Raw genomic sequence first — 144,179 nt, forward strand, 5'->3', positions numbered from 1 at the left:
AGAATACTTCTGAAGGTAGGACTAAACTTTACTCATTACAACAGATAAACACCTTCCTTGACAATACAAAGGGGCTTCGCAAACCCAGTATTGAGTCGTACTTTCCGGATTTAAAACTTTTCCTGGTATCTTGTACTATGGCTATGCGGAAGGCAACCTTTGATGAGCTAGACAGACCAAAACGGTACCGCCTTAAGAAGCTCCTGAGTAATGTTAGAAGTATACTGCACTTACCAGGCAAAAGGTGATATGGCTAGCATGCAATTTTTTTGGTACCTTCTCTTCTTTCTCTTCATGGCATCCTTGAGATTTGGCACTTTAAATATCAACGGTTGTCGTGATGCTATTAAAAGGTTTAGTCTTTTTGACTATATTATGATAAAGAGGGCTAGTATAGTTTTTCTGCAAGAAACTCATACAGACTCAAATAATCAAGTACAATGGTTGAGTGAATGGAAGGGGCAGGCGATTTTAAGTCATGGTTCTAGTGTTAGCGCAGGTGTTGCAATTCTCTTTGGGCCGGAGTATAAGGAGCATCCTGTGAGTGTTTTTGAATTGGTTCCTGGTCGAATGTTGCGTGTGGACGTGACGGTTCATGGACTTAATTTTTCGCTATTTAATGTGTACGCCCCAAATGTGGGTTCAGAGCGAACTCTCTTTTTTAAAAAACTGAAGACTGCTTTAAGTGATGTTTTGCAGGATAGAATGGTTGTTCTGGCTGGGGATTTTAATTGTACCATAAATCATATTATAGATAGGAACCATGAAGAACCACATAAGCAGTCGTCAGAAGAGCTTAAAACCTTGATAACTTATCATTGTCTTGTAGATGTTTGGAGAGAAGCTTTCCCTCAGACCAAACAATATACCTGGTTGAAAGTAAACTCTAACATGATATCCGGAGCCAGACTTGATAGAATATATGTGAAGAAAAGTGTTAGGGGTCATTTTTTTAATAGTTGTATTATTCCCACTGCTTTATCTGATCATCAGTATATGACTGTTGAAATTTCTACTACACAGAGCACTCTTAAGCACTCACTCTGGAAGTTTAATAGTAGACTGTTGCAAGATCACAACTTTGTGCACTCTTTCACCTTTTTTTGGGAGACTTGGAGAGAGAGTAAAATGTTATATAAATCCCTAAGTCAATGGTGGGATATTGGCAAAACACAAATTAAACTTTTTTGTCAGAACTATATTGCCTATAATAAAAGCATTCTGGAAAGTACATTGAAACAGCTTGAACAAGACATTCTTTACACTGAGGATAAAGTGGATGGTGTGGACACTGCTGAAATCCTTGAACGGAATACATTTCTCTTACGGAATCTGTTAGAAGAAAGGGCCCAAGGGACACTTGTCCGAGCAAGGTTTACTACCTTTAACAATATGGATGCTTCGACATCATCCTTTTTTAGTCTGGAGAAAAAGACTGTAAATAGGAAGATTCTATGTCATTTGAAACTTCCAGGAGGAGGAAAAGTGACTGACGATCGTGGAATCATGTCCTATGCTTCATCTTTTTACGAGGATCTTTATAAGGCTGAAATCTGTGATGATGAAATGGCTGACTTTCTTCTTCAAGATTTACCTCAACTTGCAGAAGAGGAGAAATCTAGACTTGATCAGGCTTTGACATTTGATGAACTGACTGTTGCTGTTCAGGAACTCTCTTTAGGTAAAGTTCCAGGATTGGATGGGCTGAATGCTGAATTTTACAAAACATTTTGGTCTGTGATCGGAAAGGACCTGTTTGCTGTCTTCCTGGAGTGTCTGGAAAGGGGCACGTTACCTGTGAGCCTTCGGAGGGCCGTGATAACTTTACTGCCTAAGAAGGGTGATCTTGGAGACATCAAAAATTGGCGCCCTGTGTCATTGCTAGGAGTTGACTACAAGATACTTTCCAAAGCTTTGACTAATAGACTTAAATGTTGTATATCTTCAGTGATTCATGCAGATCAATCTTATTGCATTCCGAATCGATCCATTTTTGATAATCTTTTTTTGGTTCGGGACTTGATTTCCTTTGCTAAAGTGCATAAACTTGATGTAGGCTTGGTTTCTCTGGACCAAGAGAAAGCCTTTGATCGAGTTGATCATGGCTTTCTTTTTAAATGTCTTAATGCCTTTGGTTTTGGTTCATCATTTATTTATTATGTTAAGCTGCTGTATACGGATGTTTATAGCATATTAAAAATAAATGGCACCCTTTTGAGGCCATTTTTGGTTGGCAGAGGTATCCGACAAGGGTGCGGCCTCTCAGGTATTTTATATGCTATTGTTATCGAACCACTTTTGGCAGTTCTGAGACGTCAGTTAAGTGGGATTTCTACAATGTGTCCTTATGGTACAGATTTGGTAACAGCTAAACTAAGTGCATATGCTGATGATGTTACAGTGGTAATAAGGTCAGATGAAGATATTAAGAAATTGGTAGAATCTTTGGATGTCTATCAAAGAGCATCTTCCTCAAAAATAAATTGGCAAAAGAGTGTTTCCTTTTTGCTGGGCAAATGGGAGAACGGAGGCCCTCCAGTACTTCCTCAGCTCTGTTCTTGGAGCTTGGAAGGGTTCAAAGTGCTTGGGGTTTTTATGGGGGTTGACAAATATATGGAGAATAATTGGGAAGGTATATTTGATAAAGTGTCTGGCCGTCTACAAAGGTGGAGGTGGATTCTCCCTCATTTGTCCTATAGGGGTAGAGTACTCATAATCAATAACTTGGCTGCATCTATGCTGTGGCATCGTTTAAATGTACTTGATCCACCAAAATGTCTATTGCAACGTTTGCAGAAGATTTTTGTTGATTTTTTTTGGGACGGTCATCACTGGCTTCCCCCTGCAGTTCTCTACTTGCCAGTTACTGAAGGAGGTCAAGGGTTAATTGATGTGACCGCTAAAGTTAAAGCTATGAGGCTAAAAGTTGCTCAGACTTTGCTTTATTCTACAACACCATGGGTGTCATTTGGCCTGGCTTTGCTTAGAACTTTTGGCGGCTTTTCCCTTGATAGACAATTGTTTTTGATGTCTTTGCATAGTAGACATTTTATAGGCCTATCTGATGTAAGATTCTATGTGACAGTTTTAAATTCCTGGACCGTTTTTAAGGAATCTGGACGAGAAAATGACCATTTTGGCCTGAATGAGCCACTGTTTTATAACTCCTTTCTTGGTGGCAATGTTTGCACGTCTAATATCATTGCTAAAACATTTATAGACAAAGGTTTGACCACAGTGGCTCATCTGATTGATATTGTTTCCAGAAAATGGAGGCCAGCAGCCGAAATTTGTGAACAGGTGGGATTCAGGTCTGTGAGAATGGTGGAACATTTCGTAAACAATCTGAAAGCTGCTTTTCCCTCCCAATTCCTCCACTTTGTAAATTGTTTCCTGTCTGGTGATTCGATGCAATGCTCTTTCCCGAAGTTATTTGTGTCTCCAAGGGTTTGTACAGAGGATGACCAAGAGGGGAAGTTATTGAAATTTAAGGGGCTACAGGAGCTTGATTTTCAAGCTGTTGGAAAAAGAGAGTTTTACCAGATATGTGTAAAGACTGATTATTTTGGGAATATTAATCAGAGATGTGATACAAAATGGAGAGAATACTTTATGGACTCTGATGATCTTGCTCCCTCTTGGAGGCTCTTGTATAAAGGTCCCCTTCCGAAACGATCTGGGGATTTACAGTGGAGAATATTGCACTGTGTGTTACCTACCAATAGCTTTGTTTCTAAGTTTAATACGGCTGTTTTACCTTTCTGTAATTTTTGTACTAATCCGGAGACTGTGTTCCATGTTTTTGTTGAATGTCCAAGGCTAGTACCACTGTTTACCTTATTGGAAAGAATACTTGGAAGCCTAGGTTTTTGTTTTAACAATACATTCTTTATTTATGGATGTAAGTATTCAAAAACGCACAGAGAACAGTGTACCTTGGCAAATTTTGCAATTGGACAAGCTAAACTAGCTATTTGGAAGACTTGCAGAATGGCTGCTGAAGGGAGAAATATGAGTGCGCTGAAAATGTTTACTGCATTGGTTGAATCAAGAATCAGACTGGAATATAAATTCTATCAAATTACAAAAAATGTACTTGAATTTGAGTCTAAATGGTGTGTGAATGGTGCTTTATTGTCAATATGTGAAGATGAAACTATCGTGTTTAATTGGTGATGTTTAATGGTTAATTTCATTTTTTTATTTTGGTTTCTATTTTTATTTTGGAATCTTTTTCCGCATGTGCATATTGTAACAGTATGTCTGCAAGGGTGAAATATATGATATTTTAGCGTTTTAGTACATGTTTTAATAAAGAGTTGTAAAGTCAAAGTCTCTCTGTCTCTCTCTTTCTGCACTCTCTCTGTCTCTCTTTCTGCACTCTCTCTCTGTCTCTCTCTCTCTTTCTGCTCTCTCTCTCTGTCTGCACTCTCTCTTTCTGCACTCTCTCTCTCTGCACTCTCTGTCTCTTTCTTTCTCTCTCTTTCTGTCTTTCTTTCTCTCTCTGCCCCCTCTCTCTCTTTCTGTCTTTCTTTCTCTCTCTACCCTCTCTCTCTCTCTCTCTTTCTGTCTCTCTGTCTTTCTCTAGCAGCCATTTATATACTTATTTCTGGTTATAATGTAGTCAATTAATTCAATTCAATTCAAATTTATTTGTATAGCGCTTTTCACAATACATTGTCTCAAAGCAGCTTTACAGAAAGTGCATTTCAGAAATATACACAGGCGTCGAGTTGTCTCTTCACGGACGTCGAGTCGCCTCTTCACGGGCGTCGAGTCGTCTCTTCACGGGTGTCGAGTCGTCTCTTCACGGGCGTCGAGTCGCCTCTTCACGGGCGTCGAGTCGTCCCTTCACGGACGTCGAGTCGTCTCTTCACGGACGTCGAGTCGTCTCTTCACGGGCGTCGAGTCGCCTCTTCACGGGCGTCGAGTCGCCTCTTCACGGGCGTCGAGTCGTCTCTTCACGGGCGTCGAGTCGCCTCTTCACGGGCGTCGAGTCGTCTCTTCACGGACGTCGAGTCGTCTCTTCACGGGCGTCGAGTCGCCTCTTCACGGGCGTCGAGTCGCCTCTTCACGGGCGTCGAGTCGTCTCTTCACGGGCGTCGAGTCGTCTCTTCACGGGCGTCGAGTCGTCTCTTCACGGACGTCGAGTCGTCTCTTCACGGGCGTCGAGTCGCCTCTTCACGGGCGTCGAGTCGCCTCTTCACGGGCGTCGAGTCGCCTCTTCACGAGTCGCCTCTCTTCTTTCTCTCTCTACCCTCTCTCTCTCTCTCTCTTTCTGTCTCTCTGTCTTTCTCTAGCAGCCATTTATATACTTATTTCTGGTTATAATGTAGTCAATTAATTCAATTCAATTCAAATTTATTTGTATAGCACTTTTCACAATACATTGTCTCAAAGCAGCTTTACAGAAAGTGCATTTCAGAAATATACACAGGCGTCGAGTCGTCCCTTCACGGACGTCGAGTCGTCTCTTCACGGACGTCGAGTCGTCTCTTCACGGGCGTCGAGTCGCCTCTTCACGGGCGTCGAGTCGCCTCTTCACGGGCGTCGAGTCGCCTCTTCACGGGCGTCGAGTCGCCTCTTCACGGACGTCGAGTCGTCTCTTCACGGGCGTCGAGTCGTCTCTTCACGGGCGTCGAGTCGTCTCTTCACGGGCGTCGAGTCGCCTCTTCACGGGCGTCGAGTCGCCTCTTCACGGGCGTCGAGTCGCCTCTTCACGGGCGTCGAGTCGCCTCTTCACGGGCGTCGAGTCGCCTCTTCACGGACGTCGAGTCGTCTCTTCACGGGCGTCGAGTCGCCTCTTCACGGGCGTCGAGTCGTCTCTTCACGGGCGTCGAGTCGCCTCTTCACGGGCGTCGAGTCGTCTCTTCACGGGCGTCGAGTCGTCTCTTCACGGGCGTCGAGTCGTCTCTTCACGGGCGTCAATGAACAAATGGAAATTACTGACTTATTGTCTTAGATTGATTTAGTCATTCAATTCAACATATTCTGTACAACTGTGTCTTCAAATTGCTGATATAGCCTATAATTTAGATGATTCCTGTTGTCGTCATTGGCATTTGTTATAACAAAAGCAGGTTAATATAGTTTGGTCTGTTTTTGTTTAACGTTAGCCTAACTTAACGTTACTACAGGTGTCCTCATCCTCTCGAATACCATTTTAAAGCCATTTACTGGTCAATAAATATTATGTTGTGAATAATCAGCTTTACATTTACATTTATGCATTTGGCAGACGCTTTGGATAAGCTACTTGCATTGCATTATCCTATATATTTATACATAGGTATGTGCAATCCCCTGGGATCGAACCCACAACCTTGCGTTGTTAACGCAATGCTCTTACCACTGAGCTACAGGAAAGCTTTGTTCTTTTGTTTCCCCAGAACTACCAGTACATTTCTAAAATAATCTGAACATTTCAGTGGCAACATTGAATTACAGTAAGTTACCTATATTACCTTATTACTATGAATTTTCTCCGTGTGAAATTGTATTGTTTGACTGTGTACTTGTGTTTTTTAATCAGTTATTCTTTGAAAATCTTCCCTCATGCTCTCAAATATTATTAATGTTACTGTCAATGTTATGTTAATCACAGGTTTGGTGCCAATAATGCTATGCATTTTTTCTTATATCTTTATCATTTGCATTTGAATGTAAGACATTTTAACTCTGAATTACAACTTCAAGTTTAGTCTTTTTCGACAAAAAAAAAAAAAAAGGAAAAAGCTATATGGCTTCAGAAGACTTACAACACAACCCATAACACATGAGTTGTGAACTCATTGATTATTTTTAGGATCTTTTCTGGGACATTTTTGGAGCTTAACCATTTTTACATAAATTGTTGCATTGAATTGAACTAGACAAGTGTACATAAGAATGGTTTAATGAATGATTTACACAATTTTGTTCTGCTTGTGTTTCATGCAGTGAAATTGAATGGTGACAGGGGTTGCATTATGCCTGAGATTTGCTTTTGGGTTCCACAGACAGAAAGTCAAACAGGTTTGGAACGTCACAAGGCTGAGGAGATTATTTAAATTTCACAACTATCACTTTAATAACCTTACTAACTGTACATTTTGTACTTTGCAGGGATCTCAGTAAGCTGAAATACAAGATTGAACAAGAATAAAAATCCTCCTGTAGACCTGAAAATCACTGAAGTGCCTAGACCATCCACCAGAAAAGAGGAAAAATAAACGGAAAATGAATCTCCTTTACCTTTTCACTTTTCTAACTCTTTAAGTATGATTCCTGTAACATGTCCCTTGTGAGGATTTTATTATTGATTAATTTTGTGAAATTACACGGGCAAAAAAGTCCATTGACCATTGTCAGCAGTGTAGTGATGTAATGTATGAAGCACAGCTCACACAGGAGTCACTTTCAAGCTGCTTTCTGTTGGTCAAATCTAGCGAATTCCAGTGACCAACTTGGTCCCATAGTGACATTTGACCACAAACGAAATTGCTGATCATGTGGATTCTTATTGAAATGACTGGAATTCACCAGTGAACATTCACAGAACAACAGATAATTTTACTGCACCTTAATACTGTTTCCGGGTCGAAGCCTCTACTCTATCTTGTTTCATGAGAATACTCAACAACCATTTATTAACACTGTTGATTCAAGTCACATATTTATTGTAATGACCCTGACAAGTGCATTCAGCTTTGGGGAAGAAAGTATATTTTTACTCAAAAATAATATATTTATAGTATATTTCTTGTTTGTTTGGAAGACACTCTTAATTAATTTGTAATGTACTTGTAATACAAAAAAGTACGCTTTAATATCACTAATCAAGCATGAAAATACGCATGTACTTAAAGTGTACTAAGTATACTTAAAATTGTCTCAATTTAGCATCAAAAAGTACACTAAATACACTTAAAGTTATACTTTAGTATAATTTAATTATAACTAAAATACACTTAGTACAAAAAAAATGTATCCAAAATAGCACACTTCAAGTTAACTAATTATTAACACACTTGAAGTATACTGACAATTAGTCTGGCTGCAAGTATACTTAGCATACTTTTTTTTCACTAGGGGAATCCTGACTGAAATTTTTCATAGATATCATTTTCTTGCAAGAAAGAGCACAATTGAGCGGACACAATATTACTTGTGGTGAACACTATTAAAAAATCCATACTGTATGAAAAACTGGGGGAACCTTTTCTGCTATCTAGCAAAGAATATGGATGGGTGATATGACCAAAATCTCAATTTTACTTCACAGTAACAATATCATGGTTTCACAATTCTATCATCCTGGGATGGTGCTGCTCTTCTCTCTAGTAATATGGCACATAGTCTTAGAGCTCAAACATGACAATCTGGGGCTCAGGTCAGGAAGCAGACCGACTGGCTAAACCGACCGTCTGCTAGCCGTCTCACGTCACCAAGGTCAGATAAATCCCGACACATAGAGTCTCTTTCACCTAGCTATCATCATATAGAGACCGTGTCTGTTCCCCGAATTAGGACATTAAACTTCCAAACCCATCTAAGGGTAAAAATGTAATTGATGTTCATCAAATAAAAAACGGATATAATACAAATCAGCAAATGATAAAGCTCGGGTTGCTGAATATTAGATCCCTTACTTCAAAAGCACTTATTGTCAATGATATGATTACAGACTATAATCTAGATGTGCTGTGTTTGACAGAAACCTGGCTAAAACCAAATTATTACATTACTTTAAATGAGTCAACCCCGCAAGATTACTGTAATAAACATGAACCTCGTCTGAAAGGCAAAGGAGGAGGTGTTGGTGTAATTTATAGTAATATTTTCAGAATTACTAAGAAGTCTAGTTAAATATAATTATTTTGAAGTGTTGGTGCTTAATGTAGCAACATATAGTGTAAATAATAAATCACGTTTGAGATTTGTGCTGGCTACTGTATACAGGCCACCAGGGCACCATACAGACTTTATCAAAGAATTTGCTGACTTTCTATCAGAGTGAGTACTGGCTGCAGATAAAGTACTAATTGTTGGTGATTTTAATACACATGTGGATAATGAAAAATGGGATTGGCATTTAAAGACATTCTTAACTCTATTGGAGACAACACGTGTCAGGACCCACTCATTGTCGTAATCATACTCTAGATCTAATATTATCATACGGAATAGATGTTGATGCCGTTGAAATTCTGCAGCAGAGCGATGACATCTCAGATCATTATCTAGTCTCGTGTAAACTTCATTTAGCCAAGGCTGCAAAGCCGACTCCGTGTTACAAATATGTTAGACGTATCACTTCTGCCACTAAAGATTGCTTTATTAATAATCTTCCTAATCAGTTTCATCATCACAGCATCCCGGATAGCTTAGAAGAACTAGATATTGCGACAGAAACTTTTAACTTTCTCTTTTCCAGCACTTTAGACACAGTTGCTCCGTTGCGATTCATGAAGATTAAAGAAAATAGCTGTAGGGGTAAAATCTTTGCGTGGCAGGGGGAGCTGCCACTCGACCAGTCACGGATATATGCGCCGGCCACTCGACCAGTCACGGATATATGCGCCTGCCACTGCGTTATATGCGCCGGCCACTCGACCAGTCACGGATATATGCGCCGGCCACTCGACCAGTCACGGATATATGCGCCGGCCACTCGACCAGTCACGGATATATGCGCCGGCCACTGCGTTATATGCGCCGGCCACTCGACCAGTCACGGATATATGCGCCGGCCACTCGACCAGTCACGGATATATGCGCCGGCCACTCGAACTTACACAATATGTAAGGTTTAAAAAACAAAAAAACAAATGCAGCGCGAGTCTCGTGGCCCTATTAGTATCGCGCCGGCCACTACCAGCCACACGATCTCTCACTGTTTACATCTATCAGGCACTCCTATTGATACACAAAAGCACACATACAGTGCAATTCATATCTTATTTACCTATTTCTCATCTTATCGTTTTTTTTATTTGCTCTTTTTACCCGTATGGGAGCGCGCTCGTGGCTAAGCGAAGCGTCGCACCAGCCACACGATCTCTCGCTGTTTATGGCCACTACCAGCCACACGATCTCTCACTGTTTACATCTTTCAGACACTCCTAATGATACACGAGAGCACAAAGACAGTGCAATACAGATCTTATTTACCTATTTCTCAATTAAATCGTATTTTTTATTCGCTCTTTTACCCGTATATGGGAGTGCACGCTCGTGGCTCTATAGCATCGCGCCGGCCACTACCAGCCACACGATCTCACTGTTTACATCTATCAGACACTCCTATTGATACACAAAAGCACACATACAGTGCAATACATATCTTATTTACCTATTTCTCATCTTATCGGTTTTTTTATTTGCTCTTTTTACCCGTATGGGAGCGGCAGTGGCAGGCGCATATATCCGTGACTGGTCGAGTGGCCGGCGCATATAACGCAGTGGCCGGCGCATATATCCGTGACTGGTCGAGTGGCCGGCGCATATAACGCAGTGGCAGGCGCATATATCCGTGACTGGTCGAGTGGCCGGCGCATATTTAGAGTGTCCCAGTCATGAGTCACACCCTATGGCGTTATTTTTTTGTCAAAAGTTATGAGCGTGTAAGACATGCTCACGAGCACATTATGTTATTTCACACGCGCAAAAATGAACCTTCAGCTGGCATGATAAAAGTACTCGCGCACAAATTCAACAACCGAGAGGTGTACAGGTAGCTGCAAGCGAGCGCCTGGCATACTCTCATAGGTTAACTCTGCTTGTACAGTGGAATCCTGCTCGCGCGCAGCGGGCTTCTGCTCGCGGAGTGCTGTTTTGCTCGCGCAGTGGATTTCTGCTCGCTCAGCTGATTTCTGCTCGCTCGAGTCTACATGACTTTTGACAATTTGGGGGCGGAAACCAAGGAGGGCACTGACCCTCTTATGATTGGTCACTTTCATCATGGAAAATCTTGGGAAATCCTAACCCCGCCCACCTTCTGACGCAGTGCGCGTCACTCAGCTCGCTCTGCTACTCCAGCTATCTCTGTGTATATTTTAGACAACGAAATATGTGATAAAACACCATACTAACTATTTTCGTTTTCATTTAAAGAAATCTTAAACATGATAGCCACACAAATGTGGTTCAGGCAACGCGTATTGATTATATTCACTGCACATAACGTTTGCCTATTTATAAAAAAAAACTAAATATAAAACACAAACCTGCCTCTTTTCGTTTTAAATATAATATAAAACCATTAAACATTTTAATATGGTCCAGGCAATATGTGCATTTGTACCAAACAACAGATTTTGCAGTAAACAACATTACAGTTTTTTTAATTTTTACATACAATTATTACAATTTAAAATGACAAAACTCAACCCAGTCTCTTTTTGTTAAATTTCAGTTTTTATCAATATTAGCCATTATAAAAGTATAAGTAAAAGGTATAAGAAGCTATACAAATAAAGCTATACATATAAGCTATTTATCTTTACCGTTGTATGGTTAGATTAGAGCGCTGACTTTGTATGTTTGACTGAATTGTTTGCTTTATTTGTATAGCTTCTTATAAAAGGTATAAGAAGCTTTACAAATAAAGCAAACAATTCAGTCAAACATACAAAGTCAGCGCTTTTTAAAAAATATTATGGCTATTATTGATAAAAAGTGAAATTTAACAAAAAGAGACTGGGTTGAGTTGTGTCATTTTAAATTGTAATAATTGTATGTAAAAAATTTTTGTTTACTGCAAAATCTGTTGTTTGGTACAAATGCACATATTGCCTGGACCATATTAAAATGTTTAATGGTTTTATATTATATTTTAAACGAAAAGAGGCAGGTTTGTGTTTTATATTTAGTTTTTTTTTTATAAATAGGCAAACGTTATGTGCAGTGAATATAATCAATACGCGTTGCCTGAACCACATTTGTGTGGCTATCATGTTTTTTATCACATATTTCGTTGTCTAAAATATACACAGAGATAGCTGGAGTAGCAGAGCGAGCTGAGTGACGCGCACTGCGTCAGAAGGTGGGCGGGGTTAGGATTTCCCAAGATTTTCCATGATGAAAGTGACCAATCATAAGAGGGTCAGTGCCCTCCTTGGTTTCCGCCCCCAAATTGTCAAAAGTCATGTAGACTCGAGCGAGCAGAAATCCACTGCGCGAGCAAAACAGCACTCCGCGAGCAGAAGCCCGCTGCGCGCGAGCAGGATTCCACTGTACAAGCAGAGTTAACCTATGAGAGTATGCCAGGCGCTCGCTTGCAGCTACCTGTACACCTCTCGGTTGTTGAATTTGTGCGCGAGTACTTTTATCATGCCAGCTGAAGGTTCATTTTTGCGCGTGTGAAATAACATAATGTGCTCGTGAGCATGTCTTACACGCTCATAACTTTTGACTAAAAAATAACGCCATAGGGTGTGACTCATGACTGGGACACTCTAAATATGCGCCGGCCACTCGACCAGTCACGGATATATGCGCCTGCCACTGCCGCTCCCATACGGGTAAAAAGAGCAAATAAAAAAACCGATAAGATGAGAAATAGGTAAATAAGATCTGTATTGCACTGTATGTGTGCTTTTGTGTATCAATAGGAGTGTCTGATAGATGTAAACAGTGAGATCGTGTGGCTGGTAGTGGCCGGCGCGATGCTATAGAGCCATGAGCGTGCACTCCCATATACGGGTAAAAAGAGCGAATAAAAAATAATATTTAGTTGAGAAATAGGTAAATAAGATCTGTATTGCACTGTCTTTGTGCTCTCGTGTATCATTAGGAGTGTCTGAAAGATGTAAACAGTGAGAGATCGTGTGGCTGGTAGTGGCCATAAACAGCGAGAGATCGTGTGGCTGGTGCGACGCTTCGCTTAGCCACGTGCGCGCTCCCATACGGGTAAAAAGAGCAAATAAAAAAAACGATAAGATGAGAAATAGGTAAATAAGATATGTATTGCACTGTATGTGTGCTTTTGTGTATCAATAGGAGTGTCTGATAGATGTAAACAGTGAGATATCGTGTGGCTGGTAGTGGCCGGCGCGATGCTAATAGAGCCACGAGACTCGCGCTGCATTTGTTTGTTTTTTTAAACCTTACATATTGTGTAAGTTCGAGTGGCCGGCGCATATATCCGTGACTGGTCGAGTGGCCGGCGCATATATCCGTGACTGGTCGAGTGGCCGGCGCATATATCCGTGACTGGTCGAGTGGCCGGCGCATATAACGCAGTGGCAGGCGCATATATCCGTGACTGGTCGAGTGGCCGGCGCATATATCCGTGACTGGTCGAGTGGCTGGTGCATATAACGCAGTGGCAGGCGCATATATCCGTGACTGGTCGAGTGGCCGGCGCATATAACGCAGTGGCCGGCGCATATATCCGTGACTGGTCGAGTGGCCGGCGCATATATCCGTGACTGGTCGAGTGGCCGGTGCATATAACGCAGTGGCAGGCGCATATATTGCCTTTCCTCCGGTGAAAATTCTGCCTGGGTGGGCTGTAAGTGTTCCTCTGTATGCTCTCAATGTTCTCCGAGCTTGATGTGCTGGGAGTCGGCCTGTTTAGAACCTGTATAGACTACAGGTGCTGTCCTCAAACTTCGCTTGCCTCTTTTCTTTCCTGAACATTTTAGTGTTCACCGCTTCAAAGACCTTGGCCTCCATGAAGGCCTGGCAGAGGCGAACCGCTTTGGAACGGGGCACTTCGGCATCCCCACAGACTTTGCTCTGAATGATGTGAGCCAGGACCACGTCCACGGCCTCGGACCCCAGAAAGCAGTCATGGTAGATTTTCAGATTGTGGCGTCTCCTCTTCACCTCCACCTGCGTCTGAAGGTCGTTGATGATGTTAGTCCAGATGTGCGTGGCTCGCCATTCCGTGTCTGTCGAGAGATGGACTGGATGAGAAACGGCAGTGATATTCCAGAATAATGATCTCAAACTATTAAATAAGTCAAGCTTTAGACTGAAAGGACACACATTTTGGAACATTTAATAGATTTAAGCTCCGTTTACACCAAGAACGATAACTATAACAAAAACTATATTAGCCTCAACACCAGTAACATTATGTCTTCTGCCTCTTTAAATCAAGCTCTTTATAAAGAGAATAGATTCTGATTGGCGGGTCAATGTGTTTATCATTCATTAGCAGAAAAAACATAATTCTGAAAGTGATTCCAATTATATTGTTCCTCTGTCATATTTGTGGTGTGGACTTACCTAGGATAATTATAAAACTTTATAGTTATCATTATCATTACAGTTTTCGTCCTTCGACCTTAAAACGGTTCCATGATGCTTTAGATGGATTGGAAGTTTCTTTACTTCTTATAACATCATGTACCACGGTGGACACAAACTAGACATTATATGCCAATATTGGCATATTATGCCAAAGTTCTGCACTTTAATGCGGTTTAAAATCAATTATAACAATAAATTTCGCAAACACTTTGGCACTGTCTGTTAAAGCTGGAATACGTCTACAAAAGGAAGCTTCTTCAGACTTTTGAAACTGGACCAAGAGGTTTCAGTTTACCCATATTTAAATCCGCCACTTTATCATTTTAATCAACGTGACGGTTGCAGAACATTAAGTTTCCCATATTTGTTTTTCTCAAAGCTTTTACAGATCCTTCTTCCAACACAAAGAGCATCTGCTGCCAAGATCAATACCTCACTAGCCTTATAAATGACAGCGGGGAGGTTGATCGTTTCTCGCTAGGAGTGTTTCCTGCAGAATTTTATGTTCAGCCCTGAGGTAATGATGAAGGTCTAAATTACCCATTAGCGATCAGGATATTTACCTCCAGGATAACTGTCTCCCCGAGTGTTGTTGCTGTTAATAAACTAAAAATAATAGGCCTATAATTTTATTAAACAATAAATTAAATGAAATTGTAATTGTATTAAAAAAAGCAACAAAAAAAAATTCCTCTAAGGAATTTTTTTTTTTTTTTGCGATGCTAATTGCTCATCAGTTCAGGTAGGCTACTGAGTCGCTGTCCTCAGTGCGCAGAAAAGCGCTGAAACGGAAATGAAGGGGAACCCGTTTTTTGGGCTTATTTTAACTGGCCCATCCAGACTCACCTTCTGTCGGGTCGGACTCGATCGCTTCTGGCTCTGGTGTTTCTTTAAACCAGTCATGATCTAGAATGTTCATTAAGTAGATCCTTGTCTCTCTGTCACGAAGGTTCTGAAGTAGATCCAGGCATTCTGTAAAAGTTTTCAGAAGAGAGATGATTAGTCCTGCTTGATTTTGAGATGTAGTTTATGTGAGGTAATGTTGCTGTTACTATGGCATTCTCTTGATGCCCATGAACATTTATTAATGGCTAAACATTCACTGTCAATCCGCTGTGTTTTACACTTTGCTTATTTGTCATCAAGGTAATTTTACTGTCACTTGTTTAAGAGCTTTACATGTTTTCAAGCAATGCTATTTCCATTTCGTTCTTGTTTTTGGTCTCACCTTTGGACAAGTCTGTATTTTTCCGAAGAACTTTCAGAAGACCTTCTCCTTCGACCATCCCATTCAGCGCTCTGTATAACACTTCATTTGTTCCCATTAAAGCGTGAACTCTCCTCTCTGCTTTTGATTCACAATCGCCTATTGTAAGGAGTAAGTTTTCAGTAAAAAAAACTTATTTCCATATCCTGTGCATAATAAATCAGTGACTTGTGCTCAAAAAGCAAGCTCACTTGGTTCTCTGATGGCCAGTCCTCTGTGAAAGCCGGCTAACTTGATCTCCCTGGTGAATGGGTCGATGAGTACTTTTCTCAGGCTGATGTGTTCGTAACAAACACCCTGTTCCCTGCAGTGCTGAAACGCAGCGATGAGATTCTGCATGATGTCTTTTGCTTCTGCTTCAGTCAGACGACCTCTGTTTTCTTTGATGAAATCACACAAGGTTACGCTGACACCTGGATGTTCCATGATTAGGATGTCGTGATCTTCCATGCCAAACCAATCATGTAACTTCACAACATGGTCGCTATGTTCCACCATCCGCATTATAGTTGCCTCTCGACAATAAGGTTTGGATTCCCCAACCTGAAAGAAGAGATTGACAAAAGGTTAGTTGACTCCTAACCTCAAACCTCCTGACTAAAGAGTGAGCGAAATGGATGGATTTCAAACTTGACAGGTGTCTCGCTACGGGCACGAGTAAGTGCAGTGCCAAGTTTGACGTTGTTTGGATTAGAAATGCTAAAGACATCCTTAAATATATTGGTCAAAGAAGCCCCAAGAAGGTTGTGGTTTAAAAATAAACATTCTGACATAAACACCGTCAGCTAAACTGTTTACTTCTGAATATTATATTTTATTCACGGCCATCATTTGTAGTAACCTATTCACAAACTGTTTGCTCAAGCGTAGCAGTTCACTGTGTAGCCCGCTCGCTGAATTGTCGCGCTTATTCATTTGTGGATGTTAACTGAATTTGTAAGTCACCTACGCTGTTCTGTATATTATATCTATCTATACATTATGGGAACGCGTGTGTGTGTGTGTGTATTATTCGCATATCTCTCGAACCGTTAGTCCGATGGATTTCAAACTTGACAGGTGTCTTGCTACGGGCACGAGTAAGTGCAGTGCCATGTTTGAAGTTGTTTGGATTAGAAATGCAAAAGATATAAGTAAATATATATATATATCGGTAAAAGAAGCACACACTGGCTTTTGCCGCTCTAGCCGCTGGCCACTCCCCCTCTCACACACACACTGAGTGAGCACAGCTGGCCACTCCCCTCTCATCTCATTGATCGGGGCTTACTCGGGGCTTACTCGGGGCCAACGGCCAGGATCTCTGGCCCGTCGAATACCTTGGGCCAGAGCGGGCCAGCTCGGGCTAGAGGAGTGGTTACTAACAGAGGCGGAGTTCACCTGAGTCGGGAGACGGCAGCGCCGGATGATTCTGTCAGCATTAAAGACTTTTCAAATAACTTAACTCGCGTTCATGTTTGAATGCCTTGTGTTTGTGATGCAAAAGACTATGCGCGCTAACCATTACCATAGTAAACATAGTAAATGCTTGAAGATACGCATAGTAAAAAAACATAGTGAAAGCTTGAAGAAATCAGACCAATCATAAAGGCTATCACAGTCATGTTTTTATTTTATCTGACTGTCAGTAGCCTACGTCTCGTCTCTTTATACCGGACTATCATAAAATAAAGCAACTTTTTTTTCGGGAGCTTCCTCTGTTTCTCTGACTGAAAATATCTGTATGGGAGTCGAGAGAGTGCTAAAGCTCCTCAGGTCGTATTTTTGGTGGCATATATTTGTAGAAATTATCATTCTTTCTAAATGTGATGTAAATACCTGTAACTACCAGATAAACAGTAACAGACGCGACTGAAGAAGTAAGTGTGTCCTCTTTCTTTTGTGAAATAGACCTAACGGAAATTTATTTCTGATTGACTAATGTGCAATTTTGACATAAATTAATTCATTATGATCAATGTATCACTTTTTATTGTAAACCTGTGGTAAAACATCGATGCTTGGGTTTTAAATATTCAAGTAAACCACAAAAATGCCAACAAACAGCCACTTTTATCATGTTTGTTTTCAACGCTGTTTCCAGTGATTTCTGATTAGTTTTCTGATAAAACTTCCATTTGTTGGTGAATGAGTTAGTGTGACGTTGTTCCAGAGAGGCGTGTTACGGGCGTGTTTTAGTGAAGCGCTGTGGAGCTTCTGGCCCGACAGTGGAAACGCAGGCCCAGTGCTATTAGCCCGGCACGGCCCGTTTATAGCCCTGGCTCGCACTGGCCCGACAGTGGAAACGCGGCAAATGAGTGAGCACAGCTGGCCACTCCCCCTCTCACACACACACTGAGTGAGCACAGCTGCTCTCACACACACACTGAGTGAGCACAGCTGGCCACTCCCCCTCTCACACACACACACTGAGGGAGCACAGCCCAGGACCAGAGACAGAGAGGGTCGAAGAAAGCAGTGGAGCTTAAGTAGCTCGGAGTTCACTGTGTATCCTGCTCCCTGAATCGTGTAGTTCAATTTTCCACATTTATTGTATGTCATTATGTCAGTATCAGTATTTGCTTTCTACCATGCACAAATAAATATGTCACTGAACTTTTGCTGTGTAATTGTAACAATGAGCACTCAAACACACCAAACCAACAATTACTAAAAACACACACAAAAACTAATTTTGCACAGGCATTTTGCACTAGTAATAGAAATTTTCATAAAGAATAAAATCGTGTCAACTTACGTCGAAATCAAACTGCCGCTCCTCAACAAGTTTGATGATCACCTAAAAAATAAAGAAAATATTTGTAAACGTAAGTGAACTGACTCATCTTTGTTGTTTACATGATAATCTACAATCTTTTTCAAAACATGTTTTGGTCAAAACTGAAAACACTGATGTTTTTGTCAGGACTCGAGAGACAGAAGGACACAAGAGGCAAAGAGTTTGCTGTATCCAGAAGAGCAACATACTTGAGTGCCATCTGATTTCCGGATTCCTTCATGGACAATGCCATGGGGTTTCGATGCCAGTTTCTTTCCCAGTTCATAAAGAGAGTCAAAGGGTTCTGGAAAACACACAACAGCATGAGAGACTGAACTGCTTATGACTAAACACACCTGTGTAGATCAGGCGAGGAACCAACCAGTGTGGCATCCCAAACAATAAGTGTAGGCTATTGTGATAGTCAAAACATGATAGAAACACTGCCCGACAATGTCCTAAGCAACAACGGTCCTAATTTCAGTTAAAATAACAAATCTGCATTCTTATGTTCTCATTCACACTGTTATCAAGTTTGAGTTGAGTGAGAAGTCCCCCAGTAATCGTGTCCCACCGTTATTTCTGCATACATGTGAGTTAGGGTTAGTATTAATGTCCTCAGACAGTTACCTGTCGGCTCGATCTCAGATAACGTATCAGCGCTGGTCGATGGTAGAGTGCTGCTGCTGCTGCTATCTGTTCCTTCAAACTGCATGTAGTCTGAGGTAAAAGCATCACAAACACCAGGCTGAAACAGGCATGAATTAGAGAGGCAAAAAGCAGTAAAAGGAGTCGGCTCCTGTCCGGCTGTTTGTGGAGACTCCAGTGATAACGCATTAGCGCTGGTCGATGGTTGAGCGTAATCCACCATTGGCTCAAGCGCATCTGTGGCTGGAGTCGGCTCTTCTTCAGGTGTTTGATGACCAGCGGCGCTGCTGTTATCCATTGCTTCAAACTGCATGTCGCCTGAGGAAAAATAAATGAATAAGAGTGGTATTAACTAAGACACTCACAAACAATAAGTGTAGGCTACTGTGATTGTCCGAACAATTGGTAGCCAAACTAAACACTATTTTATTGAGTTTGGTGACAGCATGATGCAATAGTTAGTATAGGCTACTGCTTTTACTATTGGTTGATACAAATTTTACAATTTCAATTAAATTCTTGTGGTTTTATTCCGATCTTGATTCAGATTGGATCCGTATTAGGTACAGTAGATACATGTTAATTTCTCTCAAGAAAGAAAAATCACACCTAGAAAATCACGTCTTTCAAAAGTAAGAGTCGACTCTGATTCAGTTAAATGAATCATTTTTAAAAACGAATCCAAAGCGGTTTCGTTGTGATGTCAAGACGAGACATTAGCATATTAGCTGTCCACTTATTGCGCGCGCAGGGAAAACTTGAAGTGGACACTGGACAGCATCATGTGGAGAAGACGGTGCTGTGCTCTACAATGTGAAGGTAAAGCCAGTTTCTTTTCACCGCCCAAGGACGAGCATGTGAAGAATCAGAGGTTAAAGTTCATCTTTACCACGGTATCACAGCAGTATAATCCTAAACTTTTGCTGTGTTCCCTTTATTTCACTGACGACTGCTTCTCAAATCTCGGAGTTCAATGCAGGATTCGCAAAACGCTTGTACTTGAAAGACCCCCAAGGTCATTTTTCTGGTCCTTATGGGAGGTCTGGTATGCTAAACACAAGCATACTTTAACATATTTCTAACAAGTGCACTAGAAGTACATTGGTAATAAATATACGCTTAGTCACGCTTTTAAGAAATATGCTAAAAACAAGCATACTTTTAGTGAAGTTTTAGTGTATTTAAAGAAAACATACTTCTGTTGCTTTTACTTAAAGTACATTTTATGAGTACTTTGTGTATGAACTATGAACGTAGCAAAATGATTAGCTTTTAGTGTGTTTAAAATATATGTACCTTATTTACAAATATATGTACCTTATTAGCCTACTGCAATATATTTAAAATATTTATGTATTCATCATTTATATAATGTATTAGAAACATTTGTCAACTATTATTAAGCATTGCAATAAGCAAACCTAAAATTAATGTTGTTCACTTTTACTTGTTTGCAGGCTACTTGTAAAGGCTACTTGTAAAGGCTACTTGTAAAGGCTACTTAAAAGACTGTTGTCCATTACATGATACGCTTGTACTACTGAAATTCCCACAAGGATTTTAACATCATAATATTTGAAATGCATCGTAGATACGTTTTCTAAAGATGTTTAAAAAAGTTTGTACTTATTTAAATTCAAACAACAGCATAACACACGTGACTAGTCCTGATTGGTTACAGAGCCGTTGAACGGTTGTGATTGGTTCTTATGATAATGAGCTCGCCTCGCGCCTCACTCAGAGCTTCCGTTTATCAGATATATGCTGTGCGTGTGTGTATATGTTACTTCAATGTGATTAGATTTAGAAGTCTAAAGTCTCTTTAGAGGACTAGGCAAGGCAAGTTTATTTATATAGCACATTTCATACACAATGGCAATTCAAAGTGCTTTACATAGAAGAAATCAATTAAAATCAATCCTAAATCTAACTGGGAGCCAGTGTAAAGACCAGGGGCCTCATTTATAAAACTTTGCGTAGGATTTGCATCAGAAGTGGCGTACGGATGAAACATAGGACGTGCGTACGCACAGAAATATTCGGATTTATAAAACCGTGCGCACGCACATCGTACGCTGTTTTCCCTTAATAAATCACAATCAATTCTAAATGTAGCGCAGCTTTTACGGCTTCATGTCACGCCCACAGTTGCCCATAAATAGTCCGTGAGACGCCCACAAGTTAATATTCATCGATTGTGAAATCATGGCAAACACAGAGAGGAAAACCAAGAAACGTAACTTCACTCAATGCGAAGTAGAAATGATCGTTGGAGAGTTGGAAAAGAGGAGTAAACTGTTGTTTGGAGTTGATTACTAATGCCAAAAAGGCACTTGAGTGGCAAAAGGTTGCAGACGCCGTTAATGCTGCAGCCTCACAACCTCGACCGCGGCCGAAATAAAAAAGAAATGGTCGGACATCAAAGTCGATGCAAAAAAGCGTCTAGAGCTCCATCGCAGTTCTTGAGGAACATTAAAATTAAGCTTCAAATATATTATAACTGTAGTTTAAGACATATTAAAGTATATGTTTAATGAACTGTAAAGAAATACACTTAAATGTACTAAATGTACTTGAAGTGATTCCATTTTAGGACAGTTTAATTGATTAAAATATATTAAAATATCTTGAAATACACTTAATATACTTGAAGTTGTTTCAAAATAATACATGTAATGCTGGGTACACACCAAAAGATTTTTTACAAAATATGATAGAACACAAACATGAGGACAAAAAATCCTAGATTTAAGCGCTTTGCTCCTATAGTGTGTGTGTGCCATGATGTGACAAAGACAGCACACACCAACAGATGTTAAACCAGAGTCTCGACTGTGAACACAGGAAATCTCGCTAAATCTCACGAGAGAAGCAAGGCGGACGACATGCAGGAAGAAATTGCGATGATAGTGTTTGGAAAGGTTTTCACAGAACACGTTGTATGAACATTCGTGCTGTTGCCACAAATCAACAAGCTGATCCTCCGTCTCTGCTGTCCACATCAGTTTCACTGTGTGCTGCGCCATGACTGCGTTTGTTATGCTTCCGTCTTCCATCATCTCGCTTTCTGATTGGATATCGTTTCGTTTCACGTGATAATCTCCAGAGCGTGCGCGTGGTTGTCCTCCATGGCCCCCCCACACATCAGGATTTCTGATCGTAAATATTAAACATGCTGAATATTTACGATTCGCGATCGGAGCGGCTCCGACGTTCTTCCGATCAGGTTCGGACACTCTTAACACACCAAGGGAAAATCTGATAAGATAATCTGTAGAACCATCAAGATAATCGGGACACAGCTAGGATTGTCGGAAGGGGGGAAATCGGCCCAAAGTCAGCCCGATTATCTTTTGGTGTGTACCCACTATAATACATACAAATCTTTGCAAATTTAATACACACTAAGTATAGTATAATTTAAAGGGGTATAATGGCCTTTTCAAAAGTCTTTGGTGTCCCCAGAGTGTATCCTATTACCTAAAACTGTGTCTATTAATTAGGGGTGGTTAATCTGTCTGATTTCCCGATTCGATTACGATTATTGAAGTCCCGATTCGATTACAGTCGATTTTCGATTATTAACGATTCTCGATTAGCGATTATTGATTTTCCATTTCACAACAGTAAACGAAAATACACTACAAACAAAGTGATTGCAGTATTAAAAAAAGTCAGCTGCTGAATTACTTAACTCTTTTATTGAGTAACAACAACTCAAAGCACTTTCTGTGTCATGTAGTTATAACTTCAGAATTATTTGTATGTAGCTTATGTTCTGTAGAACACAGAAATGAATACATCACATTGTGTTGTGACTCATCAAGTTGAACTAAACAATAACAAATAAATGAAAGGCTTATTTCCTTTAGGAAGTAGATCAGAACCAACATACTGTAGAGAAAAAAAAAAGTTTTTTTCTCCACCTGAACATCTTGTCTTTCTAGAAGAAAATTGTCCAATTTAATCATTAAGAAGACAAAATGAACATTTTTGAACAACTTACTGTAGCTTCAATTAGTAACATACAAAGCCACTCTTATACACAACTAAATAATAAAGAGTTATGACTTGAAATGTTTGCTGTATACTACAATCAAAAACAGCTTATACAAAAAAAGTGAAGAACATCTGCAGAGAGCACAGTCAAAATGTAACTTTTTGTGACTGAAATTGCACATATTGCAGTATAACATACGTATAACAGATCGGTTTACACAGTGTACTGATGTGAAAACTAAACAAAACAGAAAGCAGCTCTCATACAAAAATACTAAATAGGTAACAATGAAATTGCCAATTTTACATACGTTAGCTTTTAACGAAGAAGGTGCCGTTCGAATTTGGCGCGCAGCCATCATGAGTCTGTTATGTATGTGCGCGACTCTGTTATGTGCGCGTCTCTGTTATGTGCACGCCACAGACTGTCCGCGCACTGCACGTCCGCTTATAGTTCCGCCTTTTGCGTTCCGTCAATATTACGTTATTAGAAAAAAAATATATATATTTTTTTTTTGAAAATCGATGTTTTGACATTTGTGAATCGATTCAGAATCGTCCACGTCCGCATCGCGATGCATCGATTTTTTCCCCCACCCCTACTATTAATCCTGTTGTAGGAGACTCCGAACAACATTAGGAGCCTTTAAAGTAGCATTATAGGGGCCCTTTAAGGACAAGCGGCAGTGTGTTTAGTATTGGGCTACTGTCACTTTAAGATCGGTACGCGTCTAATATACATGCATATGACACGCACTCGATTTTCTCTCAGATATTTGCTTTCACTTTAGACATAACCAACTGTGTTTATGTGAAGCTTGTGTGTATTTGACAGTATTAGCACGATAAGACTAGAAAGATATCTTAGTCAAGTATCCAGGCGTTGTTTGACATGATAACTGGCAACTTTTGTGAATGGGAGTGTCCCATGAGTGTATGCATGTGATGTGAATGTAACAGAACTGCAGCTGATAGAATGTGCGCAGTAACACGATACTACGACATTTCTTCAAAAGCAGATCGTGGAGACATTTTAATCGTCCACGATCGAATATTGTGATATCGCACACCCCCATGTGTCCCACAGTTATTTACACGGCCCTGCTGCTGCGATCCAATCCTTCGGGAAAGTTGCATGATGTTTACTCTCTGCATGTTGCCTAACATCAGAAACATCAGGCTGAAGCGGACATGAATCAGAGAGGTAATAACTAGAGACTCACCTTCTGTCGGGTCGGACTCGATCGCTTCTGGCTCTGGTGTTTCTTTAAACCAGTCATGATCTAGAATGTTCATTAAGTAGATCCTTGACTCTCTGTCACGAAGGTTCTGAAGTAGATCCAGGCATTCTGTAAAAGTTTTCAGAAGAGAGATGATTAGTCCTGCTTGATTTTGAGATATGTAGTTTATGTGAGGTAATGTTGCTGTTACTATGGCATTCTCTTGATGCCCATGAACATTTATTAATGGCTAAACATTCACTGTCAATCCGCTGTGTTTTACACTTTGCTTATTTGTCATCAAGGTAATTTTACTGTCACTTGTGTAAGAGCTTTACATGTTTTCAAGCAATGCTATTTCCATTTAGTTCTTGTTTTTGGTCTCACCTTTGGACAACGGTGATCTTTCCCTACGAAGCCAAAGTTTCAGAAGACGTTCTCCTTCGACCATTCCCTTCAGCGCTCTGTATAACACTTCATTTGTTCGCATTAAAGCGTGAACTCTCCTCTCTGCTTTTGACTCAAAATCACCTATTGTAAGGAGTACGTTTTCAGTTTTCAGTAAAAAACCCTTATTTCCATATCCTGTGCATAATAAATCAGTGACTTGTGCTCAAAAAGCAAGCTCACTTGGTTCTCTGATGGCCAGTGCTCTGTAAAAGCCGGCTAACTTGATCTCCCTGGTGAATGGGTCGATGAGTACTTTTCTCAGGCTGATGTGTTCGTAACAAACACCCTGTTCCCTGCAGTGCTGAAACGCAGCGATGAGATTCTGCATGATGTGTTTTGCTTCTGCTTCAGTCAGACGACCTCTGTTTTCTTTGATGAAATCACACAAGGTTACGCTGACACCTGGATGTTCCATGATTAAGATGTCGTGATCTTCCATGCCAAACCAATCATGTAACTTCACGACATGGTCGCTATGTTCCACCATCCGCATTATAGTTGCCTCTCGACAATAAGGTTTGGAATCCCCAACCTGAAAGAAGAGATTGACAAAAGGTTAGTTGACTCCTAACCTGAAACCTCCTGACTAAAGAGTGGGTTAGAAAACAATGAACTTTACATGTACTTTACAACTGATGCTTCAATGCTTTGAAATAATTCTTAATAGTAATTTTCATAAAGAATAAAATCGTGTCAACTTACGTCGAAATCAAACTGCCGCTCCTTCACATATTTGATGATCACCTAAAAAATAAAGAAAATATTTGCAAACGTAAGTGAACTGACTCATCTTTGTTGCTTACATGATTATCTACAATCTTTTTTAAAACATGTTTTGGTCAAAACTGAAAACACTGATGTTTTTGTCAGGACTCGAGAGACAGAAGGACACAAGAGGCAAAGAGTTTGCTGTATCCAGAAGAGCAACATACTTGAGTGCCATCTGATTTCCGGATTCCTTCATGGACAGTGCCATGGGGTTTCGATGCCAGTTTCTTTCCCACTTTATAAAGAGAGTCAAAGGCTCCTGGAAAAAACACAACAGCATGAGAGACTGAACTGCTTATGACTAAACACACCTGTGTAGATCAGGCGAGGAACCAACCAGTGTGAGGTTTACACATCAGGAAACAGGCTGACATTGACACAGCTAATAATTAGCAGGTTTTGCATTTAAGTTCATGTTTGTGATTGTCAGAACATTTGGTAGCCAAACTAAACACTATTGTATTGAGTTTAGTGACAGCATGGTGCAATAGTTGGTATAGGCTTCTGCTTTTACTATTGGTTGGTACAAATTTTACAATAACATATCCCAAAAACATTGAAAACATATTTGTATTTGTTTGTGTATGTTTGTGTAAATCACGCTAGAAACATGGTAAATCATGACAAACTGTGGTAAATCATGCTAGAATGTGGTATATCATGGTAAATCATGCAAGAACAGGGTAAATCATGATAAATCATGACAAACTATGGTAAATCATGCTAGAATGTGGTATATCATGGAAAATCACACGACTAGAACAGGGTAAATCATGATAAATCATGACAAACTATGGTAAATCATGTTAGAATGTGGTATATCATGGTAAATAACGCTAGAAACATGGTAAATCATGGTAATTCATGACAAACTATGGTAAATCATGCTAGAATGTGGTAGGCTATATCATGGTAAATCATGCTAGAACAGGGTAAATCATGACAAACTAAGGTAAATCATGTTAGAATGTGGTATAACATGGTAAATCATGACAAACTATGGTAAATCATGCTAGAATGTGGTATATCATGGTAAATCACGCTAGAACAGGGTAAATCATGACAAACTATGGTAAATCATGCTAGAATGTGGTATATCATGGTAAATCATGACAAACTATGGTAAATCATGCTAGAATGTGGTATATCATGGTAAATCATGACAAACTATGGTAAATCATGCTAGAATGTGGTATAACATGGTAAATCATGACAAACTATGGTAAATCATGTTAGAATGTGGTATATCATGGTAAATCACGCTAGACCATGGTCAATCATGATAAACTATGGTAAATCATGCTAGAATGTGGTATATCATGGTAAATCATGCTAGAACAGGGTCAATTATGGTAAACCATGATAAACTATGGTAAATCATGTTAGAATGTGGTATATCATGGTAAATCACGCTAGACCATGGTCAATCATGATAAACTATGGTAAATCATGCTAGAATGTGGTATATCATGGTAAATCATGCTAGAACAGGGTCAATTATGGTCAATCATGATAAACTATGGTAAATCATGCTAGAATGTGGTATATCATGGTAAATCACGCTAGAACATGGTCTTTTCCATCTATGATATCAGTGGTTACATGCTTGCTAAATAAAACTTTATAACTTTTGATGTTTTTGTGCTTAAAGGTCTTAACCCCGATAAATGCTGCTTGTTTTCACAGAAACACTGACCGACAATGTCCTAGCTAATTTCAACGAGTGTCAACACAAACGAAGACCATCAGAGGGATAAGATAAGATTATGTAACGTCTGTAATAAAGCCTGTATCATTAAATGGTAACTTGTCTTTTGATTTGTATTAATGTTACGTTACCTGTCGTGTTCATAGCCATAGCCGCGTCTGTCACGCTGCAGCGGCCGCTTCTCTCAGGTAACATATCGACGATTGATCGTTCAGTGTAATTGAATGTGTGTTCAATGTGTTTCCTATTGTTTGTAATTGTATTACTATAACGTTCAACTGTGTAAATAATGTAAACTGTGTTTCAGTAAGACGATGCTGTCTGTTTGTTGTTGGCTGTCTGTTTGTTGTTGGCTGGCACGTTGCTTAGCAACCTCTGGAACTATTTGGCTTAATCGTGACGTAACCACTCTCCGAGAACACGGTTTCCGGGTCCAAAGGCCGGGGCGGGGCCTCTCTCTCTCTCTCTCTGGAGTTTTGACAGCGCGCAGTGCTGTGTGTGTCCCGTGCTGTTTGAACCATAGACTGTAAAACAATATGGACGTAGTGTATGGCGGGCCGGAAGGTCCAAAAATAGGACTAATGATTTGTCGTGGGAAGTTACTATACTATAGCCCCTAGCTACTCACTTTCCCACTGATATGCCAGCGGTGGATCTGTATAACGTTACGTACTCTCCTCACACAGCGAGCGACTCACCCTCCTCACACAGCGAGAGCGACTCACTTTCCTCAGCGAGCGACTCAGTCTCCTCACACAGCGAGCGACTCACTTTCCTCAGCGAGCGACTCAGTCTCCTCACACAGCGAGCGACTCACTTTCCTCAGCGAGCGACTCAGTCTCCTCACACAGCGAGCGACTCACTTTCCTCAGCTGGCGACTCACTCTCCTCACTTTCCTCAGCTGGCGACTCAGTCTCGAGCGACTCACTTTCCACTTTCACATCGCTCAAGTTCGTAGAGAGCTTATTCAGTCCATTTTAAATTCTGATTTTGGCCGCGTCTCAAATGGGTTAAACCAAAGATATAACGTTATTGTCTATGAAGTTCAAGTAAATGCGCTAGAAAATCCGCGCTCATTCATGGATGTGCATTTATTGCATGGACGGAGAAAGCGCCGACACCTGCAGGATTTCATCTGATGGTATAGGACAATTCCGGTATTTAACACTTTGAGTCTATTTTGTAGTTCGTTTTGGAAGAACAAGAGTGGTGGATAAAGACATTTTGACAATGGTTCCTGTCGCGACTTTTTGACTATTTTAGAATTGCCCATGACCGCTTTAGAATGGGAGTCAATGGCCATGCACAAACATGACCTTAAAACAACCCTTAACGTTCGTTTTCAAAACTGTGCAACTCACCGAGTGGTTAGTGGTGTTCGTTGATGTTCCAAAACAAGTAGCGTAGCGAAATACAGTTTCTGTCGTGTTTTATTTGGCATTTTGTAAAATCCATTGATTTCCGTTGGAGGACACATTGCTCGTTGATATTACTGCGCTACCGGAAACGGAAAGGATGCTGTTTACATTTGTTTGTAGTCTTTTAGGTCTTTTCGCTCGGTTCTCTGTCTCTCAGAAGGCTAGCGTGAGCAGAGCAACGGAAGTTTCGGAAGAGCGGAAGTTTATACGCGGTTGTGAGGTATCTGAAAAAATAGTTCCACTATAGAAAACTAAACGGATTGAAATCATATATTGCGCCGATATATTTGTTTTTAATCATCAACGAACACCACTAACCACTCGGTGAGTTGCACAGTTTTGAAAACGAACGTTAAGGGTTGTTTTAAGGACATGTTTGTGAACTCCCATTCTAAAGCGGTCATGGGCAATTCTAAAATAGTCAAAAAGTCGCGACAGGAACCATTGTCAAAATTTCTTTGTCCACCACTCTTGTTCATCCAAAACAAACTACAAAATAGACTTAAAGTGTTAAATACCGGAATTGTCCTTTAAGCATATTATAATCTATCTGGTCCGTGAGAGCAGAACGAACGAGCCTTTATTGACGTTTTTAAATCTGAAAACTCCAAAACTTTTATTTTATTTTTATTAGAGGCAAGTTTTTCCCCATCTGTCAATTCAATCCAGACTATTTCTTTTCCAATTTAAAACGTTATTACCGATTTCAATGTAATGTTTATTAAGGCTTTGATTAGTACAGACAAGCCTCTACCAGAAGACTATTTGAACCATTATCACGTCACAGGTGCTTTTAATGTCACATTTTATGAAAGAAATTATGCTTATTTTGAAAGACTGATTTTCGAGTAGGTTTAACCAAAGGGAAAAACAAACAAACTCCAAAAACAATGGCTTCATAATTTAGTTATTTATTGCAAGAAGTACATTTGTATTCATCCTCTGTGGATGGATTGCCCACACACTTTAAGTGGAACCATCGCCCACAGTCATCACAGGCAATCTGTTAAAAATAAATAAATAAACAAACAAACAAACAAATATATATATATACACTGTTTGTGCTAAACAAAGTACTGCTCTTTCCTTATAAATTTTAATACAGAATTTTATTTTATTTTATTTTGTCACTTCGGGGTAGATACGCGAAACAAATTTTCCTGAAACGCTTTATCTGTAGAGTGGTAAAGGGATCCTCCATAGGGAGAGACTAGTTGGCACTTCAGCACTGCGTTGTTATCGGGTCCAGGCGCAGGTCCTTCGTCAGATCTGGAGTGTGCGTGTGTTTGAGTGTGTCCAGGCGCAGGTCCTTCATCAGATCTGGATCCGGCAGGCTGCGGGAAAACCTCGGGATGAACAAAAACAGTAAAATTAGCGTAGATGCCATTCTTCTTATGATGTAACGAGTACATCAGGATTTATGGGAAGTGTTCCCGGTTCCGGATGACCTGATCTATGCAGCCTAACATTGAATTATAGAAGTCTATAATGTGTGTTATGTGACTGCTAGGTCAAAGAGATGTGTCTTTAGTCTAGCTTTGAACTGACAGAGTGTGTCTGCTTCCCGGACAATGGTAGGAAGACTGTTCCAGAGTTTTGGTGCTAAATAGGAGAAGGATCTACCGCCAGCAGTCGATTTTGATATTCTAGGTATTATCAACTGGCCGGAATTTTGAGAACGCAATAGACGTGAAGGACTATAATGCGTTAAGAGCTCGCTCAAGCACTGTTGGAGCTAAAGCATTTTGTGCTTTGTAAGTAATCAGCAATATTTTAAAATGTATACGATGTTTAATAGGGAGCCAGTGCAGTGTTGACAGAACCGGGCTAATATGGTCATACTTCCTGGTTCTGGTAAGAACTCGAGCTGCTGTGTTTTGAACTAGCTGTAGTTTGTTTATTAAGCCTGCAGGGCAACCACCCAGTAGAGCATTATAATAATCTAGCCTTGAGGTCATGAACGCATTCCTCATTTTTCATTGGTAACTCAGTGGCAAAGTTCCAGCTTGGACCTGCAAGGTCTGAGCCCAGCACTCCAAGGCTGGAGGTGGAGCCACAGGCTCAGACCTTGCAGGTCCAAGCTGGGACCTTGTCACTGAGTTACCAATGGAAGACGATGAAGACTGGGTTGTATCAGTGGAGAGCAGTTCACTTACCTCTATGTCAGTTATCTTCTTCAGTCATGCTAACCCCACCTAGTCTCCCTCTCCCACCACCTCTCCTGACTGCTGTTGGTAGCACTTTGTTTTTTTTATTGTATTCTATTGATCTCTCTATGCCCATCCTCAGTCATCAGCCACTGAAATGCTCAGATTACCACCCAGTTGTCATCGTCTTACATTGGTAACTCAGTAGCAAGGTTCCAGCTTGGACCTGCAAGGTCTGAGCCCGTGGCTCCACCTCCAGCCTTGGAGTGCTGGGCTCAGACCTTGCAGGTCCAAGCTGGAACCTTGCCACTGAGTTACCAATGGAAGACGATGAAGACTGGGTGGTATCAGTGGAGAGCAGTTCACTTGCCTCTATGTCAGTTATCTTCTTCAGTCATGCTAACCCCACCTAGTCTCCCTCTCCCACCACCTCTCCTGACTGCTGTTGGTAGCACTTTGTTTTTTTGTTGTATTCTATTGATTTCTCTATGCCCATCATCAGTCATCAGCCACTGAAGTGCTTATCACCCAGTCTTCATCGTCTTCCATTGGTAACTCAGTGGCAAGGTTCCAGCTTGGACCTGCAAGGTCTGAGCCTGTGGTCTGAGCCCGTGGCTCCACCTCCAGCCTTGGAGTGCTCAGATTCACCTCGACCCGTCACCCTGGCTCTCCTGCACTCCTTCCTCCCTCGACTCTAGCGTTGACCTTTGGCCATTCAACCTTGCCTGGGTCCCTTGGACCTAGGCACGCCTCTGCTGCGGATTAGCAAGCTGTCCACTGCCCTCCGACCGTCCACTGCCCTCCGACCGTCCACTGCCCTCCGACCCTCCACCCCTTCGGCTCTGGCTAGCTCCGCCTTCACTCAGTTGTCACCTCCGCCCTCAGTCAAAATGGCTCGTCTTCAGCCCTCAGGATCCCAGCTTCCTTCTTGGGGGTCGTCACTGGGGCTCCGTCGGTCGGTCGGTCATCGGCACTTCATTGCTTCCTCGGCTTTACGTCTGCACGAGAGTTTCTTCCAGCATCTGCCTGTTCGTCGATCGTCACAAGGATGATGCCCCTTAAATCACCATCATGGCTGTTCCCTCCATTCAGTCCGCTGTGGGCTATCGTCCTGGTTGCGCTCTGGGTCAGCAACATCTGGAAACATCCATCTGTGCCCTCACATTCCCATCTGCCTGCATCCACAATCCTTTCCCCTTCTCCACAGCCCTTTGTCACATCCAACTTATTTTGATTTTGACAGCACTATTATATTCAGAACATTGTCACTCAGTGACGGTAATTAAAAAAACTATTACTTCTAAAAACAATAACTTTACATTCAGAACATTTTCACTTAGTGACAGGAATTACAAAACGTTACTTCTAAAAACAACAACATTGCTTTCAGAAGATTGTGACTCATTGTCACTCAGTGTCAATTTTGTCATTAATTAAACTCCATCCGCTTAAAGGTAAGCCCTCGGTTTCTAACAAAGTCTCTGATGTTTTGAACTGTCCTGTTTTGTAGCACTGGATGCTCGCACCTTTTGCAGACCTCACATTCCATCATTGACGCCAAGTGACCTTTACTGATGTGAGATCTGAAGTGTCTTATTACTGCATTCACTTCAGCATTGGTCCATGGTCTTTTGGGTGTTCGCTTTTTTCTTCTGCTTAAGACTAAAAACAAACAAGATGATACATTCTTAGCATTACTAACAACCATTTTTAAGTCATGTGCCTTTTAAACAGAACTTGTTCCCTGGCTTAACTGATATAAATATATGTTTAAAGGATTAGTTCACCTCAAAATGACATTGGGGTAAGTAAATTATCAGGAAATTTTCATCCAAGATATCCATGTCTTTCTTTCTTCAGTGGAAACTTTAATGGCAACCAACTATCCTAATGTTCAAAGAAGGTTCAAATATCCATCTCAATGCAGCTCCAGAGTCTCAACACAATCCCAGTCGAGAAATAAGGGTCCTATCTAGCGAAACGATCTGTCATAAAAAATAAAAAAAAAGAACATTTATATAATTTTTAAGCACAATTATTTGTGTTGCGCTGGTCTGCAATGCTGGAAATCACATCATCACCTTGGAAACGTCACCTGTCACATCATCCAAGTTATTTATCTGTGTACTCCGGTTCAAAAAAGCAGGGAATGGCGAAAAATTCCATATCATTTTCTCCTCCAACTTCAAAATCATCCGACATCTTTGTTTTAATTTCTGGTGCGTTGCAGACCAGCGCAACACGAACAATTGTGCTTAAAGTATATAGTTTTTTTTCTTTTCTTAGAAAATGCCCGATCGTTTCGCTAGATAAGACCCTTATTTCTCGAATGGGATTGTGTAGAGACTCTGAAGCTGCATTGAGATGGACATTTGAACCTTCTTTGAACATTGGGATAGTTGGTTGCCATTAAAGTCCATTCTGTGTAGAAAAATACTGAAATGTTTTCCTTAAAAAAATAATTTAATTTATTTTTCACTAAAGAAAGAAAGACATGGATATCTTGGATAACATCGGGGTGAGAAAAATTATCAGGCAACTAATCCTTTAAGTAATGTTTTCTCAAATTGAGCATGACTGTGTTTGTATTTAAGAACAGGTAAGCCAACACAAATTTAAATGGGATTGTATGCCCATATTGCTACTTCAAATGTGAAATGAAACCTATTAAACAGTGTTGAGAACTAGGAAATAAGTGTTATATTTTTGTTCTTTCTTTAATCTATATGCATTACATGAATTCAATTAAAATTAAAGGGACTATGTGTAGCTTTTTAGGTATTTTATTATCTAAAATCAATATTTTTATTCATAAATATGCCCTCAATGGTGTACAAATACCTATGCCAATGATCAGACTAATCCTCGTAAACGAAGAATTTATTATCTTTATATACATGGGACGGGTAGGTCCACGGAGGCTTCCATGTAGTTCCGCCATCTTGAAAAACTATAATAGCAGAGAGGGACAAAAAGTAATAGGCCAAGGCGTTTCCACAACGCGTTTTCGTTCAGAACCAGCGTCACGTGACTGAAGCCAGCAGAAGCGGAGGAGCAGAGCAGTGAGAGGCGCTTGTCACTGCCGCGGCAAGTTTAAAAGGCTGCACTGCACGGTTATTTATACACCGTTCATTCATACATATGCTGAGTCACAGGATAAGGAGTCCTTGTCGTCGAAAAAGTCCAAAATAGACCGTAAAAGGAAACGTGACCGGAGATTACAAAAACAAGGGTTAATGTCGGGATAGCTAACGCAGGAGAAAGCTTTCAAAAGAGACGCTGAAGTTGCCTGCTTTCTTCTCGACAGGTAAATCAATGTTACGGTCTTAATTACAAGCTTTTTTTCATTGCTTGATTGTGTACTTTATTATATAGACAGTCGAACATTTATAGTTAAAAGTTAAACAGGCTCTTTGATGAATAGCAGCTATTGAGTAAAGTAACGTTAGAGAAGGCTCTGATGATGATGATATCTAACAATGCACGTACTTCAAAAAATATAACGAGTAAAGGCGGCATTACTACTAATTACCATAGTTAATGTTTTTCACAGTCAGTAATTGATAACTGTAACATTCTTTTTTTCGTTGTTTCAAGTTTCAGTTTGTTTTAAATAACAAACCTGTTCACCCGATGAAAAACTCGAAGTGCTATTATAAGACATCCTGTCATAGCTTTTTGGTACATAACGGCAACCGTAGATGCAACGCGCATTTGAAAAAGTGAGGCGCTGGAGAGCATTATTCGTTTGAATGCAAAATACAATTTCACCACTAGATGGGAGAAATTCCTACACACAGTCCCTTTAAAACCCAAATTGACCATACCATTGTTTTCAGAGACTTTTCTGTCAGTGTTTAGTCCTTCAGATGTGTCCTTTGGGCACGGTTTCCTCCTTCCCAAAGGCTCTGTAATAGATAGACATGCTTTGTCTACATAGAAATATTATGCATACATACATAAACCACTGGGCAATACTACAGTTGTAAGATTAATATCTGAATGGCTACTCCACAACAATAGTCTCCTAATGGTTTCCAAACCATTGACAAGCTAACTCGTATTGTATGAGAAAACACTTCCCATCAAAGATTAGAGCTTGGTGCAACGCCAATAGCACCCGTGACTCCTACAGGAGGAACTAGACCTCTCAAAGTCCAATGAAGTAGCAAAGCCAGATTAATTAAAAACCAGGATGTATAAGGTTGCAGAAACCAGGGTTCATTGGTGACTATCAAATGGGAAATGGTGGAAGAAGAGAACACAAGCGGGATTCCCTAAAGGGACAATGTAGAGCCGAAGGGTAAAAAATCCTCTGTGGTTAGATGTGGACCCTGCTAAACTGCTACAGTAGTTAGGTGGTCTGGTCTTCTGTTACTGGACTTAGAGGAGCATAGAAGATGGGCTGGATGGCCAGTTTTATTGACAGGTTTGTGGCAGTACACAGAATGCAGGTGAGTAGATCCTTCAAGTAGTACACAAAGAATAACAATAAGTAATGAATTGCAGGTGTGATGAGGACATGATGATTCCAGACAAGTGGGAAAAATACACTGCAGAGAGCAAAGGAGCAGACAATGGGACAATATAGATCAGTATCAACAGGTATAGCCAACCCTGCTAAATTGTTAAGCTGTCTGGTCTTGTCACAGGACTCAACGGTGGGCAGAAGATGTCTGGGTTTATTGACAGGTCTGTTGCAATATACAGAATGCAGCTAAGTACATAAGTGAAGCAGTACAAATTTAATTGACTGTACGAGTTAGCTGGAATAGCTAGATTCCAGCTAAAACGAGGGAAAAAGACAAAAGTGGAAGATACATTAAAGGGGTCAAAAAATAGCCTATTACTTCGAATTTATGATGATTTTTATGTAATAATATTGATATTGACATTATAGGCAGACTTCTGAACAGCACAAAAGAAAAAAGGCAGTTCATGACCCCTTTTTAAAGAGAACAATGAAGCAGAGGATGAATCTGAGAATGGGGTAATAAACAGTTCAGTTAGGGGAGTCTAAAAGAGCATCACTCGAACACTCTAACTCCTCCAGTGCAGTAAGTTGGTGATCCAAGGAGGTCTGAAACAGTCATTTACCAGACCAAGTGTGTGTGAGTGCAGCAAACATATGGTGCAGGTGATTAGAACTGTGGTTATTCCAATTAAGTGGGAGGAGCTGATAGATATGGAGTAGATAATGTGACTGATTCTGACAGAATATCCCTGGTAGAGAGACAGACCTTCTGACTCTGATGGTACTGGGGAGTTGCAGCTCTTCTTGCATTGGCTCTTTTGTCTTCATACTGCCCTCTGTAGATGGATGTGAGATGAGTCCCAGATAGGGATAGGAACCAAGAACCGGTTCTTCCTTAGAACCGGTGACCAATGAATCAATTCCTTAGAACCATTAGCATGCCTGCTTAACGATTCCGCTTATCGGTTCTGCTTGTTGCAAATGTGTCATGACGTCACACACACGCTGCATTGTTTTGGTTCAGATAGCAGCAAACACTATGAGCAAACATGGCATTGAGGCAGACTACACGCGACACTGCAACATGCGATAAAAGGTATATTTTCCATGTTAATCAGAGTTTTTGCCCTAACCAGCTGCGATGATTCTATTTTAGAAACGGTTTCTATTTTTCTGCGATGTCGCGCTGGAACAACAAACACAGTGTGGCAATGATAATCTCAGATACTGTTTATGTACTTTATTTAATGTTAAAAGCGTGTAATGTGACTTTGAATATAATTTAGTGCTCCCAGCTTTGTAGCTGTAAAAGCAACAATGGATAATTCACCTCAGATCTTAAAATGAAACAAATGGAAACAAGAATGTTCAAACTGTGAAGAAACAAGTGTATTATTTGACAAAGATTGTTTTAGTAACTCAGTAGCCTAATCCAAATGAGCACTGTTAATATTCCAAAAGGCACAAGCTCTTCCTTGACTTTTTTCAGTCTGTGTTTTTAGTTTTTATGGCACATAAATGGCAGTTTTATTTATTTATTATTTTTATTTTATTGTCTGGACCAATGAATGTGAAAATTAACAATTTCCTAATCCTAAAGGCACTCTTCTTGATAATCTTTCCAGGCATACTTGTTGAGAAACACTGCCCTAGGCTATAGGTCCCTGGACTTTACTTTGAGAAGTAGCTCACATACTTTTAGGTTTGTTCTGAGGTTGCTACACATAATTTGTGTATACTCTGTCCTGTGTCTTCTGATCAGATATTAAAGCGAGTTAATACAAACAAACAAATTTGTACTTATTCCCTCACCCAATGAGAATCGATAAGGAATCGAATCGATAAGCATTATCGATAATGGAATCGGAATCGTTAAATTCTTATCAATTCCCATCCCTAGTCCCAGACCCTCTTGCTCTCTTGGAACCAATGGTTCACAACTGGAACCTCAGATGGCACACCTGATCAGGTAAACAGGGAGGCTGGTAGCAGAGTATGCATTAGAACGTGGTTAGTTCAGTAGTGGCTTGATTCAGGGAGTTCTGAGCTAGAGGTCTTCTCAGGTCCTAAAAACTGTACCCGACCCGAATCACTACTTACCCGAACCCGACGTGCATAAATTAATTTTTTTTAAAGAAAAACCCGACCCGAGACAGACCCGATAAAATTAGACCCGAGTCCGACCCGACCTGACGCCATTTCCTTTAGAACCCGACTGGACCCGAACGTAAACGGCATTTACATTGTGCACAGCCTGCAGCCCTGCGTTTCTCAAAAATGCACTTAACATAGACGCGCAAGTAGGCCTACGCGCTGGAGTGCTGAAATGTCAATCACACATCACGGTCGGTAACCCATTACATCCTATAAAATTTGGCATAATGTTATTTACCGGACCATACGATGATTAACATTAGAACCACCACAGGGTAAAATTTACCGATGGCTGTTTTTCAAATGTAGCCTATAACAGATTTTCAATAAAATATCCAAAGTCTCCCAGTCATTGACTTTTACTAAAATTTTGTTATTTAGCCTACAATCCCGTTGTTAAAAAGTTGTTTAGATAAAACCAGATTAAAAACAAGGCATTAGAACCGCCATAGCAGGTCAAATACCATGTAGGCATATGTCTTTATTTTTGCAACTTTTCTTTATTTGAGCAACGTGTCTGCTTACTGTAAACAGTCACACAACACACGTTCAAAATAAAATGTTTTAGCCTACTCATAAATGTTCAAACTTTGGATTATTTATTAAAACATTTTTTGCAATTTTTATCGTTTATTGTTTGCTGCTATTTATTCAAGTCTGCCAGTTTCCTGAAGAAAATTCCGATCTTTAATGTAGCCTAATGAATAATAAAAAAAATCTGATTACCCCATGTTTATTGGGGTTGTTCATTTATTGAAATTATAAATTATATAACTAAGCAAATTAATAACTGAGTAAATAAATGCGGAGGCAACCGTGCTTATAGCCCATTGCACGTAGAAGCGCGGATTCGCTCTCTCACTTAGAAAAAGTGAGAGAACGGTGTCATAGAGTTGTTTTAAATAATGCAATTTTGTTGAATGCCCAACATAGTTTGGGTCTTCTCGGGTCCATTTGGAATAAGCATTTTTATTTTAAATTACCCGAGGCCACTAATACCGAACCCGACCCGTGTCCGAGACATTCGTCTGAGTTTTGGACCCGAAACCGCTCGGTCTCGGGTCGGACCTCGGGTTTTCGGATCCAAGTAGACCCGTGAAGACCTCTATTCTGAGCACACTCTGCCCAGGGAATGTGGTGGCTCCAGCGGTGTTGGAAATCGACAATATGACCATGTGTCTCTCTCAATATCCTAGATCTTGAGCTCAGTCTGGAAATTGGGGTCTATGGTCCAAGAGAAAATCCTCTGAGATTCCAAAACACCAGAATATGTTTTTGAAGAGGGTCTCGGCCATGTCAAGAGCACTAGGTGGTTAGGGAACCTACCATGGCGTTTTAGTCATTTTTGTCGGTGTCTGACCCATCACAATTTGCTGTGCCATTGCTGTGGCCAGGCCACAGGCCCGGCTCCTCAGCAAAAAACAAAAGGGAGTGCATCCACTTCCGTATTTATACCCACACTGCGGAGTGTGTAATGCAAACACTCGTTGCCAACTTCATTGGCTCGTTAAAATATACTCATAGAGGATTGTCTCCATAGCGCAATCCCAATTCATTGTCTCCATTTCCTCCTTCAGGGAACCGGAGTTACCATACGTAACCGAGACGTTTTTCCACTGTGGCCTTATATACTCAATGTTTCCGGTGGAGCCAAGCATGCACATTTTGCACGCCAATTCCCACTGGCCTTTTCAAGAAAGACTGAAGGTGATTTGTGCTCTGAAAGCAAACTCATAGTGGGAAATAACATTTCAGTTTTCTCCCTCTGGGAACAAGGGTTACCATACATAATTAACACATTTCTCTTGTTACAAGGATAGTTCACCTAAAAATTATAATTGTCATCATTTCCTCACCCAAAAGTTGTTCCAAACTTGCATGTATCTGTTTTTTTTCCGACTGAACAAAAAAATATATGTTTTGAAGAATGCCAAGCAGTTTGTAACCAAGCAGTTCCCAGGCCACATATATATTTGCATAGTATGTTTCCTACTATGGAAGTCAATGGTGCCCAAACATGCTTGGTTCATCAAAATATATTTTGTGTTCAGCAGAACAAAGAAATTTATAAAAGATTGAGGGTGAGGAAATTACAGAATTACATTTTTTCTGTGAAATATACCTTTAAGCAAATCACCTACACCTTCTCATCCAAGTATACAAATACAAGGAGAATCCTAACTGTTATGCAGATACTTTTTTACATTTAAAATACATACCATTAATTTCAGCAGGAGCATCTTCCTGTTGTACATTTTTAGCAGGAATGGTTTCCTCATCTTCGCTGTCCTCCTCCTCATCCTCATCCTCTGAGAAATCTGAACAATGGAACCCATTTTATTTTCAGATTCAACAATTAATAAACTTCACAGCTAAAAACATGAAATATGGCTTCCTAATAATTATGAAAAGGTTAGTTCACCCAGAAAGGAAATTTCAGTAATTAATTACCTTCGTTCATCTTCAGAACACACATTAAGTTATTTTTGATAAAATCTGAGAGCTCTCTGACCCTCTGTAGACAGCAGTATCAAGGTACAAAAACATAGCAAGGACATTGTTAAAACATTATATATACAGTGAGGAAAATAAGTATTTGAACACCCTGCTATTTTGCAAGTTCTCCCACTTAGAAATCATGGAGGGGTCTGAAATTGTCATCGTAGGTGCATGTCCACTGTGAGAGACATAATCTAAAAAGAAAAATCCAGAAATCACAATGTATGATTTTTTAACTATTAATTTGTATGATACAGCTGCAAATAAGTATTTGAACACCTGTCTATCAGCTAGAATTCTGACCTTCAAAGACCTGTTAGTCTGCCTTTAAAATGTCCACCTCCACTTCATTTATTATCCTAAATTAGATGCACCTGTTTGATGTCGTTAGCTGCATAAAGACACCTGTCCACCCCATACAATCAGTAAGAATCCAACTACTAACATGGCCAAGACCAAAGAGCTGTCCAAAGACACTAGAGACAAAATTGTACACCTCCACAAGGCTGGAAAGGGCTATGGGGAAATTGCCAAGCAGCTTGGTGAAAAAAGGTCCACTGTTGGAGCAATCATTTGAAAATGGAAGAAGCTAAACATGACTGTCAGGGCGTTTTTCCACTGGGTTCGTTTGCTGCGGTCCGAACCCGAGTGCGCTCGTTCCCGGCGCCCCCCGCAGCGTTGGTCTGGTTTCACACTCAATTAGTTGTATCGAACCCAGGTGCGTTTGCAGTGATCTTACGTCATCGCAAACGCACACGGAAAATGCATGGATAATACAACTCGACTGAGCATAGCTGTAATTTGTCTGTTTTTTTGGTGCTATTATGCACAACATAGTGAGAGACATCACCTCTTCAGTGTCCCACAACGTTCCCCTGCCACTCATGGTTGTCGTGTGTGAGGAAACAATGATATCGACAGTGATACGCATGCGCGGGATACTATACTTCCTGAACAAGCGCGCACCCGAGTCCGTGTTGCTTGCACATTAACGCGAACCGCGCCACGGTTCGGGAGCAACCGAGCTCAGACCACCTCCTCCAGGTAGTCTCGGGTTCGGTACTCTAGTGCGCACCCGGGTCCGATGACAGCGTTCACATTAGCGATTTTTCATGCGAACCGTGCCCCGGTCCGCACTAAACTGCCAGTGTGAAAGCGCCCTTAATCTCCCTCGGACTGGGGCTCCATGCAAGATCTCACCTCATGGGGTCTCAATGATCCTAAGAAAGGTGAGAAATCAGCCCAGAACTACACGGGAGGAGCTGGTCAATGACCTGAAAAGAGCTGGGACCACCGTTTCCAAGGTTACTGTTGGTAATACACTAAGACGTCATGGTTTGAAATCATGCATGGCACGGAAGGTTCCCCTGCTTAAATCAGCACATGTCAAGGCCCGTCGTAAGTTTGCCAATGACCATTAGGATGATCCAGAGGAGTCATGGGAGAAAGTCATGTGGTCAGATGAGACCAAAATAGAACTTTTTGGTCATAATTCCACTAACCGTGTTTGGAGGAAGAAGAATGATGAGTACCATCCCAAGAACACCATCCCTACTGTGAAGCATGGGGGTGGTAGCATCATGCTTTGGGGGTGTTTTTCTGCACATGGGACAGGGCGACTGCACTGTATTAAGGAAAGGATGACCGGGGCCATGTATTGCGAGATTTTGGGGAACAACCTCCTTCCCTCAGTTAGAGCATTGAAGATGGGTCGAGGCTGGGTCTTCCAACATGACAATGACCCGAAGCACACAGCCAGGATAACCAAGGAGTGGCTCTGTAAGAAGCATATCAAGGTTCTGGCGTGGCCTAGCCAGTCTCCAGACCTAAACCCAATAGAGAATCTTTGGAGGGAGCTCAAACTCCGTGTTTCTCAGCGACAGCCCAGAAACCTGACTGATCTAGAGAAGATCTGTGTGGAGGAGTGGGCCAAAATCCCTCCTGCAGTGTGTGCAAACCTGGTGAAAAACTACAAGAAACGTTTTACCTCTGTAATTGCAAACAAAGGCTACTGTACCAAATATTAACATTGATTTTCTCAGGTGTTCAAATACTTATTTGCAGCTGTATCATACAAATAAATAGTTAAAAAATCATACATTGTGATTTCTGGATTTTTTTTTTTGATTATGTCTCTCACAGTGGACATGCACCTACGATGACAATTTCAGACCCCTCCATGATTTCTAAGTGGGAGAACTTGCAAAATAGCAGGGTGTTCAAATACTTATTTTCCTCACTGTATATATATATATATATATATATATATATATATATATATAATGTATATATCAGGGGTTCAACCGTAATTTTATGACACTACAAAGATATATTTTGTGTGAAAAATTAACACTTTATTCAACAATTCTTCTCTCGCAAGTTGCCATCTTCCACCATTATTGATATTACCATGGGGAATGCATGTCCTTTACTCTGCATGCAAACAAGGGGCAGCGCATTCATGTTCAATGTCAGTAGCAGCCTGTGCATGCATTGTAATAATGTCCATAGCAGCGGAAGATGGTAACCAGAGGTGGACAGTAACAAAGTACCCTAAAAAGCAAAAAGGCAGTAACTACGCAGAGTGCAGAACTGAGAAAAATGACTTTAAAGTTATCCTGTCATCCAGTCTAAGTAGTTGTAGGTAGATTATTGGACATGTGGCTGTTTTGTTACTTTATATAAGCTTATTCTTTGTACATATCAATCCTCATATTTGATATTTTACCCCTATTTTGCAGTTACTGTATTCTTGCTTTGTATTACTTACCAGAAACGTAGCACCATACCAAGGAAAAAGGCAGTAACTGCAATAACTACAGATCCTACTACAATCTTTCTCCAAAACGACACACATTTGAGATAAGATGTTTTGTCACATAACAAAGGATGCCTTGAATGTCATGAAAATGATAATAACTCATTTTTGACCAAAAATGCAGTTCTGACGTCAACCCAATTCTCATTTTCAACCAAAATACAACTTCTGTCCAACGTTGGAGAATAACGTCAATGTGACGTTGGATTCTGACATCAACCTGATTTTCATTTTCAACATTGTGTTTGGTCTTCTAAATGCTAATTTTGTCATTGATTTGGCAAACACTAACTTATTATAGATACCAGTAGGCTAACATATTCATACTAAAAGCCAAACATCTTTAAATAGGGCACTTATTTTGGACGTTATTGAGTGCATTTATTCAATCTCACATAAAATCCCACTACTGGAACTGTGTTCTCGAAATACATTTCGTAAGGTACTGTATTACATACAACAATAATATAACAATGCATTGACATTTACTTTTTACTTTTGATACTTAAGCACTTTTAAAAACAAGTACTTCTGTACTTTTACTCAAGTAAAAATCGGTACAACTTTTACTTGTAACGGAGTAATATTTGACTAGTGGGATCTGTACTTTTACTCAAGTAAGGACGTTGTGTACTTTGTCCACCTCTGATGGTAACTCACGGCAGAAGAGTTGTTGAAGTCATTATTAAGTCATTCGTTTTTTTTGTGGACAAAATGTATTCTCATAACATCATAAAATTACAGTTGAACCACTGATTTTACATGAACCATTTTAACAATGTCTTTATTATGTTTCTGTGTCTCTTAATAGTGGTAGTACTGACTCTACTAATAGACCCTGTCTAAGGAGGGTCAGGGAGCTTTTGGATTTCATCATAAATATCTTAATTTTTGTTCCAAAGATGAATTAAGGTCTTTTGGGTCTGGAACATGAGGGTGAGTAATTAATGACAAAATGTTCATTTTTGGGTTAACTATCCCTTTAAAGGTCTTTCTACAATATAGACCTATGAAGATTGTAGGGATGGTAATCTTGAGGCACCTCATAATTAAATAATTAATTTGATTAACAATTGGATGGAAACTTAGCTACTGAACTGAATTAAAGGGTCATGAAACCCCAGACTACTTTGCACATCACAGTAGACAAAGTTAGCATCCATTCATTTTAATTGTTTGGGAAAACTGGTTCATTTTCAGCTTTTTTGCGCTATTTTCAGCTTCGGGTTTAAAAATCGATATTGTGTTGACATCAATTTGTTATGTGGCAAAGGACTATGGTACATTGATGACGTTTAACGATCTGAAACAAAAGTATCAAAAGCAAAGCGCAAGTCACTTTACGCAAGTTACGTCCTACGTCATACTCCAGGATGCATCTCCCTTGATCGCGCATCTCCCGCTACCGGAAGCCAGCTTTTTCCTTTATAACGTTTTAAATATGTATATTTTTCCGACAAAACCGCACGGATTACCCTCGGAAGGCCTTCGTTTATCCCCCTGCAGCCCGATGGATTACTTTTGTGAAGGATGCGTGCATATTTTTGGGACTTGAAGGAGGAATACAGAGGTGGACCCCATAACTTCTCATTATAATCACTGAAAGATCTAAGACATTTTCTAAAATAACTGAAAATGTGTTTGTCTGAAAAATTATTGACATATGCATCTCGAACGGCATGAGGGTGAGTAAATCATGGGTTTAATATCATTTTTGGCCGAACTATCCCTTTAAGGCATAGGACACATGTAGGCCTTCCTCTTCATCAACGACATTAACACGACACTGTGTACACCAGATGCAACACCAAAATACAGTAAAACCCTTTATAATCAGTGATTCCGTCTACAGATAAGCTGTGCGACGCGACAAATCTATGTCTATTAGATATTTATGACGTCCTGACACATTTTTGCAATGGTCACTTGGTTGCGTCCAGTGTAGACAGCCTCTAACTGGTGTGACGCGATGAGACAACTGTCGTGTCCTGTGTGACTGAAGCCGAGAGCAAGATATGCCTCGTCATAGAGCTGCACAATTCAATTCAATTCTACACAGTCTGCTCTCTGTGTGTCAGCGGCATTGAGAACACTTTTTCAAAAGGTTTAATATACATGGGCAAATCGAAAAAAGAAGGAATTTTCTTACCATCATTGTCACTGCCTGGCCTTCTAGCTTCCTGCTGGGATCTAACCATGATTTCCTGGAGTGAAAAAAATATATATAACAAAAAAAATTATTCCATGAAAGACAGAGTGGATATGGATATTAGGGATAAGCTAATTTTCACACTGGTAAATACACTTGCAACAAATTGTCTTTGGGAACAACTGAGATGAACCAGAATTCTCTTTTTTGACACTCATTTCTCTAGCTCCCAAGCAGTATATCATTTACATGATTTCAGGCACTGAGGGCAATTATGAGGACATGATTTGGTTAACGAGGACTCATATGACTATTGTATGTGACTCAGCAGTAACTATTGTTTTACAACACTTGTGTGTGTTTACTCATGGTTTATGAGGACATTACTTGGTTAATGAGGACTCGTATGACTATTGTATGTGACTCAGCAGTAGACTATTGTTTTACAACACTTGTGTGTGTTTACTCATGGTTTATGAGGACATTACTTGGTTAACGAGGACTCATATGACTATTGTATGTGACTCAGCAGTAACTATTGTTTTACACTTGTGTGTGTTTACTCATGGTTTATGAGGACATTACTTGGTTAACGAGGACTCATATGACTATTGTATGTGACTCAGCAGTAACTATTGTTTTACACTTGTGTGTGTTTACTCATGGTTTATGAGGACATTACTTGGTTAATGAGGACTCGTATGACTATTGTATGTGACTCAGCAGTAGACTATTGTTTTACAACACTTGTGTGTGTTTACTCATGGTGTACTCATGGTACGATTAACACACGTGTTTTTAACAATAGTGTACTGCTATATCACATTTAGTAGCAATAAGAAAATGTTACTTTAGATCATGTCATAACGTGTGTGAAATTCATTGACAAAAGTATTAACAAACCTCTTTATGAGACGTGACTTTACTTCCTGTCATGGCTGGAGCGACATGGACAAACTGGAAGACAGAAACAAAGAGAAAGGAGCAATGTGACTCAGCAGTAACTATTGTTTTACACTTGTGTGTGTTTACTCATGGTTTATGAGGACATTATTTGGTTAATGAGGACTCATATGACTATTGTATATGACTCAGCAGTAACTATTGTTTTACAACACTTGTGTGTGTTTACTCACAGTGTACAAATGGTACGATTAACACACACTAGTGTTTTTAACAATAGTGTACTGCTATATCACATTTAGTAGCAATAAGAACATTTTACTTTAGATCATGTAATAACGTGTGTGAAACTTCATTGACAAAAGTATTAACGAACCTCTTCAGGAGACGTGACTTTACTTCCTGTCATGGCTGGAGCGACATGGACAAACTGGAAGACAGAAACAAAGAGAAAGGAGCAATAATGTGACTCAGCAGTAACTATTGTTTTACACTTGTGTGTGTTTACTCATGGTTTATGAGGACATTATTTGGTTAATGAGGACTTGTATGACTATTGTATGTGACTCAGTAGTAACTATTGTTTTACACTTGTGTGTGTTTACTCATGGTTTATGAGGACATTACTTGGTTAATGAGGACTTGTATGACTATTGTATGTGACTCAGCAGTAGGGATGGGTACCGAAACCCGGTATTAAACGGGCCCCGGTGCTGAATTGTGAAAGACCGCTGGATCGATAAGCTCGGACGTTATCGGTTCTGCTGTCGGTACTGGAGAAATTAAGAAAGTACATGTGCCATTTATTATTGCTATTAAGAAATTATTATCTTGCTAATTTAATCTCGCCAGCCACTTCTATATATAATAATATTGAACCATTATTGTCTGTGATTCATTTTTGCTAAAGAGAGAGAGTGTGTGTGAGAGAGAGAGCGATCTTTCACGCGGAGCCACGGCGCGCGCAACACAACAGCCCTGCTTAATGAGTGACGATGAGGACAGAACTAAACATTCAAACGGTTACACTTTAGATGTTTGATATTAAACTAATTTTATTTTAGATTTAGGCTTCCAATGATTATAAAAAAAGATGATATTTGAGGTATAACCATTAAAAACTAAAGCCACATTCTCTCCAGCGCAACTTCCTTCCCTTCACAGCGGTGCGCTGTCATTTCTCCCTAAAACCCAAACGTAACGTCAGAATCTGCACGATCGTGATTGTTGTAAAATATAGTCTATACTGATGCTAAACTGCGGGACACGTTTGATAATAAAAGGCTATTAAAAGTACCAAAATTGACGCAATAGACGCTGTTCCAAAGGCGGCGCGCGCTCCGAAACACACCGCAACGAGACAAGCAGCAACGTATATTTTGGGCTTCGTGTGCGCATCTAACCGATCAAATTTACACACAAATATGTCAAAATGGCCTTCTTGGAGATTCACGTAAACAGTTTATTCACTTAACTACAGTTTATGTCTTAAATGGGCGTAAATAGTTTTGAGAAAATATGATGCGTAATAATGATTAGATCTGCATTTGGTCTTAAAGAGGCAGCAGTCTAATAAACCTGCTGACGATTGCTCCATTAATGTGAATCAAACAACAAAAGGCAAAGAGAAAATCAGCGCAGCTCTTGAATGAATAATTTTGGCTTTTATAAGCTTTAATCTATCTATGATAAACTATGCAGTGTTATTTTACATCTGACTTTATTAGATGTCTTTTTAGCCCATATTACTCCTGAACAGTAATCTCAGTAGACATTACTGAAATTAAAGCACTGGGTATATAATTTGTATATTTGTTTTATTGTATACTTTTTTTTTTTTTTGACCATGTGTTTGTACTTTGTTTTTGGTGTCCTATGTCTTCTGTATATAAAACACAAAACCCTGCACCCTTCTACATAACATACATGTTTTATTTGTTTTGTTAAAGCATTGCTTTTATATATATTTAACATTTCAGAATATAAAGCAATATTAATTATGTTCTAAATAATTTTTCCCCTTTTTTTTAAAATAACGAAAAGAACCGATAAGAATACCGTTAAAGTACCGGATCGATAAGGAGTATCGGTAAGAGTAGTAATACCGTTAAAACCTTAACGATACCCATCCCTACTCAGCAGTAACTATTGTTTTACAACACTTGTGTGTGTTTACTCATGGTTTATGAGAACATGATTTGGTTATATAAAGCAAAAAATAACCACTAGGCCATGACTGCGGGGCAGTCATGGCCTAGTGGTTAGGGAGTTGAACTGGTAACCCAAAGGTTGCTGGTTCGATTCCAGAACCGGTGGGAAATGACTGAGGTGCCCTTGAGCAAGGCACCTAACCCCTAATTGCTCCCCGGGCGCCACACAAAGGCTGCCCGCTGCTCTGGGTGTGTGTATCCACGTTTGCAGTGTGTGTGTGTTAACTACTCACTACTCTGCTCCTAATGTGTGTGCATTAACTTGGATGGGTTAAATGCAGAGGTCAAATTCCAAGTATGGGTTACCATACTTGGCCGTCACTGTCACTTTCACTTTCACTTTAACGAGGACTCATATAACTATTGTATGTGACTCAGCAGTAACTATTGTTTTACACTTGTGTGTGTTTACTCATGGTTTATGAGGACATTATTTGGTTAATGAGGACTTGTATGACTATTGGATGTGACTCAGCAGTAACTATTGTTTTACAACACTTGTGTGTGTTTACTCATGGTTTATGAGGACATTATTTGGTTAATGAGGACTTGTATGACTATTGGATGTGACTCAGCAGTAACTATTGTTTTACAACACTTGTGTGTGTTTACTCATGGTTTATGAGGACATTATTTGGTTAATGAGGACTTGTATGACTATTGGATGTGACTCAGCAGTAACTATTGTTTTACAACACTTGTGTGTGTTTACTCATGGTTTATGAGGACAAAATTTGGTTAATGAGGACTTGCATGACTATTGTATGTGACTCAGCAGTAACTATTGTTTTACACTTGTGTGTGTTTACTCATGGTTTATGAGGACAAAATTTGGTTAATGAGGACTTGCATGACTATTGTATGTGACTCAGCAGTAACTATTGTTTTACACGTGTGTGTGTTTACTCATGGTTTATGAGGACATTATTTGGTTAATGAGGACTTGTATGACTATTGGATGTGACTCAGCAGTAACTATTGTTTTACAACACTTGTGTGTGTTTACTCATGGTGTACTCATGGTACTATTAACACACACAAGTGTTTTTAACAATAGTGTACTGCTATATCACATTTAGTAGCAATAAGAAAATTTTACTTTAGATCATGTTTTAGCGTGTGTGAAACTTCATTGAAAAAAGTATTAACGAACCTCTTTAGGAGACGTGACTTTACTTCCTGTCATCGCTGGAGCGACATGGACAAACTAGAAGACAAAAACAAAGAGAAAAGAGCAATAATGTGACTCAGCAGTAACTATTGTTTTACAACACTTGTGTGTGTTTACTCATGGTTTATGAGGACATTATTTGGTTAATGAGGACTCGTATGACTATTGTATGTGACTCAGCAGTAACTATTGTTTTACAACACTTGTGTGTGTTTACTCATGGTTTATGAGAACATTATTTGGTTAATGAGGACATATGACTATTGTATGTAACTCAGCAGTAACTATTGTTTTACAACACTTGTGTGTGTTTACTCATGGTTTATGAGGACATTATTTGGTTAATGAGGACTCGTATGACTATTGTATGTGACTCAGCAGTAACTATTGTTTTACAACACTTGTGTGTGTTTACTCATGGTTTATGAGAACATTATTTGGTTAATGAGGACATATGACTATTGTATGTAACTCAGCAGTAACTATTGTTTTACACTTGTGTGTTTACTCATGGTTTATGAGGACATTATTTGGTTAATGAGGACTCGTATGACTATTGTATGTGACTCAGCAGTAACTATTGTTTTACACTTGTGTGTGTTTACTCATGGTTTATGAGGACAAAATTTGGTTAATGAGGACTCGTATGACTATTGTATGTGACTCAGCATTAACTATTGTTTTACAACACTTGTGTGTGTTTACTCATGGTTTATGAGGACATTATTTGGTTAATGAGGACTCGTATGACTATTGTATGTGACTCAGCAGTAACTATTGTTTTACAACACTTGTGTGTGTTTACTCACAGTGTACAAATGGTACGATTAACACACACAAGTGTTTTTAACAATAGTGTACTGCTATATCACATTTAGTAGCAATAAGAAAATTTTACTTTAGATCATGTTATAGCGTGTGTGAAACTTCATTGACAAAAGTATTAACCCTCTGGGGACCAAAAACGCGCCCGCGCGTTTTGCTCGTTTTTTTTTTTAGCAATGAAAAATAAACACAAAATGCTCTGTTAATTTTGATCTTTCATTTTCGTGTAATACATCAATCGATCCTGTTCAGTTTCTATTTTTTTTCTGTATACTCACAATACAAATAAAGTGTTTTGCTTTTTGACAAATAAAGAAAAACTAACATGATGCTATTTCTGCCTTCTCTCTGTCAGTAAACTCCCATTTGAAACGCGTTCGAAAATTATCTATAACTCCGCGAAAATTCAGTCAAACAGGCAAACAGACCCACGGGCATAAAGCTTGAGATCGCAGCTTTTAAATGAAGTAATTTATATAAAAAACAAATATTATCAGCTTCTGTAATCTGTATAAAAAGAGAGCGACTCCAGTCGAGCTCATTACGAGCCATTCAAAAGTAATGTGACCACTCCCCGGAGAGCGCGTGCTATTCAAACGCAAATTCTGAGAACCATTTCAGTCTGTGAAACGCCCCCACATCAGCTGTAAACAAAGAGGCATAATATAGCCTACCTTATGGAGAAAATTTTCCGTGCTGATATGAGGAGCAGATCCCGCTGAGGAGTGAGGTAGGCTAAGTTATCCTTTCTCAAGTGTTAATGTGGAATAACGTTATGGAATAACGTTGTAGGCTTATGTAAACAAAAAGATGAATCGCGTTTCTATAATATGAATCGCGCGTCTATTTGTAAAGAGTGTTTAGCCTAAATATGAATCGCGCGTCTGTGTGTGAAAGAATAAACTGCTTTTACAGTTACAGTTACTGCGTTACAGTCAGGCGAAGTATGAAAGACAACATTTTGTTGACTAGATTTGGGTACAGTTTTTACTGTAGAATATACTGTCACATCAAATAAGCTTTTCTGAATATATATAAAATACTATTTTGTCAAAAATAAAGTCATAGACTAAGATGTTCCAATGTTGGCTATATTCAAACTAATGAATACATATGATAAAATGTAGGCCTATAATCTTTTTTTTTTTTTTTTTACAAAGAAAGAGTACTTTTTTGCAGAAATATTGCTGAAATTGTAATTATTGTTGTAATTGTAACCTTTTTAATAAAATAGCAAAACATATTTACAAGATAGATGTAAGCAAAATCTTAAATGGTCAATATAAGTCTTCTTCAAAATATATATTTTGTCTTTGCATTGTGGCTCAGTCAGTGTCACACCTGAATGAATGGCTAATTATGCAGAGTCATTATGCAGAGTGGGTGGGACTAAGGTGTAAACTACTCCTCCCCCTCGCATATTGGCTTTCCAAGCAAAACCTGTTTTACACCATTTAAATCAATGTATTTTTTTTTGTGAACGATAAAGCAAGACTATTTTCACATAATTTTGAAGCTAGAACTCCAAGAGAAAACATCCATTAGTCAAAAGTCTTGTGGGCACATATTTTGTATGAGTTTTGTGGTCTTATTTCAGCAACTTTCATTTTAATTTTTTTAAATAACCACGCATAAACATTATTCTCTTAAAAATACAAACATCTACATACATGTTGCTCGCATATTATGGTAGGCCTGTTTGTGCTATATAGAGTGAATTTACACCTTTGCCATTAACATGTTTATAAATAACTGAAAAAAGCACAAATGTCAGAGCATGTCAGAACATCTCAAGGGCCCCAAAAACAGCTTGGTCCCCAGAGGGTTAACGAACCTCTTCAGGAGACGTGACTTTACTTCCTGTCATGGCTGGAGCGACATGGACAAACTGGAAGACAGAAACAAAGAGAAAGGAGCAATAATGTGACTCAGCAGTAACTATTGTTTTACACTTGTGTGTGTTTACTCATGGTTTATGAGGACATTATTTGGTTAATGAGGACTTGTATGACTATTGTATGTGACTCAGTAGTAACTATTGTTTTACACTTGTGTGTGTTTACTCATGGTTTATGAGGACATTACTTGGTTAATGAGGACTTGTATGACTATTGTATGTGACTCAGCAGTAGGGATGGGTACCGAAACCCGGTATTAAACGGGCCCCGGTGCTGAATTGTGAAAGACCGCTGGATCGAGAAGCTCGGACGTTATCGGTTCTGCTGTCGGTACTGGAGAAATTAAGAAAGTACATGTGCCATTTATTATTGCTATTAAGAAATTATTATCTTGCTAATTTAATCTCGCCAGCCACTTCTATATATAATAATATTGAACCATTATTGTCTGTGATGCATTTTTGCTAAAGAGAGAGAGTGTGTGTGAGAGAGAGAGCGATCTTTCACGCGGAGCCACGGCGCGCGCAACACAACAGCCCTGCTTAATGAGTGACGATGAGGACAGAACTAAACATTCAAACGGTTACACTTTAGATGTTTGATATTAAACTAATTTTATTTTAGATTTAGATTTTGGCTTCCAATGATTATAAAAAAAGATGATATTTGAGGTATAACCATTAAAAACTAAAGCCACATTCTCTCCAGCGCAACTTCCTTCCCTTCACAGCGGTGCGCTGTCATTTCTCCCTAAAACCCAAACGTAACGTCAGAATCTGCACGATCGTGATTGTTGTAAAATATAGTCTATACTGATGCTAAACTGCGGGACACGTTTGATAATAAAAGGCTATTAAAAGTACCAAAATTGACGCAATAGACGCTGATCCAAAGGCGGCGCGCGCTCCGAAACACACCGCAACGAGACAAGCAGCAACGTATATTTTGGGCTTCGTGTGCGCATCTAACCGATCAAATTTACACACAAATATGTCAAAATGGCCTTCTTGGAGATTCACGTAAACAGTTTATTCACTTAACTACAGTTTATGTCTTAAATGGGTGTAAATAGTTTTGAGAAAATATGATGCGTAATAATGATTAGATCTGCATTTGGTCTTAAAGAGGCAGCAGTCTAATAAACCTGCTGACGATTGCTCCATTAATGTGAATCAAACAACAAAAGGCAAAGAGAAAATCAGCGCAGCTCTTGAATGAATAATTTTGGCTTTTATAAGCTTTAATCTATCTATGATAAACTATGCAGTGTTATTTTACATCTGACTTTATTAGATGTCTTTTTAGCCCATATTACTCCTGAACAGTAATCTCAGTAGACATTACTGAAATTAAAGCACTGGGTATATAATTTGTATATTTGTTTTATTGTATACTTTTTTTTTTTTTTTTGACCATGTGTTTGTACTTTGTTTTTGGTGTCCTATGTCTTCTGTATATAAAACACAAAACCCTGCACCCTTCTACATAACATACATGTTTTATTTGTTTTGTTAAAGCATTGCTTTTATATATATTTAACATTTCAGAATATAAAGCAATATTAATTATGTTCTAAATAATTTTTCCCCTTTTTTTAAAAATAACGAAAAGAACCGATAAGAATACCGTTAAAGTACCGGATCGATAAGGAGTATCGGTAAGAGTAGTAATACCGTTAAAACCTTAACGATACCCATCCCTACTCAGCAGTAACTATTGTTTTACAACACTTGTGTGTGTTTACTCATGGTTTATGAGGACATTATTTGGTTAATGAGGACTCATATAACTATTGTATGTGACTCAGCAGTAACTATTGTTTTACACTTGTGTGTGTTTACTCATGGTTTATGAGGACATTATTTGGTTAATGAGGACTTGTATGACTATTGGATGTGACTCAGCAGTAACTATTGTTTTACAACACTTGTGTGTGTTTACTCATGGTGTACTCATGGTACTATTAACACACACAAGTGTTTTTAACAATAGTGTACTGCTATATCACATTTAGTAGCAATAAGAAAATTTTACTTTAGATCATGTTTTAGCGTGTGTGAAACTTCATTGAAAAAAGTATTAACGAACCTCTTTAGGAGACGTGACTTTACTTCCTGTCATGGCTGGAGCGACATGGACAAACTGGAAGACAGAAACAAAGAGAAAAGAGCAATAATGTGACTCAGCAGTAACTATTGTTTTACACTTGTGTGTGTTTACTCATGGTTTATGAGGACATTATTTGGTTAATGAACACTTGTTTGACTTTTGTATGTGACTCAGCAGTAACTATTGTTTTACACTTGTGTGTGTTTACTCATGGTTTATGAGGACATTATTTGGTTAATGACGACTCGTATGACTATTGTATGTGACTCAGCAGTAACTATTGTTTTACAACACTTGTGTTTGTTTACTCATGGTTTATGAGGACATTATTTGGATAATGACGACTCGTATGACTATTGTATGTGACTCAGCAGTAACTATTGTTTTACAACACTTGTGTGTGTTTACTCATGGTTTATGAGGACATTATTTGGATAATGACGACTCGTATGACTATTGTATGTGACTCAGCAGTAACTATTGTTTTACAACACTTGTGTTTGTTTACTCATGGTTTATGAGGACATTATTTGGTTAATGAGGACTCATATGACTATTGTATGTGACTCAGCAGTAACTATTGTTTTACAACACTTGTGTTTGTTTACTCATGGTTTATGAGGACATTATTTGGTTAATGAGGACTCATATGACTATTGTATGTGACTCAGCAGTAACTATTGTGTTAAAACACTTGTGTGTGTTTACTAGGGGTGTGACGAGACGCTTACTCCACGAGACGAGACACAACACGAGATTGGGTTCACGAGAACGAGACGAGATTTTTACACAATTTTTAAGAAATCCTCAATGATGAAATATATGAATGGAAAATAGTATTTTATTACAAAATGCAATACAATTTAGGTGCATTTTCAAAGCTACTTGTAATGAATGTTATTTTACTTCTATTTTAATTAATTCTATGCAGTACAGGACATGCATGTTGGAGGGGGTAGGATATAATTATAAAATATGATTTTTAAAGTGACCTATAGTCAAGTCAAGTCACCTTTATTTATATAGCACTTTTTACAATACAGATTGTATCAAAGCAGCTTCAAGTTCACAGTGATAAAAATAATTAAATAAAACATAAATTATGCAATATACTTTATTTAGTGCTAATAAAATTATTAAGCCTATATTTGGAGAGAGAAAGAGATGTTTATAATGTGAAAATATGTCAGTCATCTTGTGATAGCGAAAATATGACTAGACTACTTGTTCTGAGCAGGTGCTGTCTGTCAGTGTAACGTTACAGGCTGTAAAAAACTTTAGGTTAAGTTATAGACACTCATGAAAAACTGATTATCTGGGAAACATTCTCTTACAAGCAGTCCTGTCATCGTTTGTGTTGAACAAGTTGAGAATTTGTTGTAACATTAAAACAGGAGATCATGACTTACTCTGTGTTCAAACTCAAAGTGATGCTTGGAGCTCAGGTCACGTTCTCTGTGGGTGAACGATTTTCGGAAGATGTAGCAGAATATTATACTGTCTATGAGCAGAATCGAGTAAACAATTCCAGGATATGCTTTTTTTTTTCATTGGTGTTACCCATAGACTGTAAAAAATAGGTGTTACCCAGATACAATACTGTACTGATTAGAGGTCGACCGATAGTGGATTTTACCGATAACGATAGCTAGGTTGGGCCATACTTGCCGATAACCGATTAATCAACCGATAGTTTTTAATATTGATACTGGATAAAAAACAAACATAACACTCAGAGTAAAACAGTGCTGAACTTTATTATAAAAATAATAAAACTGTATTGAACCATGAAAACATGCTAAATGAAATAAATATATAATATGAATAAATATTGAAGTCAATAAAAGACATTAATTCAAACTGAAACAAAGTTATACTCTAAATAACAAATAAAACCAGTTACATTCAAAATGTAACTGTTTAACTGTTCTTTTTCAAGCCAACTTAATGAATAAAAAAGTAACAAAATTTGATCGGTATAATATTTGAGCAATACAATTGCACCTTTGACCCAGTTTGATAGTGCATTAACTATGGTTAACAAATAAAAACCTTAATTTAAAAATGTAGTACATGTTAATTAACAAATAATGAACAATCCTTATACAGAAGTTATTAACCTTCGTTAATGTTACATATGGAATTTTATTGTAAGTGTTATCATTTCATATAAATCCAAACAGTCATGCTTAAATATCTACAATGCCAGAGCATTGAAATGACATAAATATTAAATGTATAGTCTCACACTTTTGCTTCTATTTTATAAACACTTGATGATTATCTAATCAAAATAACAAAACATATTAAAGTGATGATGAAAAAATAACCGAAATCGAATGCTTTTCTGATTTGTTTGTTTCTGTCAGCTGTATGCACATATCAGTTTGCTATCTTACGTCTCTAGCTTTAAATATGCAACTTCTCTGCATATTAAATGCATAAAAGTGACCAGCTGGATATAAACTAATGCAAATAGAGGTAACAATTGTGACATTAAACATTCGGGTCGGACTTGCGTTTATTTTTGTCAGTGTTTTAACCGCTTGAGGTAGGCTACTACTAATGTTAGCGTCCTCTCAGCCTCGAAGGCAAACAAACATACTGTTGTGCTGTTCTTTCTCTACTAATGCAGCATTTAGTCAACAAATTAATCACTTTATAATGATATGACAAAATGTACTGTATACATAGGCTACCTTTTAGCTGTCGGTGCTTTAAATGCGCATCTGATGTCAGCGCTCTCCACGCAGCGTGTGCTCTCAGTGCAGCACGCAGCATCACGTGTCGAAATAAACAACACGAGGCATCAGCGATAGTTTTTATTACACCTCTAGAGGCCGCTCTTGTACTGCATGATGCCAGCAGACCCTTCTCAGCTCTCTCTTACTGTGTAATGAATGACTTCTCAGCCGCTCCAGCAACGGACGCAACCAGGAAAAACTATCGGTATGTATTTTTGCCGATAACGATAGTTCCACCAATCAACTATCGGTGCCGATTAATCGGCAAAACCGATGAATCGGTCGACCTCTAGTACTGATTGGCGGATCAGACGCGACGCGCTTGATTACTGCCGTTTCCATAGTGAGAGCTGCGCGCGGCCAGATACATTTAGGGCGCTGCGGCATATTCAATATATAAATATTTTTTTCCGCGTGAGAAATACAATTTGAGTGTGTGATAAAGGCCAAAATGAGTGACTGTCACGCTCAATGCGTAACACTTCATACGCTCCATCACGCTGACATTACAACTGAACTCACGAGACAACTTTTCACCTCGGCGAGAAATCTCGTCACGTTTTAATCTCGCGAGATCTCGTCACACCCCTAGTGTTTACTCATGGTTTATGAGGACATTACTTGGTTAATGAGGACTCATATGACTATTGTATGTGACTCAGCAGTAACTATTGTGTTAAAACACTTGTGTGTGTTTACTCATGGTTTATGAGGACATTACTTGGTTATGTGACTCAGCAGTAACTATTGTTTTACACTTGTGTGTGTTTACTCATGGTTTATGAGGACATTATTTGGTTAAAGAGGACTCGTATGACATTGTATGTGACTTAGCAGTAACTATTGTTTTACAACACTTGTGTGTGTTTACTCATGGTGTACTCATGGTACGATTAACACACACAAGTGTTTTTAACAATAGTGTACTGCTATATCACATTTAGTAGCAATAAGAAAATTTTACTTTAGATCATGTTATAGCGTGTGTGAAACTTCATTGACAAAAGTATTAACGAACCTCTTTAGGAGACGTGACTTTACTTCCTGTCATGGCTGGAGCGACATGGACAAACTGGAAGACAGAAACAAAAAGAAAGGAACAATAATGTGACTCAGCAGTAACTATTGTTTTACAACACTTGTGTGTGTTTACTCATGGTTTATGAGGACATTATTTGGTTAATGAGGACTTGTATGACTATTGTATGTGACTCAGCAGTAACTATTGTTTTACACTAGAGCCCGACCGATAAAGGATTTTTAAGGCCGATACCGATACAAATATTTGGTGATTTAAAAAATCCGATATTCCGATATATCGGCTCGATATATATATATATTTTAATCCAGAAACGTGTAACAAAACATGAACAGATTTTCCCTAACATTAGTTATTTGTAGTTATTTAAGAGTCCTCAGCCTTACTAAAATAATATAATGCAGTTTAAAAATAAATTTTTTTTTTTTTAAATTAACTTTAGTGTCACAACAGAACAGAATATATTAAAGTTCTGATAAATATAATGTATATTAAAAATACAAACTTAAGATATGAAACTTAAAGTCCTTTGAACAAAAAAAAAAATCAACTATTATTATTAATATTGACAGTAATCATTTTTAAAAAATCAATGATGATGATATTATTATTACCTTCATCATTTGTATTATTATTAAACAAGACAAAGGTCACTCCTAATTCTATCCATCTATTCCATCAAGCTAACGTTACAACAAACCATTTTCAATCATCATTTGCTGCCTGCCTTCTAAAATCTACTACTTAGTGATGCACTAAATACATTATGTGAGGTAATTAACACATGGTTACCGAGTCGATCATTCCCTGGGATGCGTTTTCATGAAAATCGAATGTAAAGACTTTTATCTCTAAAAACAGATGATCTTATAACGCTAGTATATGGGGCACAGAGTAAGTAAAAGTAAATCGCTAGTTAATACCACTAACAAGGCTCAAAATAGCCTCACACTAACACGGTAGCATAATGAGGGTCCCTACATGCAAAACGAAGCATTGAGAACTTTGTAAGTGTACAGACAGTTTAATAAGAAGATACTTTATAAAGACAGTACATTACGCGTTTACAGGCATCATCTAGGAAAACAGTCTCGACTTGTCGAGTCACGAATGCTGTGCTACGTTAGATTTCACAAACGTAATTCCTATGGACCAGCTCACTTAGCACGGCGTTCGTGACTCGATGAGTCGAGACTGTTTTCCAAGATGACGAATGGCTGTAAACGCGTAATGATTATCCAAGGCATGCATGTTACACACATAGACATCATATATAATATCTATGGTTACACACGTCACAGACTGTATTTCTGGTTGACCATTGTGTATTATAATAGAAGTTAACTAACTAATTAAGAGAAAGGCTAAGGTTTATGGGAAACAAAAAAATAACTTACCTTTGACAGTATTTATATATCTCCAGGTTATTATGTCTTTGTCCTTGTCCATTTTAACAAAAATCTCTGCATCTTTTAGAGGATTTGGTCCTCTGATCCGATGACTCCGAACCACTACAAAATAACATGTTAAGTCAGTCTTTACAGATAAACAGTTGTGTTATTTTTTAGTTTTGTATTTATAGTGTTTATATATAATATTTATTCATACTATATTATGAGGATATTTATATAACATGTTATTATAAAAATTAACATGATATAAAAAAACATAAATAACATATTTTATGTTAAATATTAACTATTATGATGTTAAAACAAAAATAATCATTAGGTAATTCTAACTAAAAGCGACACTGAGAGGCAAAGATGAGTGTGCGATGCTCCACACATGTTAATGATAAGTTTGTGTGGAGCAGCATTAACAGAGCAGAGGGTTCCTTTTAATAGTTATTTGTAATTTTATCTATTTACTTATTTAATATTTAAAATATATTACTTGAATAACTTGTTCTCTGATCTTCTGATAACCATAAAAAATGTACTACAGCTGCCAAACAAAACGTCTCCGGTTACTTTCGTAACCTCGGTTCCCTGAAAGGCAAGGAACGAGACATTACGGATGTCGTATATGGGAACTCCTCTCATCCTTCACTTCCGCTGAAATCTTATAGGCTAACGCCAGCAGAGCTGGCCAATTGACGCAAATATGCAAATACTGAAACACCGTTGCAGTTATAATGCAAGTGCAGCGCCAATTCCCTTCAGAATCGAACAACGCTAAATAATAGCGAACACGGCGGCGAGCGTAATGTCTCGTTCCTTGCCTTTCAGGGAACCGAGGTTACGAAAGTAACCGGAGACGTTCCCTATCAAGGCTACGGAACTCGACATTACGGATGTCGTATATGGGAACTGTATAGAATCCCGCCGTGGCAGCAACTATTGAACAGACCCAATACAAACCTCGCCCCCAGAGTGCAAGCGCCTGATAGGCCGAGATTGACAAATAGCGAACCTCTAACCTCTGATAGGTCCAAAGGGACCAATCACAAGCTTACCAACACTATATGGAATTTGCATATCCCGAGCAGTATATCTGGGGGAAGGTTGCACTGTAGACCAACAGGGCAACAACAACAGAGAAAGCCAACGCATAGCGGTGACAATAGTACAACACACAAATAGCACACAGAACAACTCATGAGCAAAGCGCAGAGCAGCTCTCTTAATGCTGTGTAAGCGATCAACTCACCGAAAGCACTCGAGACGCTACAGAGGGTAAATCCAACTTGTAAAATCTGGCGAACGTGTTCTGAGAAGACCAGCCAGCCGCAAGACATAAATCCTGAATAGACATACCCTTAGTCCAAGCCCACGAGGAGGCAATCGCCCTAGTCGAATGGGCCTTGATGTTCAGGGGACATTCCTGTCCCAGGCAATCATAAGCCAAAACAATAGCGTCCACGATCCAGTGAGCAAGCCTCTGTTTTGAGACCCCCCGTCCCTTGTTGCATCCACCAAAGCACACAAACAGCTGGTCCGATTGTCGAAACGCTGCCGAGCGAGAAATGTATTCTCGGAGCGCTCTGACTGGGCAAATAGCACTCTGAGCATCCGAACCCTGAGAGGTTGATGGCTCAGCGGACAGGGCAGGCAGAGAAACAATCTGCGCTCTGAACGGGGTATTGAGCGACTTAGGAACGTAACCCGGCCTCGGTCTGAGAGTAACATTACAGTTTCCCGGTCCAAAGCGAATACAATCTTCACCTACAGAGAAAGCCTGTAAATCCCCAACCCGCTTCGCCGAGGCGAGAGCGAGAAGCAGAGCCGTTTTAATCGATAGTTCCTTAATGGCAATCGAGGCCAGGGGCTCGAAAGGCGGTCGTGACAAAGCCTCCAAGACCAAAGCTAAATCCCACGGCGGCACAGAAGGCGGCCGTGCAGGGCACAATCTCCTAGCTCCCTTGAGGAACCGTGTCACCGACGCATGTCTACCGATAGACTGTCCGTCAACAGGGGGGTGAAACGCGGCAATAGCGGCCACATAAACCTTCAGAGTGGATGGCAGGCTCCCTTCATCCATCCTATACTGAAGGAAGCGTAGAATATCCGACACAGAACAGTCCGCTGGGTCTATGCCGACATCCTGACACCATTTAGAGAAAACACCCCACTTCAGAGCATACAGGCGCCTGGTGGACGGAGCTCGCGCCTCCGCGATGGTATTCAAACCCGCGAGTGCAGCGCGTCCCGCCCGCTCAGCGACCCTGTAGCGGCCACACATGGAGGCTCCACAGCGCGGGGCTGGGATGCCAGATCGTTCCGCTCGCCTGAGACAGAAGGTCCTTCCTGAGCGGAATCTCCCATGGCTGCCCTGCTAGTAACTCTACCAGATCCGCGAACCAGGGCTGATTCGGCCAGTTCGGGGCTACCAGAGTCACCGCCGCCTTCTCCTCCCTGATTTTGCACAACACCATGGGCAAAATTTTCACCGGAGGAAAAGCATAGAGACAGACTCTCGGCCATCGCGCAGTCAGCGCGTCCACCTCCCGGGGGGAACGGGACAGCGAGAAGAACATCTGACAGTGCGCGTTCTCGCTCGTTGCAAAGAGGTCGACCTCCGCCCTGCCGAAACGATTCCATATCAGCTGAACCGTCCCGGGGTGAAGCCTCCACTCCCCCTGGGGAATCCCGCTTCTCGAGAGCATATCCGCCCCGCGATTTAGAACACCGGGGATGTGCGCCGCTCTCACCGAGAGGAAAAACCGGTCCGCCCATAGCAGAAGGGATTCCGCCTGCCTGAATAGGGCTTTGGAATGTACACCGCCTTGGCGATTTATGTACGAGACCACGGAAGTGTTGTCTGTCCGAATCAACACATGCCGCTGCTCCAGCTGAGACCGGAAGGTTTTTAGAGCTAGAGAGACCGCTTCTAGTTCCAAGCGATTTATGTGCCACTCCATCTGCTTCTCTGACCACCGACCCGAGGCGGGCTTGCCCAAGCAGACCGCTCCCCATCCGGTGGATGAAGCGTCCGTCAGGACCTCCACTCGCCGCGTCACTAAGCCCATAGGGACACCTGAGCTGAAGAGATCTGGGTTCCTCCACGGGGCCAGGGCGCGGGCGCATCCGCTGGTGACCATAACGCGCCTGTGGCCAGAATACCACGCACTCGGGGGAACGCGCGCTTTCAGCCAGAGTTGAAGCGGTCTCATATGCAGCAGCCCCAGATGACACACCGAGGAAGCCGCTGCCATCCGTCCCAGTAGCCTCTGAAACTCTTTTAGCGGGACGAGCCTGCCAGGTCTGAAGAGACTGAGAGAAGAACTCAGAGCCTCCGCTCGCTCGGGGGAGAGGCGCGCTCTCATTCTCACCGAATCCAAGCACACTCCCAGGAATGTTATCGTCCGGCTCGGTGTGAGCACACTTTTCTGGACGTTCACCCTCAACCCGAGCATCTCCAAGTGTCGAAGGAGGGTATTCACGTGGCTGACCAGCGTTTCTCTCGACTGAGCGAGAACTAGCCAGTCGTCCAGATAGTTCAAGACGCGCATTCCGCTCGATCTGAGGGGTGAGAGTGCCGCGTCTACACATTTTGAAAACGTTCGGGGGGCTAGGGCCAGTCCAAACGGAAGCACCGTATATTGGTACGCCGAATCCTCGAACGCAAACCTCAGGAATCGTCTGTGACGCTTCACTATCTGAAAGTGAAAGTAAGCGTCCTTTAAATCCACTGAAGCGAACCAGTCCCCGGGGCGAATTTGCGCCAGGATTTGCTTCAGTGTTGTCATCCTGAAGGCGCGCTTGTGAAGCGCTCTGTTGACAGGTCTCAGATCCAGAATGGGGCGGAGACCCCCTCCCTTCTTCGGCACAACGAAGTAGCGGCTGTAGAACCCGCTGTCCCGCTCGCTCGGGGGAACTGGTTCTATAGCCTTCTTCTCGAGCAAGCTGCACACTTCCTGCCTCAGCACATGAGCGTTTTGGGGCAAAGTTAATGACTGAATTACGCCGCGAAAGCGGGGTGGTCTGCGTTTGAACTGAAGTGTGTACCCGCGCCGAATTATATTCAACACCCACGGCGAAATGCCCGGAATAGCTTCCCACGCTGCCTGGAAACGACTGAGCGTGGGCTGATCTAAACCTGCGGTCATCGCCGCTGCGGTCATGGCCGCTATGTGAGTGCTGGGGGTAGTTATTGACCGTGACTCTGCGCTGCTCGAGGGCAGGGCGGGTAACACAGTGTGTGGTGCAAGAGGAGAAAAAAGCTCTGTTTGTGAAGTAGTGATTTGCTTTATTTGAACAACATTCACAACATTTGCATACACAGAACAACTGCACGCGTCGCTCGCAGAACTCTGAGGGACGAAGTGCACTAGAGCGCGCCGCTTGAACGCGGGGCCGGCCTGACGCTCTTTCCTCCTCTTGCCCGAGCGGTCAGGACGACTGCTTGGGCCTGGCAGGGGACGCGGTGGGCTTTCTGCGCGGGCTCCTCTGCGTCCTCCTGTTACCTGCCCCTTGCCACTGACCGCTGCGGCCCTTACGGGCATCCTGTCCCGGGCGGGGTGCTGCCTGTCTTCTGGCCGCAGCCTGGGGTTGGCGGCCTGAGGCTGAGGACGAACGAGAGCGCGGCTGCGGCGGCGGCGGCGGCGGCGGCGCCCTTCGCGGAATGACGTGGCTCATAGCCTTGGCCTTTTTCTGCGTCTCGGAGTAATGTCGGTTACTTTCTCCATGGCGTCTCCGAACAGGCCTGCAGGGGAAATGGGCGCATTCAGGAGCGTCTTCCTGTCGGCTTCCTGCACGTCTGACAGGGTGAGCCACAGATGCCTGTGGAGGACCACGAGGAAGCCCATAGAACGGCCGATCGCCTGGGCCGAGCGCTTCGTGGCCAGGAGCGCGAGGTCCGTGGCCGAACGGAGATCTCGGATGGCGTCAGCGTCAAGAGAGGCGGCGCCATCCAGAGACTTCAGCTGCTTTGCCTGGAGCACTTGGAGAAGGGCCATAGCATGCAGCGCGGATACTGCCTCCCCCGCGGCACCGAAGGCTTTGTTGGCCTGGTGGGCCGTAAATCTGCAGGCTCGGGACGGCAGGCTGCGGTCCGAGCCCAGGGCGGGAGCCGACGGGCAGAGATGAGCGGCGACGGTCTCCTCGACGGGGGGGATGGTGAGGTAGCCGTGGTCCCCCGCCTCGTCCACGGGGGCAAACATAGCCTGGGTGGAAGTGAGGGTGCGCGCCGATTGCGGGGCCGCCCACGACTTCACCACGTGCTCATGCACGTCGGGAAAAAACGGTGTTCCCCTTTTCGAAGCGGCCTGACGGCGGCTCGATTGTAGGAACCACGTATCCAATTTGCTCTTTGATGGTTCATCAGGAGCTTTCCAGTCGAGGTCCAGCTCCTCGACGGCCTTAGAGAGGACGCGGAAGAGCTCGTCCTGCAGGTCCGCAGGGGTGTCCTGCTCCGCGGCCGCCAGCGGTGCGGCCTGCTCTGCACCCCAGTCGTTCTCGGAAGCCGACAGCGACATGGAGTCGTCCCCCTCACTCACCCCGAAGGAAACGAAGTCAGCGACGTCGCGAGGGGGATGAAAGGTGGGGTCGGGGAAGCTCACCGGGGAGCGAACCTCGACTCTGCGGTTGGGGGGGGCTACCAGCGGCTCAGAGGCGGCGGTAGGCCCAATCCCCGCTGCTGCGCGAGCTTCCTCCCTCCTGGCTCTGAGGGCTCGAAGGGATAAATCCGCGCAGTGGTCGCAGGACCCTCCGTCCCCGAGGGCTGACTCAGCATGGGCCAGCCCCAAGCACGCGATGCAGAACAGGTGCGTGTCGGTGGGGGCGATGGGGCCCGAGCATAAGTTGCAAGTAGTTGCCATCGGATGCAGGAGACAGTGCGAGTATCTCCGACGCAACTTCAACGACGGCGAATAATCCAAGTTTGTAGTATCAGCTTTCTAGCACACGATTTAAGCGTGAAGAGAGAGATTCTGAAGGGAATTGGCGCTGCACTTGCATTATAACTGCAACGGTGTTTCAGTATTTGCATATTTGCGTCAATTGGCCAGCTCTGCTGGCGTTAGCCTATAAGATTTCAGCGGAAGTGAAGGATGAGAGGAGTTCCCATATGTATATACGACATCCGTAATGTCGAGTTCCGTAGCCTTGATAGGGAACCAGAGAGAAATGTATTCATAAATCTTTAAAACAATCTAATTAAATCTTAGACACAAAACATTCAGCCAGTAAAAAAAAAAAATATATCCTCTCAGATATATATAATATATATATATATGTTGTCTCATTTATCATTGTAGCCTTAGTTATGCTGATTTTCTGTATACTGTGTATTTATTTTTGGACTAATAGTGGTTAATAAAGTCCAATAATGGTATGAGAGAGTGTCAGTGGTAATATCATTGTGTTCCTGTTGGTTAATGTTAGAGGATCTGTGTAACAGCTAGCCTTAGCCTGACAGTTAGCCTGCCCTGGACCAGGCTAGTTTTCCAGCATAAATTGCCAGGTTAACTGAGTTTGAACTATTTTAAGTTTGCTTTATGAAACAGAATCCACCGACAATAAGTCTGACAAACCAAAATAAGCCTGGCTTGTTTATGGAACAACCCTCTGCTCTGACATGCACACACATAACCTTAACCTACACTCATGTAAATAATTAAATTGCATACTGTATATTAAACCTGCAAATGGAGTACTTACAGCAATGGCGCCACGGACTCCTGGCCACCCCACTGGCCACCCCGCTGGCCAGTATAAATTTTAGTAGCATCAGTTATGCATTTCATCCCTAATGCACAGCCAGGCAGGCAATTAAGCCGCTCTAGACCTTCGATCGCACACAGTAGCCGCCAGTACTCCCCCGCCCCTCCGTCCATGCCGCTGTTGCGCGCTCAGACAGCAACAGCTCAGCGCGTGCCCGTCGGTCAACAATTTCAAAAGAAGTTAAGAAAGAAGACGAAGAAGACTCCCGCGTCAGTTTGGGTGACAAGGGCATCTGAAGTCATTCCATAGCTTAATGTGACGGACAGAAGTCTATTTACATCATTAAAGTTTACGGAAACTCATTTTCTCTCCTCTGTGGCTGTCAATCATTCTCCATTCAGTATTCAAACAGCGCGCGCGCCTCTTCCGGTTGGATGCACGGTAAAACTCTCTCCAATATGATATATTCACATTATAATGCATTATCTGTAGATAAAAGGCTGTGGCTTTGCATAAAATGACTTTATTTTGTTGGAGTTTGTTGCTGTTTTTAAACGACTCACTACCGTCACGTGTGCTTGTTAGATCACACACATCACAAGGACTATGAATAGGCATCAAACGCACAATAACTGGAATTTAAAACTGTGAAACAAATGATCAATAAACTGTTGGACAGATAGACACTAGGATTTGTGCGCTCGACATTTCTTCGCTTTGTGCCGTGAACTCTTAAATGCGCACGTTGTGCAGCGCAGCCTATGAGCGCAGCGCTGAACACTGTGACTCCATGTTGCTTTGAGCACATCATTCTGCACCCGCGATGCGCATACGCGCTTTGTGCGCTCTGTTTTGAAGCGTTTCATATTATCATTGTTTTGCGCACTGAAAGATTATTAAAAGCCTATATTTTTTATACCTAGTCTGCTCAATACATTTAAAATAAGCATAATTTAATTGTATATTATTTCTTTGTAGTGTAGGCTATATAAATACACTTCTGAATTCTTGACATTAATATATAAATATAATATATTTGTATCTGCCAGTATCTGCTTTTCCCCAGTAACTGTTTTGTTTGCAATAAATGTACACCTTATGCCAAATATAATTGCAAAATACAACAGAATTGTTGTGCAACTCAAAATGTTAACTGTACTGTTATTAGTCTATGCACATTATATCATTAGTAACATTAAATATAACACAATAAACCATCATATAGTATATCAGTAGGAGTTTCCTTAAGTCTTTCTAAAAGTTTACTACAGGCCGGTTTACTACAACAGTAGAAAAAAATTCTGAAATTATGGTTTATAGTTTTGGTGTGCCACCCCAAGATTTTAAGTGGCCCCATCTGGCCACCCCTATGAAAAATGTCTGGAGGCGCCACTGACTTACAGACAAGAAACAGCATGAGAGGGAAGATTTGAGCGATTGTGGGTGGAGGTTTGCAGGTCTCTGAACACCTTTGAAATCTTCTCCTTGAATATGCGACAATTTCACATCTACAAACCAAACTTAGAATTTTGGTAGTGTAGGCTACATGTTGAATCTCACACCATTTCATGTTTAGTTTAATTTAGTGTTCATGTTGATACTGTTAAACTAACCGACAGTTTCTTCAGGGAAGATGCATTTAGTGGCATGAGCATTTGATATGTTTTGAGTGCTGCTAATCCAGAAAGCAATTCATACGCGTTTTGATAAACAAGTTAATTAAATGGAATTGTATTTCTATGGTCATGGCGTGAATAAAACTAATTTTTAAGCGTTATTTAATTATAATAATATATAATGTTTTATGTATTCGTCATTAAATGAAAAGAATTGCTGTTAACGTCTTTTCTATTATTGTGGGATATGTAGTTTCTAGATGATTCTCGTGACGCTGAGTTGACTGCGGAAGTACTGCACTGCACAGTTTACGTGGAGTTTACAGCGTTATTTGTCCTGAGGTATTCTAATCAAATGTAATGTTATTTTATAGCTGTGTTGATATTTGTCTGTATTTTTGCTAGCCCAGCTGCACTCTACTCTGTCGTCATTATAAAATGACTCTGTTTGAGAACCATATAAATGCCTCTTGTCCAAGTAATTAGGTGTATGATCTAATTAACTTAACAGGCTTTCATTAATATTGCAAGAAATTAACAAGTTTTGATTGTGTGCACTGATATTTAATTAGACTTTTATATCATTTCAAGGCTACAAGTCAAAGCACTGGTCCAATATGTCAAAGATGGAAAGGATGAGTATTCTAGGAGTGAGGAGTTTTGGAGTTGAGGATAAAGACAAACAAGTGATCTCCTTCTTCAGCCCTCCCACGGTGCTTGTGGGACCTAATGGAGCTGGAAAAACGGTTTGTATATTGCTGTCAGTCATTATTTACATTTAAACCTAAGACAGCAGGTTTGAGAACCACTGGTCTAGGGGAGGAACACAACAGCAAACTGGATGGTGATGAAACAAGTGTGCTATAGGGATCTCCCAGTCACGTGACCCCTAGCCGCGTGTCAGCCATTTTGACGGAATACTATTGCACAAGCGCACATACATGAGAATGCAGATTATCACGTTTTATGGCTGCGAATTGATTAAAATAATGAATAATGGTCACTGTATTAATTATCTTGAGCCTGCTGAAATGTTCCTATAAATATATTTTCTTTCCAACTGTGCAATCTTAATAATAAATAGGCTAAATATATTTATCCACTAAGCTGCAGCAGTCTATGCTCGTCTTCCCATTAAGTTTTTTTTCTCTTTCTGACATTTCATATCTGTTGTTAAATTTTGGAGGGGGACCGCAGCAAGTTGGGGTAAAAAAAATAGCTAAAAAAATTTGTTAATATGAGTATTGTTATGAAATAGCATTATAATAATTTGTTGCATAGTCTATCTGAACATTATAGCCTACTTTTAATGCTAATATTTTAGAGATGAACTGATTGATCAGCTGGTGACCGGTTTTATGCCGGTCAAATGCACTCGGGCGCCACATGATTAACATCGCACAACATCAGCATCACACGTGCACACGGAACGCACATGTAGGAAACCTTGTGAATTTCGGCCGTTTCAGACCGCAAGCGCGAGCGGCGCGTTACGAGTCGTTCTCCTTTCCCAAACCCCAAGCCTCTCTCCAAGAAAGTAGCCTAATTATTCCAAGGGAACAGAACAGGTACGGCACAAGGCTTCAGCCTTCGCCTCCCTCCGACTTCAGCAGGCTCCTTGAGCTCTTCTGGCACAAAGTGCCGACTGCACACCTGTGTATGGTGAGATATAATTAAATTGTCTCTTCTTATATTTATTATCCATTTCTTTCTCTGTTTTACGTCGGAAGGGAAAGTATGAAAACTAATGATTGAAATAAATTTCGCTGAGGACGAGCACTGAGGGACACAACAGTGCTCAGCTGATGTCCCCTCACAGCGCTGAAATTTAAATGGCTTTTTCATTTCGTTAACTTAAGTTATCATTACTTTATTTTCACGTATTGAATAAATAATAAATTAAATAAATAACTTCTAGTTCAAACTTTATCTATTAAAAACCACTAGAGTCTCAAGGAGTCTTTACCTCACGGATTTGAAGGTGCCGCCCACTAACCTAAAAGTACCACAACATCAAATGACGTTCTACCGCAAGTTTACGAGCTGACTTATCTTTATGCGCGTGCATATAGTCCATTCTCCTCCCCCTTCACATCGGTCACAATCATTTTAATTTATACTTTACCTTTGCAGTTTATATAAACCACACCTCACATATTTCAACAGGGAATCTTGCTTTATTATTATTTATTATGAATTTCTTAAATAAACAAACTTCAACAACATAAGGGCAGATCCTTTGAGCGCTGCTGATGACGCTGTGAAGTGACGCTCGAGTGATCAAGTATTCCAATGGATAAAAAAAAGCTTTCATTCGATTCCTCCATCCTCCTTTTCTTTCCTTGCAGCCTTCCCTCGTATCCTACAGGGGGTGGAGCTGAGACGCGAGGAAAGGTAACGAGGATGCACAAATAAGAAATGAGAAGCACCCCCTGTCTCTGGCCCTGACCCAAATGGCACACTTCATATGCACTTTCGGTCTTGTGGACTTACAATGGCTGCCACATGCGCGTGTCCGTTAAGTCCGTGAGACCGTAGGGTGTCCCATTTTTCATTTTAGGCCTCAGAAGGGTGCTCGCGAGTGCCCCCTTTGCAGTCGATATGTGCCCTCGATGCGCACTTTTGCCGAGCACGCACTGATGCGGACTCCGCAGCAGACTTCTTCCCGACAGTCAAAGTGCCATTACGTCACGAAAGTGCGGACTCGTAGGAAGACCACGAGTGCTTAGTGTGCCATTTGTGACAGGGCCTCTCTCTTGAAGCCAACACGGAAGTGAATTAAACTGCAATTCATCGACTGGCTGCTTCAGGCTGGATGCAAAAGTGAGTCAAATCTGTATCTCCACCATGTTAAAATACTGTGAGCGGGATACTGTGAGCGGGATACATTTTTTTATAAATCAATCGTTTAAATTATATTAAGCCTAAAAGTTCTCCATAATTAAGGGCGTGGCCCTTGAGTGACAGGTGGATTGCGGCTGCCGTCAATACTAGCAGTTTGTCTGCTGTCTGTGTCTGTTAGCGTCACGTCACCTCAACTAATCCCAGCCTCTGAATTTGGCATCTCTGCTATGTTTGTGCTTATTTCATACAATTTAGTTCACGCATTATACCTTCGCCCACGCCGTTGGATTCCGTCGTTGTCGAGTATCGAGAGAACAACCAGCGCTGTTTTTCAGTTGTTTTCCTCTGTGAACATGCACTCATGGATGTTTGACAATTTCATTGCTTTTTGGAGTTCAGATTTAAAAACATCTATAGATATTGAGGCTACACTCGTTCTGCGGTACCGCTGCTCTCACGGAACAGATTGACTAGATATGCTTATTTAACTTTTTAGTGTTACATAAAAAGTACCGTCAGATGAAATCCTGCAAGTGTCAGTGCTTTCTCCCTCCATGCAATAGATGCACACCTTTGAATGAGCGGGGATTTCTGGTGCATTTACTTGAACTTCTTGGGTAATATCTATGGTTTAACCCATTACGAACTGCCAATACCTATGGACATTTGCACACATAAGCCCGCACCCCCTCAATCACCCCATACCCCATGAAGAGCAGACAATTAGTGCAATTAGTCCACCTCCTCCTACCTGCACTCTGTAATAACTACAGACACTTTAAGATTTTAACGTTTAAATGGATTTTATGTATATATATATATATATATACATGTAAATATATATATATATATATTGTCTTTTTTTATTTACATTTTAATGAGAGAACATCATTTGTTTAGCCTATTTGTCTTTTGTCCTGATGTATGTTGTTTATTGTTCCTTGTAGTTTTTGTTACCTTTTTTGTGTGGTGCAAGGGTGGCTCTGTGAGAGCACCCTAAATTTCGTTGTACCTCCACAGTGCAATGACAATAAAGGCTATTCTATTCTATTCTATTCTATTTGAGAGGCGGCCAAAATCAGAATTTAAAATGGACTGAATAAAGCTCTCTACGAACTTGACGTGCGATGCCGCGCTGGCTGACATGCTCATTAATCACTGTCACTCACACACGCTCAGATCAATACTGTAAGTTACTGCATGATAATACATTTTTAACTAGCAGAATAATAATGCATCACGATATACATAGTCTCTCTTTTAGTTATGTCTTTTAACTATTATAGTATTTCGAAGGGCAAAAACATGAACTTTAACTATTGGCTTTACTTCAAGTCAGCTATCACTTTAGCGCGAGGCCAGTAGCATATAGCATTAGCTCCTATGCCTGAGCTAACTCGATCATGTCGAGCTAGGGGGCGTGGTTTCAGATAGCCCGGCACCTCACCTCCACACACGCCCCACCTCTTTGCTCATTTCCTGTTATCCGGGAGCATAGACTGTAAAAAAAGATGGACGACGCCCCTTCGCTCTCTTCCATTGGTGAGAAGTGAAGCTGCCAGTGTCCCGATATGGCGCTGACATCTTGGGACCTGAGTCTGCGCAGTAGCGATCTCGGGATCTGAGTCCGCGCAGTAGTTGTGCGCAGTAGTGAGCAGGAAGCAAGCCGTGAAATCAAGGCCCCGCCCTCACTCTCGCAGAATCAATTGCAAGCACACGCTCCTGCACTTTTTAAAATTAATTATAGAAATGTAGATATTAAATTTAAAGCTCCAATCTCCTCAGTCCTCCGAAGATCCCGAAAAAAAGTATTTTGGTGCTTCAGTGACTACTTCGCTCAGAGAACCTGTTAATCACAGCTGTCAATCATCTCTTTTCCTGGAACATATCTCACCATCAGGCTATACTTTTGCAGTCTAATCATCATTTTCTGAAGTCTGGAACGGAGCTTTATGGAGTGGCTTCTTGAAAATGATCTCCAATGGCTTGTGGTCGGACTCAACCTGAATGCAGCGTCCATACAGATATTGGTGAAATTTTTCACAGCCATGCACAATTGCTAACAGCTGTGCATAGTTTTGTGCATAGTTTTGTTCACAGTCTGTTAGTGCTCTTGAGCCTTATGCTACTGGTTGTCCCTCCTGAAGAATCACAGATCCTAGACCTTCTGAGCTGGCATCCACAGACAAGGTAACCGGCTGGCTCACATCATAAAATTTCAACACTGGTGCTGTACTCACTAGCACTTTCAGACGATTGAAGCTGTCTTGTTGTTCACTCTCCCAGTGCCAAAGTGTTTCTCCTTCCAGCAGCTTTCTGAGAGGTGCAGTTACTTCTGAAAGATTTGGGATGAACTTTGCAAAGTACTGCAACATGCCTAAGAACCTCTGCAGGACTGACTTGTCCTGTGGCTCCGGCATCTCAAGAATAGCTGTCACTTTTTCATTGTCAGGTTTCAGTCCGTCTTTGCTCAGCACGTGACCTATGTAGCTGATTTCACTTAGGCCAATCTTGCATTTGTTTTTGTGCAGTTTCAGGTTTATGCTTCTCAGTTTTTCTAACAACTTCCTCAGTCTGCAGTCATGTGAGTCTTTGTCTTCTCCCCACACCAGAATATCATCCATTACATTAACTCCTTCCATTCCTTCCAGATGCTGAGACAAACACCTTTGGAACACCTCTGGAGCTGATAAAATCCCACAAAGAAGCCTTATGAAACTGTACCCCCCTAAGGGTGTGTTGAATGTACAGAGTTTAGAACTGCCATCATCCAGCCGGATCTGCCAAAATCCCTGATTTGCATCCACCACAGAGAATATCTTGGCTCTGGGCATTTCTGCAACAACTTCAAGCGTTTTAAGAGGATAATGTTCCCTTCGTATTGCTCTGTTTAGATCTTGAGGGTCTATGCAGGTCCTAATCTTTTGGGGTTTTACAACTGTCACCATACTGGTCAGGACTGAGCGAGAGTTCAAAAATAGCCTCCTCGGCCGGTTTAGAACAGGACGAGAGTTGATTGGCTGTGATATGATCACATGAAAGTTCATAACTGGCTTCTGCGACCGGGTTGGAACAGGACCAAAGTTCATAACTGGCCTCCCTGGCTGGTTCAGGACGGTACAAGAATTCATTGACAGTCTGCTTGGCTGGTTCAGAACAGGATGGCAGTTCATAGATGGCCACCGTGGCCAGGTCGAGACAGGATGAAAGTTCGTAAATGACCTCTGAGGCCGTTTCAGGGCAGGACAACAAGGGTTCAGAGATGGTCTCCATGGCTGGTTTAGGAGAAAACAATAGTTCATAATTGGCCTCCGGAGCCGGTTCACGACAGCATGAAAGTTCACAGACAGCCTCTGCGGCTGGGTCGAGACTGGACAAGAGTTCACAAACGGCCTCCGTGGCCGATTCAAAACAGGACGAGAGTTCATCGCTAGACACTACCACCGCGCCAGGAGCTGAAGCGAGTGCCACCGCCTCATGAGGTTCAGCAGCGTAGGCCGCCACCTCTAGGGAAATTGAGACAGCTAGATAGAAATCGCAAGTATTTTTCTGCAATTGTTAACATAATTGAGTTTCTTGTTTCAAACACGCTTCCTTTCAGGGCTTCATTGGATGCTTTTGACACAATGGAAGAGGCGGGCGGGCCACCATCCTCCCCTCTTGTTTGTGTTGATCTGCAAGATGTGTGCAAGCGCGCTGCAGGGAAACTAAATATTCCGTGGCCGACCGTGGTAGCAGAGACTGCAAAGTCTCGCAATGAGGAGAAGAGGCTGCTGAGTGCAAAACAGGCAGCACGACAGCTCCTTCCTGTTTTCCCAGAGCTCCTGGAGGAGGTTGCAGTTACGTGGAAGGACAAGCCGTTTACCAGCAAGATGCCAGTGCAGAGTGGCTCCGTTCTCGATGTGGAGGGGATGGAAAAGGAAGGCCTTCTCCGAATGTCCCCCATGGAGCCATTAGTTGCCACGCACTTGCAGCCGAAGCGCACAGAGGCTGCAAATCCGACCTTGCCATCTAAAGCTGGCCATTTCCAGTCGAGCATGACGGAACGCGCTTATAAAGCAGTCGCGCTCTCTGTCAGGGCTATGAATGCGATCTCTTTGCTGACCGCATACCAAGCGGAGCTGCAGGACGAAGTGTCTACCATACCAGGTCAGACACAACACGGATCTCTCTCTCCGTCTTCAGAGATGCGCGGTTGAAGCTGCTGGGAAGCCATGGCCACAATGGTTATCCAAGAGAGAGGATGATGGCTTAATCTCTCTGACAGCGAAAAATAAGCCATTCTGGATGCACCGGTTGTTGCAGAGGGCATTTTCGGCTCAGCTCTGACACTGATGCAAAAGAGATGCGAAGAAAAAAAGAGGGATGACGAGGCCTTGCAACTCTGTGTGCCAAAAAAAGACACAGACTGCACCCCCTCCGCCACCCCGACAGACCTTCACGCAGGCTATGGCCCGCCCACCTCCCAACTTTCACATTCCGAGCAGAGGGTCAGAGTGGAGTGCAAGATGTTCTGTGGGGAAAACAGCGCCTGGTTGGGCCGTGGGAAGCAGAGCGGTGAAAAGGACAAGACACGGTTCAGTGGTGCACACCCACTCGCTAGTCACAATAACTTTTCATGTTCAAAATTGAGAACAACAGAGAATGTTGGAAAACATAATGCCCCAAAAATTTTTGCAAAACATGTTCACAGAATACATTATAACATCACCTCGGGGAGCGATTGATCCCTTAGAGGTGATGAGCCACTCAGACTCTGCTCAAGCGCTAAGTGCCCACGCATGCGCAGTACAGACCAGAAACTCGTTCATGACTCAGCCACACGATGGCACCAGAACGCTGCAAATAGACAATTGGCGAGAGTGCATACAGTCCCGCTGGGTATTAAAGACAATACAATTCGGGCAGTTCACAAGGGCAGGATAGTGAATGGAAGATGGGGTCATCATCTGACCAATCTTCACATAAACTATCTGGAAATGCTGGCCGTGTTTCTAACGTTGAAGCATTTTCTTCCTTTTCTGAAAGGGCATCATGTTCTTGTGAGAACGGACAACACTACAGTTGTGGCATGTATAAATCGACAGGGAGGCCTCAGATCACTTCCCTTGCACATGCTGGCACGCAAACTGATTTTGTGGAGCCATGCCAATCTTTCATCCCTGAGAGCGACGCACGTACAGGGCGTCATGAACCAGGGTGTGGATCTGCTGGCCAGGGGAAATCCACTTTACGGGGAGTAGAAATTGAACAAGGAAGTGGTTGAACAGATCTGGGAAATATACGGCAGAGCAACAGTGGACCTGTTCGCATCCCACTACAATGCTCAGTGTCCTCTGTTTTTCTCTCTGAAAGATCAGAGCGCGCCTCTGGGGATAGATGCGCTGGCACACGATTGGCCCTGCACTCTCCTTTATGCGTTCTCACCGATAGCGTTAATATCCCCAACACCCCAACACTGAGGGAGGAGGGATTAAAGCTGATATTAATAGCTTCGAAGTGGCCAGGGAAATACTGGCTGGCGGAGATCATACGTATGCTGTACGAAGACCCGTGGTCTCTCCCGTTACGCAGAGATCTACTGTCGCAGGCAGGGGGGAAATCTTTCATCCCCAATCAGAACGCTTGGCACTATGGGCCTGGCCTGTGAGTGGTTAAATTTGAATACAACCGGTCTGTCTGACAATGTCATCAGAACCATACAGAATGCTAGAGCTTAGTCGACTATGTCTCTCTATGAATGCAAATAGGGCGTGTTTGAGCGCTGGTACGCAGCTAAGCATGAGATTCCTTTTCAGTGCTCAGTGGCAGCCGTTCTATCATTTGATAGACCAAGGGAAAGCGTTTTCAACCATAAAGGTGTATTTGGCCGCTATTTCTGCTTGTCACATAAGTTTTGATAATAAAACCGTGGGGCAGCATCCTTTAGGGCGTGTGCAGGTTCATGAAGGGCGCGCGTCGCGCTTTGCCAGTTTCAAAACCGCTTTCCCCTTCATGGGATTTAGCACTGGTACTTGATGCTCTCTCAATGTCTCCATTTGAGCCACTGGACAAGATTGATTTAAAAATAACGTTGTTTAAGACGGCGCTGCTGTTAGCCTTGGCTTCGGCGAAGCGCGTGAGATTCACGTGTATTCAGTGCATTCAGCATGTATGCAGTTCATGCCCGGGGATGCAGGGGTAGTTCTGAAGCCTAATCCTGCATTTATGCCCAAAGTAGTTCATTCTGTCACTCCTTTTGAGCTAAAAGCTTTCTATCCACCACCTTTTGCTTCATCAAAACAGCAAAAGCTAAATGAGTTGTGCCCAGTGCGTGCTTTACGCATTTACACGGAAAGAACCAGAGGGTTCAGGGAGAGTGATCAGCTGTTCGTATCTTGGGTGAAACCAAGAACGGGGACACCGATTACTAAGCAGCGTTTGTCGCACTGGATAGTGGAGGCGATTTCATTGGCATATTCCAGTAAGGGTCATGCGCCCCCAGCTGGTTTACATGCACACTCAACAAGGGGAATGTCAACTTCATGGGCTTTCTTTAAAGGAGTCACGATACAGGATATTTGTGAAGCGGCGAGTTGGTCCTCGCCGCATACATTTGCAAGGTTCTATAAACTGGATGTTACAGCTCAAACTTTAGCACATGCAGTATTGAGCGTTGAAGTTGAGTCATGATTCAGGACTCGTCCAGCCCTAGAGGCGTTGCTGTGGTTGGCAGGAGACTTCGAGGCAGGCTATCTGGCAATACGGGAGTTAGAATATCCCATAGTGAGACACCGAAACGTATGCTTGAAAGAGAACAACAGGTTACTTGCGTAACCCCGGTTCTCTGATAGCATTAAGTGAGGTGTCTTACCAGATCACCCTGCTTGCTGTGTGAAGCGAGGAAGAGGTGTGCTTGTTTTGAATGTCGTAATGACGTAGTGCTGCTCCTCTTATACTGAGGGGTGGGGTAGACACTCCCAGATACTACGTCAAGTCTGCTAGCAAATTGGGGCGGGCGTAATGTAATAGGACTTCTAAGGAATCCGCGGAAGGGGCGTATCCCATAGTGAGACACCTCACTTAATGCTATAAGAGAACCGGGGTTACGCAAGTAACCTATTGTTCCCCAAACCGGAAGTGCCACCCATAATTCAAAACGTAGTAAGGTCGTCAGGAATGAGGTGGATACCCTTACATAGGGCAATATTTGAAGGGACAGCCATTTGTACTGGTGTCCTAAACCATAGTGGAGTCGACATCATTAAAACACTCATTCAATCCCACAATACACCGCAATAACGACTAACGAGTGTACTGATGTATGCTCAACGGCTAGAGAATACCCATAATGCACTGTGAGAGTCGCATGCTGAATGGATTCCCACGTCTGACCAGAAGATGAAGCCGCAGCTGAATCATCCATCCATTTTCCAAACCGCTGGTCCAATGTGGCCACAGCATTATCAAGCAGGTATAAATTTATATTATATAAATCACAAAATAAATCTTTTCATTACTACTGGAGCTGCTATGCAGCTTGCTACATTTTAAATGATTAAGCAGCACAAACCATGCATTTTTACTGCTCAGATAGCTATCTGATTTATCAAAACAATTCCATTTACACCTGGGGCCTGTACCATGAAGCCGGTTTAGGTGGCTAGCCAGCTATGTTTCAGTTTAGTTTCCGCCAACCCTGGGTTTTAGGTACTATGAAAGTAGCTTGGCTTGAATCTGTGTTCGTTGCCATGGTATCTTACGCTGCACGGCTAACCTGCTCCGGGGCAGGTTATGTTCTGGACTCAAGATCTCAGACTGAAGTTTGACCAATCAGCTGAGAGCAAAGAAACATATAGGTGACGTAACTTATTCCCAGTGTCTGTTACAATGACTTCACCTTTTCTTCCAAATCCTGTGGACATCTCAGCGCAAATTGTTTGACGAGCACTTCGTAGAGAGAGTTTTTAGCCAGACAAAATCCCCTTGCCTCTCCTGATAGTTACTTGTATGAAAGATACAGATTTTCCGCGGAAGGAATGTCTTATCTTTGCGACCTTCTTGAGCCGCACATAAAGAATTTAACACGTCAAATTCATGCACTTACTGTACCGCAAATGGTATTGCATTGCGTGTTTTTTTTTTTTTGCAAGTGGTACATTCTTGTACGGTGGGTTACGCACAGAAGCTAGGGGAAAACACGGTTTGTCGAACCATTCGTAAGGTGGTCCTCGCTCTGCAGGAGTACATGAATAGTTTCATTAATAGTGTTCCCCGGACATTTATCGGCCATGTCCATAAAAGAGGGCTTTTATAAAATTGCCGGTAAGATACATTGATAGGGTGACATCACATAAACACCGTTTTTTTTTTTAAGCAAATTGCACAAATGTACTATGCAATATAATACATGTTAAGAATTATTTTAAATCTTTATTATTATTATGTTAATCTTATGATAGGATTCCCTAGCTTTCTTAGTAGTACAAATACGTTCTATATTTATGTAAAATTATGTATATATGTATGTGTAGCCTATATGTGTAATATAGCCTATAGCCTATTTTTATAATATATAAAAAATGTGCATGTATCATTTTTTATATATTATAAAAATAGGCTATAGGCTATATTACACATATAGGCTACACATAGCCTACATACATAATTTTACATAAATATAGAACGTATTTGTTTAACTTACACATTAACAATCAGCAATCTTTCTCCAACAGTCTTCTCTTGCTTTGGCAGCAGAGACTGTATTGTTTCGAGCTTGAAATACATATTTAAATTCATCGTAATTCTGAATGATTATCTCTTGCTCCTCCGCGGAAAAATATATCGCTCTCGCTCTACCCGCGATTGGTTGTTCAGTGTCGACGTCACTCTTTTATGTGCACGCGCGCGTGGAGTAATCATAGCTTGAGGATCAAAGCCTGAGTTGACAGAGAAAGTTGATGAGCTGCATCATGGTACCAATAAAGCCTGATTGCATCGGTTTGGTTTTGTCAACTCAAAACTAATCCTGTAACCTCGAGTTTGTTCAGCTACCTTCATGGTACAGGCCCCTGGTCACATATAAATGTGTTTTCGCAAAACAGATTTAAATCTGATCTTCAATTACCATGCTATATGCAGATTTAATGGAAAGCAACAGAGCTTCATTTTATTGATCATCATTCATTCAAAATCAAAGACCGCAATAGGTGAGAGCGGCAACAGCACTGATAAGATCATTTAGTTTCTTTTTTTATTATTATTATACCTTTATTTAACCAGGAGGTCCCATTGAGATTCAGAATCTCTTTTACAAGAGAGACCTGGCCAAGGTAGCAGCCAAATCACAACAAATGCATACATAACAAACACCAAATTACATTTTCACGATAAAAAAAAAGTACAAAATGTTAAAAATAAAAATATAAAACACAATGAGACTCTTTAAGAAAAACAAGAACATGTCTCCATCACAACACTCTTTACAGTAGTTTTAAATTCATTTATGGAAATAAGAGTTTCTAACTTTAGCTCTTTTTGTAGATTATTCCACCCCCAAGGTGCTAAATAAGAAAAAGCAGTTTTTCCCAATTCGGTTTTAACTCGTGGAACATTAAAAAGGAACCACTTTGAGGAGCGTAGCTGATAGATACCAGAGCAGACAGAGAGGAGGTTACAGAGGTACAGTGGAAATTTGCCAAGTATAGCTTTATAAATAAAGATATACCAGTGCTGTTGTCTACGAATTTTAAGTGATGTCCAACCAACTAAATCATAAAGAATGCAGTGATGGGTAAGGGACTTTGTATTTGTTATGAATCGTAGTGATGCATGGTAAACTGAATCAACATGACGCAGGATGGAAAATGCAGCATGCAATTTATCTCCATAATCAATTACAGGCAGAAAAGTAGCTTCCACAAGTTTCTTCTTAGCACTAAAAGTAAAGCAAGATTTGTTTCTGTAATAGAAGCCGAGCTTGACTTTAAGTTTCTTAACTAAAGCAGTAATATGTTCATTGAAGGAAAGCTTATCATCTATCCATATCCCCAAGTACTTGTATGAAGACACTCTCTCAATTGATTTCCCATCTAATGAGAAAAGGCCACAATTGTCAAGTAGCTGTGCTCGAGCTTTTGAGAAGACCATAAACTTTGTTTTCTGTGTATTTAAAACCAGTTTTAGACTCAATAATGTGTATTGCAATGCCTGAAACGCAGTCTGAAGTTCCTGCACTGCTACTGAAATGGTGGAAGCCTGGGTGTAAACCACTGTATCATCAGCGTATAAATGTAATTTGGCTTGATCTCTATCCAAATCATTTATAAAAATTGAAAACAGAATGGGTCCTAAGATTGATCCTTGAGGGACACCTTTAGTTATCTCAAGAAAATCAGATTTATAACCTTCAGCATAAACACATTGAGTACGATCTACAAAATAATTCTGGAACCATGCAACAGCCTTCTCACTTAAACCAATTGAACGTAGTTTGGTCAATAACAATCCATGATCAACCAAATCAAATGCCTTAGAAAGATCAACAAATAATGCAGCAGAATGTTGCTTCTTATCTAAGGCCCCAATAATATCATTTGTCACTAATGTAGCAGCAGTGATAGTGCTATGGCCACTTCTGAACCCTGACTGAAAATTATTTAGAATGTTTTTGTCAGTCAAATTACTGTTTTAACTGTACATTCACAAATGATTCCAAGATCTTTGACAAAACAGAAAGTTTTGATATTGGACGGTAATTATTCAATTCTGATAGGTCTCCACCTTTATGTAAAGGGAGAACATAGGCTGCTTTCCAACTTTTAGGAATGGAGTTTGAAAGAAGACTCAAATTAAAAATATGCGCTATGGGTTCAGCAATAATATCAGCTGCCACTTTTAACAGAAAGGGATCCAGATTATCTGTACCTGCTGACTTTTTGTGATCAATGTCTCTGAGGGCTTTATGAACTTCTGAAACTGAAATCGGTTTAAAATTAAACAATTCCCGATTTACATTTTCAGATGCTGACATGGCAGGACATGGGACAGATTTATTTACGGTTTGATTAAATATGAATCCAGCCTGAATAAAGTGTTTATTAAACTGATTGACTACGACTGCTTTGTCTTTTATTTCATCTGAACCAATAAGAATCTGTTCTGGGAGGTTTGAGGTCACACGTGCACCCGACAAAGATTTAATTGATTTCCTAAACTTTTTGATTGGTACATATTTATTTACAATGGAAATAAAATTTAAATGAAAAAAAATCCCATGCCAGTTCAGCATCCGAAAACAAAGACACCCTGCTGAGTTCACTATGATACAGATCATGCAGAAAAGCCTGTTGTTCAAAACTTTTAAAATGTCTTTTTAGGATCATGTGCGGTTTTACCTTAGGGATTTTTGTATTTCTTACACAAGCGACTGCACAATGGTCACTGACGTCATTACAAAATACGGCAGTTGAGGTATATTTATGAACTGAGTTTGTTATGATTAGATCTAGGAGAGTAGATTTTATTTCTGCTTTGGGATTTATTCTTGTCGGTTCATTAATAAGTTGCACTAAGTTTAAGTCATTACATAAGTCTTTAAAACAATCAGAGTTCCCAGAAAGCCAGTCCCAATTCATATCACCCATAAGAATAAATTCAGAGTGATTAATTTCATGTAATATTTCGGATATAGATTGGAAAGCATCCTTTGAAGCAGATGGAGGTCTATAACACCCAACTACTGTAATATCAGCATCTTTTGAAATATTCACTTTCACGGTCAGAATTTCAAACTGTTTAGCTTTAGTTAGTGACAGGGTTACCGAGCTTATAAACTTGGATTTCACATATATGGCAACCCCACCTCCTTTGCCAACCCGATCAGTTCTATAAACTTTAAAACCTTCAATAGAAATAAGTTCATCAGATACAGATTTTTTAAGCCAGGTTTCAGAGATTCTTAATCATATTTAGTTTCTTTACTTTTAATGAAGATGATTGTGTGTTAAGCGTCTGCGACTTACTTTCACTTTGATTTGCGATAGTTTGCACATTGGCTTGATGAGTTTCTCAGCTGCTCACCTGTGGTGATGCTGCAGTAGTGCCGTCATATCTAGCTATACATTGTTGGGTGAAACATGCAATTGATTCTATTATGACTCATATAAACAGGCTTATATTGATTATAGCAATGCTTGTATGTAAAGGAAAACACTGTATAAGGTTTTTATAAGAAACCTTAATGTATGGAAACAATGTAAGAGGTTTTTATAAGAAACCGTATTGTTAAGAAAAACACTGTAAAGAGTTTTTATAAGAAACCCTTGAATCTGGTTCATTAGAAATGATACTGAGGCATGTTTAATTTGAAATTGTTTAATTGGTTTATAATAATGACACTGAGACATATTTAATTTGAAATTGTTTAATTGGTTTATAGAAAAGACACTGAGACTTGTTTTTATAAACATGTTTATTAAGAAATTGTCATTAAGAAAAGACACCACAACTGTTGTTTGTAAAGTCATTTATTGAGAAAATGGTTTATAAAAAAGAGACACTGCAATTGGTGAAGTAAAGTCATTTATTGAGAAAATGGTTTATATAGAAAAACAGACCACACTGAATGTTGTAAACATGTATTAAGCATATGGCAGAGTAGAGAGACATTGAAAATGTATTAGAAAGAGCTTTACCAAAGAAAGAAGAAAAATGCAATCATTACCGTCTATGTGTTGCGGATGAGACACAGAAGATACAGCGATGAAGAAAAGGTCCAGAAGAAGGAGGACGGAGAGACAAAGGCTTTATAACTACGTCCTAGGGGGTTTCCAGGAGGAGATTTCTGAAGATGTCCAAAAGTTGATGGACTTTAAAAGAGCTGGAATGACATGTCCAGTCAGACGCTGATTCACCAAGGACGGCCTCTCCGGTGTTAGATGCCTTGCCATTGCGCCTCATGAAGATGAAAGCTTGTAAATTATTTGGTCCCACTCGTCCCACCCGCTATTATTTGGTTTGGATTTGCTTTTATTTTTATTTTATATATTAGTACCTTTTATGTAAACTAGTTAACTTATATTTAATAAAAAATAAAAAAAACATATAATTGAAATTAAGAAGCTCGCCTGCCTTAAGTCTCTGTTTTACAAAATATTGAGCTGAACTAAACCACAGAGCAGTCTTTCGACTGAATTGTAAGTATGGGAATTTATATACTTATTGTTTAGAACGAATTCGACTGACTTTACCTAACCTGAGAATAAACAAAATAAGGTAGAAGGTGTTTGCACCTTAAAACAACATGAATATCAGATGATGTCACCAACGTCTCCTCACTGACGTCACTCACTTCTAGAACTTGTCTGCCGCCATCTTGAGTACCTGATTCACGTCAGTCGCAAAGGAACTAGCTAGCTATGCCTTCAACATGTGCGGTAGGGTGCAACAACAAAAAAGGAGACCTCAAAATATCCTTTTACAGGCTACCTCAGGACGAAAAAAGATGCCGTATTTTGCGGGTGGGACGAGTGGGACCCCACCACTTTTGAAACATCTCGCGGCAGGAATGTACCAATACAAATAATCAAAACATCTCCAGTTAACTAGCAGAGCATTCATTTCGTTCGTTTGTTAAATAAGAGGCGATCTAGCGCTGAAATGTGTTGTTTCTGAAATCAAGTGATCAAAGTGCTCGTTGCCGCTGCGATCAGTGGTGCGGATACTGTGTTTGTTTGTGGCTCGCGCACAGTCTTCACTCGGATGCGTGCTTCAATGTGGAGAGACTCTATTTGTTCCGGTGAAATTACAAAACAAACTGCACACAAACGTGTCCCTGCCTGATATACAACCACTGATAAACATAATCGGTTTTGATGAGAAAAAAATAAAATAAAAATATATGAGTCCGGATTAGAACCCAGAACCCAGAACCTTTGACACGCTTGGCAAAAGTTCTGCCCCTGGACCATTTAAATACACGCTTAATATAGTCGGATCAACAAATAAGATAATTGAATGCCAGGATTGGTTGTTCGGTAGCACCGGACAGAGGCTTGAAGTACGCATCAGGTATCGCGTAGGGATCGCGTTATAACGATATTATTTTTTGAAAGTAGCGTTTCGTTTCATGGCAGTCGAGGTGCGAAATGTTGTCTTTCGTAGCCATTTACTGTATCCGTACGAAGCTGTAAATAGTAGCAAGCTAGCTAGTTAATGCTTGTCAGTACCATAGACAGTACTAGGTAGGTACTCAAGATGGCGGCAGTCAACTGGAAAAAGAGCGGATGACGTAAGAGGTCACGTGACTGATATTCATGTATAACGTGATATATAGCCTATAGACCTTATGTAGCCCCGCCCCTTTTCAGCACTGCGCTCGTTGTCTTTTGACTTCCGGTCTGTATTTTCACAGCGATTTTGCGTGTTTATTAATGAACGGCTCGTTTTAAAATCTTCCCGGTTAAAATGCACGGACACGGAGCAAGAAATTAGCTCTTATAGAGAGAGGATGAGCTCCCATGAAAGCAGTAAAATCATACACCTGTGGGGGTCTCTAAAAATCATCAGCACCATTAATATGTAAGTGTCTAAAATAAATGTGCACAGTTCAATTAAATGGTAAATTTCGCCCTCTTTAACAATACAATACATTAAATGTACGAAGCAAACTTTGTACAAAGCTGAAAAAATCTCAACAACAGTGAAATAAGATCGCATGATTTATCTGTCAATCAGATGCATGTAAAAGTGTAGTTCGTTACTATAGCAACAGTGGGCTCCCAGCACATTTTCGGTAGAACGAATTTTTTAATTTTTTTATTTAACATATTAACCATACACCACTAATTTTTATTTATTATTATTTTTATTTATTTTTACTGCCACTTTTTTATTCATACTGTTGTAAATCTCTTTTTAATCGGACCTCTCACTTAACCTTCTTTGCTTTCAATTATGAAATGATTCAAATGAAAAGATTCAAATGATCTTACCTTTCAAAATTAGTAATAAAACAATCGCTCTTGACAACAGGGAAAGCTAGTATGTTTGCTTAGCATACCGTCAAACACTACAATTTATGAGTTTAATATCATGTTTTGCTCCAAAAACACAATACATGTCAGTCGTGTTTAAAGTGACTTCTGTGGTTTCATGTTGCTTCTTAACACAGAGTGAGAATATATTATTTTATTATATTCAATGATACAAGCTATGTTGATTATAGCATTGCATTAAAAGTATAGTTCACCCACAAATGAAAATTAGCCTATGATTTACTCACCCTCAAGTCCTCCTAGGTGTATATGACATTCTTCTTTCAGTATACAATCAGAGTTATATTAAAAAATATTCTGGCTCTTACAAGCTTTATAATGGGAGAGTGAATGGCTGGAAAAAATTAGGAAAACAAATTACTCCACTCGGCTCCAGTTGGTAAATAAAGGCCTTCAGAAGCAAAGCCATGGGTTTTTGTAAGAAAAATACCCATATTTATAACTTTATAATCTAAAATAACTAGCTTCCGCCAGACGACCGTACGCATACTACGCAATTCGACTTGCGCCACAAGAGTAACCCGTGATGCATGATGTAGGATGTAGGAGTATCGTATTCGTAAACTTTGAAACCTCTCACGGTTTAAACAAATAGGGCTGTGCAACAAACTGAAGCTCCTCTTCTATTATATAGAAATACTCCGACATTTCTCTTCAAAATGGCTAATTCGTGACCGATGTTTTGTTTAGCTCTTTCCTCTGAGCTTCCACGTTCGTCATTACGCTGTGTGTCAGGTCACGGGTTTTCCACCGTAAATCGATGTGTACGGCCGTCTGGCGGAAGCTAGTGATTATAGTTTATAAAGTTTTAAATATGGGTATTTTCCTTAGACAAACGCATGGCTTCACTTCCGAAGGCCTTTATTAACCCCCTGGAGTAAAAGTGGAACACTTTTATCATGGATGGATGCACTTTTTTGGGCTTCAAATTTTCTCCAGCCATTCACTGCCATTATAAAGCTTGGAAGAGCCAAGACATTTTTTGGACTGATTGTATTCGTCTGAAAGAAGAATGTCATATACACCTAGGATGACTTGGGGGTGAGTAAATCAGGGGCTAATTTTCCTTTTTGGGTGAACTATCCCTTTAAAGACATATACATCATTCTTACGAAAATACCTGAGATAGCTTGATGAACAGATATATTATCGCTATCATCTGTTTGTCTTCATGTTTCATCAGTTAAAACATCTCTATTTGCATGTTATTATATCCATATAAGGCATTTCTTGAAATGTCATAAGTTTTATACTTCTATGAATCTCACTTGTGGACTTTCTGCATGAGGGATGAATCAGTACTGGGCTTCCAGTATGAATGAAACGGATGACATGTGAGTGTTTAGCGATCCATACCGCTATCATCTCCCCATTTTGGGTAAAAAATAGAAAAATAATACTAAAGTACTTTGTAACGTAGTTACTTTTAGTTTTTAAGGAAACGACTTATTTACTCTTACTTGAGTCATATTATTTTTCAGTACTTAAGTAGCAATACTTCGTAACACTTTAGGTAACACTTTATTTTACAGTGTCATTGTTACAGTGTAATTATATATTCAAGTACTGAGTAATAATAATTAACAACATGTACTTACTATAAGGTTAGGGTCGGTTTAGGATTTGGTTGAGGGTTAATTGCATGTAATTATGCATAATTTACTCTTATTACTATGGTAAGTACATGTAACCTATGTAACAAGGACACTGTAAAATAAAGTGTGGTCCCACTTTACATTAAGTGGCCCTAATACCTGTGAACGTACATGGTAACTACATGTGTACATAGTATGTAACTACAGTGTAATTACAAACTGGTACATAGTATCCACAGCTGTAATGTTTGTGTAACTACACATGTAACGACCCACAGAATGGTATGTGTAAGTACACATGTGTAACAGGAATTATGTAACTACAATTTTGTAGTTTTTTACAACAACAAAAAAACTACATTTGTAGTTTCTACAAATATAAAGTGTGTGAACATTCGCCGGTTCCCACCTCCTTCTTCCCATAGCAACATACCTTGTTACAGCGTTTTTAGAGTAACCCTTTCGCCATGGGGCGCAGGAATAAGGTGGCTATTAACTATTTCTTTTTATGAATTTCCAGACCATCATTGAGTGTCTCAAATACATCACTTCAGGAGACTTTCCACCAGGAAGTAAAGGAAACACCTTTGTCCACGATCCCAAAGTAGGTCCTTGACAGGAGTAATTCAAGTAAACAAATATAAGCTGTTATAGAAATGTCCTCAATTACACATATTTTTGCTTGTCTTATTCAACTTTTTCAAACTTGCAAACATTGTTTCGTATTGTCAATGCAAGAGCTGGGCAGTATGACACTTAGTTTTTAAAGAGTTTTAATTATAAATAATGTTGGTCTGTTGTAGGATGTTCATGAAACGGATGTACAGGCACGGATCAGACTCCAGTTTAGAGATGTGAATGGCGATGCTGTGGTAGTCCAGAAGTCTATGCAAAGTACACAGAAGGGAAAGAAAACTTAGTTCAAATTCCTTGAGGGTTTCATCAAGTAAGTTGTCTTTTACTTGTCTCTTATACTCACCAAGGCTTCATTTATTTGAGCAAAAATTCAGTAAAAGTAGCAATACTGTAAAAATATTATGTTCCCATTCAGTCAGTCACGTTTGACGTTACGATGATACTGATGTAATGGGGTCTCGCCTGGGAGACCGATCACCTCCAAGTGGTAACAAAACGAGCCAATGGACATTGGCCAGTGAGATTTGCATGTCGAATCACGCCCACCCAGACAATACGGTTATAAATAGGACCGGTATACTCAATTCATACATACTTTGCTTCTAAGCTGAGTGGTTGTCAAGCGATCGCTCATTTCTAGATCACCTTCACAGAAGAGTGCAAATTTTCTAAAGAAAATGAAGAGAGCAAAACAGCAATTTGCATTGCTATTAGGAGTTCTACACCAAAAACAGAAATTGTTATTGCTACTGTTTGCTTTCCTTTCAGCTCGGAAACCATTCCCTCACCAGCTGTAGCGTCTGGAGTCATTGGCTCAGTCCGTAGTGACCTGGACTTTCTCGAGGTATCAGGAAGCCCTGCCATCACTTCCTCTTCCTCTGTAGTCTCTGCCGAATTCCAAGCCACATTCTCCATCGTCGCCTTCTTCATCTGTGACCGCAACCCAGCCCTGGTTTTTCGTCCTTTTAGCGCTGTTTTGTGAGTTGATATCCCACCGTTGCCACCACTTTGGGGGGAAGGGAAAAAGTAACTGGAGTCCGTAAAAAAAAAAAAAAACATGGCTTACTCACACAGCACTCTAATGCAGGGTGTAATTTATTTACAGTGCCAATGAGTAAGACAGTCCACAGTGAAGTATATTTGTACATGTGTGCACAACCTGTTTGGCCGACGCAGCGTTTACCCGCCGAAAGACCGACTACTCCCAGACAACAAACAAACAAACGAACGAAGACACAAGGACAAAACACAAGACACGGATATTGTGTGTGTGTGTGTGTGTGTGTGTGTGAAATGATCGGTATGAGACTAGGCTGAAGGGAAATGTGGTGCAGAGAAATGTCTGTGAGCCATCGGTCCGTCGTGAGGAGTGCAGTATGGAGTGAATTGATTTGCGCAGACATTTAATTTAGGTATGTTTTGCGGCACATGGGAGAAAATGAAGACTCTTACGCTCACTCTTACATCCAACAACAGAACACCGGGATTGCTTACAAGACACTGTCACTAGAGCTGCTCGAGCGCAGAGGAAATGGCGGATAGCGTACAACTCGCTGAGGGCGGAAACTATGGTAATGCAGGACTGTCAGTCAGCGGCCATGGGCGGGGCCTGAGCAGTATGATGTCACACTGCTCAGTGAATCAAAACGGCATATCTAATGAGACTGCTTTGGTTTAATGGGGATTAAAGTAAAAGGAGATGGTGGATTTTTATCATTGTTGGGTGATTGTGTTCACACACTGCCAACACACATTAATGTCCAAATACCATGTAAAAGTGGATTTTGCATAATAGGTGCCCTATAATATTCATGAGGTGAGACATTGCTATTAAAGGATAAGCACCCAGCACTTCGCCCACACATCGCACCAGAACCGTTTTTGGAACCAAAACTTAGTAATTTCGCACGGTTCCAGCATTTAAAAAAAAACACTTCCGGTTCTCGGTTCCCAACCCTTTACTCCCACTTGGCCCATGAAAAGTGTAAATTATGTTCCCTGTTTGAAGGACTTGTTTTCTTGTTGGATGTTAATACATCTTGACCTCTCTTGATGTCAGGCACAGAGAGAAAGAGATCCAGAGCTCTAAATGTGCTGAACTAGACCGTGAGATGATCTCATCCCTGGGCGTCTCCAAAGCTGTCATCAGCCATGTCATCTTCTGCCACCAAGAGGAGTCCAACTGGCCTCTCAGTGAAGGGAAAGCCCTCAAGCAGAAGTTTGATGAGATTTTCTCAGCCACAAGGTATTTTTATCTGGACAATGGCTTTGTCACTGAAGCTTCATTCATTAAAAGGGTCATATTGTACTTTTTATTATTGTTCTTTTTCTTTTTTTTTTTTGAGGTCCACATATGACTCTTTGGTAAAATATGTTTTAGTTTTTCCTTTTACATCCTCTCTCTGAAACTTAGAATTAGACGATCCCCTTCACAAATGCTTAATGGGCAACAGCACTGAATGCCTTTAATTTTTGTCTAGTAATTTTTATAGCAATAATGCTTTTGGAGTGTGAAGGATGTTTTCAGTCAGTTTATGAGTTCATCAAGTTATTTTATCTCAAAAGATCTAGGAAAAGGTATTCTTCCTGCATAGATATATCATCCCCATAACAGCATTCAAATGAAGTTTTAATCATTAATATGTAATAAAATATATATATATATATATATATATATATATATATATATATATATAGTGGTTTGAAAAAGTGTTTGCCCCCTTGGTAAATATGATCAAATATGGCTGTAAAAAATAAATCTGCATTTTTAATCCTTTTGATATTTTATTTAAAAAATGTGCAAAAATCTAACCTTTCATTGAAGTAAAATAATTGAAAGTGTGGGGAAAATCACATTATGAAATAAATGTTTTTCTCCAAAACACGTTGGGAACAATTGTTTGCCCCCTTTTATTAAATACTTTTTGCAACCTCTGTTTTCCAAGATAACAGCTCTGAGTTTTCTCCTATAATGCCTGATGAGTTTGGAGAACACCTGACAAGAGATCAGAGACCATTCCTCCATACAGAATCTCTCCATCCTGTTCTCCGTTATAAGATTTCTAGCACAGGCTGTCAGGTTTAGATTATTATCTGTTGGTATTTGATCGAATCCATGATGCCATGTATCTGAACAAGATGTCCAGGACCTCTGGCAGAAAATTAGGCCCACAGCATTAAAGATACAGCAGAGTATTTCATTTTACACATGGGGTACTTTTTTATCCCTGTGTGCACCAAACCCATCTTAAGTGTTTGCTGCCGAAAAAGCTAATGTTTTTGTTTCATCCGACCATCTGGACATCTTGTTCAGATACATGGCATCACGGATTCGATCAAATACCAACAGGATGGAGAGATTCTGTATGGAGGAATGGTCTCTGATCTCTTGTCAGGTGTTCTCCAAACTCATCAGGCATTATAGGAGAAAACTCAGAGCTGTTATCTTGGAAAACAGAGGTTGCAAAAAGTATTTAATAAAAGGGGGCAAACAATTGTTCCCAACGTGTTTTGGAGAAAAACATTTATTTCATAATGTGATTTTCCCCACACTTTCAATTATTTTACTTCAATGAAAGGTTAGATTTTTGCACATTTTTTAAATAAGATATCAAAAGGATTTAAAATGCAGATTTATTTTTTACAGCCATATTTGATCATATTTACCAAGGGGGCAAACACTTTTTCACACCACTATATATATATATATAACCTACAAGAAAACATCATCCCATTCCAAAGTCTTTTTAGAAGTTTGATATGTGTATATAATTATTTCTTTTCCCCTTTTCCCCTTCATTTAATGCATATTATTACCCTATAAAGGACTGTTGTGTATTATCTACACAATATATGTTTTGTAAATACTGTAAATTCTCAACAATCATGCCAGAGAAGCTTTGAACACTATGGGTCTAATTCTGTAGGCCTACACCAGTAGATGGCGATAAATGAGTGTCTATTTAAACAGACTTTTTTGCATATTGGCTTGTCCTGTGGTGTCATTTACTCATATTAAGCTGGCATTACAAATGAATGGCCGAAAATAACCAAAACCTTTTGATTAAAGGTACATTATGGTATTGGAGACCCTGAAGAAGTTGAGACAGAAGCAGGCCCGGACTGTTATTCTCTGCAGTACGGACCTCAAGTACCTAAAACAGTACAAAGATAAAGCCCTAGAGATTAGAGAGCTGCTGTCCGCTAAAGAGGCTCAGCTTTCTTCATCCAAAGAGAATGTCCAACGCATCGAGAATCAGATTGACCCACTGGAGGCGAGACACCAAGAATTTGTTGGCTGATCCGGTTTTCTTTTTATTTTCTGTGGGATTTTAGAATAGAGGTTTTCCATTTTTGAGATCTGTGGCAGTTGATTGTTTTGGATAATGAATATTTAAAATTGTATTTAATAGAGGCAGGTGTATGGGTGGGCCGGTAGACATGATTAATCAGTACAAATTTTGGACTATCGTCTCTATCGCAGTTACACGCTCACGTGACGTTGCTGTGCGACATGGTCACGAAAACGTATCATTTGCATGCGTTTTCAAGCATTGGCCTTGAATGGTTAAATACACAAACTTGTATGTCAAAACATTCATTTATGTCTTATGTGAAAGTAAACAGCTGAGAAAGAAAACACATGTGTATATTGGGTCAGGGTATTCGGTCTTAAAGTGCCTTATATTCCTGCTGTCTGTCTTTCATGATTATCAAACTACAAAAGAGAGAAAATCTCTCCCTGACTAAATCACTTTTGTACATTTAATTAGAAGAAATTTATGTTTAACTTCCCCATTGAAGACTATAGTGTTTTTTATTATTATTTGATTATACAGTTTATGTAGCATTTCTTATTTATTTGTTCTTCAGCATTTTTTATTTATAAAATGTTTTGGTCATATATCTTGGAAATTGGTTTCTTATTCTTATTTTATCGCTGACTGTTTACGTCTTCGAGCTTGAGTTTTTTTAATTTATTTTTTTAAGCCTAGTATTCGTTTTTTGTGACCGGAATTATGACATTTCTATGGTATCAACATTTTTGTAATCATAACCTAATTTAAAGCAAAATGATATATATGGTGATATATATCGTTATCATGAAATAAATTACTTGTATCGTGATATAAGATTTTATTCATATCGTTGTTGTCATTGGCAGCAAATTCATCCCAAAAATATATGTTTTACATGTATGTATTTACATAAACATGTAATAATGTGTATTTTTAAATAATCCAGTCATTTAAATTATTTATTAATAAAAAGGTCATCAAGATTAATACTTTTTTTTTTTTTTTTGATACTTGTTATTTACTTATACTTATTATTTTGATACCAAACTAAAATATAAAATTGATTCTAAATTATTGATAAGTCTGACATCAGTGCAAAAACAGAAGCTTCACATTATGATCAGTTGAGTTAAAAACAAAAGATAGATGAGCCCCACTGTAAAATAGTCCAAACGTGTGCTTGTGACTGCACATCAGTTGAATTTTAGCCCATACACTCATGCAGTCATGTGATGTATATTCACTAAACACACTTTCCCCATGTTTTCAGAACCGACTGTATGACATAGACAGCAGCCTCAGCAAAATAATGAAGTTGGATATTGACATCAAAGCTCTGGACAGCAGGAAGCAACAGATGAAGGATGATAACCGGGAACTAGAGGAAAAGATGGAGCAGGTAACCCAAGGTTTTTTTTTGTTTTGTTTTTTATATCAGTCATCAGTTATGAAGCTTTCACTGCTTCTCAGTATTAGTCATAAATGCCAGATAAGGATCATGCGAAAGCAGAGGAAGTGTTTTGCATAGAAAACATGTACAGGATGTTCAGTAATTTATGGTTTTGGTATATTAACTGCTGCTGTTTTTCATCTGATGTTGGAATGAGGGGTTTGCGTTTGCTTCCTTATCTTTGTCATTTGTTTTATATTGTTTGAAAATAAAAGAGGTCCATCCACTAAGTTTTCTTACTAAAAGCCATACAATTTTCTTCATTTACCTAAGGGTTCTTCTGGACTATTGGGGATCCAAATAAACTCTTAGTGTTATACTATGTGTTTGTTCTCAACAGTGCTCCCATTGAAGTCACATTAGTGTTGATGCTTTGGTTCACTGGTAGTCAAGTCAAGTCTCATTTATTTATATAGTGCTTTTTACAATACAGTTTGTTATCAAAGCAGCTTTACAGAGATAACAGGAAAATAGTGCAGCAAAGTTTGTTTCCAGAAGAAAACAGCGTCACAGTCCAGCTTAAGTAAGCTCAGTGATGTTTCATTTTTGGTGTAAAAAAAAAGTTAGTAATTTAGTTAATTTATATATATATATATATATATATATATATATATATATATATATATATATATATATATATATATATATATATATATATATATATATATATATATATAGCAGCTCTGGTGAAAACAGTGATGTCATTATCCAGCTCACTTCAGTTCTCAGATAAGTTCTCAGGCAGATCAATAATATTGTTGAATATTAAATTAAATGTCCCCAAGTGACAGATTTGAGTTCAACCTGAGTCATGTCTCGATTTATTCCTCCCCTCTTTCTTTCCCCAAAGGTTACTTCTTAAATTGTAATAAAACAGAGAGACAATCATCAATATTAAACATGTCTTGAGTCTGGAGAAATGTAGAGTTGTCAGCATTACAATGAAACGTAATACCATGTTTTCAAAACATATCACCTAAAGAGAGCATGTACGGAAAGAAAAACAAAGGGCCTAAGACAGAGCCTTGCAGCACACCGTGTGTTCATTCCTTGGGGCGCCTTGACTCTGTGTTGTGCTGTGTTTTTAGGTGTTTCAGGGCTCAGATGATGAGCTGCAGGACATGTATCAGAACCACCAGCAGACTGTCAAAGAGAAGGAATGGAGACTTACAGAGTGCCAGCGCGAGTTAGAACGGGCCGGCCGAGAGTGCAAGAGGATGGACCGCATCAAAAATGACTTGCTAGTTGAGCAAGGTAGTCGTTTGCTCCTTTGCTATTAATTTATTGTTGTGTGGTGGTGGTGGAAATGTGTTCTCTATATCAAATGGTTGTTTCGTTGATTGTAGTATATAAAAGAGTCAATAGAAGAATAGTGAAGTCCTTAAGTTCTTATATAAAGTGCTCTCGTCTCGAGCTTTTGGCGTTAAACACATATATTTTTGCTTTTCTCCCACTTTGTGGCCTTCATCATTTATCCTCTTTTTAAATTGAAATAACTACTACTGCAAAGTTACTTCACTTAAGAAATTTTGCTTTTATAGATTAGTTATTCCAGTCCTAAAGTACACTATACTTGTAGACATGCACTAATAACTAGGCTAATACTTTCACATCGAGTGATTTTGCTCAAAATGCATTTTTAGCAGGAAAAAAGTTTATTCTTTCTCAGAGCTGTTCATCGTCATTGTTTCTGTTCATTTGAAGGCCGTCTGCAGCTGGAGGCAGATAGACACACACAAAACATTAAAAAGAGGGACACCCAGGTGAAGAGTTTAGCGTCTTCCCTGGAGTTGGAGGGCTATGATCGGACTCCTCTTAACGAAAGACAACTCCAGAGCTTCCACAGACAAGTCAAAGAGAGACTGGACCAGGACACTGAAGCCCTCAACCAAACTATGGTAGATAATTGAACTGCAGGACATCATTTACCACCCAGTTCACGCTCTTTTGTATGTATGTATATATATACAGTATATATATATATATATATATATATATATATATATATATATACACTGTATATATATATATATATATATTGCATTGCCAATTTTTATACACTTTATGAAGTGTTTTATCCAATATAGAGACATATGTAATGTTTGGGTAACACTTTAATTATATTATTTTTGTATTATTCAATGCTTAACAGAAAATTATTAAATAATATTAATTCAGATATTTATAAATATCCTGAAACTTCATATATTTTCAAAAGTTCAGTATTAGTATCAGTATATAGCATGTTGCCATTTTTAATAATAATTTCTTGTTTTCAGCAAGATATGCAGGAGAAAGAGGCACAGAAGCAGCAAAGCATCGAGGATCTCCGTGATAAGAAGACCGGTCTAGAGAGAACCGTTGAGCTGAAGAGAGACATACAGGCCAAGAAACAACAGGAACTGAAGAACATCAAGTGTGATCTCCAAAAACTGGAGGGCTCCTCTAGCAGACTGCAGGAGCTGGACACTGAGCTTCAGAAAGGGGTTAGATCTGCACTACACCACTAAACTTGCTTTAAGCATTAAGCCCAAAGTATACTTAGTTTTTTTTAACGCGTGCGCTAGCATATGCGTACAGTCGAACTCGTAGCCTTTCAAAATAGACTCCATTTGATAGCATGCAGACGGTCGACACATGCGCTCTAGAAAGTTTCATCTATGTCCAGTGTTTGCCCTATTTTTCTCCAGAAGTTATGACTGATAAAAATGTCTTTTAAAATAAAGTTGCGGCTTTCTCATAACACCCCTCACACAAACGCTTGTCAATGTATGTTTGTTGTTGTTGCAGTCTTCAGTATGTTCTATGTTGTTGTTGTTCCGTCTCTTTTAGTTTCGTTTTCTACTGTGAAACAACAGCCGGGCCAGTGTTGCCACCTTATGGAACAACTGAGTAGTGCAAAACAAATTCAGTCCGCTTGTGCGACCTGCCCATACAAAACGTATTTCATTTGTCAATGTTCTGTTGGTTTTCACCAACTGAACCTTTAACTAAAATGACTATGGAAAACATTTATGTATATAGCGCGTTCATGTCAGCTAACAGCTTGCACCAGCTCAATCCCTCTTTTGGGGTAAAAAACTACTTTGAGGTTTACTGAAGACACACAGTGAGAAAATAGCGATGAAAAGACAGACACAGTCATTTTTGCAGCTGACCTTATTGCATACATATGTAGGAGTTTCCCTTTCAGATGTAAAATTTATGTGAGAAGTGTATTTAAATAAATTATACAACGTAATCTACTAAGATCTGCGGTATTCAATTTACTGGTATTTGCGACATTATTTTTAATGTCAGTCAGGATTACAGTCTCACGCTAATTTGCCCTGTTTAATAAATCTGGCCTAAAATCTGAAAATAAATTGTAGAAAGAAAACAATACTAACACCGCAACCAACAAAACTACCATCATTGACACCCTGCATTGCTTTTGTATGTGTTTTTCTTAATGTATGTGTGTTTATAGGAGCGTGAGCTTGATAATGCCACGCAGGCCTGTACTGTGGACAGTCTGAAGGCAGAAGTAATCGATCTACAGAAGGAGAAAACTGAACTGGATCAGGCCCAGCGCAGACTGGACCAGGAGATGGAACTGCTCAACACACACACCAGGGCACATGCAGAGATGGACATGCTCAAGAAGACCAAGGTGAACACACACATCATTCTCGCCCGCAGCCATATCACCTGTAGCCCAAGACTGGTTTCCCACTGAAGCTGAGCAGGGTTGAGTCTGTCAGTACCTGGATGGGAGACTCCTGGGAAAACTAGGTTGAGGCCAGTAGGGGGCGCTGCTCACCCTGTGGTCTGTGTGGGTCCTAATGTCCCACTATAGTGATGGGGACACTATACTGTCAAAAAAAGCACGTCCTTCAGATGAGACGTTAAACCGAAGTCCAGACTCTCTCCAGTTGTGGTTGAGGAGAGACCGTATGTACAGTATTGTACATTAGTACATTAGAAAAGCGCTTTATAAATGCTTCATCCATCCATTGTGATAACACCTTTATGCCTAATTCCGAAACAAATGTAGCAAACAAACAAAACAAATGTCTTTGGACAATAAAGGGGTGCAGAGATGACATCAGAATTCTGCTAATAATCTCGAGATACCACAATATATCCTACAAAATGTGTAAAGTTCTAGATGTGTTTGAGTTTGCCAGCACAATGTTTGCAGTAAATAACTGTAACACTAGATGTCAGTACAGTCTTTCTGCAGTTTCCTGACCGCCTAATATCCTCCAGTCTTTTATAAACACTTCAGTTTGTCATTTTTACATCACAAAAAATTAACTATTTATAACAATAGTGTACATTTGTACACTATTACAATTGTACATTGTGTTAAATTTCAGTTTCAACAAAAAAAGTTGAATTGATGCCTATTAAAATGAAAACTAATGCTAGGTTTATTTTAAAATGTTTGATGGGGCATCAAAATAATTTATAACATTCCATGCTGCCTAAAGCAAGATATGATTGGAAATCTGAATTTAAAAATGAATGGTCAATCAAACACATCATCTTTTACAAACATTGGTCATCCATTTCTTACTTTGATAATTTTTCAGATTAATTTCTTTAATTGAATAGATTGCTTTTAAATAATTATTTATTAAGGTCATGTGCAATCTATAAAATAGTTCCTTCAGAAATTAGGCTATGTTTTCATACTCTTTTTAAAAAGCAAGAGTGTTTTAGCAAAGACAATATATGCTACTATTTATGTTTTAGAAGTTTGCAGATTTTTATATACAGTATATGGATGAACCAAATTATTCCCATTATTACATTTATCAAAATGTGCTGAATCAGAGCAAACTGTGAGATATTAACTGGACGTCACTTAGGCCAAAAGGCATTCTTTCTAGGCAGTTATGGCAGTATACAGAATATACAGCACAGTAATGTCTGGATAGTGTGATCTATATACTCTAATATAGCAGTTTTATGATCAGTGCTTATGCCAGACAGAGGCTTGCAAAGAGACAGCTTTATCCAACTAGAAAATAAATAGTTCATCTCTGCTTCGGATTCCAGATGGAGAAAGAGGAGCAAGTGAGGAAGATCAAGTCGAGACACAATGAAGAGCTGGTGTCTCTGCTAGGACACTTTCCAAGCAAGAGCGAGCTGGCAGACTGGATCCACTCCAAAACCAGAGAGATCAACTCCACCAGAGAACGGCTCAGCAAAATGAAGTCTGTCGCCCTTTGATTTGTTTTTCCGCAAACGTTTATTATAATAAGCTAGAGAATGCCATAAATGATGATATTCAGTGTGAGGGCCTATAATGTTTCATGCAGTTTTAATCAGTATTTAAATGTCTACGTGATGAGCGACATACACACATGCATTGACACTGATGTAACAGAAAATACTGGCCTTTGTACAACCACCCACATACTTAAAATGTATACATATTTGGTTTCGATTTCCGGGTGCCTGAGGAACAGGTCATCTTCAGGTCAGTGGAACATGCAGTGTAGTTTTCAAATGGTGACGTTTAGCTTACACAGACATGTCTAAAATAGGGCTGTCTAGCAAATATGGCAGATATGACTTGCACTTGTAGTAGTGTACATAAACTGTTCGTAAGTTCACACACATCAATAAAATACATGTTTATGTGCAAAATAATATTGGAGAATGTACAATTTTCCAAATGCTGTATTTACACAATAAAATGTAATTATCCTCCAACTTTAACAGTGCTGAGATAATTCCCAATAAATGTTAATACATCCTTTACAGCCTTCAGATAAATTAACTAGCATTACTAGACAAGACTTTTCATTTTTATTTTTCATAGTAAGGAGCTTGCATCTGGAGAACAGAAGAAGACTCACTTAATGGCAGAAATCAAACATAAGGAAGAGCAGCTGGTCAACTATGAAGAGAGACTTTTCAACGTGTGCGGCAGTCAGGACTTCCAGTCAGACCTGAGTAAACTGGAGGATGAGCTGGAGAAGTCCTCTAAAGAGAGAGGTATGCTCTCACAAAACATTTCAGATCCACACTAAATCTACATTCTGTGCTAATTTTGTAGGCAAATCTTCAGAATAATACAAAAAATCATATACATTTGGTAGAAAATGCTAATATAATGGACAAATCATACATGAGCCCGTTAGGGTCGAGGGATGCGTTTTGTGTATGATGGCCTTTGAATTCTGCTGAAGTCTTTGAAGCTTTTCAGATGCAGATTCTGTGTGGGCCTGCTTGACGGTAAATTACTGTTTATTGGTAAACAGGATATAGACTTTCTTTATGCCAAGTAGAGCAATGACTGTTGATATGAAGTCTGATAAGATATCAAGCTGGGACCCACACAGCTGAGTTTATGAAGTCCACAGCAGTTACACAACCCAGTATGTGTGTGAATTCAGAACATCCCTGGTTTTCTCAGTCTTCCTTGTTTTGAATGTGATTATCGGAAGTGTTGGGGAAAGTTACTTTGAAAAGTAATGCATTACAATATTGCGTTACTCCCTTAAAAAGTAACTAATTGTGCTACTTAGTTACTTTTTTTTTAAAGTAATGAGTTATGTTAATTTTGCGTTACTTTTTTTGCACCTGGGCTGGGCTTGTTTTTTTTATAACAAAAAAGTTATATTTTTGGGCAAATGTAAAGACCCTTTCACACCAAAAGTGAAATAATAAGCCTCAGGCTGAAGGAAATTCATGGCTGTACAGTAGAGGGCGCAGCTCAAACAAACCTATCAGCTCTGCTGCCATTTCTGGATAACGGAAGAATAGGATGCAGGTTTAACACTTTAACCAATAAAACTTAAAAATTAAAAGTTTAACACTTACTTTAACCAATAAAACAAAAAAAATCTATAGTCATTTTTGCTTATGGTTTAACTGAATCATCAAGGCAAGGCAAGGCAGGCAAGGCAAGGCAAGTTTATTTATATAGCACATTTCATACACAATGGCAATTCAAAGTGCTTTACATAGAAGAAATAAAAATAATACAAATAAATAAGAATAATTAAAACAGTTATATATACAGAAAAATAAAATACAGTACAGTACAAACAGTCGGACGAACAGCGGCACAGTGCTCATTCAGTAAATGCATAGCTAAACAGAAGTGTTTTGAGTCTGGATTTGAATGTGACCACTGTAGGAGCACATCTGATCTCTTCTGGGAGCTGGTTCCAGCATAATAGCTAAAAGCAGACTCACCATGCTTAGAGTGAACCCTTGGTATTTCTAGCTGATATGATCCTAATGGTCTGAGTGATCTGTTGGGTTTATATTCAGTGAGCATATCTGCAATGTATTGAGGACCTAGGCCATTGAATGATTTATATACCAGTAATAATACTTTAAAATCAATCCTAAATCTAACTGGGAGCCAGTGTAAAGACCTGAGGACTGGTGTGATATGTTCATATTTCCTGGTTCTGCTCAGAATCCTGGCCGCAGCGTTCTGTATGAGCTGACACTGTCTTATGGTCTTTTTGGGAAGGCCAGTGAGGAGTCCATTACAATAATCCACCCTGCTGGTGATGAAAGCATGCACAAGTTTCTCTACTTGTTTCTCTACATTATCAAAGGTCAGAAACAAGTACATTGGTCAATAAAGTGAGATTAAATGCATAAAAATGTATGTTTTATTTAACATATTTAGTTTTTGAAGGTTTGCATAGTATTTTGATTCTGCATTTCACTGATTTTATTCATTTTGAGAAATATTGAATCTTTTTTTGTGCAAGTGAGATGAGTAAATGCACGCTCACTTTTAGTCTAGAACTGCAATAAGCATCATGTTCACAAAGCACACAAACACACTCACACAACGCCTCTCCACTTACTCATGATTCTCTCAACATGGGGACAGGAGAGCTGTCAGTCAATAAATGGGAAAACAAAGTAATTTGCGTTACTTATTTTAAAAAGTAACTGAGGTATTTTTTGGAAAATTCAAACTTTACTTTACAAGTTACTTGAAAAAGTAATCTGATTACATATCTCAAGTTGCTTGTAATGAGTTCCCCCCAGCACTGATTCTCATTATCTTTTTGTCTTCTCTTGGCAGCCATGTTCATCAGTCAGCTGACGGAGGAGGGCGAGCCCTGCTGTCCCGAGTGTCAGCGTGTGTTCCCCTCAGAGGCCGAGCTCCAGGACGTCATTAATGACATGCAGTCCAAGCTGCGGCACGTCCCAGACAAACTGAAGAACACCGAGCAGGATCTGAAGAGGAAGCACGCTCATAATTAAAGCGATGCGCTTATTTTTTCCAGGCACAGCGAGATGAAAAAATATCTACTTTTCAGAATGCCGCAAACGCACCGCAGGTCATGTGACAAGAACCAACCAATCAACTTCACCCTTTCCGTAACAACATTAAAATCTCAGTTAGCATGAAGGATGGGGGGTGCACCCAAACACTACAGGTGTTTTTCTCTTCTCCGTAAATAAATCTTGTAGCAGAGCTACAGCAAGCGTTTTTCGGAGGTGGAAATCCATTAGCAACTAAAACTTATTTGTTGTTGTGGAGAGCGCAGTGCATGGTTGCATTGCAATGACAGCAGCAATCTCTGTCCACCTGTTTACCACTTCATTTCTCCATCCCTCATCCATCGTTCCTCCTGTTTACCCCTTCATTCCCCCATCCATTCATCCATCCATCCATCCACTTACTTACCCCTTCATTCCTCCATCCATACTTCCTCCTTTTTACCCCTTCATTCTCCATCCTCCATCCATCCACCAGTTTACCCCTCCTTCCATCCACCCCTTATATTGATATTGATGAATATTTTTTGTCTTGACTGGCAGTCTATAGTGGAGCTCCAGGAGAAAGAGCTGCCAGAGCTCAGAAATAAACTCCAGCGTGTGAATCGAGACATTGAGAAGCTGAAAGGAGACACTGAGGAGCAGGAGACGCTGCTGTGCACACTGATGTCTGAGGAAGACACCGCCAAGGCCTGTCTGCAGGACGTCTCCCTCATGGATCGCTATCAGGTCTAAGCTCATCTCCAGCCAGTCCAAACACAGAAAATAAAATCCAGTAACATGCAGCACATCAGAACAACACAACATTTACTTAAAGACTTATTTATTTATCACATAGAACATTCAGAAAACTGCAGTATTTGGGATTCTTATTAAAAATACACAATACTGAAAGTTTATTATATACTAAATCTCAAGTTTTCTGAAGTCATATAGTAGCTTTATGAAGAATAGAGCAAAAGTTGTTATCCGGTTGTAAAGGTGCACAATGCAGGATTTTCAGTTACTGTTTGTAAACACAACATTTAAACTTGGCCCCTCCTCACAGGCTGAAAACCGCCAGAGACACAAGTCCTCTCCCTGTCTATCAGTTGCACACGCAGCCGAACGACTCAAGAGAACACCAGCGGGAACATGAGCGATAAGCTGTTTTGTTATAAAAAAAAAAAAATCAAATATTGTGTCAATCATCCGCAAATAATTAGATGACTGCTTGTAATTTGCGAGCGAGTTTAGCCATCATCAGTCTAGCTCACTAATAAACAATAATTACGTGTCATCATAAAAACATAATTATAATGCCTAGTATTCTGACGGATTACAGATAGCTGTCAACAAGGCAATAGCAACTTACCGGACAACTTAACCAAGCTTCAGACTCACATGATAAAGTCCTGTCCTCACCTGTGCCACGCATCATTATTGGCTGGGGCTACACATTCCACAGGAATTCAGGAAGAAAATATGAAAATATAGGCAGTAGTGTATTTGTAGACACAAACACCGCTGCACACTTCTAGTGGACCATAAACCGTGATTGAGAGGCATTATTTTTGTATTAGTCTATACACAATTTTTTCCCCGAAAATCCTGCATAAGTGCACCTTTAAGTCTGATGTCATACATTACAGTTTCCAGGTCCAAATGCTCCTTTGGATCCCAAAAGCAAACAAACTGTGCTAATATACTCTCATGGTGTGCTGTACTACTCCTGAAAAAATCACGATCTTAACCTTTATCTCCATAGAAATCTAAAAACAAATTGTTATGAATCATTACAATTTTGGTGTCTGGGACAGAGTCCAGAGACTATAGTGTTCTCCATGTTTTAAAAAAAAAAAAGCTTAGCTTAAAGGTGTGCTATAAATGAATAGTTCTCATAAATGGCTTTCGATATATTATTCTCACTTGAAATAGAGTATAAACTTGGACGCAACAGTAATTGATGTGGCACAAGTTAGTATTAGCACAACGCAGTATTTTTATTGAACTGTGGGTAATCAGAATGTTTCCTGTCATATGTAGCTTGACCTGAAGGATGTGGAGAGAAAGATCGCTCAGCATGCAGCCAAGCTTCAGGGAGTTGACCTCAGCCGAACCATGACGCAGGTCAGCCAGGAGAAACAAGAGACCCAACACCGCCTGGACACCAGTACGTTCAGCTCTTTATGTAGAATACAAAACACTTTTTGTGAATCTCATGTGAATGTACACTCCTGTTCAAAAGTTTGGGGTCTGAAAGAAGTCTCTTGTGCTCACCAAGGCTGCATCTATTTGATCAAAAATACAGTAAAAACATGTGGACAATTATTACAATTTATAATGTTTTCTGTTTTAATATATACAAAAATAGTAGTGTAATTTATTCCAGTGATAGCAAGGCTGAATTTTCAGCATCATTACTCCAGTCTTCAGTGTCACATGATCCTTCAGTTCATTTGGTACTGCTTAAAACAGTTGTGCTGCTTAATATTTTTGTGGAAACCATGATACTTTTTTCAGGAGTCTTTATGGATAGAAAGTTCAAAAGAACAGCATTTCAAAACCGCATTTGAAATCCTTTGTTACATAATAAATATCTTTACTGTCAATTTTAATCTGTTTAAATAGTCTTTTGCTGAATTAAAAGTATTCATTTACTGACCCCAATCTTTTGAATGGCCATGTACATTAATTTAAACATGTGTCATTTGTTATTTGATATTCTTATTTTATATTTATATAAATTTATAAGGGAAATTGTATATCCTGAGTACTGTATCAACAGATAGACAGAACGACCAACTCAGATAGATAGATAGATAGATAGATAGATAGATAGATAGATAGATAGATAGATAGATAGATAGATAGATAGATAGATAGATAGATGCTAATAGGAAAAGGTATTTTTTCGATACTTTTAATCACTTTCACTACTTAGGTTGCACCAATAGGGATTACGCTTATGTGTATCTAGTAATTCTGTTGCACCAAACTTTAAAATTTGTTTAAAAATAAGCATGCTCTCATTTAAACTATCATTTTGATCCTAGTTTTATTTTACATTTAAGATAAATTAACTTTAATCTTGTTGCTCCATTACTTTAAACTCTGATTTAAATCTCAGTTAGGGATAATCTTTAAATTTACAGGAGAGGTTTAAATGCACCTACAATAATAATAAAATAAAATAAAAACACATAAAATTAAAATATGTGGCTGACTAAACAAAGTAATGTAATATAAAAGAAACTGCATGCATTGTTAATATAAAAGAAGTATTAGCAAAATGCTATTGGAATTTATTTTAAATGTAGCATGTCACACCACAGCAAATGTTAACAAAGTATTTTATGTCAAATACCCAAATACTGGTAAAATAAGTTCTAACACCTACTGTATATGACCCTGTTTATCACTGTGTCTCCATGTGATGCTCTTCGTGTTTAGCCTGCAGTAAGATCGAGCTGAAAAGGAAACTGATCCAGGACCAGCAGGAGCAGATCCAGGCCTTGAAAAGCAGCGTAAACGAGATTCGTGGAGAAAAGCTCCTGGTCTCCAGCAACATGCAGAAGCGTCAACAGTTGGAGGAGCAGTGTGTGGAGTTCTCCACTGAAATCCAGACGCTCCAACGAGACATTCGAGTGAGGAGCGCCTCTCCACTTTAATGTGCCTTTCATTCATAATGAGAAAAGTTCCCTTTCATAGGTTCACTCGATGCAGCGTCATTAGCTGACATTATCGAAACACCCTCCAGGTATGAAGATTGTCTGAAACCTGTATAGAATCACACCAATTCATTGGCTGATTGTGCTTGCACCGGTCACTAAGGCATGTGTCACCAGGATGTTATCATGGCATCACTCCTCAGATTTCTGCTCTTCAGAAATCTGAGCCATGTAGTGTGTTTCTTCTGATTTGAATGGATTCATCATGTTTGGTGGCCTTCATCACGGAGATTATTATCCTCTGGGTGAACACAATGGCATTTCGTAAGTATGTGGCTCTGTGTCCTTTTTTATTACGAGCGAGGACTCGCATGATAAGTGCTTGGGCTATCATCATGCTCAAGCCGCCTTTAATGACTTGTCAGCACTGCAAGAATTTTTAAATGAAAGTGCTTAGTTTTTTTTCCCTGAGGAAACAATGATTGGACATCCCTCTCTAACTAGTTCTGCTATTGCTGAAGTGCTGCATGTCCTAAAGCTTAGGGATCCGATTGTTGAGTTAGGGGAGAGTGGAGGCTATGGAGAGTGAGCCCATGAATTTCTGTCATGCTTTCCCTATCGCTCTCTAAATTGCATGCTGAAAGCCTCTCCGGATGAGTTTGCACATGATGATTTGTGTGCAGATCTGTTAGCTCGTGGTGCAATATATTTCGGTTTGGAGAATCAGACCGATTCTAGGCCACCTAAAGCATATCTGCCCTGCAGGCCTTTGCCCTTCTAGGATCTCCATCAGGGTATATCAATCACAAACTCAGATGCTTCTGAGTTCACCACTATCTGTAAAACTGTGTCTGAGATGTAGGTGGTTGAAGGTACACTTGTTCCTCAGATTCAAACCGAAGATTGGTTTGTTACGATCTATCTGAAGGATGAGTATTTTTGTTTTAAAATTGTCCAGAGGCACAGGAATTTCCTCAGGTTGGATTTTACCAGTTTTGTTTTGTTTTTTCTCAATTGGCCCTCATTTAAGTATTTTCATTTGGTTCTGATTTGCAGGGGCTTGAGTTGAGACTAAACCTTCAGAAAGGGTAGGATACCCTCTACGAGGCACATATGTGCCTTCAAGTGTTGTCTTATTGCATCGTGGTGCAGAGACTGACAGTTGGATCTGATTCGCTGTCTGTGGATTGACTCTCTGGTTTTCTGCTTTATCAAGGTGTGAGGCAGCCAAGACATTTCTGCTCTGTACAATTTCCCTCATTGGATTTATCTTTTTGAAAGGGTTAAAAGATTCTCCATTTGAGCCAATGGAATCAGCTTTAGAGAAGAGTCTGACACTTAAGACAGTGTTGTTATTGGCTCTGTCCTCTCTTGAGAGAATCAGAGATTTACAGGCCTGGCAAAGGTCTTGTTATGACCTAGGTTAGAATATATATACCCAAGGCTGCATCAGCTTAATTTCGTTCCTAGGTTGCAGTGTTGCCCTTTTCTATTCCACCCTTTGAGTCTTGGGATAATGTAAAAGATTGCATAGGTGTTTCCCAGTTAAGAGTATTTTAAGTCGATTTCGCTGCTATGTGGAAAAAATCCAACAGTTACAGAATGCACCGGTTCGTTTATCGACCCCAGAGAGTTAAAGGTTTAAGTTGACCATCAAGACCATAATGGTGTAAGTCTGAGTAGCTGATGTTGCATTGGGTGAGAAATGCTATTTGTAAAGCTTATGAGGCGTGTGGGTTATCTTCACCTCTGGACACTTTTATAACAGTTTATAATCTTGATATTAACCTGACCCCAGGTTCCCAGTTTTGTTGTTGTTGTTGTTGTTTTTGCTTGAGCGGGGTGTTATTTATTCATGTTTGTCAGTGTTTTGTGTTTTTGCAATCACAGACTGATAAACCAGCAGTTATCTCGTAGTGTAGTGCTGTGGTTTACTGTTCCCATAGCTTCAGCTCCTGACTCAGCGTTATATGAACCCATAAAAGGGAACATCTATAGATTACTTATGTATTTATTCAGTAAGATTGCATCAAACTGATCAAAAATGACAGTAATATACATTTTAGTATAATAGTATAATGGCTGCTGAATATTCAGCTTTGCCATCTCAGGAGTAACTTACATTTTAAATATATATTTAAATAGAAAAACAGTTTTCACAACAGTTTTTTTTTACTGTATTTTGATCAAGTAAATGCAGCTGTGGTGAGCATAAGATAATTCTTTCAAAAACATAAAATCTTACAGACCCCAGACTTTTGAACGATAATGTAATCATATTTTTACTGGTGTGTCATGATTTGTGTTTATTAGGATGCAAAGGAGCAGATGTCTCCTCTAGCTGCAACTCTGGAGAAGCTCCAGCTGGAGAAACAGGACATTGCAAAGCGCAGGATGCAGAAACGGGAAGAAGGGCAAGAAAAGGTGTTGGTTAATTTGTTTTTGCATTTGTGTTTTAGGTTTTATGTGACTTATTTATGTTTACTGTGAAATTATTCCCCACAATGTATTACATGAAAGGTTGTGGATTTTTACTTTAATGCAAGCCAAAGTCATTGCTTATCATCAGAGTTGACTAAAACTTTATACTTTCTTTTAGATAAATTCACTCAAGGAAAAAGTTAAAAACTTGACCCTCCTTGAAAGAGAGACCACCAAGTACATTGAAGAGGGCAAAGACAGCTACAAAGAGGTACGACAAAATAATGTGCATCTCTTAGCTCTCGTTTCCTAATAAATGCAAGTATGTTTTCTCATTTATTTTCTTTTTTTACTTTTTCTTATTTAGCAAAAAGAAACTGAGCTACAAGAGGTTGACAAACAACTACACGAGGCTGAAAAACAGCGAGAGAAGACCAATAAAGACATGGGCAACATCCGACAAGATATTGACACTCAGAAGGTCAAGCAAAGCTTTATGTGTTTTTGCTTTTGTTGTTGCATAGGCCTATACAGTTGTAATCTAAATTATTCAACCCCCATTGCAAATCAGATTTATTGGCAACATTTACAGACTTTCAGCTGTTTGCAATGAACAAATCAAACAACGGTAATTTAAATAGCTCAACACAACAAATCTTTCAAGTGGTTTCCCCAAATTCAACTGAAAATGCCACTTTTTAATGACTTCTGCAGTTCTAAAATTATTCAACCCTTTAATGGCAAGCATCTTTATTACTTAGTAGAACATCCTTATGCTGTTTGACCTGCTGCAAACGAGATGTTTAACCAGACAGCAGCTTCCGGCAGCGTTTCTGAGGAATCTTAGCCCATTCCTCATGAGCAATATTACCCCAGTAATATTCATTAATTCTGAATATTAGAATATTTTTCAGTAATATTCTTGGGTTTGCGTGCTGCAACCGTCGTCTTCAAATCCCACCAAGGAAGGTCCAATGACGCCCAAGCTTTAGCTTCCTCACTAGGATTTCCTGATACTTTAATGAATCCATCTCTCCTTCCACACACTGCAGGCTTCCAGTGTTAGAGGATGCAAAGCAGCCGCAGAGCATCACAGAGTCCCACCATGCTTAACTGTTGGCAGAGTTTTTTATTTTAATTTTTTTTAGCAAATGCTTCATTCTTGTTCCTCCAAACATACCGCTGATCCACAGGGCCGAAAAGTTTTGTTTCATCGCTCCACAGAACCTCTGTGGCTTATTTATATGATTTTGAGCAAATTGGAGCGGACTTTTCTTGTGCTTTTGGGTTAGTAGTGGTGTACGTCTTGAAGTTCTGGCATGAAAACCGCATGTGTTTAGTACGTACCTTACTGTGCAAGCTGAAACCTCAGTGTCTGTTGCCACCAAGTCTTGCTGCAGGTCTTTTGCGGTCACTCAAGGGTTTAGGGTTAGGGTTAGGGTTAGGGCTACTCGGGTGGTTGGATAATTTTGAGACTGCAGAAGTCATTTAAAGTTGCATTCATGTAATCACAGATGTACTTGATGATGGTGAGATCAGATCTCCGTGTGGAGCACCGGCTGTTGTCAGACTCCTTGTGCATTTAAAAATATCACTGGATTATTACAATTAATGGCAAAAGGAATCTTTAGAAATGTAAACGGATATTTCCTACTGACATACTACAGCAAAAGATCGAAATAACTGGCTTAAATACATTTTTGGAGGGTGAAAATACTAAAGTGCCTAAGACTTTTGTACAGTACTGTATAAGTGCATTCATTTACTGGATTAATCGTACCTAACGTTCATTTTTTTTAATATATTTTTTATTTGTAATAATTTCATATTCTCCAAATCAATGCAGAAACAACATAAAGACAGTAGCCTATATTTTAAATATTTGTTTAATGAAAGAAGGCCAATATCACCGATACCAAAACTGCTATTGATGTCTCTATGAAATAGATTTTTTCACAATTTTAGCCATTAATTATAGGCATTTAGCGTTACAGTATAATTTAATTATACAATATAGCTATTCATTTCCATTTTTAATGATATATGATTTTGTGATTTTTAACAGGTTCAAGAACGCTGCCTACAAGATAACTTGACCTTACGGAAGCGTGCAGAGGAGCTGAAAGGGGTGTCTAGAAAACTTGAGGCTTTGCTTAAGGAGAAGGGAAACATGCAAGTCGTGCAGTTGCGCAAGTATGAGATAACTTATACCTCTTATATACAACTACCAAGTGCCAGTTAGGAAGTCCTGATGATGTTTGACACTTTCTGAAGCTCAGAAGACTTTATATGCTGAGTATGTTCTTTGGTTACCATAACTCTAAATTAATCTCTCTCACCAACTCATAGATTTTACTCCTTGCTACTTTAATGAAACCTAGTTTGTTTAAAGGGGAACTATGCAGTTTTTTTTTAGCTTAATTTACCATAACTGAACGGCTTCGGAGTCATTGGAATGGTTATATGACTTTTTTCGGGTTGAATGGTGGTCTTCTCGCACCCCCTTAGCGCCTGTGAGCGGAAAAAATCACCCTTGCAACTTTGGGCCGGCGGGCCTGACCTCAGCGTCAGGAAGTATCGTGTGATATCAGGTCTCGCGTGTAATGAATTGCTTTACGGCACTGCAAACATACACTATCTAAACATTTATATGCTGGCCTTCTGTGTATCATACAGACCTCAGTGGACATGGCTCCATGCGTTCGCCGGCTTCTTTGAAAACAAATGTACATGACCAGAGTTAGAAGATGGGAGGGGGAGAGTCACCAATGAGTTTTGACGACAGTGTTGTCAAATATCTATTCCGAAGCTGTAGGGGGAGCTCCATAGAGAAACTGGCGAGAAAACAACGAAGGAATTGCCAAAACTGCATAGCGCCGCTTTAAATGTTCACAAAGGCTGAGAGTTCAAATGAGTGTGTATCTTAAAGAGTGTATCTTCTGTTGTCAAGTGAGCGGCGAGAAGTGGAGCGAAAGTTGGATGACCTGAAAAAGAACCGCAGTGTGGCTGTCGGTCGGCAGAAAGGCTACGAGGACGAGATCCTCCGTTTTCGTAAAGAGCTCAATGAGGATCAATATAGCCGGGCTGAGGATCTCTACAGAGACAAAATGATTGTCATGAGAACAACAGAGTTGGCCAATAAGGACCTGGACATCTACTATAAAGCTCTAGACCAGTAAGTAGGTTTTGCTATCAGGGGTTTTCTGAAGGGTAATTTCAAGTAGCGGTTTGTCAGAGTGTGTAGGTTTGGTTTTGATGTGGTTCGGCAGAGAACAAGAATCAACAATCAGCAACAGGCCATGTGTGCGATGACCTAGACTGAAGGAAGTCTGACTCAACTTTTAGCACTAATGGTGTAGTTGAATCATCACTAACTGGTGGGCTTAATATCACAAGGACTTCACAGAAAGATGCTAAATCGCTTAACATGTTATAACCATTGCTATGGTGATCTTGCCATGTAAAATAATTGTGTAATGTATACAAAATTTGGTCCAAAACATTATATTACACACTATACACATTTTTGTATATTTATTCAGAAAATACTAAGAAATTGTTCAGCAGATGAGATTATACAAAGCGCTTTATGTAAGAGAAACATAGAAAGCAATTTTTCATACAAGAACAAACAATAATCACTGCAATACCCAGTAAAGTTAGAGTAAGCTACAACATAGGTAAAATTGCAGAAAAGTAATAAAGAAAGCATCATTTTATTTGCAGGAAATGCCTTTCATTGTTATTGTACTTTAAAGGGCTCATGACATGAGAAATCTAATTTCCCTTGACCTTTTGACACATAAAAGGTCTTTATACCGTTAAAATACCCTAGAAGTTGTTAAAACATCCTCCTCATTAAAACAAAAGCATTTAACCGAGCTACAAAAGCAGTTTGTTAGGATATTACGGGGTCTGTGATGTCACATGGGCAAATACACTTGCATATGATATTTTTCCACACAATTGTGGGACTAGTACTAACACTAAACTCAGGTCCTTGTGGAACTATACTGGTTCAGATCATATTTTAATGTTGATTCTCTCCTGCATGAAGACCCTGGCTAAGTGGTTCGATGCACAAGCACTGACCACTCATTTATAGTTTACGAGATCTGTGTACAATTTACATTCATTTGACTCGTCCAAATTTGATCTCATTTTCATTGGTCTCTGTTCTGCACAAATTTAAAATCAAATTTACAAAAAATTATGGTTTCTGTTGAGGAATATACAGAGGAAGTCACAAATCATTATCGTTGGTTTAGATCGGTATCGTCCTGCGTCTTCACAGAAGTTACATCAGCAGGCCTGTGGTTGTCTGAATCGTTCTGCAGTCATCAGCCTATCTACAGTGCAGAGGCGTTATCCTGACTTTCCAGCCGTTACTCTTCAATTTCTTATTCTTATTCTTTAAGATATTGAGTTTAAATTGTCAATGACTTTTCTTTACTTTATAAAAGATCACAGTTGTCAGTATAGTCATGTCACTCCAAATATTTAAAGGGTCATGAAACCCTAAACCAAATTTTCTGAGATTTTAACAGAGGTATGTGTGTTGAGCACCATTGAAGACAATGTTAGCATCTGTTAGATTTAATAGTATGGGGAAAATGGTTAAATTTTAGTTTTTTTCTGCTATTTTCGTCTTCCGGGTTTAAAATCTTCATCGTGTCCACGTCACAGGCAGTGACGTGGCAGAGCACTATAGTACTTTGATGACTCATCGGTGTCTCATAATTATTCATGTACTGAGTTTTCTTATCCAATGAGAAGACACTTTCTCTTAATTATTCATGACACCACGTGGAACTTTCCAATGACAGACATGTCAAACTGTGATATCGCGTAGTAGATGAGAGAGGCAATGATGGGACGCGCGTTTGTTTTCGTGGTGCAAAAGTTCCAGTACATCTTTCCCCGCGATGCTGCCAGGGCTAGACTCCGGCCATCAACCACGGACACATCTAAACTATGTGTGTGTAGCAACCATTCAACTGGAGAATGGTGGACTTCGGCCTTGTACACCAATGCAGGTTTCGTCTTGCGAGTGATGCGGTCCCGAGGACTTTTCTATCGCTTCAGAGGTGTGTGTGTGTGTCTAAAACGTAACCCTGACCGTTATGCCTTTTGTTAAATAATCACTCGTTATTAAAATGTAGATATTTCGGATAATACCTCAATTGTATGGAACGTATGCTTAGTCTGTGCAAATTTCTATGTCACTGTCCATCTTTATTATGTGGGTTTAGGGGACGCGTAGATATAGGCTATGTACGGAGCGTTTTTTGTTTTGTTTTTTTTTAAGCGGAAAATGTATTACTTTCAAATATATGCATTTATAGTGTGTATATAAACAAATATTTATTTTATAATGACATAATTATACATGTACATTTAAATGTTTTAAATACAATTATGATTACTGTAGTAGGCTAATATGTAGCAGGGCATTCAGTTACTTTTGAAAAGGACAAAAATAAGGTGTCCGTGTATTTCATTAGATTTTAACTTTGCCAGCTATTAAAAAAATCTAGCATTTCCTCACGTTTTACCACTGATTTTTAGTGACAGTCGATATGCATGCACGGGCCACTAGCGATGACAGTTTCCCCGGGGGATACACCGAGGCGTTCCCAGGCCAGCCGGGAGACATAATCCCTCCAGCGTGTCCTAGGTCTTCCCCGGGGTCTCCTCCCGGTGGGACGCGCTCGGAACACCTTCCTGGGAAGGTGTCCAGTGGGCATCCGGAACAGATGCCCGAGCCTCCTCAGCTGGTCCCTCTCGATGTGGAGGAGCAGCGGCTTTACTCTGAGCTCCTCTCGAGTGACTGAGCTCCTCACTCTATCTCTGAGGGCTCGCCCAGCCACCCTGCGGAGAAAGCTCATTTCGGCCGCCTGTATCCTGGATCTTGTCCTTTCGGTCATGTCCCACAGCTCATGACCATAGGTGAGAGTAGGAATGTAGATTGACCGGTAAATAGAGAGCTCTTTCTTTACCACGACAGACCGGTACATCGACCGCTTTACTGCAGAAGCTGCACCATCTGTCTGTCAGTCTCCCGTTCCATTCTTCCCTCACTCGTGAACAAGACCCCAAGATACTTGAACTCCTCCACTTGAGACCGGAACTCTCCAACAACCTGAAGTGGGAAAGCCACCCTTTTCCGACTGAGAACCATTGCCTCGGATTTGAAGGTGCTGATTCTCATCCCAGCCGCTTCACACTCGGCTGCAAACAGTCCCAGTATGCTGAAGGTCCTGGTCTGATGGGGCCAACACGACAACATCATCCGCAAAAAGCAGAGACGAAATCGTGTGGTCCCCAAACCTGACACCCTCTGGCCCCTGGCTGCACCTAGAAATGGGTGACAGAGGGCAGCCCTGCCGGATTCCAACATGCACCGGGAACAAGTCTGACTTACTGCCGGCAATGCGAACCAAGCTCCTGCTCTGGTGGTAGAGGGACCGGACAGCCCTTAGCAAAGGGCCCCGGACCCCATACTCCCAGAGCACCCTCCACAGGACACCGCGAGGGACACAGACAAATGCCTTCTCCAAATCCACAAAGCACATGTGGATTGGTTGGGCAAACTCCCATGAAACCTCCAGCACCCTGGAGAGGGTATAGAGCTGGTCCAGTGTTCCACGACCGGGACGAAAACCGCACTGTTCCTCCTGAATCCGAGGTTATACTATCGGCCGAATTCTCCTCTCCAGTACCCTGGCATAGACCTTCCCGGGGAGGCTGAGAAGTGTGATCCCCCTGTAGTTGGAACACACCCTCCGGTCCCCCTTCTTTAAAAGAGGGACCACCACCCCGGTCTGCCAGCCCAAAGGTTCTGTCCCTAACCGCCACGCGATTTTGCAGAGGCGTGTCAGCCAAGACAGCTCCACAACATCCAGAGACTTGAGGTACTCAGGGCGGATCTCATCCACCCCCGGTGTCTTGCCACGAGGAGCTTCTTGATTTACCTTGGTGACTTAAGCTTGGGTGACTGACGAGTCCACCTCTGAGCCCTCAGCCTCTGCTTCCTCAATGGAAGACGTGTCGGTGGGATTGAGGAGATCCTCGAAGTATTCCTTCCACCGTCCGACGACATCCCCAGTTGAGGTCAACAGCTGCCCCCCTCCACTGTAAACGGTGTTGATAGGGCACTGCTTCCCTCTCCTGAGGCGCCGGATGGTTTGCCAGAATCTCTTCGAGGCCAACCGGTAGTCCTTCTCCATGGCCTCACTGAACTCCTCCCAGGCCTGATTTTTTGCCTCAACAACCAGCCGGGCTGAAGGTCGCTTGTCCTGCCGATACCCGTCAGCTGCCTCAGGAGTCCCACAAGCCAACCAGGCCCGATAGGACTCCTTCTTCAGCTTGTCGGCATCCCTTACTTCCGGTGTCCACCACCGGGTTCGGGGATTGCTGCCTCGGGAGGCACCGGAGACCTTATGACCACAGCTCCGAGCGGCTGCGTCGACAATGGAGGTGGAGAACATGGTCCACTCGGACTCAATATCTCCAGACTCCCTCGGGATCCGGTCGAAGCTCCGCCGGGGGTGGAAATTGAAGATCTCTCTGACATTCCCAACAGACCCTCACAGTACGTTTGGGTCTGCCGGGTCTGTCCAGCTTCCTCCCCTGCCATCGGATCCAGCTCACCACCAGGTGGTGGTCAGTTGACAGCTCCGCCCCTCTCTTCACCCGAGTGTCCAAGACATACGGCCGGAGGTTGGATGAAACGACCACAAAGTCAATCATCGACCTCCGGCCTAGGGTGTCCTGGTGCCATGTGCACTGATGGACACCCTTATGCTTGAACATGGTGTTCATTATGGACTAGCTGTAACTAGCACAGAAGTCCAATAACAGAATACCGCTCGGGTTCAGATCAGGGAGGCTGTTCCTCCCAATCACGCCCCTCCAGGTGTCACTGCCCACGTGGGCGTTGAAGTCCCCCAGTAGAACGACGGAGTCCCCAGTCGGAGCACTTTACAGTACCCCTCCCAGAGACTCCAAGAGGGCCGGGTACTCTGCACTGCCGTTTGGCTCGTAGGCACACACGACAGTGAGAGACCTATCCCCGACCCGAAGGCACAGGGAAGCGACCCTCTCGTTCACCGGGGTGAACTCAAACACATGGCGGCTGAGCTGGGGGGCTATAAGCAAACCCACACCAGCCGGCCGCCTCTCACCATGGGCAACTCCAGAGTGGTAAAGAGTCCCTTCTCAAGGAGTGTTGTTCCACAGCCCAAGCTGTGCGTGGAGGGGATCCCGACTATCTCTAGTCGGTACCTCTCAACCTCACGCACAATCTCAGGCTCCTTCCCCGCCAGCGAGATGACGTTCCACGTCCCTAGAGCTAATTTCCGTGTCCAGGCATCGGGTTGTCGAGGCCCCCACCTTAGACTGCCGCCCGAGGACAGGATGAGGAGGAGGGAGGGTCGAGCTAGCCTCCGTTTTGTTTGACAATACTTTTAACGTCAACAAGAAGTGACGTCACCCAACATCGCTTAGAGCACCTTTAATATGTATTGATCTGCAAGCAAGAAAACGTTTTATTTTATTACCTAAACTTGTAATACATTGATACTACTGATAATTGCTGATTAATCAATAACAAAATATACCATGTAGTAATGTGTCATGGGACTGGAATTCGATACAATACCTTGAAAAATATTCGATACCGTTTTTGATACCACAGGGAAAACTGCCATATACCACCACCACAGATAATTTGTTCTCATAATTGTTTGATAATTGGGGTAGTTTTGTGTAATAGCTTACACACAACACAGGGAGGCTTTATTTGAATTGTTGAACTGCATTTACAAAAAAAGACAAGTAAACAGTCAGTAATAAAATAAGAATAAATAAACAAATTGCAAATGATAGCACAAATAAATACAATAGAATAAAAAGACAAATGAAATAAACATGGATTTAAGTTTTTCAGGTGGGTCTAACAGTAGCATTCTGGTAAGAAATACTACAAAAATGTAAGTAATTGTATGTAAAATAACACTGGATAGTTTCCATTGTAAAACTTGAATGCATGATTAACATGACAGCAGCAGGTTTATTAGGCTGCTGACACTTAAGAGCTTATGCACGGATCCAATATACTGTTACACAACATGCGTTTTCTCTCACCTATTTTGGGTTCCAAGACTGACCGTATTTACCTGAATAGCAAGATGGGCATTTTGACAATTTTGTATGTATTTGGCCTTTTAAGCACAAAAAGCCACGAAAAAGAAGTAAATGTGGTACCCGCGAGCGGATTGAGAGGCAGCTTTATGGTTGCACCACTTATATAGATCAGTGGTGCAATGTGCAATACAAGCACAATTCAACTGGAGCAAATGTCTTTATGTAGTGGAATAAAAAGTACAAAAAAAAATATGTAGTGGAATAAAAAGTACAATAATATGCTTTGAAATGTAGTGAAGTAAAAGTTTCCCAAAAGAAAAATACTCTGATACAGTACAGATACTTGAGAAATGTACTTAAGTACAGTAACGAAGTAAAAATATTTACTGTCCACCACTGGGATCAAATTATTTGGGTCAGTGATAACCTGAAGTAACGTTAATTAAAATACTAAGCCTATGAAAATAGGCTTTGCATTATTTTATCATACAGTAATATATAAAAACATAAAACTCTCCATTAGAAGAGTTAGATTCTAACTAACTGACCAACTGCTGATTAAATAAATCATGTGATTTTACATGATGTGACGTATAGGGTAAATTGCACATTGCCACACCGAAAAGAAGAAAAGGTTCTATTTATTTATTTTCCATAATTCATTTTATTAGTTCAAATACTATCAAAAATGTATTTAAGCATAAGTATGTTGTACATCACATGAGGATTTAGGAGTGAGGGAAACTAATTTGATGAAGGGCCTGGTCCCCGCAGGCCTCCTAGCAGCACTGACGGTCAAATGTATAAGCAACTCCTATCTTATTGTCTATACTCTTTGATGCATCTGTGTAGATCTGAACATAGCTGTGGTACTCATTAATATATGTCTGCACATTACATGAATTACATTCCTTATTCTTGTTTCTCTTTTCTAACAATGTAAAATCTACTGTGGCGTCTGAAAGTAACCAAGGTTTTATTACTGGTAGTGGTTTAGTTGAACTAACTTTTAACTGATTAACTTTAAGTTCTGTTGCTTTCTGTATGACTGTCCATCCGAAGCTTTTTGTTTTCCTCCTCTCTTTTTCCCAACAGGGCTTTAAAGTGTCTTGTGTTGGATGCTCTTGACTATGGCCTTGTAAATTAGCCCAATAATTCAGTGATAACTGTATCCTTCTCATTTCTGATGACATTTCCCCCATTTCTACTGTAGTGCTATAATTGGTGTAGTTTTTATAGCTCCTGTACATAGTCTCAATACCTGATGCTGTACACTGTCTAAGAGACAGACGTATCTGCTGCTGATCCATACACCACACAACCATAATCTATTACAGATCTAATCAGCCCACTATATATGGCCTTTTATGCCATTCTATCTGCTCCCCATCCACTTTCTACTAAACACCTCATTATATTTATCACTTTCTTACATTTGTTCAATATTTTCTGGATATGCATCGCCCATGTAATTCTTTCGTCAAACCACAACCCTAAAAACTTAATGTTTCACTCTTTTCAGTTCTTTATTATATAATTTTAGATTTACCTCACCTCCAATTTTTTTTCCTTGTAAAAAAAACATTATCTTTGTCTTGTCAACTGAGAATTTTAAACCCCATCAATATGACCATTCTTCAACTATTGTAATAGCCTCCTGTATTTAATTTTTTTTTACAATAAAATCAATGTTCCTTCCCCTCTTCCAGATTGCCCCATCATCAGCAAAAAGTGAAAACCCCAGCCCATTCTCCAAATCCTCAAATACATAATTTATCATTATAGCAAATAATAAAGGACTCATTATACTTCCTTGTGGAGTTCCATTTTCGATCATAAACTTTTCTCTGAATATCTGTTTCCTATTCTAACTTTTATTGCTCTCCCTAATAAAAAATCCTTGATCCATCTATACATTTGACCTTTAATTCCTAACTTGCCTAATTTGATTAACAGCCCTTCTCTCTCTACATCATGTTGTATGCTTTCTCTATATCAAAGAAAAATGCCACTACACTCTAGCCTGGAAATCCAGACCTAAATCTGAAAGATTAATGGTCTGGCGTCGACTAATGAAAATCGGCCAGCTCGAGGGGCGGCACCAAGCATGCATTTTAAAAATCTCACTGCACGTAAGATAACACTACGACCAATCACAACAATAAACCCCATACGCTTAGCTACCAGCGGCGCTAACTGGTAGATTAGATTCTTGCCGTATCCGGTTGGCAAAACAGCAAAAACGCCCTTCTTGCAAAGGAAACGATTCGAGCGCCGTCTTCTGTTCCTGTTTTAGATGAAAAGCCAAGTCTAACTCGTTCATTGTAGCGGCCAAAGCCGTTTCAAACAACTGGTGTTCATCCATAGCCATCTTGCAATGTTAACTAATGACTTCGACGTCACAGCGCTGTCGTCATCTGTTTAGCTCACCTCTGGCCCGCCTATATCAGATAACCCGATGTGATTGGTGCAGCTCGGAGACAAGGGCATATTTAATGAGCATCATTACTCGACGCCAGAGTAAACTCGCTGAGCAAATTCAAGTTGTGCTCTCGTGAGAACTCTGGATTTCCAGGGTAACTACACTCTCTATTTATTTGTGCTTTTCTTATTTCGTGTTATAGACACGCACAGCTGGATCCATGGTATTTCTCCCTCTCCTAAAACCACTCTGATATTTGAAAAAATATGTATTATTTTCCACATAATACATTAACCTTTCATTTACCTTTTTTCCCCCATTATATTACAGATGTTAGATGTCAAAGCAATTGGTCTATAATTTCCTGGATTTGTGCAATCTTTCCCTGGTTTGCGTATTGGAACTATCATAGTATGCACGTGTTGCCTGAACAACATATTAAAGTCACCATGAAATGGACAATTCTTGTTTTTATTGAATATTGCAATAAAGAAATAATTTATTATAAATGATTTATCCATGCACATCATATATATATATATATGGGTCACCAAGGACATGAAAATCTGTCTGGTTTTAAAAAAGAAGGCTTTTTTAGAAGGAGAAACACTCCGGGTGAGGGAGCTACAGAAAGAATTTAGAAGGAAGGCTAAGATGGCAAAAATTCACTACAAGGACAAAATAGAACAAAAATTAACCTCTGGGAATGTGAGGATGGCATGGCAGGGGTTAAACACCATGATGGGGAGAACACCTAAACCTGCAGTGATTAACTGTCAAGATCCTGCCTCTTTTGCAGAGCAGTTAAATAACTTCTTCAGCAGGTTTGACAACTGTAGCACATCAGCCAGCTGGAATCCCCCCAGCCCCAGTTTATCCAACCAGGCTCTCATCATAGATGAGAATCTAGTGGCATCTGTCCTAAGTCGAGTGAACCCACACAAAGCCCCTGGCCCTGACAGACTCAGAGGAAGAGTGCTTAAAGACTGCTCCACCCAGCTAAGTGGGGTTTTCACCAAGCTCTTTCAGAGCCTTCTGGATTCAAGCTGTGTTCCTCACCAGTGGAAAGAATCAACAATCATCCCGATTCCTAAAAAGACACATGCTAAAGACCCCAAGGATTTTAGGCCAGTTGCCCTGACATCGCTACTCTGCAAATGTATGGAAAGAGTAATAGGTAACCACCTCTCCAGCTCTGTGACAGAAAGACTGGATCCACTCCAGTTTGCTTATAAAGCGAAACGTGGAGTGGAGGATGCAACTCTAACTCTCTTGGATACTGTGACCAGACAGCTGGACTCATCACACACTCATACAAGGATTTTATTTATGGACTTTTCCTCTGCTTTTAATACTGTACACATATATACACTTCTGCAACACCTAGTCGAGTTTCAGGTTCACCCAACATTGATTTTATGGATAAAAAACTTTTTACAGGACAGACCACAACAGGTGCGTGTGAACGGTTTTAATTCTAGGAAACAGTTTTTAAATATTGGGCTCCCCCAAGGATGTGTTCTATCTCCTGTTCTCTTCTCTGTTTACACAAACAATATATCTTGTAACAAGGATGGAATGTTTCTTTTTAAGTACGCTGATGATATGGCCTTAGTAGCTCATTTGTCCGATACTAAGGCACTGTCTGCTTACCACCAGACAGTTAATAATTTGGTCACGACATTCCAAGAAATTTCCCTGGAGCTCAACATCGATAAAACCAAGGAGCTGTGCTGTCAGAGTAGGGAAACCAAGAATACACAGCAAATGTTTCAACCCCTCAGCATCAATGGTCAGCCAGTTGAACAAGTTAATGTTTTTAAATACCTTGGGACAGAGATGGACACATCTCTGTCTTTCTCACAGCACGCAGACACTGTGCATAAGAAAGCCCAGCAGCGCTTACACCTGCTGAGGAAACTTAGAGATTTTAGTGTGAGCAAGGATATTTTAATTAGGGTCTACAGGTCACTCATTGAATCCATACTTACCTTCAATATTTCAGCCTGGTATAATGCCCTCACCGTCAAGTACAAATCCAAACTTGCACGAATTATAAATCAAGCCAGTAAGATAATAGGCTCCCCTCAAACTCCCCTAACAGAACTTCACACCCGGTCAGTGTTGAGGATAGCCACTACAATCACACAGGATCCCACTCACCCCCTTAACCAATCCTTTCAGTTATTGCCATCAGGTCGACGCTACAGAGTCCCACTTGCAAGGAAAAACATATACAAAAAATCTTTTATTCCCACGGCCATTACTACACTGAACAATCATATATAAAACACATCACATCTTTGCATTTTGCACATGTTGTATAGTTAATGTAGCTAAGTTGTTTTGAGTGTATTTATGTTTTCTTTTGTATGTGTTTTATGTTATCTGAGCCTGCCTTGTCAAAGACAAATTTCTGTCATTTGTGACAGACAATAAAGTTTTTCTAATCTAATCTAATCTAATCTAATCTAATCTAATCTAATATTAACGTGCCCTCGTCCCAAGGACGCAATTCTGAGAACCGCTTAGAGAAAACTGCATTGTATATACACACATAGGACCACTCCCACCATCACAATGCAATGGACATTGTGCAGGGATGATTTTTGTCCAAATTAATCAAGGCTAGAAATTATGAGAAAAAAATCAGAATTGCAGGATATAAGGAGTTTAGAAATGTGAATTGTGAGATTAAAAAGGCGCAATTACCTTTTATTCTGTGGCGGAAACAAGCTTCTATACATCACTGAATTAAAACAGCTGAAGAAACTAAGAGGTGGATCCTGTAAAATCTTTTATTAGCTTTATTATAATATCATCATCATCAACATCATATTCTGAGAGTAGAAAACCAGCTACAATCTCAGAGTCTTGCTCACATGAGGCATTCTTACAAATCAATCAGTGGTAAAAAAAAACAAAAAAACATTCAAATCAGACAATCTCAAAATCTGTCTCTTAAATCGCAATGTCCCTCAGCCTGTGACAGACCAGCTTATTGTTTTATAAATGAGCTATAATATACCCATTAATGCGACTTTTGGTGCTGGTTTTGTGCAGTGCTTTGTAATTAGTTGTAATTAGTTAACTGTGAGATAATGGAAGGAGTGCAGTCTCTTGACCCCAAAAGCCCATCATTCTTAAAAGAGGAACCCCTGCTTGCTTTGGGGAAAACATTCGAGTCAGATTTAGAAGACCTTAAGCATGAGCTTCATCAAACGAGACGGCTTCTTTTAAGAAGGGAGAAAAGTGGAGAGAGACCAGCTTCTCTACTTGAGTTTGTGGGGTTTTTGGAAGAGGTTTTCCATGAACTTTTTAGGCTTAGTAAAATTTCGGTTGCGATTCCAGTTAGCACTGCATCCTGCGAAAGAAGTTTCTCTGCCCTTAAATTAATAAAAACCCACCTCAGGACAACAATGGCAGATGATAGATTAAGTCACCTGTGCATACTCAGTGTTGAGTCAAGGAGGGCATATTCCATTAATATGGAGGACTTTGTCAAACATTTTGCTTCATCTCACCAGAACCGCAGAATTATGCTGTTCTGAATGTTTGTTTTTGTGAACTTAGTGATGTCATACCACTGGGTAGATGCAGGTCATACCTGGTACAACTATTGAAGTTTATCATTAGAGTCAGTGTTAAAGGGCTCTATGTTTTTTTGTATTGTTGTTCTATTATTATTCTTTTGGTACATATTTGAATGTGTACAACTGCCTTGTCCTGCCTTGTTTTGACAGGTCCAAGTTTACCTCAGTTTTTGTTTACTACTGGACTTGATTAGTCCAAGGAACACTTTGAATACTTGTTCTATTTTTGCTGTATACTTAATACATATATAATTGTGTACATTTTGGAAAATAAACAACTTCAATTTAATCTATATACATTTTGTGGAAAATAATTTATTTTTAGTGTAATTGAACACTTTGTATATTGACCCCCCAAAAGAATACCTTGCCACCCCTTTGCCAGCCCTGTTTTAAAAGTCTAGCTCCGCCACTGATTTTAGCATCCATTGACGCAGATTCAGATCGCTTCATAAATGTAAATTCGTCTGTCCATCGAATTTTCAAACGATTTATGAATGACTGGAAAATTACCGCTCCACTTCACATTGTCCAATGAAATTTTAACTTGTGCCAGATAACGATTGGTCGGTGTATTATACATGACAAACAGGCTTCATTGAATTATGTCATATTTTAAAATATGTGATATGTGGATTTTTAATTGAATCGACACTTTTATTGGAAAAAAAACATTTAAAAATTGTTTGGTTATTCCTTCCTGCCGTCGAGCCACATAGGCCACTGAAATAACTATATTTGGCTTGAGAGCATCGGTTCCCGGGCAGAATGTGGAATACCTACGTTTACACTAGTGCATTTTCATTTTAAAACGCATAACTTTTGCTACGGTTCCGCCTGCCGTCCACACACACACACACACACACACACACACACACACACACACACACACACACACACACTACTCTGGAGTTTTAGACCCTCATCCGAAGAAAGACACACACAACTTGACGCAACCAATAGCAACGCGTTGTGGCAACGACACCGACCTCAGATTGACAGAAACGTAAAAATAAACGTGAATTTAGGCTACTTTACTTTTGTACACATTGTCATGTTAATTATAATCAAATGCATTTTGTTTTATTGACCAGGGGATCGAGTCATTTTTTGTATCATCTGGACTTAAGTAAAACATATCCAAAAGAATTTTTGAAATATTTGATATATTTTGGATTTTATGAGTTGTGACTCCCAGTTCACGTTGCCTGATTAGGGTAAGGACCAAGTCATTAATCTGTTAACTGTTACTGGCCTATCTGATCTAATGTTGACAAATTATATATCATTGGAAAGCTTACGAACTCATCTAATCAAGTTGTGTTCCAAATTTGAAGTTGATATCACAAAACTTTAAGTTCCCATGAGATTTTGTTTAGGCGTAATACCAAAAATAGCCACCAGGTGACATACATTCCATTGAATTTAATTGTATGCATTCTGCCGTAACAAATTAATACACTTCTGTCCAAATATCACTTCTATCACAAAATATTGAACCTTGAGACTCAGACCTTTCTGACAATATTTTGTCAAGATTAGAAAAGGTTTTGATCATAAATTATGAAACATGATTACGCCCAAAAGGGGAGGAGCCCGATAATAGAATTTAGAGTACCGTTTCTATGGTAACGCAATGTCCAATTTCAAAACGTTTTTCACAGGATGAATTCTGAGTTTGTAAGCTTTCAAATGATACCTAATTTATGATAACTACTAAAATATGATGTAATAAAAAAGTGATAAAAAAGATAATTTTATATTTTAGAGGATAATATATATAGAGTATAATATTATTTGATCATTTTTTATTGACAAATACTAGATTGTTTTATTATGAACTTTTAGCATGAAAACCAAAGTTTCAATTATCAAAAGTGTGTGCGTCGACTTTTTTGTGACAATCGCCAGAACTCCTGTTATGATGTAGATTTTTTGAGGTGCACTTGTCATAAATTTATCTATTACTGTTCCTACATAGTTTGTAACAAAAAACAGTGCTAAAATATATATTTAGGAGTCTTAGACCTTTCCAACGATATATAGTTTGTCATGATTAGATTAGGATTTAATTGTAATATAGTGAATTAAAAACTCAAAATACAAAGATGGTCAAAATGAATCCCTTTTTTATACCCTAAAAAGGCAACGTGACTCAGGAGTCGCATATATTTCAAAACGTGCTAAATAACAACATGAACAACATATTAATTAATTTTATTCTTCAGCACCTTAAGACAATGTTCAAAATTAATGTTAGCAGTATTATTATTATTTTTCCAGAAGAAAAGTAAGTTTAATATATATTTACTTTCCTCAAAATCTGAATGTCCTGCATCACCGGTAGCCATGTTGGATTTAGGTCAGGCTGACTAATTTATCACAAAAAATTTGAAGCAAATTATGTGACCAGCATACTCAAGACAGACCAGGCTGTGAGAAATGATAAAAAGGATTTGATGGGGAAAAAAATTCTTATGCCCCAAAAAAGACTCTCAGGTCACGCTGCCTGTTTTAGGGTTAAGTAGGCTATAATTATCTATATAAAATGTCTAAATATTTGTATTTAAGACATTATATATATATATATATATATATATTATATATGTATATATTTATTAATTTTTTGGGGATAATTATAGCCTACTTAATTATACAATTATATAATAATAAATTGACAAATAAAAACTAAGACAAATAATTTGTATATATTTGCTGATAATTAAAGTCTAGATAAAGTCTTGATACGCGTTATAATCACGTCGATCACCAACACAACTTGTCAATAGTCAAGGTAGTTTCCGAAGTTCTTAAACAAATATTTCACTGTATAATTAATTACTTTAGTATATTTAAAAATAAAAGTATAATAACAACACTTTTAATACAGAATTTTTTTTAATACAACACAAGTTAACTTCATCAACTTCGTTGTTATATTAATTTTTTATCATTTTTGTCTCCTTTTCTTCCTCTGATGGACTGCCACTGGGCATATCGCTTATTGTAAAGAATAATAATAAATAAAGAGATTGATACATTTAATGAATGTTATAAAACTAAGGCAACCAGCTTCCGGAGCTCCTGGGTGTACTTAAGTCATCTCTTCTCTTCCCTCTCTCTTTCTCTCACAGTTTTTCACAGATAGTTCACTGTTGCACACGAACAGCCATTCGGTTATACACTTTTTTTTGAACAACATGTCTTACAGCCATCAAAGATGCTTATCCATCAAACTGAGCATGTCCACCATGCCCTCCTGTTCCAGAGAAACAGAACCCTTAAGCCCCTTAGGTGAGCATGAGCTCGTCACAGCCCTCCGCGCAGGGAGGTGTTGGGCAATAATGGAGGTAGAGGATCGTTTACGCTCAAAATTTGAGAAGAACGGGTGTGGGCTCACTTCAGGCCAGTGGGGAATAGTGGAGGCCCCACAAGGAGCCCCAACTCCTGCTAGGTACCAGCAGGGAGAGCCTGTGCCTGCCCAGTCCCCTGCGGGAGCACCCATGCCAGACGGGTCCCCACAGGGAATACCTGTACCTAAAGCATCAGTGACCACTGTGTCCCCTAAGGAAGTACCTGTGCCCAACTCGTCCCAAGAGGAAGCACTCATGTCCACTGCCTCCCCAGGAAGCACATTTAATTCACTAGTAGCTGACTTTAAACACGCTGAAGAAGAGAAGGCTGAGTTCAGAAGAAAGCTCCAGACCTGGTTTCCTGGCATTGAAGGTAAGAACATCAGCCAGGCCAACAACAACAAAATATAGTTTTCTCTTAGATTATTATATATATATATATATATATATATATATACACACAAACATATATATATTGCGTTTTAAACAATACACATAGTTTCAAAGCAGCTTCATGGTAATAAACAGAATCAGTTGTTCAATTGTTCAAAAGAAAAAATTCAATTCTGTTGTGTAAATCAGCTTCTTCTTTTTTTTTTAAATAAACAAACAAAACAAAAAAACATTCATGAGATGACTTGCTTATATAATCTTTGTATTGGACAGGAAATAACATACTTGCTGTCCTCGGTGGAGGGCTCGAGCTCGAGACTTGACCTGAAGCCTGAAGTCCAACCCCATCCTGACAGGAACTCAAGCCGTCACACTAGAGATCAGAGCCTGTCCACGTCTGAGCCAGAACATGAGAGACTGAAGACTGGAAAGAAGTCATCAAGTCATCTTTGTTTTAAAAGTCAAGACAAGTCATCTTTATGTATATAGTGCTTTATAAATGACCAATCTGTATATATGTCCCCTTTGAATAAATGCTTTCAATGAATACAAAAGAAGAAATGCTTTAAAAAAGTCTCAACCTATGAGAAAACTTTGAAGTGAAAAGGCTAAAGCCTATTTTTGTGCTTCCCGAAATAAAAAGGGGTACTATACGGTTATCCGGACCACACGATGGCCTACCCCTAACCCCGCCCCTAAACCTAACCCTCACTGGGGTTAAGACCAATCATACGATGGCCTACCCCTAACCCCGCCCCTAAACCTAACCCTCACTGGGGTTAAGACCAATCATACGATGGCCTAACCCCGCCCCTAAACCTACCCGTCACTGGGGTTAAGACCAATCAGGGATGACTATACGGACTATACGGGACTAAAAGACACACGTGTGGTCCGGATAACCGTACAGTTCCTAAAAAGGTTTAAAATCTCCATCTACTGTACATGGTTGCAAACTTACACAGCCTGTCTAAAACATAACCCTACAATAAATGAGACTAGAGTCTGTGGGTAATAATAATAATAATACAATTTGTTGCCTGACACCCCCATTGGTTATTTAAGTTAAAGATGCTATTTTTGTATTATTAGAAAGATTTAGGTCAATCTTGAAGCTTATAGGAATAGTTCCCCAAAAACAAATAAAAAGTGATGTCATGAAACAGGCTGATTGGTCCATCATTCTCTGTAGGGCACAGCAGATTGGTTCCTGCTGTATGAGTAGCCAATGAGCTTGCGTGCTCAACCTTCAATTACTTTGTCAGCATTTGTTGTAGTTACAGCTTTCAGAAACACTACACCTTTCCCAGCTCCACCTGTATTAACTCAAATTGAAAAGAATTAAATTATACATACGATTTATTGTAACGTTACATGTAAAATTACACATAAAACGTGTGATTACTAGTAAAATGTTTAGGTCACTTTGTTAAGATTTGATTAATCTAGGTTCAGGTAACTAAATTCAGTCTTTGATTAATCTAAAGATGATAACTATAACGTCTCAGGTTACGACTGTAACATGTTTCCTGAGAACAGGGAACGAGACACTGTGTCGATGACGCTATGGGGAAAGCCCTCCATGTGAACCGGTGTCTGAAAGCTTATCCAACTGAGTATGGAGTGCGAAGCAGATCTTTTAAAAGTCGGAGCGTCGTGGTTAGAGATTATAAATGGTATGAGAAATCAAATTCGTGCTATACACTTTCATGAGATCGGGCTGGATCGAGTGGAAGCACATTTTAAACAGGTAACATAAGTGTAGCTCTTGCTCTGCTGTGGAGAAAAACAGTGCGGATGTATTAAGCGACGTACGAAGAACGGACCCCTGATTTCTAACACACACTCACAGTAGTTCGGCTGGGCTTGCATCTGTCAGATCAGAAACTAAAGCTGATGCTCTGCTTGTGTTTTCTGTCGGCTCCGGTCGCGTTCATATGTAAATTGTGTGGGCTTATTTTGTCCATTAGATTGAAAGATCTGAATAAACCCCATACATTTACCCACCCATAGACTTTCCCCTCGAAGAGATCAGGACAGAAGTGGTTGGAAGTGGACAAAAGAGACGGATTAAAACACCAGATGTAAACTGGAATTACAAAGAGTTTACTAAAAAGAAAGATTTTGAACAACTCGCTGTGTTTCCGTCCGCCGACATTTTGTCAGTCAAAAATAGTCAATCTCCGTAACAGGGAGGAAAGCTCCTAAAGCTTACTTCAATATAAATTCACGGACAATTTGTTGTTTTCTCGTTAGTGAAAATTAATATTGACCTTGTATTTGAAAAAGGATCCTCATATAAGAAACAATACTAAAATTCAGAGTCCGTTCATTCGCATTCGGAAATCGACTATTTTTGACTGTCAAAATCCCGGTGGACACAGCTACAGTGAGTTGTTCAAAATCTTTCTTTTCAGTAAACTCTGTGTACACAAACAATGTTCTCAATGCTCGAGTTCATGTGTAGAGCCCCTGGTGATACTTTGAGCAAAGTTTCATGTCGTATCGAGCCTCCTTAGTGTTTTAAAAATAGTGATTTTGGATGCTATCAGAGAAAGTCTAATGAGGGGAGAAGTGCCACTCAATAAACTTCCGGTTGCAGTTCCACTCTTGTTCCATATGAGGGCGCTCACAGGACGAGTGCAGAATGAATGGAGGTCTATGGCGCTATACACATCAAAATCCACTTTTCTCAGAATATAATTTTTTGTCTAGTAATTTGAATGTTGTTTTCGAAAGGGGATGCAAAGAAATTACACATTGCTTGGTGTTAGATTTTTTAGAGTCACTTATTTGCTTTAAAAAGTCTTTCAAAATGTCAATGACGTCATACACATCGTACGACCAGAGATACTGCTTCACGGCAATCCTTCAGTCACTTTGGTGCTTTCGCGCTCTGCACTTTCTTTTCTCTCGAGGCATCGACAACACAGCTGACACAGGTAAACACACAACACAGCTGACACAGGTAAATACACGTGCTAGATGAGTTTTTGTTTTGTTTGTTTCTGGTCCCGCTTCGGATGCCACGATGCCATCAAGCGGCATCTCTGGTCGTAATCAGTCCTTCACTGACCAATCAGCGTTCATTAGCAGAATGCTAGTGTGTTATGGGCAACAACAACTCAACCTGTAAGAAATCGAAAGGACATAAGCCGTCTAGCCCCATAGACTCCCATTCATTTTGCACTCATGGCGAGCGCCCCCAGTGGAACTCAGATTGGAACTACAACCAATAGGACTTAATAGGGCGTTGGAGTGAACAGGCTTTCCGTAGACGGGCTTTGATGCTATCATAAAAGTGCTCCATTCACTCCCATTCACAAGGCATTTTAACCTAAAGCGAAAATACGGTAAAACTTAAAGTGGCGTTTCCATTCTAATTATGCTTTTAAACGAAAGTTTGCCTCGGGTAGATTAACAAAAAGAGCCTAGGTTGCATTTTGGAGAGAGTTACGCTTTAAAAGAGCCTTTTTAATTTTTTTTTATTGGTGGTGATCCTGGATGGCACTGATGGCAGTGGTCCTGATGGTGGTGGGAGTAATTATGAGGCATTAGATGACAGAATACCTCCATGCAACTTCACCTGCTGGAGAAGAGAAGTAGGTGGTGTACCTTTGGCTTATTTCCAGTGCTTCCCTAGAGGCATTGTTGCTGCCAGCTCGCTGGATGGGCTGCATGGCAAACTGTGGCTCTGATGGCAGGGGGGCACAACTTCCTTCCTCTGCATCAGCATCCTCATAACGTAGGAAATTGTGAAGGATGCAAGTGGCCTTCACACCACTGCATCTGCCACTTTTGGTGAGACACCAAGCATGTATTCCTGGACCAAGAGAGACAATATTGCCTCACACACTTCTTTTACCACCCTTGCCACTGTGCAGTAACCCACCCTGTAGCTAAAAGCTATTGATCGGAATGAGTCTCCTGTTGACAGATATCTGAAATAAATACAGAGAAAAGTTGCAAAAGGGCCATTATAAATTAATCACAATTATCAAATGTAAAATAACACTGCATTAATTACTAAATTAAACAGATTAATCTTCATTAAAGTCACAAAAGGTATTCAGTCGAGAGCAGTACGTTTTTTTCCCCTTTGTCCTTTGAGAGAGCAGCAGGATTATTAGGCTGCTGTCACTTTAAGACCTAATGCACTGATGCAATATAGCCTACTTATACTGTACATGTGTGTTTTCTTTCTCAGCTGTTTAACTGACTATGATGACCTGACCTGATGTACTCGTTACATCATAAGAAGAATGGCATCTACGCTAATGAGGTTTACTGCAGTCAGCCAGATCCGGGCCGTATCCAGATCAGATGGTGGACCTGCGCCTAGACACGACCACAACGCCTTCCTCAAGGGTCAGCCTCATCAGCCCTGTGAAGGCCTCATCGGCACCGATCCTCAACAAACTCGTCTCCATACCGGCGTGACTCCGATCTTCAACCAGATGGAACTGGATAAATATTCTCAATGTTCTGATCCAATCTGACTTCTGACCTATAATGGCTTGCTTAGTTGGGGGACATTTAATATTCAACAATATTATTGATCTGCCTTACTTAAGGTGGACGATGATGCCATTTTCTTCGAAAAACAAACTTTGTTGTATTATTTTCATGTTATCACTGTAAAGCTGCTTTGAAACAATCTGTATTGTATATAAATAAAGGTGACTTGACTTGACTATGTTCACTAGGATACTCGTTGAAACGCGCACTTTTTTTAAACGGCTCAATTCAGTATTTGCGCGCTGTCTGAGTCACAGCTTTCTGGGCGTGTGCTTTTGCGCACAGAAACTTCCCAAACCACTTGCGAATAACAAATTGAGTTCAAACTGTTCTTGCGCTTGCATGTTTAAATTGGCACGCCTTAAACTTTCGATGCAGCGCTGGTCCATCAATCCGAGCGTCGGTCATGTTTGCTCATGTTCTCATAACACTGCATTGTTAGAATTCATAAAAATGTTACTGGCCAACTGGTGATTGACACCGTTTCATACTCGCCAACGTTGATTTTTACTCGTGTTTGGCGAGTGTTAATTTTAGGCCGTATTAATCATTCAGCTTAATAAAAAAATTAAATAAATTCTTGAAAATGATAAGTGGATCTTAGTGGGCTTATAAAAAAGGATGCGATGTAAGTCATGCCTTTTATTGTTTTAGCTGTTTGCTGTTTCAAAGTCCTGTCACGTAAGCGTTGTGGGCAATGACACAGAAGGTAAATGAAACAATGCAGTTTAACTTGAGGCGATCGTCGGTGTTCAAGCACAATGGCTTGTGCTGATGATATATAGTTATACAATGGATGGACATGTCTCTTTTCAAATAAAATATGAGTTTTTAAGTGTCTCTTTATTGAAGTATGAATATATGTACTATATAAAAGTAGACAGTTAATATAGTGCCTCTTCTTCAGTTGGACATACATTCATGTCTGCAACTTGACAAATATGTTGTCAATATCATTAAAATAAAAAAAAATTCATGGTCTGTAAGTTTTTGCAAACTCATTCTTGGGGGTCCGTGTACTTTTTGATCATTTCATTTCCTGTTTGGAATGGAATAACGAGAAATGAAAACCAGCTCGTTTATTCGTTTTTTAGTTTAGTTTAAAAAACGAAAAATGAGATTTTGGCTCGATTTTTCATTTTTCGTTTGTGGTTTACAAATCGGTTTATGGGTTCAATATTTCATTTGCACACGTGGGCGGCGCTGAAACGCCCCTTTCATCTGATTGGTCAAACCGCTCCGCCTTCAGTAAGCTACGAGCTTTTCTTTCTTTCAGGCAGAATAAGAGTCAGTACGAGTGCGGCACTTTAATGCACTTTAATCAAATAATGTCTGAAACCACCACTCACTGTTAACTACGCACAATATGTGAAGCAGAAATATGTTGCTGGTCACGTAATTCGTGCTGCTGCGACTTGCAAGTGTGACTCCATCTACACTCACCTAAAGGATTATTAGGAACACCTGTTCAATTTCTCATTAATGCAATTTTCTAATCAACCAATCACATGGCAGTTGCTTCAATGCATTTAGGGGTGTGGTCCTGGTCAAGACAATCTCCTGAACTCCAAACTGAATGTCAGAATGGGAAAGAAAGGTGATTTAAGCAATTTTGAGCGTGGCATGGTTGTTGGTGCCAGACGGGCCGGTCTGAGTATTTCACAATCTGCTCAGTTACTGGGATTTTCACGCACAACCATTTCTAGGGTTTAGAAAGAATGGTGTGAAAAGGGAAAAACATCCAGTATGCGGCAGTCCTGTGGGCGAAAATGCCTTGTTGATGCTAGAGGTCAGAGGAGAATGGGCCGACTGATTCAAGCTGATAGAAGAGCAACTTTGACTGAAATAACCACTCGTTACAACCGAGGTATGCAGCAAAGCATTTGTGAAGCCACAACACGCACAACCTTGAGGCGGATGGGCTACAACAGCAGAAGACCCCACCGGGTACCACTCATCTCCACTACAAATAGGAAAAAGAGGCTACAATTTGCACGAGCTCACCAAAATTGGACAGTTGAAGACTGGAAAAATATTGCCTGGTCTGATGAGTCTCGATTTCTGTTGAGACATTCAGATGGTAGAGTCAGAATTTGGCGTAAACAGAATGAGAACATGGATCCATCATGCCTTGTTACCACTGTGCAGGCTGGTGGTGGTGGTGTAATGGTGTGGGGGATGTTTTCTTGGCACACATTAGGCCCCTTAGTGCCAATTGGGCATCGTTTAAATGCCACGGTCTACCTGAGCATTGTTTCTGACCATGTCCATCCCTTTATGACCACCATGTACCCATCCTCTGATGGCTACTTCCAGCAGGATAATGCACCATGTCACAAAGCTCGAATCATTTCAAATTGGTTTCTTGAACATGACAATGAGTTCACTGTACTAAAATGGCCCCCACAGTCACCAGATCTCAACCCAATAGAGCATCTTTGGTATATGGTGGAACGGGAGCTTCGTGCCCTGGATGTGCATCCCACAAATCTCCATCAACTGCAAGATGCTATCCTATCAATATGGGCCAACATTTCTAAAGAATGCTTTCAGCACCTTGTTGAATCAATGCCACGTAGAATTAAGGCAGTTCTGAAGGCGAAAGGGGGTCAAACACAGTATTAGTATGGTGTTCCTAATAATCCTTTAGGTGAGTGTATATGACAGATTATTTTAGCATGATGTATTTCCCATTGATAAATACAGTGCAAATAGTTCCGTCTCTCTGGATAAAAGGGAAGTGGAAATAAAAATCAATAATAGGCTGAACTGTACCATGATAATATGTCCGTAACATTTACCACTCTCGTCTTTTATTTACATCAAAAGGCAGGTAGGCGTGTAGGCTTATATGTAGGCTATAAATCATTTTGAAAATTGAATAGAAATAAAGTTTATATTTATGAATGTAAGCATGTGTAGCCTACTCAGTTCACATGAAAAGAAAGAGACAGAAAAGAAAGAAGCTAGAATCAGTGAACGTACATTAATAATGACAAAATTACCAGGTTTGGGATTAATTAAAATCATTTAAATTGAAGAGCACGGCATACCTTTAAAATGTTATTAGTTTTATTATAAAACTAATAAAATTTTATTACATACTGAATTGGTCGATGTTTCTCTGAATTTTCTTTATTATGTTGGCTTAAGAAAGCCAGCATATTTGAATATTATTATTATTATTTATTATTATTATTATTATTATGAGAAATTGACTCCGCCTAGAACTTTAATGCTTCACCAAATTCAGCTCAGACCTTAAGACTGGTCTGACTCGCTTATATCTTTTCTAACTGGTCAGACTTATTTTCCCAAAAAATCCATTGACTTGCGTTATCTGAGCAATGAAGGCGGTAATACTTAATGCTGTCCACTAGAGGGGGCGACAGGATAATAAGTGTTTTCTACTCTCTTTCCCTGTTTGCATCAGTTTAAATGACAAATAAATGCATTAATTTCATTCATAAACAGGCCATATCTGTGTATCCACTCTCTAGTTTATTTTAAGATATTGTTATTCACACTGGTTTTTGCATTTAATGTTTGTCCATCTGGAACTTTTATTTGTCATGAGCTCTATATTTAAAGATGTAGCCTACTAGAGAGAAAAAATAACACAAACACTGTTTTTACTTGGCAAATTTGTTTTCCTTTCAAGTAGGCTATAGCCTACAAGTTATCCTGCTTTTTGCCATGGCTTTGCCATACTGCCCAGAACAAACAATATTTTCTCCACACGAGATGTTTAAAAACCCTGCATGTAGTTTTTGTGAAGACGAGCGCATATCTTACAAAGGCGCATCTATCTATCTATCTATCTATCTATCTATCTATCTATCTATCTATCTATCTATCTATCTATCTATCTATCTATCTATCTATCTATCTATCTATCTATCTATCTATCTGTCTCTCTGTCTGTCTGTCTCTCTGTCTGTCTGTCTGTCTGACTGACTGTCTGACTGTCTGTCTGTCTGACTGACTGACTGACTGACTGAGCTTCCTTTGAGAAAAATAGCAGACCACCTTTTTTAAACTGTTATTTAAAACAGTGGTCTGCTATATTTCACAAAGGAAGCCCATTTGTGCGGTTGTTGGCGTTATACGAAAAGGACATTCTGAATATGAGCCTAGGCTACTATAAAATTAGCGGGCTTAAAAATGCGTATTGATCAGTGCAGAGTTATTCCAGACGCCTCCCGGTGCTATTTGTATTGGAATTGTGTAATCACAGATTATGAACAGATGTTTTCAGAGGTGGACAAAGTACACAACTTCCTCACTTGAGTGAAAGTACAGATATACTGGTCAAATATTACTCCGTTACAAGTAAAAGTTGTAAAGACCGATTTTTACTTAAGTAAAAGTACAGAAGTAGCCTACTCGTTTTTAAAAGTACTTAAGTATCAAAAGTAAATGTCAATGCATTGTTTTATTATTGTTGCATTGTTGTGTGTAATACTTACAGTAGGCCTACCTTATGCCTCTGAATCTGATCAACATCACATTTATTTCTAGAACACAGATCCAGTAATGGGATTTAATGTTTTTTGGCTTTTAGTATGAATATGTTAGCCTTACTGTTATCTATAAGCCAAAACAAAGACAACATTTGCATTTAGAAGACCAAACCCAACGTTGAAAATGAAAATCAGTTTCAAGTACAGTAAAAGTAAAGTAGCCTACAGATACTCAAAAAGTGTACTTAAGTACAGTACTCAAGTAAATGTACTTTTTTACTGTCCACCTCTGGATGTTTTACGCATTAAGGATATATTCCCATTGGGTTGTTGGGTTTTCATGTTTAATGGGAACTTGAGACATAATGATTTTTATACTGTACAAACTGTGTCATCCCCTAACTCTAATGTAACAGTTATGGGTATGTCATCTACGGGCATCTAATATTACGGACATATTATCATGGCACAGTTCAGCCTATTATTGATTTTTATTTCCACTTCCCTTTTATCCAAGGAGATATTTGAACTATTTGCACTGTATTTATCAATGGGAAATACATCATGCTAAAATAATCTGTCATATAGATGGAGTCACACTTGCAAGTCTCAGCAACACGAATTACGTGACCAGCAACATATTTCTGCTTCACATATTGTGCGTAGTTAACAGTGAGTGGTGGTTTCAGACATTATTTGATTAAAGTGCATTAAAGTGCCGCACTCGTACTGACTCTTATTCTGCCTGAAAGAAAGAAAAGCTCGTAGCTTACTGAAGGCGGAGCGGTTTGACCAATCAGATGAAAGGGGCGTTTCAGCGCCGCCCACGTGTGCAAATGATATATCGAGCCCATAAACCGATTTGTAAACCACAAACGAAAAATGAACAATCGAGCCAAAATCTCATTTTTCGTTTTTTAAACTAAACTAAAAAACGAATAAACAAGCTGGTTTTCATTTCTCGTTATTCCATTCCAAACAGGAAATCAAATGAACAAAAAGTACACGGACCCTTGGGCTTTTTTCAACTTTATGAAACTATAATGAATGTATGCTATTTTGACTATAAGTTATTGAACAATTTTCATAGTCTTTTAATTTGCTGTTCTGTGGCTCCCTCTGGTGGACGACATTAGTATTCGTCTCTGAAATACTTTTTTGAACATTAACTTTTTTTATATATATTTTTTTTTATTACTGATATAATAATAATAATATACACACATCAAACTCAAATTCACTGATTCGTGGTACCTTATTTCATGCTTTAACATATCAAATTTTTAGCAAAGCAGTTAAGATACATTATTATTACAACATTCAGTCCTGATTCAGTTTGTTTCCAGATTCGATGTGCGGTCACGCGCTCTGCTCACGCGCGCGACTTCAGGTATTTCGAATAATGCTGTGTTGCTAAAGCGACGCGTGATTTGAATTCGTTATTGCGGCGTGTTATGAATTCTGTCTGCAAATATCTACAGATCGCTAGATCACTTACTGCTGGTTGAGACTGAATATTTGCTGTGCTGATCTTGCGATTTTGAACCTGTTTGGAGGATTTCAGAGAGGAGACTTATATTCTAGAAGGAGATCGGAGGATATAATCATTTACATAGTTTTATTTATAGTTTTATCATATTATTTCTGAGGACACTTCTATTTGATTGTTCTTTTCTGATTTTAAAGGGAGTTTGGAGGGTTTTTTTTTCTGTTGTTGTTTTATTGGGAGGGGTATTTCTGTGGAGAATTGTATTTTATTGTATTGTATTTGTATTTTTTTTTTTTTTTAAGTTTGAAGGAGGATGCCAGGCCCGAGCCAGGAGATTATTCCTGGATATTTAACACCTAACGTTATGTCTTGTGAGTTTGTTTCTGTGTCCACAGGTCCGGCTCAGAGGAAGAGAGAGTTGCAGAGGCCTGATGATGGACGTCCGTCCACTTCATCCAAACGCTCTCGCAGAGGTCAGAATTGGTTTTTGTTAAACTTCATAAATTATTTGTCATTGAAAATAGAAAGTTGCATTTTTTTTTTTTTTTTTTTTTGGGGTGTAACCACTGACATTGATTATTAATATTATTAGAAATGTTCCAAGAGTGGATGTGTCCTCCACTGCCAGGTCAAGTTCCCGTCGAGCCAGTGAAGACTTCAAACGTCCCGACTTCTCTGGGTGCAATGAAGGATGTGAACAAGAGCTCCACAGGTGAGACTGAAATAAGGCAGAATGGAGACTGCTTAAAATAGAAAGTTGAATTTTTTTGGGTGTGAGACCACTGACATTGATTATTAATATTATAAAAAATGTCTGGTATATTCCAGCCTCAGGCAGATCCAGTGGAGATGCTCCCACAGATTCTCCACCGGGCATCATGTCCACACCATCTTTGTCCGACTGCGTGAGGGATGTGGTGCGGCGGTATTGTGGGTCGTCGTCCAGTTCCGACAGCTTCCAAGAGTGGATGTGTCCTCCACTGCCTGGTCAAGTTCCCGTCGAGACTTCAGACGTCCCGACTGCTCCGGGTGCCATGGAGGATGTGATCAAGAGCTCCACAGGTGAGACTGAAATAAGGCAGAATGGTGACTGCTTAAAATAGAAAGTTGCATTTTTTTGGTGTGAGACCACTGACATTGATTATTAATATTATTAGAAATGTGCCAAGAGTGGATGTGTCCTCCACTGCCTGGTCAAGTTCCCGTCGAGCCAGTGAAGACTTCCAACATCCCGACTGCTCCGGGTGCCATGGAGGATGTGATCAAGAGCTCCACAGGTGAGACTGAAATAAGGCAGAATGGAGACTGCTTAAAATGTTTGACAAGTTAAGGTCTGGTCACATTTACTGTTTCTGTTTGCATGGTCAAATACTGACAAAATTGTGTCAAAATGGCTGTTGTGACCAGTATTCATGTAAACAGAGTCGGTTAAGTTATGTCTTTAATAAGACATTGCTGTATTTAATAAAATCAATGTTTATTTAAATATATTATATTTCATAAAAAATAAATGTGAAATATATTTTAAGACATGATGGCTCATATGACCTTTACCATTGCCAGACCTGTGCCAAATGAGGCCTGGAAATGTATGCTCTCTTTTTAATAAAAGATCAAGTAAAATAACAAAAAAATCATTATCGTGAAATAAAATGATTATTACTTAATATTGTGAAAAAAAATGTTGGTCACCGCTAAGGGACATTTAATGCAGGTATTATGCAGAAACAGGGCGTCGTCAGGCGGATAGCTTGGAAATATTTGCATTACTTTGGATTTGTGACATTAAAGATAAGAATTTAACAGTAAAATGGAAGTTATATCATTGTTAAATGTGAGGTCAGAGATGTTTCTAATTATTTTTTTATTTTTTTTCAGGAAAACCTACAAAACGCAAGAAGATGGAAAGAATTCATTCGTTCATCAGGAACTTGTGGAGGAGTCTGTCCCGCTGCTGTTCTGGCAGTAAATCTGTGGATGTTGTGGAGCGTTTCGTTCCTCCTCTAGATCTGGACTCAAATCATGGTAAATCTGCAGTCATTATTGTTTTAAACAGTATTTTCGTCTTGTTTTCCACTAAAGATATCTTGAGGCTTGTTTTCAGAGAATATTAATATAATTTTTTCGACCTGCACTGATATTTCTAATATAAAACAAAGGAAGCTCATATATTTCTCATATTTTCCTGTTTGTTTTTCAGACTCCTTTGAGTCTCGGGAGAGATGATTGGATCCGGAGGATTCGGAAGAGTGTTCGAGGGAACATGCAAATTTGATGGCAAAAAGGTTTTTGCTGATTTTGCTGAATTGTATAAACATTTTGCTCTTGCACGCATCAAAACATATTTAATACACATGGTTTAATACTTAGAAGCTCAAATGGTAAATGTTATGAGCACGGTCAGGCGCTTGAATGCTGTTACTGTTATTGAATACCGTTTCTTTTTTCATTTTTGCAGGTTGCCATCAAGCGGATGCGCAAGACTTGCTACGATCTTTATCCTGCTATTATTGTAAGTTGGCCAAAAGCTGAATGTGTATTTAGTTGTTTAAGTGCTGATTACTGTAGTCAATACACCTGTAGGAAGCATTAGGTGTAAATGTAATAGACAAATAAGCCTGGAAAGGCTCTGTTGATCGTATCTACAAAGATCAAAGAAAAGTACCTTTAAAAATGAAGTTTTCTTCAGATTTTTACCCAGCTACTCTTCTGTCTTCTTTTCTTTTCTCTAGCCTGGGCGTCCTGAACCTCTCATTACAGAAGTGGCTCTGCTGCTAACGAATGGAGTATCCCGAACCCTGCGAGAGCTTGCTGGACTTTATCAATCGAAATCCTCAACTGGACGAAACAACCGCACGGGTCATCATGAGACAGGCTGTTCTGGCAGTGCAACACTGCATTGATCATGACGTTTTTCACAATGATGTTCATGCACACAATTTCCTGTTGAAGAAGGATGTAATGACTTGCTGATTATTTGACACTTTGAAAAAATTGCTCAACAATGCACAAATGTCTTTCTTACAGGAGTCCTGGATTACTGCCCTCCTGAAGTCTTCACAGAACCTCGATTTCACGCCGTCCCAGCAAATGTCTGGGCTCTAGGAGTGTGTCTGTACGAGATGGTGAACGCATCACGCATGTCCTCCTTTTCACAATCCAGCGGAAATCAAAGAAGCCAAAGTTACATTTCAGAACACCAGCTTATCCAACGGTGAGTGAATGATATTGATAACATTAATAAACACACACATAAAGCAAAAGGCTCAGTACAGACACAGTTCACGAGTTCACACTTACATATAATTTGAAGGGTAAAGTTTAATGCGTATTTGGCGTGCTGTCCGGAGGGAGGGCTCCGAGCTCGGAGTTCGGCCCGAACCCAGAGTACTCCCCCCGTATGTAAGTGTTTAGGACTAGAAGGGTGGAGAAGGGGTGGTGGAGGGATGCTGCAAAACTGTCAATGGAATGAGGTGAGACTGCTGAGTATATATACACCTCTTACCATTGATTGCTGAGTGCTCTCCACCTGTGTTAATTATCTGAACGTGCTCCTCCCGAACCTTGTTAATAAAACATCATTTCACGAGTTCACACTTACATATAATTTGAAGGGTAAAGTTTAATGCGTATTTGGCGTGCTGTCCGGAGGGAGGGCTCCGAGCTCGGAGTTCGGCCCGAACCCAGAGTACTCCCCCCAAAGGCTAAAGAGCAGAGGACAGCCGCCGGACTAAAGACCCCCCAAATGAGTGCCGAGTTTGGCGGGCTGGCATCTCAGGAAGGGGCCTGGATGCTTGACCGGGCAGGCCCGTAATGGCACTGCCTGGACTGACGGCCCCTGTTAGTCTGCGAACAGGGAGCGGTTGTAGTTTACGGTGACCGATCGGGAGGATTTGCGCTTTTCCGCTAAGCCCAAATGCTCGCTGGACAGAGAGGAAACAGAAAGGAGGAAAAATTAGTGCTTGCCCGGGAGATTTTCTCACACTGCATCCGCTGTGAGACCAAATGCTCGCTGGATGAAAGAGAAAACGTAAGTGCTCTACCGGGAAAGTTCTCACTCCGTCCACTGAGAGACCGATGCTCGTTGGACGGAAAGAGGAAGCGGAAAAAATGAGCGCTTGCCCGGGAGATTTTCTCACACTGCATCGCTGGATGAAAGAGAAAACGTAAGTGCTCTACCGGGAAGGTTCTCACTCCATCCGCTGTGAGACCAATGCTCGCTGGACAGAAAGAGGAAACAGGAAAATGAGAGCTTGCCCAGGAGATTTTCTCACACTGCATCGCTGGATGAAAGAGAAAACGTAAGTGCTCGACTGGGAAAGAGCTCACTCCGCCCGCTGTGAGACCAATGCTCGCTGGACGGAAAGGAAACAGGAAAATGAGTGCTTGCCCAGGAGATTTTCTCACACTGCATCGCTGGATGAAAGAGAAAACGTAAGTGCTCGACTGGGAAAGAGCTCACTCCGTCCGCTGTGAGACCAATGCTCGCTGGACGGAAAGAGGAGACAGGAAAGAGGAGAAAGGTGTTTTTTTTTTTTTTTTTTTTTTTTTTTACTCGATGAGGGTTCGATGAGCTTTTTTTATGTGGAACCGGTTCGTCCTGATATAGCTTTGGAAAGCATCGGAGGACCATCTCCCAAGGGCTTGAATCTGCTGTTGGGAGAGGCCTTTTTGGGCTGCTGAAGTTGCTGCCCCGATGCGAAATGAGTGACTTGAAAAATTCTTCGCTGGAATCCCTTACTGTTGAAGAACAGATTTGAGGTGTTTCTGGAACCAAAACCGTGTCACAGGTTTTTTGGATTCGTCTAAAAACAGGGGTTCCAGGGCAGATTTAGCCTGGGAACTTCTCCATTGCAGATAAGCTAGAATTGACTGGTATGGTTGGATTTGCGAAGCGAGGTTAAAAATGTAGATGAAATGACCTTTTTTGGTTTGGTCAGTTTTACTTTGTTTAATCAAATATGAAATGGTTTCGCCGTCTAGTACTGATAAGTCTGAGATGGTGGGGTGGATTTTTGGGTCGAATTTAGAAGTAATGGCGAGTTCCGAGCATCTAAGAAAACCAAAAAAGGCTAGGATAAACATAACATCGAGTGTGCGAGCGGAACCGAGGGGCTGGTAGCCTGTGCGGAGGGTCTGAATACATTTGGTAAGAATGTCTAGCGTTATAGGTTGTCTGGCGTCAGGGCGGGTAGGCTGGGATCTTTGAATCCCTTTAATCAGGAGGGAGGTTTGTGAATTGTTTATCTCCGTGGAAGGAGCGCCGTACATCAATTTATGGAAAAACTGGATACCGCTCAAATAACCTTTAATGGACCTGACTTGTAGACCCTTAATGATGTTAAGGTAGGAGATAAAAGAGGTGATTGAAAGAAGAGAAAAATCAGGGAAAGGCAAGTTATAAGAGACATGGAATGTTTTAAAACACCTCCAAGCAGTAACGTAGGATTGAAGGGTCCTGGGAGATACTGCTTGGAGGATAGTGTCGAGTGATGCGTCAAGCAGGGGTTTTAACGGGTGGGTTACGGGAATATTAGTTCTGAATAACGAGGAACTGGAGTTGGGAATTGATCCGCCTCTGGAGCCAGCATCCTGAATTTCTGAAACAGAAAACGAGACAGAGAGTCAGCGATTTGTTTTTTTGACCCAGGGATGTGTTTAGCAATGATAATGAATTGGTCGCAAGCTGAAATCCAGATGAGACACCTTAAGAGTGGCATCAGAGCGGGTGAATGGGAACGGCCTTTGTTAATGCAATGCACTGTTGCGTCATTGTCGCAATGCACTAAAACGCTACTAGCGGCCCATTCTTTCCCCCACAGGAAAGCTGCTACTACGAGAGGGTAAAGCTCGAATAGAGCTGAGGATTGAGATATGACCTGGAGCTGAGGTGGCCACGGAGCCGCGAACCAACGACCTTGGTAAAATCCCCCGAACCCAATTGAGGGGGCGGCGTCTGTAAACAACTGGATGTCAGTGGGGGATGAAACAACGTTGTTGTAGAAAAAAGATAGGCCGTTCCACTGTTTTAGAAATGTTAACCATAGCCCAAGTTCGTCGCGACATGCTTGAGTTATAGAAATGCAGTCTTCTAGTGAGTGGACGGAGGACGCGAGTGAGAGGAGATGCGAGATGAAGGGGCGGCCCTGTGGGATGATGCGCATTGCGAAATTTAGATGCCCGAGCAGGGACAAGAGTTCGCGTTTTGAAAAATTTGATTTTTCAAGGAAAGTAGAAGAGACGAGGATTATTCGGTCGATTTTTTCTTTGGGGAGGGATGCTTGGAATTTGTCTGAATCCAAATTGATTCCTAGGAACTCGATTCCTGTGCGATAGGAATTCCTAGCTCAGAGAAAACGTTTTGTACCGTGAGGATGTGCGCGGCTGGGATAGCATCGGGAGGCGAAATTATTAGAAAATCATCTAGCAGGTGAATGAGGTAAGGAATGGCGTAGTTGTTCGACAAAATCCAGCAAACGGCTTCTGATAGCATGTCAAATATTTTTGGGCTGCTTTTGCATCCGAATGTTAAACGTACTGCAAAATAATATTTCCCGAGCCAGCGCACTCCGAATAGGTGCCATGAACCTGGATGGATAGGCATTACTTTGAAAGCAGATGTAACGTCGAGTTTTGCAAGCCAAGCACCCCGCTTGGGAACGGGGAATTATGCGGGGCTGACAGGTCGATTATTAGACGTTTTTTACCCGAGAATTTCCTTGTAGCCACTCCAATGGGGCTGATACGAAACAGATTAAATGGAGGATTGTCGAACGGACCGATCATGAAGCCTGACTCAACTTCTTTTTTGATCAGTTCGTCTACGACTTCAGGTTCTATGAGGGCGGATTGGAGATTATTACATATGATGTTTTGGGAAAGCGGGCATTCTAAGCCAGGTTTAAAGCCGTTTTTTAAGCCTGAAAGCAGATAATCAGTAAATTCGGCATCCGGGTGATGAGCTAGTTCGAAGTGCATGCGCGAAATATTCACAGGAGTCTCCCAATAATTTTTTGATTTTTTATTCACAGATTTGAAGACTGGACATACAATGCGAGCATGGGCGCCGCCACAAAAGCTGCAGATGTGCATGAACCTGCAGCGCGATCTTTGACATTTACCCACGTTGAAATGATTGCAAGGCTGCCTGCTTTCGTCAAAAGCAGAGTCCTGCATTGCACTGGTGGTTGCAGCACGCGGCACATAGCTGGTGGATTTAGCATTGCTTGTTCCCGGGTAGGGAAGAGAGGAAGGGTTAACCTGCGGGCACGACGCGGTCG

At 40.1% G+C, this 144,179-nt stretch overlaps 1 pseudogene across 1 annotated transcript; it reads left to right on the plus strand.

The window, feature by feature from the left end:
* The first annotated feature begins 67,642 nt into the window (after nt 1–67,642).
* Nucleotides 67,643–110,807, plus strand: LOC309477810 (DNA repair protein RAD50-like; annotated as a pseudogene). Its single transcript has 22 exons — nt 67,643–67,681; nt 67,931–68,085; nt 87,334–87,417; nt 87,617–87,759; nt 89,509–89,694; nt 91,519–91,723; nt 93,018–93,146; nt 94,286–94,451; nt 94,902–95,095; nt 95,477–95,683; nt 96,667–96,849; nt 98,244–98,401; nt 99,013–99,188; nt 101,251–101,429; nt 101,994–102,179; nt 103,476–103,602; nt 104,883–105,076; nt 107,414–107,524; nt 107,700–107,792; nt 107,889–108,002; nt 109,587–109,714; nt 110,472–110,807. The product of its transcript is annotated as a DNA repair protein RAD50-like (transcript).
* The last annotated feature ends 33,372 nt before the right edge of the window (nt 110,808–144,179 follow it).

This window comes from Leuciscus leuciscus (genome assembly GCF_965113295.1).
Source record: "Leuciscus leuciscus genome assembly, chromosome: 16".
Classification (NCBI taxonomy): Eukaryota; Metazoa; Chordata; class Actinopteri; order Cypriniformes; family Leuciscidae; genus Leuciscus; species Leuciscus leuciscus.